The 144179-nt window shown below is 43.3% G+C and overlaps 1 protein-coding gene across 1 annotated transcript; it reads right to left on the reverse strand.

The window, feature by feature from the left end:
* Nucleotides 1-24562: 24562 nt before the first annotated feature.
* Nucleotides 24563-98618, reverse strand: LOC147433411 (enhancer of polycomb-like protein 1). The gene is made up of 12 exons (XM_086492980.1): nt 97530-98618; nt 97259-97388; nt 97041-97143; nt 26931-27051; nt 26783-26848; nt 26642-26680; nt 26475-26555; nt 26339-26386; nt 26192-26242; nt 25754-25822; nt 25344-25565; nt 24563-25261 (listed from the first exon to the last, which is right to left on the reverse strand). The coding sequence occupies exons 1-12, from the start codon at nt 97677-97679 to the stop codon at nt 24890-24892; spliced, it is 1452 nt and encodes a 483-aa protein (XP_086349106.1). The 5' UTR covers nt 97680-98618; the 3' UTR covers nt 24563-24889.
* Nucleotides 98619-144179: the final 45561 nt, after the last annotated feature.

The raw sequence follows: 144179 nt of genomic DNA on the forward strand, positions 1-144179 counted from the left end.
CCATGGCTGACAACAACAACACAGATGTGTTCAAGATGTTTGCTGCTGAGGACAGGTTGGATGGGGACAACTACCCTATGTGGGCTTATATGATGCAACACGTTCTTGTGTCAAAAGGTGTCTGGAACATTGTGCAGGGCATTGATGTACGTCCTGGTTCTGAAGATGTAGGCGATATTGAGGATGTTGCAGGTCTTGCTGCAAGGATTGCAGCTGTTAGAGTTGTTTTGCCTACAGCAGAACAAGCTCGTTGGGATGTTAAGGATGCGCAGGCTCATGCATTGATTGCGTTGTCTGTGAAGCGCACCATTATTCCTCACATCCGTTCAGCAAAATCTGCAAAACAGGCTTGGGATATTCTAGCAGGTCTTTATGCAAGCCGCAATGAGGCTAAAATTGCTTTGCTGCGTAAAGAGCTAGAGTCGAAGATTATGCATGAGGAAGATGATATGGACACTTTCCTTGCTAGTGTCAAGGATATCAATGAGCAACTCATTTCTGCACGTGAAGTCATTTCTGACAGTTCCCTTGTGCAGACTGTTCTTGATGCCTTACCAGATTCCTACCAGACTTTTGCTAGTACTTGGAGACTGATGACCCAAGGAAATCCTGAAGTTGTCAAGTTTGATGCATTATGCACATTGCTGTTGCAAGAGTCACTTTCTAGAAAAAACAGGACTAGGCAGCGTGCAGTTGAACAGGCTTTTATTGCTTCTCAAAGAAAGGGTGGTAACAGTAATGCAGCCACTTCTTATGGTTCTGCTGCGAGTGGCAAAAATTATGTTCCTAATGCTTCTGCTGGCAGCACTTCGTCTGGCAATTCTGGTGATAAGGGCAAAAAGAAGATGCGTTGCCATTATTGTAAAGCCAATGATCACTTGATCAAGTCGTGTCCTAAGTTGAAGGCCAAAGAGGCTAAGAAGAAAGAGGGTGGTTCCACTGCAAATGCTGGTTCCACTACAAATGTAGCCATTGTTGAGTCTTCTGTGAAAGGAGATTGTGATGCTGATGTTGATGCAGAATGGGCTTTTAGCGCAGAGTGCACTTACAATCCTGCTGTCCATGATGCATGCTTGTCAGTTGCTGCAGATTCACATGTGTGGTATTTCGACAGTGGTGCTACAAAGCACATTACCTCACATCGTGAATTGTTTACCTCTCTCGAGTCTGTCCCTCATGGGAATTCAGTCACTTGTGCCAACAACGCCTCTTATCCAGTTCAGGGAGTTGGAAAGATTGTGCTCACTGCTGCTAATGGCAGTTCCTTCACACTTGTTGATGCACTTTATGTACCTGGGATCAAGAAGAATCTCTTGTCTGTATCTGCACTTGCTAGACTTGGACTTGTAGTCAAATTTGTGGATGACAGATGTACAGTTCATGATCTCAGTTTTGGTGATGAAATTGTTGCATCTGGGCTTTTGTGCCGTGGGCTGTATAAGCTCACTTTGTATGACAAGTGTGGACAAAATTTTGCAAATGCTGTTGCAGATTCAAGGGCTATTTCAGATGCAAAACTTTGGCATGCACGTTTTGGTCATCTGAATTTTGCCAGTTTGCTGTGTTTGCAGAAATCTGATATGGTTGCTTCTTTGCCGCCTCTTGAAGCACCTATCAAACATGTTTGTGAAGGTTGTATTCTGGGTAAAATGCAGCGTTCTAAGTTTCCAAAGGATGGTTCAGTTAGGGCCACATGCAGGTTGCAGCTTGTGCATAGTGACGTTTGTGGGCCCATGCAAACTCCGTCCTTGGGCAATTACCTGTGCTTCGTGACTTTCATTGATGATTACTCCAGGCATGCGTGGGTATTTTCGCTTAAAGCGAAGTCCGAAGTTTTTATGTGCTTCAAACAATTTCTAGCTATGGCTGAAAATGTCTCAAAATGTACTATGGGCACCCTCCGTTCCGATCGAGGGGGGGAGTATATGTCTCATGAATTTAATGCATTTCTGGCTAGTCGTGGGATAAAACACCAATGTATAGTGCCTTATACACCTCAGCAAAATGGTGTTGCTGAGAGGAAAAACAGGTCACTAACGGAAATGGCACGATGTATGGTCAAAAGTCAAGCTTTGCCGCATTCTTTTTGGCTTGAGGCCATCATGTGTGCCACTTATGTACTTAACAGGTGTCCTACGAAAGCTTTGCAGTCTATTACTCCATATGAAGCATGGCATGATAGAAAACCTTCTATTGAGCACATGCGTGTTTTTGGCTGTTTGGCATATGCTTTGGTGCCACAAGTGCAGCGCAGAAAATTGGATGATAAGGCTGTCAAATGTATTTTTGTTGGTTATAGTGCTGAAAGCAAAGGTTACAGGTTGTATCATCCGCAAACAAAACGTATTTTGGTTTCACGGGATGTAGTGTTTGTGGAAGATTCTGTTCAACCCTTGCTGTCATGTACTAGAGACAGTAATGTAAGCTCACAGGACATTTATGACACTTTGTTGCCTCTTTTCAGTGGTGGAAATACGAATGTAAGTTCCAATGAGGCAAATGTACAGCCTATGGGGGTTTCTGAAAATGTTTTAGAACAGCCTATTACTGATGCAGATGTACATGATGTACTTGATGAGGAAAGGGCTGAAAATGAGCAGGCTAGAGGTATGCCAAAATGGCTGGTGCACACTTTGCGTGACAGTAAATTGGATGCACCTTTATCTAGTCGTACTCGTTCAGGCTCTCGCCATGCATCTTATGCATCAGATTGTTATGCTTTGGCTGTGTCTAGTTTACATGATGTTGAGGAACCTCTGTCTTTTGATGAAGCACAGAATTCAGAAAATTGGATTGCTGCCATGAATTCAGAATATGATGCACTTATAGAGAATGACACATGGACTTTATGTGATTTGCCACCTGGCAAAAAGGCCATTGGTACGAAGTGGGTTTACAAGTTGAAACGCAAGCCGGATGGTGAGATCGATCGCCATAAGGCTCGACTTGTTGCAAAGGGTTATGCACAACAAAAAGGCATAGATTATGAAGAGACTTTTGCTCCCACTTGTCGTATGACTACTGTGCATTTTCTATGTGCATTGGCAGCTCATTTTGGTTGGGATGTACATCAATCAGACATTGTTACTGCTTTCTTGAATGGTGACATATTTGAGGAAGTTTATGTAACGCAGCCTCGCGGTTTTGTCATAAAAGGACAAGAGGACAAAGTGTGCAAATGTAACAAGGCTTTGTATGGGTTGAAGCAATCTCCTCGTGCTTGGTATGAGAAAGCTGACACTCATTTGGTCAAATAAGGCTTTCCTAACAGTCCAACAGAAAGCACATTGTATGTAAAGCGTGAGGGTGATGTACTTCTCATTGTGGTTCTTTATGTTGATGATTTGCTGATCACTGGACCAAATGAGAGACATATTGCTGAATTTAAGGCTGATTTGAATGCTACTTTCAAGATGAAAGATTTGGGGCTGTTGCATCATTACTTGGGTATACAGTTTAAGCAGTGTGATGGTGGTATTGCCTTGTGTCAGAAAAGTTACATAGAGACATTGCTATGTAAGTTTGGACTTGAGGATTGCAAACCTATTGCCACTCCCATGGAAACAGGTTTGAAGTTGAGTCTACATGATGCTGGCGATCCTGCTGATGTCACTCTTTACCAAACTGCTGTTGGCTGCCTCATTTATGTATGCAACACGAGGCCAGATATTCAGTTTGCAGTCTCGCAGGTCAGCAGATTTATGCATAGCCCAGGGTCTAAGCATTGGCAGGCTGTCAAGAGGATTTTCCGCTACCTTAGTGGCACTTTACATCTTGGCTTGTTTTATCCCAAGGGGGGATCATTGCCGCCAGACTTACATGCTTTTTCGGACTCAGATTGGGCTGGTTGTTTTGACACGCGAGTGTCCACAAGTGGTTTTTGTTTCATGCTTGGCAGTTCATGTATATCATGGTTGAGCAAGAAGCAACCTACTGTGGCCACTTCGAGTTGTGAGGCTGAGTACAGGGCAGTCTTCACAGCTATGGTTGAGTGTGTATGGCTCAGACGCCTTATGGCTGACTTGGGTGTTGGACAGGACACTGCCAACACTATCTACACTGACAGTCAGAGCGCATTGGCAGTTGCGAGGAACCCAGTTTTTCATGCTCGCACAAAGCACATTGAGGTGCATTACCACTATGTCAGGGAGAGGCTCTCAGCAGGAGAGATCAGCTTGGCTTATGTGCCAACACAGGACAACCTTGCAGATCTTTTCACAAAGGCATTGTCTCGTGAGAAGCTTGAAGCTTTCCGCAAAGCTTTGGGCTTACTCCCCTTTGTGGACTGATCCTGTCCTCAGGGCATGGCACTTCCCTTTACTCATGTGCCAGCTCTCGTTCACCGCATCACTCCGGGGGGGATTTGTTACCATATACATGTGGTAGTGATGTGTGTGAACACACTAGGACCGCCGGGGCATTTTTTCCCTCTTTAGGAGGTTTTTTCCCCCGTGCATTGTATATACGCCCATCACTCTAGGGCTATCTATCTTTCCATTGCACACTAAGGAATACACTCTCTATTGTGTGCCTTGAGCTTCCTTCGTCTTCTCCAAGCTGTGTGTGTTTCTCTGCAACCCTAATTCCAACACAAAGGCTTTCCACCTTTGAAATATGAAAATTACATCGGACTTATTCTTCATGACATAAACCCATGTTTTTCTAGTTGCATCATCTATGAATGTTACATAGTACAATGAGCCACCAAGTGATGGTGTACTTGCAGGACCCCAAACATTAGAATGAACCAACTCAAGTTTTTTATTTTCTTTCATTTCCTGATTTATGAAATTTTACCCTCTTTTGTTTACCATAAACACAATCTTCACAGAACTCTAAGTCCACTTCTTTCAAACCTGGTAGAAGCTTCTTTGTTTGAAGGATTTGCATTCCTTTGGCACTCATATGCCCAAGTGGGTAGTGCCACACCGCACAAGCTGAAGGTTGCGTGTTGATAGTACACAAGTAAAGTGTACAGACCTTTTCTCCCTTGGCAACCACCAAATATCCCTTTGAGATCTTCCACCATTTGTTTCCGAACGCAATGTTATGACCTTCATTGTCCAATTGTCCTGTGTAGAGATCAAATTTTTCCAAAGAGAAGGAACATGCCTAACATCTTTAAGCTTCCATTCATTTACGTTAGCAGTTTTGACAGAAATTGTACCTTTACCGACAATCTCGCAAGCTTCATCATCTCCCAAGTATACATACCCAAAATTACCTTTGGTGTAATCTTAATAATGTTGCTTGTGTGGTGTCGCGTGGAATGAAGCCCCGGAATCTACTATCCACGAATTAGACACATTGTCTAATGAGAGAATTAGAGCATCTTGCTCTACTTTACCTGCCACATTAGCTTCCAATGTTGGCTTGTTGTTTTGAGACTCAGACTCCTTCTTCTTCTTTGACCAGCAATCCTTCTTGACGTGGCCCTTCTTGCCGCAGTTCCAACATTCAAGAACTGCTTTGTGTGTGACTTGCTCCATCTTGAGCGATCACGACCCTTTTGGTTTTTGAACCTCTCGTTAGGCCTTCCTCTTGTTTCCACTGGAAGTGCAGCACTTCACGATTCACCTGTGCTTCTCCTTCGTATTTCCTTGCTTAGGAGAACACCCACAACATCATCAAACTTAAGAGTATTTGTGCCAGAAATAGAATTACTTACAGCCATCACAAGGCTGTCCCAACTATCTGGTAGAGATGATAGTATAAGGAGAGCTCGCACTTCCTCATTGAAATTGATTTTCACCGATCGAAGTTGACTTATGTTTGTGTTAAATTCATTTAGGTGTTTTGCAACTGAACCATTCTCTGCCATGTTTAGATTGAACAAGCGCTTCATAAGAAATACCTTATTGGATGCCGATGGTTTCTTGTAGAAGTCATCAAGTGACTTCATCAAGTCCTCTGTGGTCTTCATCTCCGAAACATTGAAGGCCACCGTTGACGCCAAGCTTAACTGGATTGTTCCCAGTGCCTTCCAATCAAGGACAATCCATGCTTCATCTGTCCTTGTTGCGGGTTTCTTCGCAAGACCGCCTAGTGGAAAATAGAGATCCTTCTAGTAGAGAAAGTCTTCAATCTGCATCTTCCAATGTTGGTAGTTTCTGCCGTTGAACTTCTCAATCTTGAGCTTCCCTTCCTCCACCATAACTCCCACTCAATTCAAGGAATCCTTTCCTTGAGGTAATTTAGCTACGAGCAAACCTTGCTCTAATACCAGTTGTTAGGAAATATGACAAAGCTAAGTAGATAATTGAGTAGATTACTTAGTGGGCTATGTCCACGGGAAAGCAGCCACTCAATGGCTTTAGTACTTCCAAACAAGAAGTAGTTTATAAAGGGATTATACCCTTTTGGAGCTCCCGCCTTGCTTCACTCTCACCACCTCACACCCACCGTGTTGCATCAACTTCACACTATCAAAATATGTGTAGAAATGGCCTCCTTTTATAGGCCAAAAGGGCTGCCCTCTCTCATGAGAGGCAGCCATGTGTAGCCTTCCTTGTGTAGATAAGTCCAAATTGGACCCTCCAATCCGCCCATGTGTGGCCGCCCTTGAGAAGACAAGTCCGCTTTTGAATTTGGCCACCAGCCATTGAATTCGGCCACCGGCCATTGACTACCAGCCAACTGGCCAACCGGCCAACCGACAAGTGCTACGGCATGAGTCACACATGCGGTCCTGCGAACCTGTGGAGGTATGGACATTGCGGATCAGGAGTCATGCGGCATGCGGCGGCCATGGCGGCAGTTCTTCACAAGATATCATGGGACAGGAGTGTGTGCACCATTCTCGATCTACGCTGGAGCAGCGGTTGTATATGGAGGGGCATGCCTGTCTTTTGATGTAACCAACCAACCTCTATGTTATTCACTACATCTGTTGTTGTAACTCTGTGTCCGGATTACATATGAATGAAGCCAGGAGGTGTTCTGTGCCTGTGTACTGTGTACTGTCTTCTCTCCTATTTCTATGTGTTTGATGTTCACATAATGTAGTTTGCGGGTAATCATTCCCGTAATGCCTATTGCTCATGTGCAGACAATAGCCATTACATCTGGCAACCACGATGCGTGATGGACGACCTGCGATGAATATGCATGCGCACTAGGTCGCAGGGTTTGCCTGACCCTGTGGTTCCAATTGTAGGGAGACGCCGGAGGAGAGGCTGTTCGGATGAATTTATTTTCTCTTCACTGCAAGTTGAGGAATCTGTATCTCCATCACCAAGCTCGATGCGTGGTAGGCGGTTGCGGCGGGCTAGGCGTACTCCACGCAGTCAGTCATGTCCTCTTGTCGTACGTTCACTGTCACCCACACAGGTTGCTCCACCACCGTCTCCCGTAAGCAGTCCGGGGGTGTCTCCGCCACTGTCCCCACCTCCTAGTGCTCGTCAGCTTTTTTCGGGAGGAGGTACATTTGGGCAAGGGGTGATGGCACATCCTCAGATTAAGTATAGTCGATTTTGAGGTCTTTCAAGAGAAGACCCTGATGCACATTTGCGCCAATTCAATAAAGCTTATGGATTGAATCATCCTGGGGTGGTGATTCCTCTCCATCAACAATCAGTGTTTGAATCTACACTCTCGGGGAAAGCTGCGAAATAGTTGTCCGAATACCTTGATGATCATTTTCAGACGTATGTCGACAGATCCAGAGCATTTCTACGGAGTTTTAGAATGGAAAAGACAGTCCCTCAACATTTGGAAAAGCTTCGAACGCTGCGACAGAAGTCATTGCCAGTGGAGGATTACGCTGCAAAATTTCGGATGCTTTTGCAGAAGTACCGGTACCTCAGGCACAATGGCCGGCAGCAGAAGTGCTGAATGATTATTTTTTGTAGGGGCTCAACAAGGATCTCAGAACTACTATGGCAACAGTGGATAAGGTAACTACTCCACTAGATAATGTAATTGCTAGGGCTGTAGTAGTAGGAGAAGCTTTAGAGGATATGGAATCTCCAAAGAAATCAAAGAAAAAAGACAGGAAGAAATCTCATTGAAAGTCGCAAGACAGCGGCAGTGATAATTCGGAGTCGGAGTCCGCAGTATCAGATTCCTCAGACTCAGGCAACAGCGATTCAGGGATAGAATCGGAAGAGACACCTCAGAAAAAATCCCAGCGTCACGGGAAAGGTGTTTCATCCGAATCGTCGGAATCGGCTACGGTGGCTAAAAGTCTGAAGGAACTATGGTGTATCCAGTGTCGGAATCCGGGCCATGCTGCTCAAGAATGCGCAATGAATCAGAAGTGGTGTGCAATTTGCACAACCAATACTCATAATACATTGGAATGTTATTTTAATGGTCGGGGTCGTCGGAGTCGAGGAGACTCTTCTACATGGAAACAACCACAGATAGGGCATGGACAAGAGCCTGCTATGGCGATGGCTCATGCTCATACATCAGAGACGCCTTTGCAAGGTCAAGCAGGAGGACGGGGTCAAGGGGGAGGATGAGGTCGCGGAAGAGGTGGCCGAGATCCTAATCTCCCCAAGACATACCCTTTCTGTTTGGGGGATGGGCACTGGCGATCCAAGTGTACTGAAGCTATGGAATATGATCGGAAGAAGCAAGAACGCGCTGCAGGGAAACAGCCTAGTGTGGCTATGGTTCAGATTGAAGGATTGGAGGAGTCTGATCCAGTGGTTTCATTAATCACGTGATCGGATAAAAATGTGGTTCCAACACCCGATGTAAAGATTCCAGATCAGGACCATTGACTGTGGGCCTGGAAATAAAGGAAGGAAAAGTTGGAAATAAGGATGGTATTAGAGAAGAGGAGGATTGGAATTCAGTTTGGAAAGAGGTCCTCACGTCGCTAATACAAGTACCTCTAGGTTCATTGCTGAAATTGGTCCCAAATTTTCATAATGCAATGCTGCGACAAACGTCCACAGAGCTGAGGGAGGTCACAATCGGGAAAGTTGAAAGCGAGGAGGATGATTCAGCCCCGTTGCCGAAAAATAGGATCACGGATACCCGCATTCCGGAGCTTTCGGTTAGATACCGTGGAACATACATTGACAAGGTACTATTGGATGGAGGAGCGGAAGTAAACATTATTACTCAAGCAGCTTGTGAGCGTTTTGGACTCAGTGATTGGGATCCTGCACCCTTTGTAGTCGGCATGGCAGATCAAAGAAGAGTGCAACCAGTGGGATTACTTCGGGGCATTGTCTTGGATGTGGCGGGCTTATCTTTTGTCGTTTCCTTAGTAGTCTTGAATATTGAGGATCATAATCAGGATTATCACATTATCTTGGGGAGACCCTGGTTACGACAAGTGAGGGTAAAGCATAATTGGGAAGCAAATATGCTTACAGTAAAGAAGGGTAGAAGGAAAGTGCGGGTGATGTTGGGAACATGCAGACAACCAGTTCAGGCAGCATGGCCGGTGATAGCAGAAACAGTAAATATGGTGGAAGGATTAGAAGAGGATGAAGAGGAGCAATTTCTGAAAGCTAATCCGGATTTTGTCTCTTTATATCTGGCAGATATTTCTCTGGTTCCAAAGAGGAACTCGATGGGGGCTTCAGGAACTCCAGCAAGAATAGGGGAGCAACAACAGGTGTTTCCAAGTCCTGAATCATTGGAGGACGTTATTGAGCAAGAACGTGCGTTTGAGGCGCAAATGGAGAAAATTACAAGGGTTAAAGAAGATGAATTAGAGAAGGTCTTTCTTGGGGACCAAGCGGAGTCGCAACCCATATACATTAATAAATAGCTTGAGGCAAGTTTTAGAGGTGATTTGATTAAGTTACTGACAGAATTTAAGGATGTTTTCGCATGGGAATATGTGGATATGCAGGGATTGGATCCTAAGTTTTATCAGCATACGATAAATCTGAAATCGGATGCGGTGCCAGTGAAGCAGCACTCATATAGGATGAATCCCAATGTGGCAAAGCAAGTTAAGATGGAAATTGATCGTCTTTTGGAAGTGGATTTTATTACCCCTATTGATAATCCGAAGTGGATTTCTCCAATTGTGGTTGTACCAAAGAAAACAAGCAAATCCAAATTTGTGTGGATTACCGGAAATTGAATGCGGCTACTGTTCCAGATCCTTTTCCTCTTCCATTCTTGGATTCCATTTTGGATGATGTAGCAAGACATGAGATGTATAATTTTTTGGATGGGTTTAGTGGATATAACTAAATACGAATGGCATTGCGGGATCAGCCAAAAACAGCTTTTATTACCGCATGGGGTGTGTTTGCTTGCACAGTGATGTGGTTCAGATTGCGGAATGCGCCTTCCAAATTCTTGGTCCTTATTTGACCGATTTTATGAGAATTTTTCTGGATGATCTCAGTGTTTTTGGAGCGCAATTAGAGCACTTGAAGCAATTGCGGTTATGCTTTATGAAATGCAGAGAGGTAAAATTCAGTTTGAATCCTTTAAAATGTGCATTTGCTGTTCGCAGTGGCAGGCTATTGGGGCGTATAATTTCTGAAGATGGTATTTCCGTGGATCCGGATAAAATACCCGCAATTATGGAAGCACCTCCACCGCGGAACCAGAAAGTGTCAGATTTTCCTGGGTCAAGCCCATTGGCATGGGAGGCATTTGCGGTTTGTCGCGCATTTAGCAATCCCGATTACTCAGGTAGTGCATGCTATAGATTTTGAATGGACACAGGAATGTGATTTGGCTTTTCGGAGATTAAAACTTCAGCTATCCAAAGCTCCGATTATGCTTCCTCCGAATTGGGGTCAGGATTTTCATGTATTTGTGGATGCTTCGAATCGACCTATTGGCAGTGTGCTGATGCAGGAACAAAGTCAAGGATGGTTCCGACCTGCCTATTATGCCAGCAAACGATTATCCTCCGCAGAAAGAAATTATTCAGTAACCGAAAGGGAATGTTTAGGGATTATTTATTCAGTGAAGAAATTCCGGCACTATTTGTTCGGCCGATGTTTCTTCTTCCATGTGAACCATTCGGCTCTTTTATACCTGGTACGTCAACAGAATTTGACGGGAAGATTGGCCAAATGGGTGCTTTTGCTGCAGGAATTTGACTTTGAGGTCATACATCGTCCAGGGGCTCAGCATGCGGTGGCTGACTACCTATCCAAGTTAGATTCTGGTGAGCCGCCGACGAGTGTAGCTGATGAATTTCCCGATGCGTCTCTATTTCTAACAGGTGTAGTTGCAGAGGATACAGTAGTTCCGCAACATGCAAGGATCATCCCTAGCATCCCATGGACATGGTATGAGGAGATGTTTCATTTTCTCGATAGTGGCAAAATGCCTTCCTTCTTGTCCAGCCATCAGAGGAAACGTATGGCTATCAGAAGCAAGAATTTTGAGATTATTATGGGGAAGCTCTATTATCGTACGGTGGTGGATGTATTACTCAGATGTGTGCTACCATAGGAGCAGGAAGCAGTTTTGGAGGAAGTCCATACCGGTATTGCGGGAGGTCACTTTGCAGCACTAATCATGGCTCGAAAGGTTCTCCAATCCGGATTATGGTGGCCCACATTGTTTCAGGATGTGAGAAATTATGTGCAATAGTGTGATGTGTGTCGGCGGTTGGGGCAACCTACCAAACGGTCTAGAATGACTTTTCAGCCAGTTTTGCCCTTGGAACCTTTTCAAAAGTGGGGTTTGGATTTTGTTGGTCCTTTTAAACCAGTTGCAGCTCACACGAGTAATAAGTATATTTTAACAGCCACGGATTACGCTACCAAATGGGTGGAGGCATGGCCCTTGAGAGATAATATGGCAGTTTCTATGGTTGGATGCTTATATAAGGATATCTTTTCCGGATATGGCTGCCCTATTGAGCTGGTTAGTGACAGGGGAAGTCATTTTTTGAATAAGGTGATGGAGAGAATGCTACGGTTTTATTTTGTATTGCATAGGAAATCTTCTCCATATTATCCTCAGGCGAATGGGCAAGCAGAATCAACTAATAAGCAATTGGTTTGGATATTAACAAAGTTAGTGAATATGTATCGAGCAGATTGAGATGTGAAACTTCCTTCCGCCTTATGGGCCTATCGGATAGCTTATAAAGTGGCAACAGGATTGACTCCTTTTAAGTTGGCATTTAGCATGGAGACAATCACCCTGGTGGAACATGTGATTCCGAGTCTGCGGATGCTCATTGCGGATCAGCTTCTTCCGAAAGATTCTGTTATTTATCACTTGGATGTTTTGTAGGAACTAGACGAAGAGCGGTTGCATAGCTTTGCGGTGCTGCAGGATCTGCAGTCTAGGCGAAAAAAATGGCTGGATCGCCCGAAAGCACGGTAATTTGTTCGGGGACAGCTGGTCCTTGTCTTTAATTCTCGCCTCGAGAAGATGCCTGGGAAGCTTAAATTACGGTGGTCAGGACCATTCTTGATTTTTCAAGCATGCGGGCCCATCTCTTTTTATTTGGCGGATTTGTGGGGGGAGGTAATTTCTGTACCAGTCAATGGTTTCAGACTGCGCCATTATGTTTCACCTACCCGGATTCAATGCCCCTTTGCTGTGGTACAAGATCCAGAAGCCGCCCTAATAATGATTGGGGATTCTTTGGCATGCAATCTTGGAAAGAGAGAAAGGAGCTATGATGGGTGCGACACCATGGCTCGCCCTATTTTGGGAACTCATTGTGAGAGGGTTACTGCATGCAGACGATTATTGTTGTGCTTCTCCTGTTTTGTGTATCGCACGTCCTTAGCTCAATATTCTCTGCTCCTGCATCTCATCGTCGCCATGATGGCTTCTCTACTGCAATGCATCCCCTTTACTCCAATACAGCAGTTAGCGCTTCGCCGAGTGGATGCCTGGCTGCAAGATTTGCGGCTACGCGTGTTCGCCAACTTGGATTGGCAAGGGATACCTGTTCACCCGCAGGCAACAGGTTTGATTGAGCAACTGGCTGTTCGAGATATGGTGGAGCTGAATAACCAACAGATTCAGCTGACAGCAGAAAGAATTTCCAGGTGTTGATGTTTGCCCAACGCTAGAGTGGTGCGAGCATCTCATGTGATTCTTGTCGCAGATGTCGAGCAGGAGTTTGGATTGAAAGTGAAAGGTGAATATAAGCTTTCAGGGTTGTCAGATGTAGCGACCAGGGATGCGTATAGATGGTTTCTCGAGGCAATTTGGCTACAAGCCAAAACCTATACCATCTCGACCAGAGCGAGGAATGTTTTGCATTCGGCCAACTTTGGGCCAGTGGCTTGGGCAGCAGTTGTCAGAGAAAGACTGTTGGCAAAATGCCAAAGAGTGATGGCACAGTTGGGGCGAAATACCCCAACCAACACAAAAGTCGGCCAGCTTCTCACACTGATCTTTCCCTTAAAGGAAGTTTTTCCTCTCGCCTTGCGTCCTCTATCCATTTTGCAGATGACAGATTGGTGGTCCAAGGGACTGTAGCACCTCTATCGCAAACCCAGAGTTTGGCAGTTCCTGTTGGGCGGGAAACACAGCAGCAGAATGTTGGCATTGAGGATTTTCCGGGTCCATCGACGGCAGTGGTACCCTCTGGAGCCCAAGAAATGGCCACTGCACGACCAGCAACCCGCAAGCGCGGCCGAGAGGAACATCAGTTCTCTACACCACCTCCTGCGACTGCATCTCCTATGCCAGAGGATTCTGCGGTGGCACGCTGGCGCTGCAGAATGCAAGAGAGAGTGGCAATTGCTACTCCGCCTAGGACGTGCTCTCCGGATGCGGACATTCCCTTGCAACCGAAAACTTCTGGAACCACCAATGTGGCTGCCTCGACGGGAGGTACTCTTCTCGTAGCGCTACCCTGGGAGGCTATGGCAGCAAACCCTGCTGACCAAATACAGGCATGCGGCACTTTTTTGAGAAGACTTGCGAAGTCTATTTGTGCGGCCTGGCTAGCCCCCGCAACAGAGGGTAGAGTTAATGAGCTGGAAACGCAGGTCACGGCCTTGCAGGCTCGCATTACCGAGTTGACCAATCAAAATGAAGATTTGAATGCAACGGCTCGCCAGCAGAATGCAGAAATACAAACGCTTCGGGGGGCTAATGCTGCGTTTGTGGCTTCCATTCAAGAAGAACTACTTCAATTGCGAACGCAGCATAGCCTTGCCTCATACTTAACCTCGCACCCTGGTGATGTAATGATCGGTATGAATGATTTGGATGCGTTGGGAGTGGAGATGCAACAAGATCTCCGTATCTTTTTGAAAAATCAACTACAGAGCTGGAGCACACGCTTATCTGCTGAGGTGAGAGCACAGCCACCAACTCAGCAGGCTGTGGTGCAGCAACCTGAGTCATCCAACACTGACAGAGGTAAGAGTGTTGTTCCAGAAGGTTTTGATATTGCTAATTGGGCGCAAGCTACAGAGGATTGTGCTAAGGCCCAAGCTCATGTATCTCGTTTTCAAAAAATGATTCGTCGATTTCGTAAGGAGCGGCGCAGGGTGTGTTTTTGGGTGGAGACTTTGGCTCATTCTTTCTCCCTCAGTCTACCCCCATGCCCTCCATTTTGGTCTGCTCTCAATAGATACCTTTCTCGCTATTATCCTCTACATACGCCTCTTGCTCCTCTGCCATAGGCGCCGCAATCTATTTCTTTGCCAACGCAGTTTATTCCTCAGGCTCCTTGGCCGGAACATACTGAGATAGATCTACATCTTTTGGATGAGGTCTATCGGACCCATACTGTAGATTTTAGAGGCTTTGGCTACATTGACATTTCCTCTTCACCAGAACAGGTTGAAGAGCATCAACCAGAACCTTCCAACCGGAGGGGCTGAGTGTGGGTTCGCGCAATCCACCGTGCGTGCCAGGTGTTACGGCATGAGTCGCACATGCGGTCCTGTGGACGTCTGGACATTGTGGATCAGGAGTCATGCGGTATGTGGCGGCCGTGGCGGCAGTTCTTCACAAGATATCATGGGACAGGAGTGTGTGCACCGTTCCCGGTCTTCACTGGAGTAGCGGTTGTATATGGAGGGGCATGCATGTCTTTTGATGTAACCAACCAACCTCTATGTTATTCACTACATCTGTTGTTGTAACTCTATGTCCGAATTACATATGAATGAAGCAGGAGGTGTTCTGTGCCTGTATACTGTGTATTGTCTTCTCTCCTATTTGTATGTGTTTGATGTTCACATAATGTAGTTTGCGGGTAATCATTCCCGTAATGCCTATTGCTCCTATGCGGGCAATAGCCATTACAACAAGTCGTTTTCCAACCACTTTTTGGCCGCCGGCCGGCCATAATATTCCAACGAAAAGGAATATTCTGGTGAGTGAAAATTTTGGCTTCCGACGAGACTTTATTTTCCGGCGAGTTATTTTTCTTCACGCACGATGGCTTCTCCTCATAATGGGGTTCTTACAAATGTGTGTTTTTAACACAGAAAATTACAAGGGGTAAATCAGGCTCCATACTTAACAAATGGAGAGACAGATCGATCAAGGTCTTCTTAGCCACAGCATAGCAAACAAAGTTTTTCCTAGTAGTAGGACGCTTCCAAATATCATTATAGATAATAGAGGAGTGAGAGTCATCATATCTAAGTAGGCAGAGCAAGCAATAGAGCCAAAGGTAGAGGTAGATAGAAGGAAGCAGATAGGGTCTGGTCAGCATGTCCTTGATTACACTTTGGTAGTGAGGGTTGAGAAATAGAGAGGCAAGGTATCCTCTGCGTAGACCTTTTGATGAGAGGTTACTACATGTGGATCAAGACGTTCATTCAGACTAGCTAGGCACCTCGAGAGGCTAGTTCAAAAATTGGTCTATTCTTTGATGATGCGATCACTGGTGGTTTCACAGCACGCACTACTATGAGGCTCCAAGGTATGAGCTTTGTTCTAGAGTCACTAAATTATGAGTCAATGAGATAAGAGGTGGAATTATCCCACATGTAGCAGTGCAAGGTTGAAGAGCTACTTAAAGCTCCTTCATGAATAAACAAATCCGTTCCAAGTTTTCATAGCCTGAGTCTTGTCTATGGTGATCTTGTGATGGGCTAGTCAACTACTCAAGATCGTGTATATGAGTCCAAGATAATCTATCTTGGAACCTAATTCGCTTGAGTGATAATCTAGTGCTCATACGTGTGCATTATGTCTGTGTATCGTCCACCCTAGTTAGCACGATCCCATTCTCATCAAGTGGTATCAGAGCTATGGTAAGCTAGCTAGGTTTATTGCTATGCATTTGCATGCTAGTGTGATTAGCATTCCCTAATCTCTATTTGCATTAGCTTAATATTCCCAATCCCTAATCACCACTTGGGCAAGAGCATGCTCCACTACCCTTTGGTGACTAGGTGAGGAGAAACTCGTAATTAGCATTATTTTCTTTGCATTACGTTTAAATTTTTATTATTGCATTGTATGTGTGTTCAGTGTTTGCTTACATTGTGCTCATTTTCAGGCTACTTTGCTGCATGACTGCTCTCAGTATAGCCTACATTGCACCTTGCAACTTATGTGTGCATGTTATGCTTCATGACGCCATCCAAAGAGCTCTCAAATGCCAAAATTGCATAACATTTAGCATTTCTATTTTGTGCACCAAAAGCACCCAATTTTCAGCTTTCATTTGATTGTTTAAATGCTAAATTTGGAGAAGATTAGCGGCCCTGGTCTTTTTCCTAAACTTAGGTGTGTGTATATGTGTGCACTCTGCCAAAAGTACACATAAGACAAAAAAAAATTGGAGTACTCACGAGCAAAGCCACAAGACCTTTTGGCTAGCTCACCAAGTATAGAGCTTTGACCTTGAGGATCGTGGGATCAACGCTCGTGGGTGAACTTGAGTTATGCGGTGAATTGTAGCCTAATTGCCTAGTTGGGTCTGTGGGCAATTGTTCACGTGCATAAACCTTTTTTTTCTTGGAACTCTTTGGCAACCTGCCCGTCTACCCGCAGTGACCCCACTACCCGAAAGTTGCATGTGATGCCCACCTCTATAAGCAGCCCATCCCACGGCCTTGGCTTGAGCTCCGCACATTGCCAAAATTCCAACACCCTTGCCAAGGGACAGTTCCCACAGTTTTCAAGCTTTGAGCTCCCTCCTCATTTGAAGGTATTTTCCATAGCCAACAAGCAGCAGGAAACCACCTCATCGAGTAAACTATCATTGGGTCCTTTTCACACAAATTTTCAAAGCAAAGAGAGGGCCACTACTCCTATTAAGAAGAGGGGCTTCATCGACGGTGAAGAGGAGCTTCACAAAAGGGAGTAAAGATTCACAAAAGGACCTCTCTCTCTCTCTCTCTCTCTCTCTCTCTCTCTCTCTCTCTCTCATTAAACTCCAAAATCTTCCAACCAAGCCCAACAATCTTTGTAATGTATATCATAGTCTACATTTATGGTGATGATTTCATAATTGTGCTTGTGTAAAGAGGAAAACACTGCCTTGGAAAGTCTCCAAGCATTAAGACCCCTCTATTGGCACAATGGGTGAGAAGGGTGTAGAGAAATTTAACAGCGAAGGGTTCCATACATGGCAAACGAAGCTTAGGGACTACTTGATAAAGAAGAATTATGAGTGTAAAGAATGAGGATGCAAGAGAGCTAGACAAGACAAGCACAAAGCACACAGAGATGGAAATCTTCTTCTTCTTCTTCACTCAGAAAAGAGAGTACAAAATGACTAAGTGCTAAAGCTGAAAAGTAGCACATATGTACATGCGATCACTAAGTGTGAACTCGCTAGAAGCGTACTAGGCTGGCACTATAAGTGTAGTCTAGCTGTAGAATCACTGGCAAAGATCCTCCGTGTCGGTCACCTAACACGCCAGTGAGTAAATGCCATAAGCGGCCAAGACCCGTAGTGGATGCCAGCTCAAGATGTAGAGCTCGACATGTCAACAATGAGGAGTGGCCAAAGCGCCACTAGTTGATCAAGAGGGAGTGCATACCAGGGAATTTAGTGCACAAGCTTTAGAAAAGGATGAACAATCACTTGGGATTGTTATCACTGCACTTCACAACAACTATGTCCACTTCATGGATGAATGTACAAGTGCACATAAAGCATGGGTTGTTCTTGAACAAAATTTTGCGGCTAGAGCTGAAAGAAGTAAAGTGAGCCTTGAAGACAACTTTACAAAACCACAATGTATGAAGGAGAGGACATAGCTAGCCTTGTGAATAGACTTAAAAGAATCATAACCCAGCTTACTTACATAAAGTGTGATGTACCATAAGATGACAAAGTGACCTTGCTTTTGAGTGCATTTCCACCCTCTTATGACCAATTAGTCACCATCCTTGAAGAAAAAGAAACGGCTCCAAGATTTCAAGACGTCATCAATTCTCTTTAAGTCGTAGAGAAGAAGTAAAGGGGCTCATCGACACCATCAGGAGCAGCTTTTGTCATATCATCACCAAGGGGAGGATATTCAACAACATCATGAAGTGTAAAGAAGTTTTATGATTGTGGGAGAATGGGACATGTAGCAAAGGATTGCTACACCAACAAGTCTTGCAAAAAATGTGGTAAGAAGGGGCATCCTTCTTCTTGATTCTACTCAAATGGAGGCAACAACAGTGGAGAAAGCAACAGTGGCAACAACCACAACAGAAGCTACAAAGGCAACAAACTTGTAAGAGGATCTGATTGGTGAAGGATTGGTTTCCTGCTAATCGCATCCTTTAAACATTAGAAACCTTCTTTACACTCCAAGGTCAAGATAAACTTTCTCCCCTTCTGAGTCAATTCGTACAAAGGAAGAGCCTTTGTTGCAAACATCTGAATAAAGCATCCATAGAAGTTGTCATACCCTAGAAAAAAACTTAGGTCAAACACTATTGTCGGTGCTCTTTCTTGCTAAACAAAATTAATCTTATCACTGGCCATCTCAATACCATTTTGAGAGACTATGTGTCCCAGTAATTGGCCTTTCTAAACCATGAAAACATGCTTAAATGGGTTTAGACAAATTCTCTTCTCTTTGTATCTCTCAAAAACCATATGCAGAAGAGTAGATACAACTCTTTAGTAGAGAAGATGGTGAAGTCATCCATAAAAATTACCAAACTTCGTGCGAGAATTTGCTAAAGATTTCCATCATGCACTTCAGAAGTGGCTGGAGCATTACAGAGTCCAAGTGGCATTACTAGTTACATGAATGCTCCCCATTCAGTGATGAGCATTGTTTTGACCCTATCTTAGCATATCTATAAAGGGAAGTGGGAATGGATTCTTGATGGTCTCGGCATTCACCTTCCTATAGTCCACACATACCCTTAGCTTCCCATTCTTTTTTGAAACTACCACTATTGGGAATAGCTAGTCATTGCTCGCAACCTCTGTTATGAACCCTGTCTTGAGAAAGTTGTCAATCTCCTCCTTGATCTTTTTAGCATAGCTGGGGTTCATCCTATCTCTCTGCAGTCTCACTCGTCTGGCATCTGGTTTTACTGGTATCCGATGCTAACACACCTTGGAGCTACTCCTTTTATATCAGTGTGTTCCCAGGCAAACATGTCCTTGTATTTCTCAAATAAATATGTTGCTTTCTCCTTGATCTCTGGCTTTAGATGCTTATTGATCACGGTTTCTCTTATACTTCTTGATCATCTGGAAGTAGCCAGTCAGAACTGCCACCTTTTCATTTAGCTATTGACTCTGCCTCCTTATCCGTTCTTATGTCAGCAGCGTAATCATTGAATAAGTTTCTCATCTCCATCATTCCATACTCCATTTTGACCCGTCAGTAGTCTAGTTCACCTTTGCTGAATCAGTTTGGATGCTCTCTACTACTAGTCTGAAGTTGAACTTTCCTTGTCCTGGCCGTTCTGGTGGACGTCCATCAACCTCAAGTGATCTTTCCCTAGGATTCATCTCAGTGAATTGGTTTGGGTACTGCTTCTTCTGCCCTTCTGCTTGTTCCATATCCATTAATACATCACTCAAATCTATCTCAACCAATGGAAAAATGTTCGTTATAGCCAACACTTTCTCAATCTTCTTAGAGTTGTACTATTTGCACAGCTCCTTCGGTTTGAGCGCTTTTCTCCAGCTTCTAGTATTATTAGTCTTCACCTATATTCATCTATTATGCCCCTGAGTGGTTAATGTCTAGTTAGCATAGTCGTGTATTACCCCGATAGTCCTAAGCCATGGTCTACCGAGAAGCATCCCATATGCTCCCTGCACATCCAGTACCAAGAAGCTGGTCCTTAACTTCTCTTTACCCACTCTAACTTGCATATTTTTAATCAAACCAGTAGGTGCTGTGATTTCTTTTTTTGAAAAGGAAGAGGAGAATCAAGAAAAAATCTCCTCTCTTGACTGATTGTGACCTTTTCCTAAATTGATTGATTTACCTTTTCATTTAGCTATTGATTGAGTAAGACCTTTCCCTAAATTGAGACAGGCAGTGGCGCGGTACATTTAATGGGGGACAATCCACACAAACGGCAGCCAAGGCGGGGGGCAGACGAGGATTGCTCGCACCGATCGTTGAGGGCATAGGCATAGATCACATTCATGTTTTTTTAATGTAAGGGTGAGACCTCGCTACAGGAGAGCATCAATAGTGGGTTGGCTATGAGAACCACTTCAAGGTGTTGCATGTCAAGCTGCGTGTTTGAATCTCATGATGCCCTTTTGGAGACTAAAGACAATGACAAATAGGACTTTGAAGGCTCAAGTTGGGAGGAATCTCTAGCAGGGGGAGGAATCTCTGAAAGAATGAATATAATAAGAGTAGAGCTAGTATGTATGGGTCATCCATTCTTATCATGAATGGTGTTGGCTTCAGATCATGAATTCCTAGTTTTTGTCTTAAATGTTCCCCTAGAATGTTCACTCCAGTGCCCCATCCAGAATAACTCCTGATAAAGACTTCCACTACTTCTCGGTTTGTAATCTATTGTCCCTAATGACTGCCAAGTCTACAGTTCTTGCCTCAGCTTCTGCTTTCCTCTATTTTCTTATGAATTCAACAGCTCTAGGCAATGTTCTTTTGATATCCTCCAATTTGACAATCAAATTTTGGATTCTCTCACAAAACTTGACATACATTTCATCCTATTCAATTTTAAGACTCTTTGGACCAAATCGGTGAATTTCCTTGTAAGGGCTTGAGCCTCTTGTTCCCTCAGCTTTTTGCTTCTCTAAGAAACCAAGCTTTCATATGTTTTTTAGAGGGTGATTTTTGTAACTGCCTTGTCAGTTACTTTATCTTTTCCACATAGCTTCTGACTGACAATTTACCCTACTTAATCATGTCAAGTTCACACAGGATGTCTCCCCTCTATTATCCGAGTACTTTAGACTGAAATGCTTTGATATGTTTTGAGTCGGCACACTAGGTAATGGTAATACCACTTCCTAAACGCTTCGTTCAACGTTTGAGGAAAATATTCTTCCCATTCATCTTCGTCGATATACTTGAGTTTAGCATACTGCTCAAAAGCTTGAATAGAACATCCTTTTTGCTCCCTTTGAAAAGTAGAAATGCAATTTTTAGATCCATTGATTTCCATATTAAATAAATCTAGTTTTTGAAGGTGGTTTCCTATCTCTAGTTAGTCTCCTACGATAATGGCTATTATTGTTATCCCATTCTTCTTCTTCAGTTTCAATCACTATGTGTGGTTTTGGGTTTTTCTCTAATTTCTTGTGAACTAACTTCTGACATCGTCCGCCGCTACCCTCATTGTCAATATGATCTCTCTTTACTCTCTGCCTTCTACGGTCCACTAGAGCAAGACCTTCTGTCTGCTCTCTCTGAATGCCTCCTCTTGAAATGAGACTCCTAAGAATCTCCAAATTCATTAGCCCTCTTCTGGTCCAGGTTAGCATCCGTCTCATCGCCTAGGCCAAGGTTAGTCTGAGAGCCGCGCTCCTCCTCCTCTGGGATAGGACTGACACGATCTAGGTCATCTTTGACTCTTGTTTTTGGTCTTCTACCATGAAAAACTCTTTTGGTTGGCAAGATTGGATGTGGACTAACTTTAGCACCACCTAGGATATAGGTTGTCTATCAAGACTAACTCTGCTCAGCCACCATGATCGCCAAAATGGAATGACTTGGTCACTTTTCACAGCTATTCCAGGTTGGTCAGCTGGAATAAGTTCAAAGACAGACTGACTAGAAATTGAACAGACAAAGATTGAAGCAAAATGAGACATTAGACTGGAACTAAAATGAAAACTGGAATGAGACAACTGGAATGTATATTCAAATCACACTAGAATCGGTTACAACAATAAGAGCCAAAATTGCTCTAAGCTTTATGACAAAGGTACAAGAGTACCACGAGCTCAAGCATAGAAATACATTCAAGACTCGGCAAATACAAGAGAGACTCTAGCCGGATATTTGAATAGCTCAAATGCATAACAACCCGTAAAATAAAGTAATGGGCCATATTTATAGCCGTCAAATTGGTTTCTGGTCGACAATCCCCTGACTGAAGTAGTTATCGCAGTAGTTCACCTAGTAACTCCGGTTTCTATTGTCGATTCAATCTTTACACTACAGAGATCATTTCCTTACCACTTTGGAAGACAAGTTCATACAGCGACCACGCTATATGGACATTTACATATTGGACAGCTCACGAGTGGTGATTGGTCAGCTCAGAGTATCATGACACAGGCTAGAGATAGAGGTGGGGTGCACTCATGGCATTCCCATGGAGGAGCACTTTTTTTGCATATGCAGAGCTTACAATGATATTAGAGGCACATACAAGTCACTTTTTAGAGGACAGCCAACCCTCCCTGAGATCATGCACTCTTGAGATCAAAGACAGTTGGGGCACTACCCCCACTGGAGATATAGAGGCACAGTGACACTTTTATAGCCACCCACAGAAACACGAGGGGAAGGGGGGGCGGGGGGGGGGGGGATAATGCCTATTGACAGTCATTTTCTAGAGGACCGCACCCCCTCCACTCCCAGATCCATCAAGGGGAGTAACTCCAACATCAGAGTCAGCCAAACGACACCCACGTGTTACTGGATGCCAAGCCCCACAACTACACTGCAGATAGATTAAGATCCAAAACCGAGCACGTCGAGACAGTGAGAAGAGACGAGCCCAGATGAGGGCTCGCCCTGCTGCATTCATCCGAGCAACTCTTCCTTACGATCCACCACATTTGACACCCTCACATTAGCAAAGGATAGAGCTAGCTAGCTTGATGCATTTGCATGGTTGTACTACCGGAGCATAAAGACATGCTTATAACCCTAGTAATAGAGCTCCACTCCCCCCATAGATCCCATCACAAACCAAGTTTTTTTTCATCCTTTCCTTATTTTGTACCAATTTGGACTGTTTTGTCTTTTCCAATAGATGGACAACATACATGTATACTTGATTTGTCTCATAGGCCGCCTTTGGTCTCATATAGACGTTAAAAATCAATCTCTCTCTCTCTCTCTCTCTCTCTCTCAAGCACAAGCTTCATTACTTTATCCCCCCCCCCCCCCCCCCCCCCCCCCGAATGCTCCCTACCTTCCTCTTCAAGACTTGGTAATCTTGATGTCACTTACTCGCTTCAAACTGAACTGGAGGGTAGAAAACCCATGCTTTTCTTCAATCACAATCAAGTAGAAAAACCCGTGCTTTTCTTCAGTAGCTTATCTTGGCTGCACTTTCTCATGCAGAGCGCTATAACACAACAATTATAGAATGGGTTACTAGGACATTTCTTGTGACTACAGATTGGGACACATAGAAAGAGTTGTATAACAAGGACCTCATATGAAAACATTTCCTATACTTACCACTAAATGATGCTACATTTATAGATAGGGACTATCCAGGCTACCTATAGCAGCTCCTCCCTTGCAGAATTGTAACAATTTTCTCTCTATAAAACGGTACCGTCCACACAAGAAGTGTTTAAGGGTTTTCATTTAAGAAACAGGGAATTGCCTGTTCTTTTCAGGAACCTTCTCTGCCTTTTAGCCCCTTATGTCTTGTATGAGCTTTCTGCCTTCCCTACCATATTTCCCAGCGATGATTAAAATTTTTTAATTGCTAGAACCAAAGAGCGAGCACCCAGGCAAGTAGATGAAAGAAATGGCCATTCAAACTCATCGAACACCTTCTATATGAAGCTTACAACATCTAGTAAAATAACCGCAAGGTTCCTATTATTAAGCAGTCTCTTTAAACCTTAGAATGCCATACATTGACAACACCAGGTAACTAATTTCCCATGTGAAGAAGACATATACGTATGTTCGCCCTGACGCCGTTTTAAGAAAAGAATTTACATTGAAAATAAACTTTGATAAGCACAAAAAATTTTCTACCCAATAACTAGTTTGCCTGCACTGAAAACCGAAAGACCCGAGGACCAATAGTCCCTTTTCATCACCCTGAACTCCTTGCCTTAAACTACCAGTTGAGGAAACACAAAATGGAGATATATTATCATCGATCTCGCCGTAGACAACTCCTAGTGACCCAAACAAACAGTAACCAAAAAACTAATGATCATGTTTAATGCTGCAAGCAGAAGCTTAGGCCGTATACTCTTGACTTGAAAGGGATTTTTGAATAAGACAATTCAGATGCAATGCCGCATAAACATTATCAAAAAACCTTAAATGGGACTTAGAGAAAGGAACGAGTGTGCACGAAAACAAATTTGTTGCACTAATCAGCAAGTATACAAAGAGAACAGGGGTCAGCAAGATGCACAAAACATAACTGTCAGCACCTTAGCAAACCCTTTTACAACACAGGCACAAATGAAGACCCACATGAGAGGGCTGCTTCCATTTTGCAAGCAGGCAAAAGCCAGCGCCTTCAGCTCATCTGCCATTAGCAGCAAAATATACACAACGCAAAATTACTGATACAGAACCTTGCTGGGCTTACAGGTGAGGACCTCGGTGTAGGGGATCGGAAGAAGTAACACTACGTATTTGCATGCCTGTGTTTTGCTCGGTGAGCGTGATCATGATATCCTGAGGTTGTTCAAGCTATCATCATTGCCAGTTGCAATCTGTGCATCTGAAGTTTTTTTTTCTACACATAACCTGGGAGGCGGGGGATGAGACCTCGTTGATGTAATCGCTTTCCTAGGAAGATCAGAAAGGTTACTACTACAGTCTATGGGTGTCCGAGTAAGAGGATTCCAGCGATCAAAAATTATGCGGCCGCCTCTGCCTATACGACCGTGAAGACGATACGATGGTACAGGAGCATCGTCTGTCCCATTTGAACAAGGAGGATCCAAAGGTGGAACAATCCCTGCAGATGCTAGCTTCTCAGGGTCAAGTGGTTTCACAAACAAAAACCCTGGCTCCATGGAATCCACATTTGTTACCTGCAGAAACATACCCTCTCAGCCTTAAATTAATGCATTCTAATCATTGTTTCTTTAATGCAAACGTTGCATCTAGTCTTACCCTCTTTAAAGGTCTACTACGAGCCTGAAATGGGGCCCTCCTCCTCCTCCAAGTGCACTTGGCATACTCCCCTTGATCTAGATCATTGCAAGGAGGTGTGACCTCTCCAGGAGGATGCATAGGCAGATGCCCATTCAAAAAGCCAGAAGATTTACGCGGTAATGGTGTCGAGGCAATCATGTTCTCTTCCATAACCAGCTCATCATCCAGTTCAGTATCATGCTGTCATCGAAAAGTACAGCAATAGGTTAGGATTCTGTGAGAGCGACAAATAAAGTTCAACGTCACGCTGCTACCAAGCTACACAGCTTTAGGTTAGAAGTGTGTTCAGAGCGTCAAAGAAACCGAAAGCTAAACTTCAGCTGCCTGCCTTCAGACTCTGGACTAAACAGCATTTGACAATTCATTACCTTTAACATAATGCGAGTTCTTTGAAGATTTGCCTCAATATCCAGCAGCTCCCGCTTCTTCTCCTCTCTCTGAGAAGGCCCAAACACGAGAATGCTACAATTATTGTGGAAAAACCAACCAAAAACCTATCATATTCCAGATGGAAACAGAAATGAATAGCTAGCCGTGGAATTCATGTGCACATTTTTTGCCAGAAATGTCTACTGCACCAAACAAAATTGGATGGTCAGTAGAGACTGCATGCCTGCCGTGCAGGGTTGTTGGCTTTCTTTTTTGGGTTTATGGGGGAGGGGGGCAGGGGGGGGATGATGAAGGATGATGTCATTTTCTGTGGGGCAAGAATGATGTCCTGGCACACTGGATGATTACTGCTGTGTTACTGTTATAAGCAAAAGCAGCACTGCACAACTTCGTAGCATAGAGAAACATTCACCTACCTTCTGGAGCATTCCTAAAAGCGTCCGGGATTGCTCCAAATTGCAGCGAACCTGCAAACAGACACCCGTTCTATCACCAATTATCCCAGTGAGATGGGTCCAACCTTGTAAAATTAGCTTGAAAGGAACAACACGAAGATGACATACCTGACGCAGTTTCTCAAATGATAGCACATCATTTTCCCGTCTTTGCATCTGCGGATTGCAGCGGAAGTAAAAGAATGATTGAACTGAAACATAATGCCGTTCTTTTAACCACAGAGGAATACAAAGACTAACTCACCCTTCGAGTATGAGGCCGGTGTACTTTCTCCCTGGGTCTGAAGACATTGAATGGGTTTGTATCGTTCACAGGAGGTGGGGGCTGAATCAGTTTTAAAAACCAAAGAAATGAGTCCATATAGCCGCAATGGCATATCAATTGTGATGCTTAAGCGCTTGCATTTGTACCTGTAAGCGTCGCAGAACTGGCTTCTGCCATTTTGCTCTCTGAAATGACAACTTGAGCTTGATTAACCCAGCTAAAATTTAACTAGGATCTACTTCAGAATTCTGGTAACCATAGACAGCTTGGAAATTACTAAGCTTTACCTTCGCTTTCCAGTAATCAAAAACAGCAGAGAAAACTGCTGGTCGAGAAACTTGAGATCGCAGGACCTATTTCGTAGCACAAACATTTAGCAACATTCAACTCATTGATAACTACTAACATTGTCAGATGGTTGAACTAAATCCTTACCTCGAAGGCTGCCTCTTGTTGGAGGAGGACATGGACAGGCATACCAAATAGTGGAATTGCTCCAACGCGTTCCCGAGCTTTATAGTCAAGTAGCTCCAGCTTGTACACCAGCCACTCAAAACTAAAGAACACAAAACAAAATGATTCTTTTCAGAGGATCTGTCAAGAGGCTTTATGCCCAGACAATAAACTCAATTTAGAAAAATATGGCTCAGTTGATAAACAGACTTCCCAAGAAACTGACAATTATGGTGCAAACGTAGAGTTATCACCATAACCTGCCACATTTTAACTATTTGAAACTTCACACAAGTGTCTTCTTCTTTTTTTTTTTTGAGGTTCTGGGGCGGGCGCGGGGAGACGGGAAAGGGGGGGCTCCACTGCAGCAATATTGAACTGAACGGGAAAACATCAGAATGCACCTCAAAGTACATTGTAGGCTACCAGTGTCACCACGAAACGGATTTTGGTCTACCTGAAACCCCCCAAACGTTTCATTTCGGGGTGAAACCCTTGCTGAACCTGACTGAAACAACTACAAATACTTTGGTAAAAACCACGCATGGACTGAAATTGGTAACGCGTGTGTATTGCCCAAGCTTCCGATTGCACGCCGTCACATTGACGAGGTTGGCCAAAGCATGTGGTCCAAGTCATCAGTGACAATGCAAGAACTGCAAATTATTGGGCGAGATGGTGGAGGCAAAGTATCCACACATGTCCCTTTGCATTGCTCATCCACTTGAACTTATGGAGGATATAGGGCACCTTCAATAGTGGCTCCAACTGTTGAGAAACCGATGTTGCTTAACGAATTTGTCACACCCAAGTCTTTTGTGCTTGGCTCATTTACCCACCATTGCAAGTGGGTACTCAAGAAGCCAACCAAGACTCGGTTTTGCTACATGTTTCTTGTCCTATGCTGGTGATTTTATGAATAATTTGCGCAATTTAAAGTCTCCATTCGATTCTGGACTCCTTGAGTCTTACATGGGATCTATTGCGACTTGTCATGCATGTTTTGTCAAGTGACACATCCAACCCTACGTGTCCGTGGACAAGCTACAACATGATCAGGGTTCAGTCAGTCCAGTCAGTCTAGATTAGAAGTGATCTGGCACTTTTGTGAGTCTATTCGTAGACCGTGCATGCCCACTTAGTGTAGATGCATATCCTCCGGTTGCACACAGCATGATCATAAGCATTCCCATCAGAATCCTTCAGGGGAATTTTCTAATGCATTTAGCCTATTTTCCCTATTTTTGACATTTTTCACTTATTATTTTTAAGTGACTTTTGTTGGAAAGTAGGTAGGGCAAATTGAGTGAGTTTGTATATATTGGCAATTCTTTCTATCATGCAAGAGGTAGAAATCAAAAGTGTGATGCAGGCAATAGGACTCAAAATAGAAGTAAGAGCAAAACAAAAGATAAGGATGTCACTTGTTATCAACGTAGCAGAAAAGATCACAAGAAACCTGACTGCAGGTATTTCAAGAAAGAGCAGGAAAGGAAGAAGGAAACGGAAGATAAGAAGAAGAAAAATGAGAAGAAAGGGGAGGAAATGCTGAGAATGCAAATGTATCCTCTAGTGTGGTCATTGAGGAGTTGTCAGACGTTGAGGAAATCTTGGTTGTGGCTTCATGCCCCTCAGATTTGATGATAGCTAATGCAGAAGACATGCTTATCTCGAAGAAATATGTCATTGATGCATTGCTCAGTGCTAATGATGGCCTATCCCAGTCATGGATAGTGGATTTTGGTGCTTCATTCCATGTGACTCCATCTTTGGAGTGTTTTGCTACATATGCTGAAGGCAAATATGGCAAGGTGTACCTTGGTGATAATTTTGCTTGCAATATTGAGGGAATGGATACTATGCGTTTGGCTCTTAACAATGGTCAAGAGCTTGTGTTGAATGATGTCAGGTTTGTACCAGGTATTAAGGAAAGTTTGCTATCTGTTGGCCAGTTAGATGCACATGGTTATACTACCATCTTTGCTGGGGGTTCATGGAAGTTGCTTAAGGGCTCTATGCTTGTTGCAAAAGGGTCTAAAAGAGGTACTTTATACTATCTTCGATGCAAAGCTTTGCATGGCAAGTTTTTTGTTGTTGTTGAAGTTGCTTCATACATGGAATTGTGGCATAAGAGACTTTGTTATATGAGCCAAAAGGGTATTGATGTGCTTTCCTCTCTGAAGAGGTTGATGTAAAAGACAAAAACTTAGATTTTTGTAACGATTGTCTTTATGGAAAGCAAAAGAAATCTTCTTATTACCCTGGTGTCTCTCGCAAAGCTAATCCTCTTGATTCTATTCACTCCGATGTTTGCACTATGCCTGTTAAGTCTTTTGGTGGTGCATTGTATTTTGCTACATTCATTGATGACTGTACTAGGAAAGAATGGGTGCATTTGTTCAAAAGTAAGAGTGAGACTTTTAATGCTTTTAAGAAGTTTCATGCTTTTGTCACTACGCAAAAGAGTACTAAGCTTAAATGTCTTAGATCTGATAATGGAGGAGAGTATGTATCTGCTGAATTTCAGCGTTTTTGTGATGAAAATGGGATTAAAAGGGAGTAGACAGCCCCTAATAATCCGTCTTCTAATGGTATAATCGTACTTTATGCGAAAGAGTGCGTTGCATGTTGTCCACCGCTAATCTTTCCCAAGAGTTTTGGGGGGAGGCATTGAAAACTGCAATTCATATTTGCAATCGCTCTCCTAATAGTACGCTGAAAAATGACATTCCAGAGGAGGTTTGTTCTGGCAAACCTACCTCTTATAATCATTTGAGACTATTGGGCTGCGAAGCTTTTGTTCATGTACGCAATGACTTGAGAACAAAGCTGATATGAAGTCCATTAAAGGAGTTTTCCTAGGTTACGAGGAAGAAGATGAAATGGGCTATAGAGTGTGGTTACCACAATTTAGAAAGGTAATACGCAGCCGAGATGTAGTGTTCAATGAAGCAAAATTGCTTAAGAATGCTACAAAATCTGATGTTGACAAGAAAAAAGTTAAATTTCAGCCTTTCGTGCCACCCATTGATGTTGAAAAAGAGCCTCATGATGCATTACCGCAAGCTGAAATTGATAACCAACCGGTTAACCTTGAGCCAGAAGAGGTAGGACATGATTTTGATGCTCCTAATGAGGATGGACAGCCACCAAATTGGCTGAAAATGATTTTCAGCAGCAGGATAAAGCTGAAAATGAATTGCCTTATGATGTTGAATCGTTGCCTGAGAATGTAGATTATTGGGTACGCAGGTCAACTCGTTTGAGAAGGCAACCGAAGAGATTTAATCTCTCTTTGGATCATGTAATGTTGACAGATGAGGGTGAACCTCTTACATATAAAGAGGCCAAATCATGTGAGTCAAGCAATAAGTGGAAGCTTGCGATGCAAGAGGAAATGAAATCCTTGTATGCAAATGATACTTGGGATCTTGTGCCATTGCTTAAAGGGAGAAAGGCTCTTCCTAACAAATGGGTATACAAGACTAAGATAGTGGGTGAAAAACCCAAGTACAACGCAAGATTGGTTGCAAAAGGATATGCACAGAAAAAATCTTTTCTCCTCTTGTAAAGCTTACAACTTTACGTGTCCTTTTTGCTCTCGTTGCGGTGCTTGATTTGGAATTGAATCAAATGGATGTAAAGACAGCGTTTTTGTTGTTGGGGGTAAAGGACCCTTGTGGCTCCCTTTCATGTATAGTGTACACATACTTATACTTAAAACTCACTTATAAGTGAGTACACACATTTTTTATTAAGTGTCCGGCCAAAGTACAAGTGTACTTAAATAAAACAAAGAACCCTCAAAATGAAGAATCGTGGGTTTTCTTACGCTTGAGCTCTCTCTCTCTCTCTCTCTTTCGATCTGCTGCGCATCCTACTTCCTGTAGTGTGTGCCCATCTCCTCCTGCTCACACACACTCCCTACGCTCAATAAACTGGTATCAGAGCAAGGCTACGTGCATTGGGCGAATCTCTCGTGCGTAGGAAGAAGTTTCTCTCTCCTGCGTAGATTTTCTCTCTCTAGAAACAGCAGCGCAGCAGCTTTCTCTCTCTTCTCCAAGTATAGTACGTCGACTACCGTTGCTTACACGTTGAAAACAGGGAACTACAAGTCCAAAACAAGTGTTTTTGGGCTGTTTTTGACTAAAAACATGCCATTTTCTGCATATTCAGGTGTAAAAACAACAAAAACAGGATTACAAGTTGTCACAGGGCACTTTGGGAACCCAATTTCACGTTTGGAATTGGGGTTTTCTACCACTTTGCTGAAATTTGCCAAATTTCAACAATTATTCGCGACAAAACTTGGGGCTTTTGCTAATTTCAGAAAAACTACCAAGTTTACTCCTTACAGGTGCAGGTGGCAAAGCTACAGTGGAGAATTGAGCTGTGAGAATTTGGGGCTTTTGCTGAATTTTGAAAAATTCAGCAAAATTTCACTTATGTACTTACATTTGTGGTCAATTTGAGCAGAGATTGAGGCTTGTGGAGCCTACAGGTGTTTATTCAATTATTTGAGCAACTTTCACCTCTTATGTGTATTGCCAAATGTACTTTATGCAATGAAACTGTGGCATGTACAACATTGGGGTCATTGCAAATGCATTTGGTGATGTATACTTGATGTGAGGTTGTTCTATGCGTTGAGTTTGACATGCTCAATATGTCATCTTGCCGAAAATTTTACTTTTGAAGTAAATTACAGCATTATATTTGCTCTTGCAGACACTTTTACAGTGTATATTTGCATTTGCTTTTGCGGTACGGTGATTGTACTTCTTGGTTGAAAATTATCAGTTTCTGTTTCGCCTCATTATGGCTGACACTTCGTCATCCTCGGACTCTAAGAGCCTCTTTGAGATCCGTAGGTTTGATGGTACAGGTTTTGATTTGTGGAAGGATCGCATACAGGGCATCCTTTTCTTGAAAGAGTCCGATGATGCATTGTCTGCAAATAAGCCAGAGGGTATGTCAGATGCAGATTTGACTAAGCTTAACAGGAAAGCCATTACTTACATCACGATGGTTATGACTGATGATATCCTTGTTGACATCAAGGTACTTGACACAACTATGGCTGTGTGGGATAAGCTTAAAGCAACTTATGAGAATATGACTCCTGTAAATCAGGTCCATCTCATGAGGAAGCTTGTAAGCTTAGAGCTTGATGAGTCCAAATCTGTCTCTGATCACTTGAATGCCTTTGGTGGCATTTTGAGTCAGTTGAGTGATTCACGTTTGCAGGCTTTTGAGGATGATAAGCTCAAGGCTATCTTTCTACTTATAACACTGCCAGAGTCTTGGGAAGCATTGGTTGTTTCTTTGAGTAGCAACTCCAACTTGACCTATGATGGTGTGTGTGGCTCTATCCTCAATGAGGAGATTAGACGCAAGTCAAGTGCGAGTGGCAGTGGATCAGCCTATAATGTGCGTGGACGCAATGAAAAAAGGCAAAATGTTGCAAATAAGCAAAGAAATCGCAGCAAAAGCAAGGAAAAACAGCAAGACATCACTTGCTATAAATGCGGAAGAAAGGGGCATAAAAAGCCCGATTGCAGGTATTTTAAGAAAGAGCAGGAGCGCAAGAAGCAAATGAATGAAAAAGGCAAGAAAAATGACAAAGAGGGCAGCTCTACCCCTAAGGAAGGTGAGCCTGAAAAGGCAAATGTGATCTCTAGTGTTGTCATTAAAGAGATTGATGAAAATGAAGACACTAGTGATCTTTATGTTGCATCTTTAGATCCACATGTCATGACTGTTGAGGATATACATATCACTAAGCATGATGTGATAAATGCTTTGCTTTCTACTCATGATGGCATGTCACAATCTTGGATTGTTGACAGTGGTGCCTCTTTTCATGTAACTCCCTCTTTGGAGTGTTTTGCCTCATACACTACAGGAAACCTTGGAAAAGTGTATCACTATGCTTGTGACATTGAGGGAGTTGGCACCATACACCTGGCACTTGATAATGGCCAGGAACTCACTCTTCATGATGTTAGATATGTGCCTGGTATCAAGAAGAGTTTGCTTTCAGTTGGGCAGTTGGATAGCAGAGGCTTCTTCACTACATTTGGTGGTGGCATGTGGAAGATCCAAAAGGATCTATGCTTGTGACTAGAGGCAGTAAGAAGGGTACTTTATACTATCTCCATTGCAAGGCATTACCTGGTCGTTTTGTTGCAATTGCAGAAGTGCAATCACACATGGAGCTTTGGCATAAGCGTCTTGGACATATGAGTCATAAGGGACTACAGACTCTTTCCTCCCTTGGTAGGATTGATGTAAAAAGCTCTAAACTTGATTTCTGTGATGATTGTGTACTTGGGAAGCATGTAAAAGCTTCTTACTCTCATGGAAACTCTAAAAGGCTAGTATTTTGGATCTTGTACATTCTGATGTATGCACAATGCCAAAAAAAACTCATGGTGGTTCTCGTTACTTTGTGTCTTTCATTGATGATTGTTCACGTAAGCTATGGGTTTATTTGCTCAAGGACAAGAGTGAGGTTTTAAATGCGTATAAAAGGTTTTATGCCTTTGTTTGTACTCAAAAGGGTTTGAAACTTAAATGCATACGTACAGATAATGGGAGGGGAGTCTGTTTCTAAAGATTTTAATGTTTTTTGTGATGAGAATGGGATTAAAAGGGAGCTCACTGCCCCTTATAATCCATCTTCAAATGGTGTGGCTGAGCGTATGAATCGCACGTTATGTGAGAAGATTCGGTGCATGCTGTCTACAGCTAATCTCCAGCAATTGTTTTGGGGAGAGGCACTTAAAACCGCGGTGCATATATGCAACCGTTCTCCACATCGTGCACTTGATGGTGGCATCCCTGAAGAGGTTTGGTCTGGCAAACCGGCTTCATATGACCACTTGAAAGTCTTTGGTTGTGAATGCTATGTACATGTGCCTGTTGACTTGAGGACCAAACTCGATATAAAATCCTTGAAAGGCATCTTCTTGGGTTATGGAGATGAAGGTGAAATGGGATATAGAGTTTGGATTCCGGGGTCACATAAGGTAATTCGCAGCCGGGATGTGGTATTTAATGAACCTAAGCTGCTGAAAAATGCCACATCCAGTGACTTTGATAAGAAAAAGGTGAAATTTCAGCATGATCAATCACTTTCACAGCCATTTTCTACTGAAAATTCAGCTCCTTATGATGCTGGTCATGAGGGTTAGCGTGTTATCATTGAGCCAGATGATAATGGACAGCAAGGGGATGCTGAAATTCAGCCCGAGGGTCAAAATCAGCATGCTGAAAATCAATTACAGCAGCCTGAAAATCAATTACAGCATGGTATAAATGCTGAAAATCAGCCTTTAATTGATGGGGTTAATGTTCCGCATGATGTAGAACCCTTGCCGGTTAATGTAGATCATTGGGTGAGGCGATCTACACGTGTAAGAAGACAACCAGAGAGGTTTCAGCCCTCTTTGGATTGTGTCTTGTTGACGGATGAGAGAGAGCCTATTACATACAAAGAGGCCCAGTCATGTGAAGATAAGAATAAGTGGGAGCTTGCTATGAAATCTGAGATGCAATCATTGTATGCAAATAATACATGGGAGCTTGTGCCTTTGCCCAAAGAAAGGAAAGCTATTCCTAACAAGTGGGTTTATAAGGTCAAATGTGTTGATGACAAACCCAAGTACAAACAAAGCACGTCTAGTTGCTAAGGGTTATGCACAGAAGGAAGGCATTGATTTCCAGGAGATATTTTCACCTGTGGTGAAGATGTCCACTCTCCGTGTGTTGTTTGCTTTATGTGCTATCTTGGATTTGGAGCTAGATCAAATGGATGTGATCACTGCTTTCTTACATGGTGACTTGGATGAGGAGCTGTATATGCAGCAGCCTGAGGGTTTTGTCATTCCAGGGAAAGAGCATTTGGTATGCAAATTGAAACGTAGCTTGTATGGGTTGAAACAATCCCCTAGACAATGGTACAAGAAATTTGATACTTTTATGCTCAACCATGGGTTCAAACGCATTCATGCAGATCACTGTCTTTACACTAAAAAGGCTGAGGATGGAAGCCTTATTGTGTTGGTCCTTTATGTGGATGATATGCTACTTGCAGGAAAGCATGGAGCAACATTAGATGCATTGAAGAAAGAACTAAATTCAGCCTTTTCTATGAAGGATTTGGGTGCAGCTGAAAATATTTTGGGCATGCGCATTAAGCGAGGTACTTGAACGTTTTCATATGGCTGATGCTAAGCCTCTTGGTGTGCCTTTACCGCCACACACAAAGCTTAGCAAGCTTGATTGCCCAAAAGATGATGCTACCAAACAAGTCATGAAAGGGATTCCTTGTGCATCCGCCTGTGGTTCTTTGATGTATGCCATGGTTGCTACACATCCAGACATTGCTCATGCAATGGGAGTTGTTAGCCGGTTTATGTCCAACCCTAGCAAACCACATTGGGAGGCAGTGAAATGCATCTTTAGATATAGGTACACAGGACATATGTATATGCTATGGTGGGAGTACACTTGCGCTGCGGGGTTATTGTGATTCGGATATGGCAGGTGATCTTGACACTAGGAAATGTACCAGTGGGTATGTCTTCACACTTGCTGGAGGTGCTATTTCTTGGTGTTCAAGGTTGCAAAAGATTGTCGCACTGAGCACTACAAAGGTTGAATATATTTCCGCCACAGAGGCTTCTAAGGAAGCCATATGGCTTGGCAGGTTTGTCTTCCTGCACATGCTCCAATGCTTGGTTGTGATAGTTAGAGTGCTGTATGCCTGGCTAAGAATGCCATGTTTCATGCTCGTACCAAACACATAGATGTGCGGTACCACTTTATACAACAAGTCTTGGATGATGGTCTTGTCTCATTGACAAAGATCAAAACACAAGACAACCCTGTAGATGTCCTCACTAAAAGTCTTGCAAAGTCTCAACATGAGCATTGCATATGCTTAGTGGGAGTTGCTTAAAGGAACCACATTGGGCCTTTAAGTGGGAGGTTGTTGGGGGTAAAGGCCCCCTGTGGCCCCCTTTCTTGTATAGTGTACACATACTTATACTTAAAACTCACTTATAAGTGAGTACACACATTTTTTATTAAGTGCAACTTATAAGTGTACTTAAATAAAACAAAGAACCCTCCAAATGAAGAATCGTGGGTTTTCTTACGCTTGAGCTCTCTCTCTCTCTCTTTCGATCTGCTGCGCATTCTACTTCCTACAGTGTGTGCCCATCTCCTCCTGCTCACACACACTCCCTGCGCTCAACATTTGCATGGTGACATTGAAGAGGACATATACATAAAACAGCCTGAAGGTTTTGTAGTTCCTACACTCGAGGAACTTGTATGCAAACTGAAAAGGCTCTGTATGGTTTGAAACAATCATCACGACAGTGGTATAAGAAGTTTGACACTTTTATGCTGTCTCAAGGCTTTAAACACAGCCATGCACAACATTGTTTGTATACGAAAAGGGATGAAGATGGTAGTCCCTTCATACTTGTTCTCTATGTTGATGACATGCTGCTTGCCGGGAAACATAAGACTAGTCTTGATGCTCTAAAACGTAAGCTAAATTCAGCAGTTGCTATGAAGGATTTGGGTGATGCAGAGCATATTTTGGGCATGCGTATTAAAAGAGATAGAAAGCTGAAATTGTTGTTTTTATCTCAAGAAAGGTACATTGCAAAAGTACTTGATAGATTTCATATGGCTGATGCGAAGTCTCTTGGGGTACCTTTACCACCATACACTAAGCTTAGCAAAGCAGATTGCCCAAAGGATGAGGTGGCATTGAAAGCGGAAGGGAATCCCATATGCATCAGCTTGTGGTTCTCTTATGTATGCTATGGTTGCCACTTGTCCCGACATTGCTTATGCAGTGAGAGCTGTTAGTCGATACATGTCGAATCCTCGCAAAGCGCATTGGGAAGTTGTCAAATGCATTCTAAGATATTTGAAAGGTACACAATCAAAGTGTATCTGTTATGGCAGAAGTGACTTAAAGTTTCAAGGATATTGTGATGCAAACATGAGAGGTGACATGGATACCAGTGGATATGTATTTGCCATTGCTGGTGGTGCAGTCTCTTGGTGTTCTAAGTTACAGAAAACTGTGGCATTGAGTACTACTGAGGCTGAATATATTTCAGCCACAGAGGCTTCAAAAGAGGCCGTTTGGTTGGGCAGACTTGCAAAAGAACTTGGCATGCCTGCTCATACACCCGTGTTGCGTTGTGATAGCCAGAGTGCTGTCTATTTAGCCAAAAATGTCATGTTTTATGCACATACCAAACACATAGATGTGTCGAACCACTGCATACAGCTGGTGAAAGTTGGTTAACTTAAAGGCATCATTTATGACTTTAAGTGGGAGGTTGTTCGGTTATAGGCCTAAATAACCCCTTTTTGTACATTTTTATCTTGGGACTTCCTCCAAAGATCCGAGAGCACTGCTTAGAGCAAAAGTCAGATTCCATTCAAGAACTGATGAGTCATGCGAAACGGGGTTTTGCCATTCACTCAGGCAGTTTGACCTACCCCACAGATGAAATTATGACGCAAGGGACCGAACAGACTTCGAACAATGAAAGTAGAAAGAGGAAGAGCAACCTAGAAAAAAGAAAGAAAAGGATGCACGACCCAAACTCACTCCTCGAGAGACAGCTCTTTACATCAAAGAGGGGAAGTGCTTTGGATGCGGAGAAACTGGGCACATCTCCGAGAAGTGCCCTGAGAAGGCACCGAAAGAACAGATGACAAGGATGAAGACAGGCCTAAGGGTTCGAAAGCAGTTGAGGAACGTGGACTAAAAGGCAAGATGAAAACAGGACTAGTTCCAGATTGCATGGGTATTGACCCAAGCACGATGGACGAGAGTACAGAACTTTGCCGAGCATGAGGCAAAGTGAGAGACGAAGGAGCCCTGATCTTCTTTGATGGAGGAGCCAAGACCAACTTCATTTCACCTGAATTGGCCGTGTGGCTCGAGATCACACCGGATCGGATGGGACCACTAGCAGAGGCAATTCTAGCGGCACCCGACAGGGACGTAGCCATTACACTTGTCATTGGCAAACTTCGATTGCATTGTCAAGGGTATTTGGGGCATGAGGACTTCTACATAATACACTTGGAAGGTTGTTATGTTCTCTTGGGAATTCCCTAGTACCATAAAAACAACGCCGTGGTCGACTATCGAGCGAGAAAAGCGCCTTCGACAACAGAGAAGCGCCAAACCATTGTCCTAGATGTAAAACTTGAGGGCTAGTCTGACCCTATTGTATCGGCTTCAGCCGTTTCAAAATTAATGAAATCCACTCTGTTTGTTTACTCGATCTTTTTGAGAGAGATGAATGATCAAATATGTCTGAACTTGATAAAGAACGCCAAGATTTTCTCCAAGCTCATGCCGAGTGCTTTTAAGAGGGCCTGCCAGGCGAGTTACCACCCACTCGCCCTGAGGATTATACCATCAATCTGATACCTGGAAGCACACCACCGAACCGGCTACCTACTGTGTGAGTGTCACAACATGGGAGCGTACACGAGCACTTAGAAATCTGAAAAATAAAATACTTTGCAAATGTGAGAGAAGGGAGAAGATCAACACAGTATTGGGGACCAGAAGATGGGCTGGTCCCCCCCCCCCGTCAAGAGTATTCTTTATTCAAGGAGAATTCGTATACAAGCACGAGAACCCGAGGAAACCCCTCCGTTCTGTAATCTTAGACCCGAAGGTCGTGCTTTCCCGTAAAGGGCTTGGGCACAAGGCCGTCCTTTCCCGTAAGGGACTTAGGCGCGAAGCCGTACTTTCCCGTAAGGGACTTAGGTGTGAAGCCGTACTTCCCGTGAGGGACTTTCCCGTAAGAAGGGAGATTCCTGCAAAACAAACCACACAAAGCAACAACTATCAATGCGTATCAACACATTATACCTGTCGCTCCTTGCTCGGAAAAGCGACCTCCGTACTCAATCGTCACACGAACACTTGCAGATTTTCGTCGCCAGCACTTGCTCCAGAATCCTCAGCGCTAACTCCTTCCACTGCACCTGGCGTGCATAAAACTGGAACGCTTGCTGCCTTTTTATAGGCTCGGGCACCCGCCGGGAATAGGGCACAAAAAGCAGAAGCTCTGGCGCTTCTAGAGAGAGGAGAGAGAGAGAGAGAGAGAGCTGTTTTCAGCCCATCCGTACAGCTTGCGTAGGTTTTTTACGTAAGATTTTGGGGGATGCTTTTTTTTTATTAATAAAAGGGACCGGTCACTTAAAAGTGGCCGACCACTTTTTTAAAATAAAGTGTGAACCTGTTCCAACTTTAAAAACCACTCAATGAGTTAGAAACAATGCGACACAAACACATTCCAGGCGTCCCCAGGGGCAGAACACGGGCACAGATGCAATGCAGACACGGACTCCTCGCGGGAAAACATCTTCCCTCCCGCGAATGTTCCTGCTTTTCGTAAAAAGCTTCATTGAACCCATCTTTATTCTTGTGCTTGTGTTCTTACGCGTATTTTCTTACTCAGTTCGGATTTCCTCCTTAGCCTACGAAATGCCCCCTTTCTGATGCACCCGTCACCCATCATGTGACGCATCAGGGGCACTCGTAACCCGGCCCTTGCCACCGAACTTATGGAAACTCCATCGCGATGTTTACCGTCACCCATCAAATGACACATCAGAGTTGTCCGTTCCTGATGGCACTTCCTGTAGCTACAATCTTTTAACAGTTCTTAGTGTACACAATAAAATATCCTAGAAATAGAGATTAATCATTAAAAAAATTAAGAAAATAGTCCAATTAGCAACATCCCTCTGGCATCTAAACAGTTGACCTCAACTGTAGTGCTTGGACATATACCTCCAGTATCTCGGGATAAGCTGCTAATTCCTCCTACGTCATCCACTGAGCATCTAGATTCGAATAGTTCTTAAACTTAACCAAATACTTCTGTGTTATTTTTCCGGACTTGAGAGACCGCTCCTGATGACTAACTATCTGCTCCGGTTGGAGTATTTCTTTTGTTTCCTCAACCTCAGGATGTTCCTTAGCACTAAGCTGGCTTGGAGGCGGTCCCACATACGGCCGGAGTAAACTGACATGGGAAGCATTATGGATCCTCCAATTAGGCGGTAGCTCTAATCGGAAGGTGACATCATTCACTTGCTCAATGATCTTAAACGGCCCATAATAACGGGTAGAAAGGGCTTACCATAGAGAATCTCAAAAGGTGCTTTCCCCGTCGATGAGTGTATGGTATTGTTATACGCATACTCGACAAGAGGCAAATATTTCTCCCAGTCAGATTGCCGGTCTGACACATAAGCTTTTAACATATCCAATACTGTGGAATTGGCTATCTCACTATGCCCGTCCGTTTGAGGATGGTAGGCATATGAAAAATTCAACTTCGTACCAAGATTATCCATCAAGGCACGCCAAAAATTTCCTGTCATGCGAGGATCTCAATCACTCACAATAGACTTAGGCATTCCATGATGCTTAAAGATCTGTGCCAGAAAGACCCTAGCCATATGATCTGCTTTGATCGTTTTCTTGACTGGTATAAAGTGTGCTTGCTTGCTAAACCTGTCCACAATGGTCGAGATCGCGTCATTTCCAGTCTGAGTTCTAGGGAGGTCCATGATGAAGTCCATGGCAATACTTTCCCAAGGTTAGGCACAGGCAATGGTTGTAGCAACCCAGGCGTCTTATGCCGATCATACTTCACTTTTTGGCAAACCAAGCATTCCCTAACATACTTATCAATGTCTACTCTAACGCTAGGCCAAAAGAAATATCTTTCCATTGCTAAGGTCGCAGGGAGAATACCCCAATGACCCGCATAAGGCGAAGCGTGTGCTTCATCCATGATCTTCTTTCTTAATGGTTCCGCCACACATGTGGCCTGATGGTGGTAGAGATAACCGTCCCGAATGGAATAGAGAAACTCATTCTCTCCACGATGTAGCTTTCCCCAAACGGTGGAGAAGTCTGGATCATTCGGATACAAATCCGGTAGTGCTTCTAATTCTTGATGATACACCGAAGTGATAGCATTCACACTTGGCCGCCTAGACAATGCGTCCAAGACCACATTCTTACTCCTACCCGTGTGAAGGATCTGGAAGTGAAACATAGACAAAAAGTTTGCCCATCTCATCTGTTTCTCAGATAGTTTCCTTTGCGAAAGAAAATACCGCAAACTCTGGTGATTAGTCTTGATCACAAAATCCGCTCCTAGAAGATAGTGCTTCCAGTTGGATAAAGCGTGAATCACAGCCGTGAGTTCCTTTTCGTAGATTGATGCATGCAACTCTGCATCTTTAAGCCGTCTGCTTTCGTAGGCCACTGCATGGCCTTCTTGGTTTAACACTGCTCCGACGCAATCGCCTGAGGCATCGCAGTGAACCTCAAATGGTTTCCTTAAGTCAGGCACTATCAAAATAGGTCCATGGCTTAGCAAGTACTTGAGCAGATCAAAAGCTCCTTGTTGTCTCGATCCCCATCTCAAAGGAATCTTCTTCTTTGTCAAATCATGAAGTGGTCCTGCTACATGGGCAAATCCTCGGACAAACCTTCAATAATACGAACATAATCCCAGGAAGCTACGTACATCATGTACCGTAGTGGGAAATGGCCAATCTTCTACCACTCGGATCTTGGCAGGATCCATACTCACTTGATTGTGAGAGACTATATGGCCGTGATAGTGTATCTCTGAGAGAAAGAACTCGCTCTTCTTTGCATTCACATGCAACTCATGCTTTCGCAATTCTTGAAACACTAGGTCCAAGTGCTTCCGATGTTCCTCTTCTGATTTAGAGAAGATGAGTATGTTGTCAAAGAATACTCCCGTAAAAGCTCGATACGGGCTGAAAATGCGGTCCATCATGCGATTGAACGTCGCAGGAGCATTGGTCAAGCCGAAAGGCATGACCAAAAATTCATATAGTCCAAAGGTTGTGCGGAAAGCAATCTTATGGACATCCTCATGGGCGATCCGTATCTGATGATACCCACTCTTTAAGTCTATGCGACTAAAGACACTTGCACCCTGCAACTTATCAAGTATATCATCAATCCGAGGGATCGGAAAACGATTCTTGACCGTGATCTTGTTTAAAGACCTATAGTCTATGCACATTCGAAACATGCCATCTTTCTTCTGCACCAGTAGAACTGGAGAGCAGTAGGGTGAAGGACTTGGCCGTACTAACCCTTTCTCTAGAAACTCGTTGACTTGCTTCAAAATTTCCTCTTGCTGAGCAAGACTCACCCAATAAGGGGGTTGATTGGGAGGCGAGCTACCCGGTATGAGATCTATGCGGTGATCTTCCGAGCGTACCGGAGGTAGTTCATCAGGAAGTGTTTCCGTGAAACAATCTTTGTACTTTTCAATAAATTGAAAACGCTTAATGTCCAGACTAGAGAGTGAATCCCCACTAGTTTTATCCTTCTCACGTGCAAAAATAAAGTAAGCAGAAACACACTTCTTCATTTCTTTCTTAATGGAGATATGACTTACAATTGGGAACTGCCAATCTCCTACATCAGCATGAATTTTAATTTTCTTACCCCCATGATCAAAAGTGAGGGTCTTTTCCACATAATCGCGGATAGGTGTCATGTGGAAGTGCCATGGCATACCCAAGATGATATCACATCCCTCGATGGGTGCCATCAAAAATGATTCACGGTCCTTATACTCGCCAATCCGAAGATTAAGTTGTCCTTGCACGGGAGTTGCATTGGTTGTCAACCCCTCGAATGCCGATCCGGATGTAACCGGTGTGCCAAGCTGAGCCGGTGTGAGGCACAAACGTTCCGCAGTATCCGGGGAGATGAAGTTATCCGAGGATCCTGGATCATAAAGAATCAATACTCGCTGGTTGTTCAAAGACCCCCAGCCCTTCAGAAGTTGACGCTTCCCTTTCTCCGTTTCTGTGTTTCCTTGAACATCTGGAATTGAGTTCAAGCTTGGTGGCGCGGGTTCCTTCCTTGCTTTTTCTTGCCTCGTAGAGGCTTGTTCTTGCCGTTGCTGCTTTAGCGGGCAATCCGGTTTCATATGTCCTTTCTCGCCACAGTAGAAGCATCTTCCTTCCTCTCTGAAAGTTTGAAGTTGAGTAGGAGAAAGATACTTAGTTCGCTTGCCATTGCCCTCTGGCTTCTTAGAATGATCATAGTCCCTCGATGCAAGACGTTTTCTTCCTTGGCCCCCTTGGTCATCGTAGACCCCTCTTTGTCTCGCACGGTAAGTGCTCTGCTCCATTTTTCTGGGCGTCCCAGTTGAGTGCAAATCCTCAGCAATGATTGCTGACTCCATCATCCTCTGAAGAGTATCATGCGGATACACTTTCATACTCTTTCGAAGCTGCGGTTGGAGACTCGCTTCGAGCTTTCGTTTCTTTTCCTCGTCAGCAATCTTCATGAAAGGAGTGACCTTCAGAAGAACCGATCAATACTTGTCCACATAGGTCGTTACTCTTTCATGTTCCTTCTGGGCGAGCCAGTCCCATTCCTTCCGTATGTCTTGCTCGAAGTCAGGCGGAAGAAACCGTTCATAAAATTCATATTTGAATCTCTCCCAAGTTCTGGCCTGAGAACCTTCCAGAATCTTGGCTAACCACCAATTATTGGCCGTTTCCTTGAGGTGCATACCTACATGGCGCAATTTGGATCTTTCTGTGAAGTGCCCATTGGTAAAGGCGACTTCAAACTGTCTGATGAAGGACAGTGCTTTGGAGATATCTCTCCGTCCGTTGTAGGTTTCGAACTTGATGTCCTTGTCGCCCGATTTGAAGACTCTCATGCGATGCTGAGACTTGCGACCATGCTTCTTAAATCGTGGCTTATCTTTAGGTTGGTGTAGGGTAGTAGTACTAGTGGCTTCCTTCTTCTGACGAGACCATCGAGAAGTAGAAGTATAATCAGGAGAGTACGATGGAGATGAGATAGCGATGTCCTTGCTCTCGTCTAGCAAAGAGAGAGCTTTTTCCTAACCTTTCCTTGGAGTAGGCCGTTCATTCCGATCCGAAGATCCTTTGTGCACCTCGGCACGTTCTTCTTCTCTTTCCTCCTGTGTTCTCACGCCAACAGTGTGGTCTGGATGCCCGGCTGCATCGGTTCCATTCGTTCTCTTCATTCCGCCCAAGAGCTTTTAAACATCTGGCAATAGTAAGATTTGTTGCAAATCCGCAAGCTGAGCTCGCACTTGTTGAAGCTCCTCTTCAACGCTTCTCCCTTGGCTCGACATGGTTCTTCCCGTTCTTCCCGGAATCGTCCTTCTTTGCAGAGAAAGAGAGGACTCCGAGCTCTGATACCACTGTCACAAAACGGGAGCGTACACAAGCACTTAGAAATCTGAAAAATAAAATACTTTGCAAATGTGAGAGAAGGGAGAAGATCGACACAGTATTGGGGACCAGAAGATGGTCTGGTCCCCCCCCCCCCCGTCAAGAGTATTCTTTATTCAGGGAGAATTCGTATACAAGTACGAGAACCCAAGGCAACCCCTCCATTCTGTAATCTTAGACCCGAAGGTCGTGCTTTCCTGTAAAGGGCTTGGGCACAAGGCCATACTTTCCCGTAAGGGCCTTAGGCGTGAAGTCGTACTTCCCGTTAGGGACTTCCCGGTAAGAAGGGAGATTCCTGCAAAACAAACCACACAAAGCAACAACTATCAATGCGTATCAACACATTATACCTGTTGCTCCTTGCTCGGAAAAGCGACCTCCGTACTCAATCATCGCACGAACACTTGCAGATTTCTGTCACCAGCACTTGCTCCAGAATCCTCAACGCTAACTCCTTCTGCTGCTCCTGACGTGCATAAAACTGGAACGCTTGCTGCCTTTTTATAGGCTCGGGCACCCGCCGGGAATAGGGCACAAAAAGCAGAAGCTCTGGCGCTTCTAGAGAGAGGAGAGAGAGAGAGAGCTGTTTTCAGCCCATCCGTACAGCTTGCGTAGGTTTTTTACGTAAGATTTTGGGAGATGCTTTTTTTTTATTAATAAAAGGGATCGGTCACTTAAAAGTGGCCGACCACTTTTTTAAAATAAAGTGTGAACCTGTCCTAACTTAAAAACCACTCAGGGAGTTAGAAACAATGCGACACAAACACATTCCAGGCGTCCCCGGGTGCAGAACACGGGCACAGATGCAATGCAAACACATACTCCTCGCGGGAAAACATCTGCCCTCCCGCGAATGTTCCTGCTTTTCGTAAAAAGCTTCATTGAGCCCATCTTTATTCTTGTGCTTGCGTTCTTACGCGTATTTTCTTACTCAGTTCAGATTTCCTCCTTAGCCTACGGAATGCCCCCTTTCTGATGCACCCGTCACCCATCATGTGACGCATCAGGGGCACTCGTAACCCGGCCCTTTCCACCGAACTTACGGAAACTCCTTCCCGATGTTTACCGTCACCCATCAAATGACACATCAAAGTTGTCCGTTCTTGATGGCACTTCCTGTAGCTACAATCTTTTAACAGTTCTTAGAGTACACAATAAAATACCCTAAAAAAAGAGATTAATCATTAAAAACATAAGATAATAGTCCAATTAGCAACAGTGAGCCGAGCCCAGAACGAAGAAACTATAAAACCAAGTGAAAGACCTCTAGGAAAAGGGTCTTGTCCAGCCTAGTACTTCACCGTACTGCTCTCCAATGTTGTTGGTTTTGAAGAAAGACGGATCTTGGAGAATGTGCATCAATTATAGAGCTCTCAACAAAACAACCATCAAGAATAGATTTCGGATTCCTAGGATCGATGATATCCTTGACAGACTACAGGGATCCTCGTGCTTTAGCAAGATCGACTTGAAGAGCGGATATCATCAGATCCGAATCGCGCGGGGACATGTCTAAAAGACAGCTTTTCAGACGACTTTTGGGTTATTTGAGTTTTTCGTGATGCCTTTAGGCCTAACCAATGCTCCTGCGACATTTAAACGGATGCTGGACATGATTTTTTGAGAGTACAGACTATTTGTTGGCACTTTCTTTGACGACATCATTGTGTTCTCAAAGGATGAGGCAGAACATAGAGAACATCTGCTTCGGGTCTTTCAGGCATTACGAGATCATAAGTTGGTGATTAATGCAAAGAAAAGTAAATTTTTCCTACGAGATACACTTTTTGGCACACATTGTCTCAGCAGCAGGGGTGCAGATGAATCCGGCCAAGATAAAGACTATCCGTGATTGGCCCGATTTGAAGGATATCCATGAAGTTAGAAGCTTCTTGGGCTTGTGTTCGTACTACAGGCGGTTCATTAGAAAGTTTGTAGAGATTGCTTCCCCTTTGAATATCTTGAGACAAAAAGGAGTCCCTTTCTCCTGGGGACCCACAGAGGTGACTGCCTTTCAGACATTGAAAGGGAAATTGACTACAGGACCAGTTTTGACTTTGTCCGACTTCCAGAAGTCATTTGAAGTGTATTGTGATGCTTGTGGTCGTAGTCTGGGTGCGGTCTTAATGCAAGAAGGCCATGTCATTGCCTACGAGAGCAGATTGTTCTCAAGCCCGGAAGTGACAGCACAGATTTATGAGAAAGAGCTTTTGGCGATCATCCATGCTCTTACTGAGCGACGACGTTCCCTACTCGGAGCAGATTTCATTGTCTTCACATACCATCAGAGCTTACGCTACTTCTTATCACAAAAGCAACTATTGGAAAAGCAGATGCGACGGGCGAACATCTTGTCACAGTTTCACTTCCAGATTGTCCATGTGCAAGGACAACAGAATTTGGTGGCAGATGCTTTGTCCCGAAAGCCGTTGGTTCTAGCTATTTCCGCGATACATCATAGGAGCTTCGAGGATATGGTCGATCAGTATGCCACAGATATAGATATTGCAGATATTTTCACTCGGATACGGAGTGGGGACATAATAGCGGGATATTTCATTCGGGTTGGCTACTTAATTAGGAAAACCATGTTGTGCCTTACACAGTCATTGAGGGAAAAGGTTATGACCGAATGCCACTGTCCATCTTTTACGGGTCACCGCGGCATTGCTACCACCTTGATAGGGGTAGAGAGATACTTCTTTTGGCCGAGACTCAAGAAGGATGTGAACGAGTTTGTGCGTAGTTGCTTGGTATACCAGAAGGTCAAGTTTGACAGGCATAAAACACAAGGATTGTTACAGCCTTTGCACATACCCACCCGCTCCTGGGAAAGTATTGCAATAGATTCTATTTGTGATCTCCCGAGAACACAGAGTGGTCACAATGGTATCTGGATTGTTATTGACAGATTTAGCAAGCAAGCTCATTTCATCCCAGTGAACAAAACAGTCAAGCCAGATCACTTAGCGAGACTGTTTGTGGCCCAGATCTTCAGGTTACATGGCATGCCCGACACAGTTTGTCTCCGACACGGACCCTGATTCACGAGTTTGTATTGAAAGGCTATTTGGGAGAACATTGGCAGGCGGTTGCAACTCTCATCATCTTTCCACCCGCAGACTGAGGGGCAATCTGAGATTGCCAATGGTACTAGATTTATTGAAGTCTTACATCTCGGATCAGAAGACTCAATTAGAAAAGTATTTATCTTAGGTGGAATTTGCCTACAATAACACGATACACTCTTCGACGAGGAGGGCACCATTTGAGATTATTGAAGGTGCTACGAAGGTTTCACCCTTCCTAAGCACGAAAGATAAGATTTTTAAAGCTGGCGTGTACACGCGTGACTTGGACACGGCTTTTGCCAAGGTCCGCGTGTCACGAGGACGTGGGCAACTGTTAACTACGTCACGACGACGTGGCAGCATCTAACCTTAGTGGTTGGTTTCTTTCCAATGATTTTTTTCTTATTTTTGAGACCCTCTTTTTGAAGTTGCAAATGGTCAGACATTGAATGGCCAATGTGAACGGTAGTTTCATCCGCAGACAGGAAGTTGGTCGGCACTTGAATTCGTATAGTAAGAGGATGTCTAGGCTCAATGAAGGTCATGTAGGTCCTCCCGTCGCACTTAGCAAGTTGGTGGATACTAGGAAATGAAGGCATAAAGTCAAGGTGGGATCACCAACGGAAAGTATCCGATAGTTAGGCCACATTACACTTTTGGATACGGTCCCAATGAGGATAGATGGTCACATGACCAGTGGGAGTCCAACGGAAGCATCCCCTAAAATTTAGGCAACTGCTATTTTGGGCCGTGAAATGTGTTCGCGTCATTACCTTTGTATGACCAGGGGAACACTTTATAACTCTGCCACGAAGTCAACAAGGCAACCGGTAGAAAGATTTTTAGGCTGCAACCCCGAAACGGGCAAAAGCTTGTAATTGTGCCAAGTGGCACATTTATGTGCACTTTCTTCATGCAAGAGAAGGTAGCGCTGAATTTTAAGCTGGGAGAGGCCTCATTTTGCATTTGTCATAGGTTAAGAGCTATGAAGTGCTTTCTTTCCCTCTCATGTACAGTGTGGTGCTAGGAGTGATGCCGTGTACACTCCACACTGCTCGCTCTCTCCCGAACGTGCAGTTATCTAATGCCCCACAAGAGGGCTCTTCATTTGACTAATGTAGAGCTGTGTGGTTTCATGCTTTTGAGCTGAGGCAAGAGCCTCCTTGAGCAGGAACAAGGGTAGCTAACTGCTACTCCAAAGCAAGCACCGGTGAGGGTCATAACCTCACCGTACAGGTGCGTTTTCAGCGTTGGGTATGTGCTGTAAATTGACTGTTTTCCAGCCATACGGACGCCAGAACCATCGAGAATCGTGCCCAACTGGCAGAGGACAGTTAGGGGACTGTTTAGGGCTGAAAACAGGGCAAAAACCAGTAAATACAGCGTGCTAAATTTATTGTTTTTGGGCAGGAATCAGAGGGTTTATGCCAGTGGAAGTGAGTCCCAGCAAGGGAATTGGTTTCGCGCAACTTTCGGGGCTGTTATGCTACCGAAATTTAGCCAAAACAGGTGGTATCTAGCGGGATACGGATAAAGGATTCCCATGACTCTACTTTGTAATTTACCCTCTCAAAGTATAAAGAAATATCAAAAGGGGCGCCAATGTTGGGGCCTACAGGTTGTCGGCGTATGCTCAGAGCATTCTAGCTTTTGAGCCGTGTGTGCGCTTAAGTGTTAATCCCGTCGCAGGTTTCCTTTGCACGTTCTCTCTGTGTGTGTCTAGAGTAAAGAATTTCGGGTGAAAGCCAAAGCCTACCGCCCCACGGGCCGGTTTCAAGGTTCCATTGCCGGGACATCGATCACTTTTTCCTCGAAGAGTGAGCCTCGGGTTTTTTGGGTAAAGACATAATACAGGAACACAGAATTACACTTTGGCCCACAAAGGGAAGGGCATTATGGAAGAGGGTTCCTCTGCGAAGGACAAACAGGAAATTGCTATGGTGTTCGAGATTAGCGAGAGCTCACGGCCACATCAATCTGTACCTCCTATTGATGTGAATGTCCCTCCATTAGTACATGGCTTTATGACTGGGCAACTGGAGGATGATGCGTTCAGGACTCGATTAGTTGCCACGGTGAATTGTCTTTTCGCAACCGGTGCAAAATCCAAGGTTTATGGAGTTCTTGCAAGCGCCACCTGTGCAGCAGCAAAATAGGCAACCTGCACCGCGTACAGAGCTTGTTGAGGCTCAAGCCCAAGTACTTCATGCGACTCAGCAGGATAGGGAACACTTGCATGTTAAGGAGTCTGGGGCTCCAAAACAGGTTCCTCCCGTGCTTGACCAAGTGGCTAGAACGCCTATTCCACAGGTTATACCAGTTCAGCCCGCCACCTTTCAGAGCCCGCATGCTGTCTTGAATGGACAGGAAACTTGTTACCAGGCAATGCACCCAATTTTTCTACCACCCACGATACATCCTAGGTATTTCGGGGGTGGATCAGTGTTCCAAAGAATGGCTGGTTATTGTGGGGGAGTAGGAGAGAGAGCCCACTTGCTGTACTATGCAATGAAAGTGAAGGAGAAGGGGAGATTGGCGCAGAAAGAGCACACGCAGAGAAAACGTGAGAGAGAGAGAGAGCTCGTTGGATTTTGGGAAAAAGCCACGCTGGTATTTTTTTGAGCTTCACATTTGAGTATATGAGTAAGTGACTAGGGGGCCATTCACACTTGGGCCCCCTCACTTATAAGTCTTTTAACTTATAAGTTAGTAAATACAAGGCACTTAGGCCTTTATTCCCTAACAACCTCCCACCTAAAGGCAATGTACCTTGGGAGATCAAAGAATCAGCTAACTATGATACAACAGCTGATCATGCACTTACTCATCCAACACCCATCATCTGACGGCAATATGCAAACCGCTCTGCTGGAAGACTCTTGGTCAAAAGATCTGCAGGATTGTCATCTGTGTGCACCTTGACAAGTGTAATGCTCTTGTCATCAAGCACACTCCTGATAAAATGATACTTCACCTCTATGTGCTTTGTCTTGGCATGAAAAACAGGATTCCTTGCAAGCATAATAGCACTCTGACTATCACAGTGTAGCACAGGAACCGGTGACTTAATGCCAAGCTCTTCTACCAAACGCATGAGCCACAAAGCTTCTTTGCATGCCTCAGTGGCAGCCACATACTCAGCCTCACTGGTAGACAAAGCAACACATTTTTGCAGTCTAGAAATCCAAGAAACTGCACCTCCTGTGAATGTAAACACATATCCAGAGGTAGACTTCCTGCAATCTGGATGTCCAGCAAAATCTGCATCTGTAAAGCCATGCACAGATGTCTCACTCTTCCCAAAACAAATACACAAGTCTTTAGTGCCTTTCAAGTATCTCAAGATACACTTCACTGCTTCCCAATGCTTTTGCCCACGATTGCTCATGTACCTGCTTACCACTCCCACCGCAAATGCAATGTCCGGACGTGTAGCAACCATAGCATACATCAAACTGCCAACGGCTGATGCATAAGGAATCTTGGCCATTTCAGCCCGCATATCATCTGTGTTTGGGCAGTCATGTGCAGTCAGTTTTACATATGGAGGCAGCGGAGTACCAAGTGCCTTTCCCCCATCCATATGAAAACGATGTAGCACCTTATTAACATAATCTCGTTGAGATAGATACACACGCCTGTTGAGTCTATCTCGAGAGATACGCATGCCCAAAATATGATTAGCATTACCAAGATCCTTCATGTCAAAGCGATTCTTTAAGCTTTGCTGTAGTGCATCCAACTCCGTGACATTATTACCCGCAATAAGCATGTCATCAACATACAAAATCAGCAATAGCAGAGATCCATCACTTGCCGTTTTGATATACAAACAGTGATCAGAATTACTTCTTTTGTATCCTTGAGACCTCATGAATGTATCAAACTTGTGATACCATGCACGGGGAGACTGTTTCAAACCATACAAGCTCTTCAAGAGTTTACATACTTTCTTCTCTTGCCCCTTTGACACAAAACCTTCTGGCTGCATCATATAGATCATCTCAAGCAAATCGCCATGCAAAAACGCTGTTTTGACATCCATTTGCTTTAACTCCATATCTTCAGAAGCAACCAGGCCTAAAACAAGACGTAATGTGGCAAGCTTTACAACAGGAGAAAAAATCTCATCAAAATCAACACCATGCTTTTGCTTGTACCCTTTAGCAACTAAACGTACCTTGTACTTAGAAGAAGCATCAGATGTGACCTTGGTCTTGTAAACCCATTTACATGGCAGAGCCTTATGCCCTTTAGGCAAATCAACCAAGTCCCATGTATGGTTTTTCTCCAAAGACTGCATTTCCGAAACCATTGCTTTGAACCATTTCTTACTGTCTTCACGTTGCATAGCCTCTTTATAGCAAGACGGCTCACCACAATCAATAAGCATGACATAGTCCAAAGACGGTTCATATCTATCGGGGGGCCTTGTCACCCGAGTAGACCTACGCACCCAATGATCCATAACAGGTGGATTTTCAGCCTGTAAACCATCAAAAACAGCAGGCTGTTCAGCCGGTTGCATCGCAACAACGGGCGGTCTAGGAGCATCAACCTGTTCCCCTACCTGTGGTGCATCAATGGCAACTTGTTGGGGCTGATTTTCAGCAGCTAATGGCTGATTTTCAACACCATTTTCAGCATGTAAAGGCTGCTGAACATTGGGCCTTCTTGGCTGTCCATATGTAGCATCTTCACAAAAAACAACCCGGCGCACTTCCTCGACCTTTGTGGGCTGTTTGTGCATGCAATTCTCATTGAAGATGATATCCTTGCTGCGTATGATTTTCCGTAACGCGGGATCCCATAATCTATACCCCATTTCACCATCCTCACCATATCCTAGGAAAATGCATTTATGAGACTTTGGTTCTAGTTTGGTGCGCAGTTCACTCCGGATGTGAACATAGGCCTCACAACCAAACACTCTTAAATGTGCATATGAGGGTGGCTTGCCAGACCACACCTCCTCAGGCACCTTTCCACCCAAAGCCTTGCTAGGTGAGCGATTAATCAAGTGAATAGCTGTTTGCACAGCTTCTGCCCAAAAACCATGAGGTAATGCAGCATGTGACAGCATACTCCGAACTTTCTCTTGGATAGTCCGGTTCAATCTCTCTGCAACTCCATTCTGAGAGGGATTAAAAGGAGCCGTGAGCTCTCTTTTAATACCTTTAGTAGCACAAAAGTCAATAAATGCTTTTGATACATACTCCCCCCCATTGTCTGAGCGCAAAGACCTAAGCTTCTTGTCAGTTTGATTCTCAACAAACGCAAGAAACTTCTTGAAAGTATCCAAAACATCGCTTTTAGCACGTATTGGATACACCCACACCTTACGTGTAGCATCATCGATAAACGAGACAAAATATTTCTTTCCCCCTAAGGACAACTGTGGCATTTCACATACATCGGAATGCACTAAGTCTAACCTGTCAGACTTCAAAGAAAGAGACCTTTTGTGCGGTGTTTGACTGTGCTTACCATAAATACAGTGCTCACAATGAGAAAAATCAGCATACCTCAAACACAGCAAATAACCACAACGAGACAAAGTTTCCATTCCTCTTTTACTCATGTGTCCCAACCGGCCATGCCACAAAGAAACACTTGGCTGCTCGGTTACGGCGACAACATGGTCACGCACACTAGATACATGCAAAGGATACAAAGTGTCCGATTTACAACCCTTGGCTACAATCCGGGCCCCTTTACAAATTTTCCACTTGCTATCACCAAAAGTGGTGTGATAGCCTGCATCATCTAGCTGCCCTGTACTAATCAAACTCTTCTTGAGTTGTGGCACATGACGCACTTTGTGCAAAACAAAAGTCATACCATCAGCAAAAGAAAACTGGACACTGCCAATACCTGCAATGTCACATGCATAGTTGTCTCCCAAATAAACAGTGCCCTGCACCTCACCTGAGTACTGTGTAAACCAATCCCTATGAGGTGTTACATGAAAGGAGGCACCTGAATCAAGAATCCAAGTATGCATGTCCACATCAGAACCCATAGCAAGGGTATGTGCATCCACAGAAGAGGCATTGAGTACATCAGAGCTGTTGTCACTGTCACAACTACTAGCAACATTGATTTCCTCAATCAACACAGTGCTCTTCTTGGCATTTCCCTTGTCCTTTGCATCAGTTTCAGCACCCTTGTTCTTCTCTTTCTTCCACTCATAGCATTCTCGTTTATAATGCCCTTTCTTTCCACAATGATGACACACAACATCTTTCCTACGAGATTTGCTGCGTGCCCTGTCCTTACTGTCAGATTTCTCCCTCTGTTGAGACCTGCCTCTCAAGTGCAATGCATTAGAAGACCCACCTGTGGTGTTCTTCCTGTTCATCTCTTCCATCAAGAGAGAACTCTCTACATCTGCATACTTAAGTGACGCACTTGAGTTACTAAGAGCTGTCCGGAATACATCCCAACTCTCGGGCAATGTGCATAGCAGAAAAGTAGCTTTGAACTCCTCATCAATCGTGAATTTCAGCTCTGTCAGTTGGCTGAAAATAGAATTGAATTCATTGAGGTGCACCGACATGTGCGTGCCCTCCTTCATGCGGAAATCCATAAGCTTCTTAAGCCAATACACTTTACTGGCAGCACTCTGCTATGCATACAACTCGTCTAAACGCTTCCACATGCCCCATGCTGTCTGCTCATTCTCTACATTGAAGAGTAAATTGTCAGACACCGAAAGCATGATCGTGGAGCGAGCCAACTCGTCCACTTCTTCCCATTCTTCAACCTCCTTATCAACCGGTTTCACACCCTGTAACTTAATAGGTTTCGCCTGTTTCTTCTGCAACATCACATTATAACATTGCTTCTTCCATATAGCAAAGTTATGGGCACCTTCAAGCTTGCGAATGTGCAACAAATTGCCACTTTCACTGCTAGAAGCCATTCTGAGTGATTGCCAACACTGAAACCCTGTTTTGCCGACCTAAACACGCCCAAATGTGCGCAATCGGACAAAAAACAGCTTGCTGTTACAGAAAAACAGCGAGCAAATTTCACGCGAAATCACTCCAAAACGGCGTACATTCACTGCCAAACCCTTACCAAAGGTTTCCACAAGGTGTATACATCATTTGCTTGTTGAAATTCCCTGTTTTGGGGCAAAAATCAGACCTGTAAACACCTGTTTTGCTGAATTTTCAGAACCTCGTTGGTGGAAACACCTGTAAGATTGACCTGTGAGACTTGCCCTAATGAAATTGCATCAAATTGACCCCGAAATTGGTCAATTTCAGCAGAAATAGGCTGCTGTTCGCCAGTTTCTGAAACCCTAATTTTGGGGAATCTGTCACCGGAGGTCGATTCTACACGGTGAGAGGATCCCTTCACGACAGAGTTGATCGAAAACGGTTGAATATCCTTCCCGCAGCGAGCAAAAACAGAATTCTGATCTGTGTTGCGAAGATGGCTCTCTTGGAAACCCTAAAGCTCTGATACCATGTGTGGGGGAGCAGGAGAGAGAGCCCACTTGCTGTACTATGCAATGAAAGTGAAGGAGAAGAGGAGATTGGCGCAGAAAGAGCACACGCAGAGAAAACGTGAGAGAGAGAGAGAGCTCGTTGGATTTTGGGAAAAAGCCACGCTGGTATTTTTTTGAGCTTCACATTTGAGTATATGAGTAAGTGACTAGGGGGCCATTCACACTCGGGCCCCCTCACTTATAAGTCTTTTAACTTATAGGTTAGTAAATACAAGGCACTTAGGCCTTTATTCCCTAACAGTTATGTTAGGTGCAGCGGAATGATTGTTTGCCCTTTGCTCAAGATGAGTGCTCCGAACTGTGCTCAAGGGTCCTTTTAGTTCTTATGGAAGGGAGAGCCTTCTGTTCTTAATGGAAAGTGCTATGATCACAACAAAGTGAATGGACACTGTGCGTGCAAGTGTATGAGACTGAGAGATAGAGAGAGAAGAGAGACACGCCACCAGAGACGTCGTAAAACCCTCCTCCGAAGGCCCCACTCTCGTCGGCGAGAGTAGTCTACTTAATGATTACACAAAGTGATACAATGACGATGCAATGGACTGATGCAACTTGGGACTATGCCAATGACGACGACGACGACTTGATGGCTGAAATCTGAGATCTTCAAACTGCTGAATTTCGGGACTGTTTCGGTGGCTGAAAATAACTGATTTGGCTGCGTTTTTCGAGGCTAAAATTGGGGAATCTTCTGCAACCACTTAGGCTAAAACTGCTACGCTTCTATCTGCTGAAAATCTGCGTTTTTTGACTGCTGCAGATCTGCGTTTTTAGGGCTGATGTCGCTGGCTGAAAACGCTGAGAGTTTGCAGGGGCTTGCTGGCGTTTTTGGGCTGAAAACGCTGAGAACCAAAACGTTAATGGCTGGACTTTGCTGGCGATGAAAAGCATCCACAAATGCTAGGGACTGCGAGAGGCTAGCGATCATGCAAGGTGGAAACGCCAAGGATCTAGGAATGCCCAGGGAGGATGGGGATCCAAAACGCTGGGGTGCTAAGGGGTTACTGCTGAGAAGTTGCATGTTGAGCGGGAAGCTCCTGCTGCCTCTTCTACCAGAAAGTGCTAACTTGGGTTTGCTTATATATTAACTTAGCAAAATTTGCCCTACCTACTTTTGTTGGAAAGTCACTTAAAAATAATAAGTGAAAAATACCAAAAATAGGGAAAATAGGCTAAATGCACTGGAAAATCCCTTGACTGAATCTGATGGATTCTGAAGGGAATACTGATGATCATGTTGTGTGCAACCAGAGGATATGCATCTACACTCAGTGACTGGGCATGCACGATCTACGAAGACTCACAAAAGTGCCAGATCATTGCTAATCTAGACTTGACTGGATTGACTGAACCCTGTTATCCTGTAGCTTGTCCACGGACACATAGGGTTGGATGTGTCACGTGACATCCCCTCCTTTTCAAAGTGAGGTACTGGTACCGAACTGTATGGCGTCGAGGGAGATCGCCAATAGCATCCGGAATCCTGAAAGGGGGCCCACTCTGATGTGTGGGTCGTGCGGTACTTGAACTTCATAAAGGTCTGCAACGCTTGCTTCTTTGGGCCGCGCTGAAAGCGACACAAAGTCTTCTGTGGCTCCTTCAATGCTTCAACTTCGTCTAGAGTCGTGTTTCTTCCTTCTTCAAGAATCTCCATGGCTGAAAATTCCTGAAACCATTTCCAACACAAAACCATGAACATACCCATTCCATGTAAAGTGAAGGAAAAAAATCTTGTCTTTCTCAAAGACTGTGCATGCAATGTAGATGAACATAGAGACGGAGTGACAACCCGTTCATCAAACACATGCAAACAATGAGATCGAATCTTATCATTCTTTGGATCTAGAGCAATCAATTGTGGCAATTCACAATGGAAATGCCCATGCTTGGTGCTCACACTTTCATGTGCTCGTTCAGAAACTACGTCATGCCAAGGCAGAGACATGGAATGGGACTTCCTGAAAAATACGCATACATTCGTGCTTATCCATGAGAGAAACGTGCTCAACATACAATATGTCATGCCTAGGAAAAGGGATCACATAATGATGCTGACTAAAATACAAGAAATGATCACAAATGAAACAATCGAACAATGCATGCGTATCAATCATGCGAACACATAATACTTCCTGTGAGGGTTCTTTGGACCTAGGCTCGAGAGCCAAGATCGGTTCTTCCTGAATGATCGAATCGTCCTGTGGGGGTTCTTTGGACCTCGACTCGAAAGTCAAGATCGATTCTTCGTGATTGATCGAATCTACAACGAGGTTAGCTTCGCTAGGAAAAGCATCCACTAACACATCATCCTTGTGAACAATCACATCATCTTATGCAATTCATCATGCTTGTGAGAAATCACATCTTGATCATTGGCATCCAAATCATCATGCTTAGCAATATCATTCAAATCATCATGCTTATCTTTGTCATCCAAATCATCATGCTTGTCATTCAAATCATCATCCAAAGCATTGTGCTTATCAGTGTCGTTCAAAACATCATGCAAGTCATTGTTAATAAAATCATCATCATGCTTCACACAATCATGCAAATTCTGTGTGTCATGTTGTGGAGAAGAAGAGACTGAGGCAGTCTCCTTTTCCTGATTCTCTTGCATCTGTGCCTGAGCTTGAGAAAAGAGTCGCAAGAACTCTTCCCTTCTTGCTTTGATCTCGCGATCAAATTCTGCTTGTCTTGCTTTGTTCGCTGCTTGTCTTTCTGCTTCGTCTTTTGCGTGTCTGCGTTCCATTTTTACTTTTCGTTCTTTGTATTCACGATCCAATTTGGCTTGTCGTTCTTTGGCTTCCAAGCGTGCTTGCTCGCGCTCACGCGCTATGGCTGCTATTCTTGCGGCATTTCTTGCTTTGCGTTGTAAATTCTGTTCCATAAACAACAGCTCCAACTCCTCCATTGGAGTTAGTGCAATCGGTGTCGTAGATGGGGAAGGGTCGGAAAAACCTCCTGGTAGGAAAAATTCTTCTTCGCCTCTCTCATGCTCATCACCTCCAAGCGAAGTATCCATTCCGCTTCGAGTGATGACCATTCTCAAGTCGTGGGTTCTTGTGGGTTCTTGGGTTCGTAAGTTCACGAGGAACTTGGGTTCTTCGGATACTTGAGTTCTTGGGTTCTTAAGTTCACGAGGAACTTGGGTTCTTGGGGGTCTTGGTTCTTGAGGTTCTTGAGGTTTTCTTTCGCTTGCAAACCGTGTTCGAGAAGGATCTTCTCTTCACCCGAGTTCTACTCTTTTCCAAGGACGCACCCCTTGGCGGCCTTGCGCTCACACCAAGGTTGCTTTTCCCCACCTCACGTCGATTGGCCGGCCGCTAAGCGCACGGTCCGCTCTCAATGAGTGAAAAGAGACACAAGGGGAGGCTGGACAAGCCCTTCTTTCTTGGGATTCTTGTCACTCTTCAAAAAACACGATTAGGAATTGACACGCCCAGGCGGACTTGGGTTCGTGCGACCTCAACAAGCAAAAAAAAATCTTATGGTTCTTGTGGTTCTTTCCTTGAGTGATACAGAACACTGCCAAAGCTCTGATACCAATGTTAGGTGCAGCGGAATGATTGTTTGCGCTTTGCTCAAGATGAGTGCTCCGAACTGTGCTCAAGGTTCCTTTTAGTTCTTATGGAAGGGAGAGCCTTCCGTTCTTAATGGAAAGTGCTATGATCACAACAAAGTGAATGAACACTGTGCGTGCAAGTGTATGAGACTCAGAGATAGAGAGAGAAGAGAGATACGACACCAGAGACGACGTAAAACCCTCCTCCGAAGGCCCCACTCTCGTCGGCGAGAGTGGTCTACTTAATGACTGCACAAAGTGGTACGATACAATGGACTGATGCAACTTGGGACTATGCCGATGACAACGACGGTGACGACGACGACAAGTTGATGGCTGAAATCTGAGATCTTCAAACTGCTGAATTTCGGGACTGTTTCGGTGGCTGAAAATGACTGTTTTGGCTGCGTTTTTCGAGGCGAAAATTGGGGGATCTTCTGCAACCACTTAGGCTAAATCTGCTACGTTTCTATCTGCTGAAAATTTGCATTTTTTACTGCTGCACATCTAGGTTTTTAGCGCTGATGTCGCTGGCTGAAAACGCTGAGAATTTGCAGGGGCTTGCTGGCGTTTTTGGGCTGAAAACGCTGAGAACAAAAACGCTAATGGCTGGACTTTGCTTGCGATGAAAAGCATCCACAAACGCTAGGGACTGGGAGAGGCTAGCGATCATGCAAGGTGGAAACGCCAAGGACCTGGAAATGCCCGGCGAGGATGGGGATCCAAAACGTTGGGGTGCTGAGGGGTTACTGTTGAGAAGTTGCCTGTTGAGCGGGAAGCTCCTGCTGCCTCTTCTACCAGAAAGTGCTAACTTGGGTTTGCTAATATATTAACTTAGCAAAATTTGCCCTACCTACTTTTGTTGGAAAGTCACTTAAAAATAACAAGTAAAAAATACCAAAAATAGAGAAAATAGGCTAAATGCACTGGAAAATTCCCCTGACTGAATCTGATGGATTCTGAAGGGAATATTGATGATCATGATGTGTGCAACCAGAGGATATGCATCTACACTCAGTGACTGGGCATGCACGGTCTACGAATAGACTCACAAAAGTGCCAGATCACTGCTAATCTAGACTTGACAGGACTGACTGAACCCTGTTATGTTGTAGCTTGTCCACGGACACATAGGGTTGGATGTGTCACGTGACAGATTATACGCCTGGAAGTCAGCCGTACATGCCAAGAACAGTGTTTGGGGGTATGCAAGGCATGATGCCAAACCCCATGTATAGTAGCATCGGCATGCAGCAAGGTTTTCAGTGCAACCAGGGCGAGTTTGGGGTGCCACATGGTCATTTTGGCATGGCTGGTTTTTCTGGACAACAACCAGATATCCCACCTCTGACGCAAAATGTTAATGGCCAAGATGTGCCGATCATGCCTACTACAATGCCCATGTTGCAGACCATTCCTTATGAAATTTTGGGGGTACTAGAGAAGCCAAAAGCTTACAAAGAAGGTGGTGCACCTGTAAAGTTCAGCACTTTCAGTGGCTTCGAGGATAAAGCAAAGGCTCTCACTTTCATTCAGCAATTTGATACAGCCTATGCAGGAGGGAATTTTACAGAGGCCTCTAAGGTCACGAAAGCTATCACTTTCTTAAAGGACAATGCGCATACATGGTGGACGACATTGTTAATGCAAGGATAGGCACCCGCCACTTGGGTCTACTTCAAACAAATGTTTGCATCTGCTTGGCTGTCAAATGAATTTGAAGCCGATGTCATGATAGATTGGCACCAGCTTACTTCGGCTACATGCAAGAGCTTGCTGGAGTATAATCGGAGGTTTTGTAAAGCGTTACTCTCAGTGACCTCCTACAAATTTGTGCCATTGACAGAGCAGATAGAGAAGTAATGTTGTGGGCTGCCTAGAGGGCTTCGCAATTATTGTACCAAGAACAAAGTGGCTACCCTCACTCAGCCTATGGAAGTTGCTAACATTGGTCTTGCCTTGTTGAAAGGAGAGGACAGTGGGTTTCCGAGCAACGAAAAAGGAGGGCAGCGGAAGAAAAATTCAGCGAAGAAGCCCTTTGTGAAAACGGCTCCTGAAGCGTCACAGGGGTCAGAAAAGGCCACCAAAGACAAGGGTTCAGCCGGGACTTCTGGAGCGCAGGCAAAAAAAAAAAATCAGAAAAGGAAGCCTTTTGTGCGCAAGTCGCTCGAGGAAAAGAAGGTCCTAATGGCTGAAAATAAATGCTTTATATGCGAGCAGCCTGGTCACTTTGCTAACAATTGTCCACAAAGGAAAAGACCAGCTGACTCAGATGATAAAGAGGACCAGAAAGGCAAGAAGCCTAAACCCACGACAGGTTTGGTGCCAGTTATGGTGGATGATAGGCCCAATACAGATGCTAGTGAGTTATGCAGGGCATGGGGTAAAGTTAGGGATCAGACGGCACTCATCTTTTTTGATCCAAGTACCAAAGCCAACTTTATCTCACCAAAGTTAGCTATGAAGCTAGGCATCAGAGCTGAAGAGATGGGGTACACAGCACAGGCAGGGTAGGCATGTCCTGGCTACTCAGAGTGTGTTACTCCCATTATTGAAAAGCTGTGTATGCATATTCAATCGTATGTGGACACAGAAGAGTTCTATATCATGCCATTGGAAGGGTGCGATGCGCTACTTGGAATTCCCTGGATGTTCAGAGTGCATGGCGTACTGGATGTCTACGGCAAGACGATCACCCTTCAGTATAGAGGCAAAACTCATGTTTTGGATGTAAAGCTCAAAGGGGAGTCTGTCCCTATTGTATTCGCTTCTGCTATCACTTCTGTCATAAAGAATCATCTTTCTGTGTACTTGATTTTTGCATGTGATATCTCAGATAATGATCAATCAAAGTTATTTGTGTTAGACAAAGAAAAGTCGGCATTTTTGCAAAAGTTTAGTGACTGTTTTTCTGATTCATTACCGTCGCAATTGCCGCCAAAGAGACCTGAGGGCCATCGAACAGATTTGGTGCCAAGGTGTAGCCCACCAAATAGACCTTCCTACAGGGTTAGTGCGGCACAGCAGAAAGAGATTATGGGCCAGGTTGAGGAATTATTAGAGAAGGGGCTGATTCAACCTAGTTCTTCACCCTTTTGCTTTCACAAGGCCGGCACCACATGCCAATAGAAAAGAACAGACTGAACAGATTTTTAGCACTTCAATAAAAACAGAACTGAGAGAGAGACAAGACGCGACACAGTGGCGGAATTCCACCCCATAGAGTATTGGCCCCAAATCTTGGCGCCCCTTTTGGTATTTCTTTATATTGCATCAACAAAGTACAAGCCGGTACTCCAGACTCTGCACCTTCGCCAGGAAGCATGCAAGAGAATGAGCCCTTACCTTAGCACATATTTAAAGGCCCTTGGCTTGAAAAGCAGTTATCGTGAAAAGCCTTCAAAACTCTGCAAAGCCAAAAAGCTGTGAGCGTAATTTACGAGAATCCGTACAACCTACCACGTCATCAACCAGCACAAAACGTGGAATTCCGTACAACTTGCCACGTCATCATGCCAGCGCAATTTTCAAAAATCTGCCACAAGTCTCTTTTGTGTGTGTGTGTGTGAGTCTTGCTTTATTTTAATCCTTTATGTCACTTGGGGCCCCATCAAACGGGGTCCCCATAAGTTGGTAGGACTTCTTCTTCTGTTACTTGTTCTTCTTAGGGTTTAAGCCCCTCGGCCAACATCTGCAAGTTGGCTCCATTCTTTACTCTTTGACAAGTCAGCAGTTTATGACATCTCCCCTTCTTGAAAGAGAGTAATCGTCTGCGATTACAGCATATCTGCAAAACAACTCATGGTAGCTCAAAAAAAAATTCTGAGGGTCATTCCGAGGGATAATCACTTTGCTCTTTTTGTTAAGGAGTTAGCTTCTCCTTTCGGCTCTTTTGATCAAAGAGTTAGCTTCTCTTTTCGGCTCTTTTGATCAAGGAGTTAGCTTCTCCTTTCGCCCATTTCGAAACTCTTGATATTCCGACGTAGTAAAATTAGCCATCACACCCAGACCATACTGATCTTCCACGGGTGTCTTAATGCACTAAAATTACATACCCATGCAATCTCACCCAATTAGGAATATTCGATAGTTGACACATCACAATGCCAAGGATTGCACTAATTCCTATGAAGGAGTTGCCGCAGTTGTTTATGGACAGGAAGTTAGAACACGAAGAAAGCAGAGCAGCCATAGATCGTGACTATGAAGAAAGAAGGGCAGCAATAGATCGTGAATACGAAGAAAGAATGGCAGTCATAGAGCGTGAGCACGAGCGCGAGAACAAAGAAAGACAAGCAAGATTTGGTCGCGAGAACAGAGCAAGAATGCAAGAGATGTTGCGACTCTTTTCTCAAGTGCAAACGCACTTTGCACAGAATCAGGAAAAGGAGACTCTTTCAGTCTCTACTTCTCCAAAGCAAGACACACAGAATTTGCATCAATTGCATGACAATGACAAGCATGATGATTTGCATGATCAAGATGTGATTTCTCACAAGCATGATGATTTGCATGATGATCACAATGTGATTTCTCACGAGCATGATGATTTGCATGAAGATGATGTGATTGTTCACAAGCATGATGAGTTAGTTGATATTGTTTCTAGTGAAGCTAACCTCATTGCACATTCGATCAATCACGAAGAACCGATCTTGGCTCTCGAGCCTAGGTCCCGAGAACCCTCTCAGGATGAATCGATCTTGGATCTCGAGCTTAGGTCCAAAGAACCCTCACAAGAAGTACTATGTGTTCGCATGATTAGTCAGCACGCATTGTTCGAGTGTTTCATTCGTGATCGTTTCCTGTATTTTAGTCAACGTCTCTATGTGATCCCTTTTCCTAGGCATGACATATTGTACGTTGAGCACGTTTCACTCATGAATGAGCACAAATGTATGCAGATTATTCATGAAAAGGCATTCAACGAAGTCACATTCCATGTCTCTTCCTTGGCACGACACAATCGTAGAAAGAGCACAAGAAAGTATGAGCACCAAGTGGACATTTCCGTTGTGAATTGCCACAGTTGATTGATTTAGATCAGAAAGACAAGCATTGTTTGCGTGTGTGTGGTAAACGGTTTGGCACTCCGTCTATTTGTTCATCTACATTGCATGCACAGTCTTTAGCGAAGACGAGACTTTTTCCAGTCACTTCACATGGAATGGGTATGTTCACGTTTTTGTGTTGAAAGTGGTTTCAGGAATTTTCAACCTTGGAGATTCTTGAAGAAGATGGACCTACGTCCATAGACAAAGTTGACGCATTGAAGGAGCCACAGATGACTTTGTGTCGCTTTCGGCGCGGCCCAGAGAAGAAAGCGTTGCAGAACTTTATGAAGTTCAAGTATCGCATGACCCACGCATCAGAGTGGGCCGACGAAGAGTCCTTTCCAGGATTCCGGATGTTATTGGCGATCTCCCTCGACGCCATACAGTTCGGTATCAGTACCTCACTTTAAAAAGGAGGAGATGTCACGTACACATCCAACCCTATGTGTCCGTGGTCAAGCTACAGCATGACCAGGGTTGAGTTCCGTCAAGTCAATCTAGAATAGGAAGTGATCTGGCACTTTTGTGAGTCTGTTCGTAGACCGTGCATGACCATACACTTAGATTAGATGCATATCCTCCAGTTGCACACAGCATGATCATCAACATTCCCATCAGAATCCATCCAGGGAATTTTCCAGTGCATTAAACCTATTTTCCCTATTTTTGACATTTTTCACTTATTTATTAAGTGACTTTTGTTGGAAAGTAGGTAGAGCAAATTTACTAAGTTTGTATAAGTAGAAACCTAGCGCTAGCACTTTCTGGCAGAAGAGGCAGCAGGAGCACCACTTAACAGGCACCATCTCAGCAGGACCCCCGACTGCATGACCTAGCGTTTTTGCAACTCAACATCAAGTTAGCGTTTTTGCAAGGACAGATCAACCTTGGCGATTTTACATTGCAGAGGAGCTTCGGCATTGGCAGACACAGCAGAATCACTTCACAACAGCAGATCAACCCTAGCATTAGTGGATTTTCCCCTAGCAACAGAATTCAGCCCTTGCGTTTTTGGAGCAGCAGGCGACCTAGCATTTTGCAGTTCCTTCGCGACGGAATCCACAGTAGCACCAACGTTTTCAGTTTTCAGCATTCAGTACCCGCAGTAGAACCCCCAAACCTCGCCGATTTTCACCTTCCCGTAGCAATTCCTCGCGGCACGGTGGGATCCATCGAAGTTTACAGTTTCAGCCCGGAAAACGCAGATTTCAGCATCTGCGTTTTCAGTGCATCGTCGTCGCCATCGACATCGTCACCCACATAGAGTCAGAATTCAGCAGATAAAGATTTGCAGATTTCAGCCCTTAGCATTTTCAAATTTCAGCCCATCTCGTCGTCGTCGACATCGTCGGCAAGTCGAAGCATTGTAGAGATTTGTGCAATGATAAGTAGACCGCTCTTGCTATAGAGAGTGGGGCCTTCGGAGGAGGGTTTGACAACATTCTGGTGTCGTATTCTTCTCTCTCTATCTCTCAGTCTCATGCACCTTCATTCACAGTGTTCGCCACTTTGTTTGTGTCCATTGCACTCTCTCACTAAAGGAACGGAAGGCTCTCCCGTCCGTAAGTAAAAGGAACCCTTGAGCACAGTTTGGAGCGCTCATCTTGAGCAAAGTTCAACATTCATTCTGCTGCACCTTACATTGATATCAGAGTTTTGGCCGTGTTCTGTATCACTCAAGGAAAGAACCGCAGGAAAAAAAAAATTGCTCGTTGAGGTTGCATGAACCCAAGTTCACTTGTGCGTGTCGATTCCTAATCGTGTTTTTGAAGAGTGACAGGAAACCCAAGAAAGAAGGGCTTGTCTAGCCTCCCCTTGTGCCTCTTTTCACTCATTGAGAGCGGACCGTGCACTTCGCGGTCGACCAATCGATGTGAGGTGAGAAAAAGGAACCTTGGTGTGAGCGCAAGGTCGCCAAGGGGTGCGTCCGCGGAAAAGAGCAGAAATCGGGTGAAGAGAAGATCCTTCTCTAACACAGATTGCAAGCGAAGGAAGCACCTCAAGAACTCAAGACCCCCAAGAACCTCAAGACCCTCCAGAACCCAAGTTCCTAGTGAACTTAAGAACCAAAGATCTCAGTGGATAGCTATCACTTGAAGCGGAATGGATACTTCGCTTGGAGGTGATGAGCATGAGAGAGGCGAAGAAGAATTTTCCCCACCAGGAGGTTTTTCCGACCCTCCCCCTTCCCCATCTACGCCACGCCAAGGATGGCACAAACTCCTAGGAAGGAGTTTCCGCAGTTGTTTATGGACAAGAAGTTAGAACACGAAGAAAGCAAGGCAACCATAGATCGTGACTACGAAGAAAGAAGGGCAGCCATAGATCGTGAATACGAAGAAAGAATGGCAGTCATAGAGCGTGAGCACGAGCGCGAGAACAAAGAAAGACAAGCAACATTTGATCGCGAGAATAGAGCAAGAATGCAAGAGATGTTGCGACTCTTTTCTCAAGTGCATGCACACTTTGCACAGAATCAGGAAAAGGAGACCAAGGTTCAGCATGACCAAGGTTCGGTTCGGTCAAGTCAGTCTAGAATAGGAAGTGATCTGGTACTTTTGTGAGTCTGTTCGCAGACCGTGCATGACCACACACTTAGATTAGATGCATATCCTCTGGTTGCACACAGCATGACCATCAAATTCCAGTCAGATCCCATCAGTAGCATTTTTACAATACATAGACCTATTTTCCCTATTTTTGACATTTTTCACTTATTTATTAAGTGACTTTTGTTGGGAACTAGGTAGGGCAATTTTGCTAATGGAATATATAACCAAACCAAAGCTAGCACTTTCTGGCAGAAGAGGCAGCAGGAGCACACGCTCAAAAAGGCCAATTCTCAACAAGAACAAGAACCTCTCTCAAGCAAGACTTCCCCCTTGGTGGCGTTTTACCCACAAGCTTCCCTCGCGTTTTTCCCCAGCAAGTCCAGCGTTTTACCTACAAGCTCCCTGGCGTTTTCAGCATCCAGCTTCATCACCAATAGCCTCAGCCTGCCAGCGTTTTTCAGCCTAGATCATAGCTATTTTCAGCCAGCATACATAGCGCTTTTTCAGCAGTGGAGGGCAGCATTTTTGTGCATGCTGTCCAGCGTTTTCAGGCAACAGAAAACAGCGGTTTTGCACAACCCAGACCAGAGTTTTTGGTAGCAGCAAACAGCCAGCCACTTCAGCGTTTTTCCAACTGTGCATCAGCGTTTTTGCATTGCCAAACCTGCGCTTCACTGGACTGTTTCTTCACTGGAATGAAATGAGCCTGCTTGCTAAATCTGTCAAAACAGTCCAGATACCATGGTGACCTCAACCAAGCAAAAAATTGTCTCTGTCTCTTCGAAAGTCTCCTAATCGTTCCACATAAGAGATGGCATCCTTGAGGAGGGTTTTACGTCTCTGGAGTCGTATTCTCCTCTCTCTCTATCTCTAAGTCCCATGCACCTTCACGCACAGTGTCCATTCACTTTGTTTGTGTCCATTGCACTCTCTCAATAAAAAACGGAAGGCTCTCCCTTTCGTAAGTAAAAGGAACCCTTGAGCACAGTTCGGAGCACTCATCTTGAGCAAAACTCAACACTCACTTCTGGTGTACCTTACATTGGTATCAGAGCTTTGGCAGTGTTCTGTAATACTCAAGGAAAGAATCACAAGAACCACATAAAATTTTTTTGCTTGTTGAGGTCGCACGAACCAAAGTTCACTTGGGCGTGTCGATTCCTAATCATGTTTTTTAAGAGTGACAGGAAACCCAAGAAAGAAGGGCTTGTCCAGCCTTCCCTTGTGCCTCTTTTCACTCATTGAGAGCGGGCCGAAATAGCGGCCGGCCAATCGATGTGAGGTGGATTAAAAGTCTGTTCAGTTTGTTCTTTTCCGTTGGCACATGGTACTCGTGCCGTGACAGGTGCAATCTCCCCTGAAGCCTGAGAGACGGGGATAGGAGAAGAGGGCTCATCAAGAGGCAAGTCAAAATCCCAGTCTCCCAAGTATCGGCAAATCGGGGGTCGTCGTGGAAGACTTGGGAGTTGAAGCCCCCTCTTAAGGTAAAATCTCGTCGAAGACAACATCACGGCGAAGTACAACATCCTTCTTCTTTGGATCATAAAGTCGATATCCCTCGAAGAGACAGTTGTAGCCGACAAAAATCATCCAAAGGACCTAGGGGTCAAACATTCCCCTATGCTCCTTCGATACATGGACATAGGCATCGCTCCAAAAAATCCAAGAGTGGGAGACAACGGGCTTCTTACCAAAATAGGCTTCAAATGGGCTCTTCTTAGGAACTGAAGAGGTCGGAGATCGGTTGATGGTGTGGATAGTCGTCGCAACTGCCTCGGCCCATAAGAACTTTGGTAAATCTCGATGCTCAAGCATGGTCCGTGCCATTTCTACCATTTTCCTATTCTTCCGCTCCACAACACCATTCTTTAAAGGTGAACCGGTTTTCGCAAGCTCTCGCTTGATACCATGGGCCGCACAAAACTAAATGAAAGCATTAGAAGTAAACTCTCCACCTTCAACACTTGATTGCTTTCCTTCTCCACAAGAGTAGGCCAATTCTTGAAGAGGCGAAAGGTCTTGTGCTTGTGCTGTAGAAAATATACCCACGTAAAGCGGCTGAAATCATCTACCGATAACATGAAATAGAGAGCCCTGCAAACGGAAGGGGTCTGCATAGGTCGACAAAGGTCGGTGTGAACCAAATCCATACAGCAATGGCTCTGAGTGTAGCAAGCCTCTGAATAGATTCTCGATATTGATTCCCACGAATGCAAGAAATACATTTCCCATGCTTCCTCCCAACATCTGGTAATCCTATAAGCATCTGCTCACGAAAAGCAAGGCGAAGAGCATCATTGTTCAAATGGCCAAATCTGAAATGCCAAAGATCACCTGTGGGTATCCGTGTCAATGAAGAAAGAGCATGGAGCCAATGGTCCATTCTCCATTGAGCCCCCTCTGACCTCTTTGCCGAATTGCCGATCCCGAATAGATACCGCATCCTCTGTGAATATCACCTCCATGCCAAGCTTGCACACCTCATGCACAGACATAAGATGAAATTTTAGCTTTGGAGCATAACTTCACAGCCTGCCAATGATGCATACCTGGGCTGTGCATAAATCTGCTTGCTTGTGAAACCCCAAATTGAATGTCTGGACGAGTGTTGCCTGCCAAATATATCAAGCAACCAACCGCTGCTGCATAAGTAGGTACATCAAAAGGTTTTCCAGCATCGTGCATGCTCAACTTTGATCCAGTTTCTACAGGTGTAGAGATTGGTCTACAATTTTGCATACCAAACTTGTCCAAAATTTTATGCAAATATTTTTCTTGCAACATGTATATGCCATCCTCTGATTGCACAAACTGAATACCCAAGTAATAATGTAGCAAACCAAGATCAGACATCTCAAAGGTTTTTCTCAAAGCATCTTTGAACGTTTCAATTTCATCTGCAGTATTGCCTGTAAGAAGCATATCATCCACATAAAGTGTTAGCATAATGAGAACTCCATCTCTCTTTTTGACATACAAAGTACTTTCTGTTGGACTATTCTGAAATCCCTGGCCAATCAAATAAGTATGTATCTTCTCATACCATGCTGTTGAAGCCTGTTTGAGACCATACAAAGCTTTACGCAATCTACATACCTTTTACTCTTGACCTTTTACAACAAAACCACTTGGTTGACTTACATAAACTTCTTCCTGCAAATCACCATTCAAAAAAGTAGTTTTGATATCCAACTGATGCACTTTCCAACCATGATGAGCAGCAATTGCAACTAGTGATCTAACTGTGGACGCACGAGAAGTAGGAGCAAAGGTTTCATCATAATCTATGCCTTTCTGTTGCGCATAGCCTTTTGCCACAAGCCTTGCTTTGTACCTGTCAACAGTACCATCTTGTTTCCTTTTTACCTTAAAAACCCACTTTGTACCAATAGGCTTTTTACCTGTAGGCAAGTCCACTAGATCCCATGTATAATTCTTATGAATAGAATCAATTTCTTGCTGCATAGCATCTTTCCACTGAACACACTCTAAAGCTTGTTCAAATGAATCAGGCTCATCTGCATCACAAAGAGTGCTAAAGCAAGCCAAATCTACTTGCTCTCTGCCAAAAGTAGTACCAGCACGTGTTTTTCGTGGCAACGGTGCATCCAACTTGCTATCCTGCAAAGTTTTTTGAACCCATTTAGGCAAGGTTCTTTCTTCCCTGAGAACTTCTTGCTCTTCACGCACAATTTCCTCTACATCATGAGGTGTCACATGCTGATCAAAAGATTGATCAAGATTATCAACCTGTTGTGATTCTTGATTCTCCACAAAAGAAGGAAGCAAACCTTCAAATACATCATGTGTCTGCATATGAGGTACATCAAAAACAACCATAGGTTGAGCAGTAGTTTCTGCAAAAATTACATCACGACTTTCAAAAATCTTGTTTGTAGCAGGATTGTAAAGTCTATAACCTTTACTTCCACTACTGTAAGCAAGACAACCAAAAACACGAAGATAACTAACTGAAGGTTTTCTGTCATACCAAGCTTCATATGGAGTAATGGTCTTCAAGGCACGAGTAGGACACCTGTGCAAAACATGTGCTGCACAAGCAACTGCCTCCATCCATAGCTTATGAGGCAAACTCTTAGCCTTGAGCATACATCTAGCCGTCTCCATTAAAGACCTGTTCTTCCTTTCTGCAACACCATTCTGTTGTGGTGTGTATGGCATAGTGCATTGGTGTTTAATGCCTTTCTTTCCCAAAAAATCCTTAAATGCACCTGACATGTATTCACCTCCTCGATCGGTACGAAGAGTCTGTACTTTGCAACCTGTTTCATTTTCAACCATGGCGACATAATGTTGAAAAACTGTGAACACATCTGACTTTGCTTTGAGTGGATACACCCAACAAAACCTGGAAAAGTCATCAATGAAGGTCACAAAATAAAGGTTGTTTCCTATAGATGGCGTCCTCATAGGACCACATACATCACTGTGTACAAGCTGCAACTTTCGTGTCCCTCTAACTGAACCATCCTGCGAAAATGCAAATCTGTGCATCTTTCCAAGAACGCAACCTTCACATACATGTCTTGGAGGCATCTCCAATAAAGACAAATCATGCACCATATTATGACGTTGTAAAGTCATCAAACTGCCATAACTAACATGCCCAAATCTAGCATGCCACAACTCAGCATCCTGCATGGTCTGAGTCTTTGTTTCTGCAATACATACCTGAATCTACTTTTCATAACGATTTAGCACAAATAGTCCATTTTCTAGCGTACCTGTAGTGATAAGAGAATAATCATTCTCTCGATCTCGTACAACACATTTGTCATCCTCAAAAATGACCCGAAGACCATTTTTTGCAAGAGAGGATACAGAAAACAAATTCTTCTTGATCCTTGGAACATATAAGACATCTGGCAAGCATAAATCTGAACCATCTGAAATGGTAATCAAAATCTTACCAACGCCTTTGATTGGATAAGAAGCATTATTTGCACATGTCACCTTCTTTCCTGCTGGAGCTGCATCCAATGAACAAAACAAATCCTTCCTTGAAGTTATATGCCTGGATGCACCACTATCAAAGTACCAAATCATTTGTGTCTCGTCAACACTGTAAGCAGAAAAATCTGAACATACTACAAAAGCATAAGAATCCTGCACAAAGTTTGCAGACTCTTCTTTAGCTGTAGAAGAATCACCAGAAGCTGAAACAACCAAACTTGACTCTTTCTTCTTTTCTTTAGCAATTCGCTTTTTACACTCACTAATGTAGTGACCAGGTTTCTCGCAGTAGTGACATTTACCTTTCTTCTTGGACTTGTCGGAATCACCTTTAGACTTCTCTGAAGATTGTCCTGCACGAGACTTGGGAGTAATGAGCACTCTCTTTACCCTTGTTTTTGTTCTGTACAACAAGAGCATGATCCATACCATCCACCTGTAAAGACTTGTTCTTACGTGATTGATCCTCCTGCAATAGCAAAGCCACTAACTCTTCAAAATGAAGAGGCTCAGGATTAGCTCGCAAAGACAGAGTCAATTGAGTGAATTGAGTCAAGATGGTGGTAGTGAATTGAGTGTTTTGGAAACCAAGTCCTTCTCTAGAATCACTTCATCAATGCTAAGCAATTGCTCTTTAAGATCCCTGATTTCTGTAAGATGCTCGACGATATCGTCACCTTCGTCCATCTGTATTTTGTCAAGTTGTTTCTTCAAAAACTCTATTCTGGCAGCATTTCTTCCTCCAAACATAGCTTGCAGAGTGTTCCAAGCATCCTCAGAAGTTCTGCAAGATCTGATATGTGGTGTGATTGTCCTCTTTATGGTTAAGGCAATCACAGCCATAGCTTGTGCATCTTTAGTATCCCATCTCTTTTGCTCTGGAGTGACTTGTGAGGGTCATGCACCAACAGCTACACTACGACCAGGCGAGGTAGGTGCAATGCTACCTGGACGAACTTCATCTCCAGATACATAATCCCACAATCCTTTACTAACCAAAACATTTTTGGCCATAAAAGACCAAAGAGAATAGTTGGTACCATCCAATTTGTCTTCGGATGTAAACGCACCAAAAATCTCTTTCTCCGTAGATTAAACCATACTATGGATGCACACAAGAGAGCAAAAGAACCTCCAAGAGATTCATAAATCTCCTCTCCAATGCAAGCAAAACTCTACACAAAATCTCCGCATAAAGCTAAGACAAGCTGCTTCCCAAAAGAACTGTTTACCTGAAGAAAATCTGTCAAAAAGCACATCCTCTTAATCTAAACACCTCCGAAAAGTAACTTCTGCTACGTTGCTCAGAACAAAATTCTGAGGGCTCGAACGGCTTCAAAAGGGGGGTAAAACCCCAGGTCACCTACTCAGAATACTCTCGGAACGTCGAGGATGCTCCCACGAGCAAATTTTCCAAAAACTGCCTGAAAACTGCGATTGCGCACGCGGACGCGAAAACGCGAGTAGAGGCTCTGGAAATCACCTTGCTCTGATAGCAATTGTTGAAGATGATGAAACAGGAAACAGAAGGAAGACAACAACTCAAAGTAGGAAGAATATGGAGAAGGAGAAGACACAGAGCTTGTGTACGAGATCTCTGTAGTCTCTCTCTCTGTATTAGAATAATAGTGTATACAAACTCAGAGCTACAAAGCTTATATGAAACCTTAAAAGATAAGGTGTCCTTTCACACCGGATGTCCAGGGGGAAAAACCCAATGGGAGAAAAGTGTCCCTGGTGAAGCGCGTATACACACTAACACTACTACATGTCTATACAAAAGCCAAGGACTGAACCACTACCGCCGAGGAAGTCGAAGCCTCTCCAACTCGCTTTAGACACCTCCTCCAATAATGTCTATTCTCACCATAGTTGTTGCAGTGTCGTTCCGCCTTCAAGGCTTCACACTCCGCATCACTCTTCTTGTCTTTGGTGTTGTTGCTTTTTTTCTTACCCTTCTGCTTCTTGTTGTTGGAAGTATCAGTCAAGGCTTCGGAGCCCGACTTCTTTCCCATATTGAACCGCTCCTCCCGGTCCAAATTCCAATACCATTGGAACAATCTCATCTCAAGAGATAGTATTCAACCGACCACTCGTGATCAATGAAGAATAGAAGTTTGTGTACCGAGGAAGCAATTGGGCCAAAAGCTGGATGGCCATGTCCTCTAAATTGATAAGGTTTCCCATGTGAAGTATCTCTTGTTGAAGCTCCTGCATCTTGTTGATGTGTTCCCTCATGGAAGAGTTCTTCGCATCCAAGGTCCTCAACTGCACCTCATGAGCTATCCGTGTCATTGGAGAAGCTCGATCATAAAGTGAAGAAAGCCGATCCCAAATCAACTTCGCATTTGTCATCAATCGGATGTGACTAATGACTGCAGGGGTATTGTTGAGGATAATGAAAGACCGGATTCGAGCACCGCCACGCTCCAATAACTTTGCTCCCGCAGGATCTTTTGGCTTTTGAAAGTTGCTTGAAACAAAGCCTCCAAGCTCAGAAGAGTCGAAGACCGCCATCATGGTTGCTTCCCAAATGGCATAATTCTCGCCATTCAATTGCCAATCCGAGGGAAAGGTAGGAAGGATAAATATCTTGATTGGTTGATCACCTACACCAGAGTAGAACTAGGACCAATCAGATCAACTAATCCTGAGCTTGTCTTGGAAGGAAAGGGGTGCATCTTCGTCGGCTGCCTCTAGGCGCACGGCCAACTGTGCCTCTTGCCATGCGTGGTACTTTTTTTTACTTTTTACTTTTTTGGGCTAGAGCCGGCAAGCCAGCAAGGAACTGCCTTTGCTTCGCGTGCACGCAAACGAGTCAAAGACAAGTTATCTTGCGGACTTGCCGACAAGGGGAAAAGCGCCTCCATGCCGTATCGTGGCATGTCAACGGGGAATGGAAGCAGGTTTCCCCCTCGGGGGAGTAAAAAGTCTTTTCATGCCATGTTAGTCAGTCCATGTTCCCTTGTTAGTCACGCCACCTGAGGGTAACGTCGGGAAATCACCAAACGAATTCAGTGATGCATTTAAGGACCAAGGCTGAGAGAGAGGGACAGACCCTTGTAACTCACAGACCGTGTTGAATCCTGCCCAGATACTCCACGATTTTCGCCTGGTAGAAAAAGGCCCCCGTCCAACGGATGTCCGGTAGGACTGCCATACCCAAAGTGGGCGTCGGCTCAAAGGAGGCATCCCGATCCGGCCAACCATGGTCACCAAGGCCCGCTCGGAAAGCCCCAGGACCATGTTAGGCGAGACCGCACCGTACGCAATAACTACAAGCCCTACGAGCTTCAAACACCCTCATGGGCCAGAGCATTGTAGTATCGCGGTACGGCCCCGCAGAGGAATGCTGCAACGTTATCCGCATAGGCACTCCTCAGCTGCGGTCCACGACGACCATTATGGGCCCCACGAGGGACAACCCAACCTGGCAATCGCTTTCCGCTAATCTCCCCTCCCAGGAGTAACACTTCGGTATCTTCACCGCTAGGATTGTTTAACAGCCGTCTAGCATGTTCCAAACAGGGTCGTATTGAGCTTCTGAGATTGTCCAATTCAGGGCACTGTACCAACAAGTGCGTAAGTGACCTTGGACCTTCTTCCATTCCACACAACGGGCAAGTCCTCGACTGTGCCCGTTCAATCTTATCCTTAAGCATTAAGCCATCCACTCTTGCTAGTAACAAGACTTTCTCCTCCATCCCACCGGGGTTCTTCGCAATGCTCTGTCTAAAGAGGTATCCACGCGTGTCCTCATACTTCCTCTCGATATAAGGATCAAGGGAGACACATTGATGTGAGTGTTCCCAAAGCTTCCAGCTCTCCTGTCTTGCGGTTTCAACAGAAGCGCCGTTGATATACCTCTCCTCCCAAAACTTTGTCCTTTTACACCAAGTCCACTTCTTGAATTGGTTCCAGTCTGGTATATTGTTAACCAAATCTTTAGACCTGCGTATTTGGTAAAAGCTCGTACCCTCTGTCCTGCACAGTAAGCTGGTACGGGAGGGAGCCCTAACTCCCGGTGAAGAGTTGCTGCTGCCACAGAACTCGACTTCGCGGCCTTACCGACTACCCACCTCATTCCAGTTGCTGTAAGCGTCTCTAATGGGTTCAACTTCCTCATGTCATGTGAACCCATAATCTCCGCTCCATAAGTCGCCACTGGGAAGACGCACGCCTTGAGAAAGGCCAACCTTGACCACATTGGAATTTTCTTAGAGCACAGAAGATGTTTATGGGCATACAGAGACTTACGTGCACTTTCAATCCTATCTCTAAGGATAGTATCGATCGAGACTTCGCTGTCTATTAGTATGCCCAAGTACCTATACTCCGAAGCTATCTGAATCTCCTCAGGTCCGATGTGAGGCTTGAAGGCAATAAGTTCCTCAAGGTCCCCGTTGAACACGGTCGCCTGGCATTTCTTTATGCCGAACTTCATCCCCCACTTCTCCGCCCAACTATGCAATCTATCTAAACTAGCCTGCAACTCCTCCTTAGACTCCGCAAATAAAACTAAATCATCTGCAAAAAGCAGGCCCTGGATCTTCAGGAGTAGGCCTGGAATAGCCACCCCAAGGTCAGTCGCACTCTCATCCAGGATGTCATTAATGAATATATTAAAGAGAGTAGGCGACGCGGGACACCCTTGACGCACGCCACGGGCGATTTGGACCTCTTCACTCAACTTCGCTCCCACCCGCACTCTGACCTTGGAAGATTGGTACAAGGCTCGAAAGAAATTCAAGCAACGACCTCCAATCCCTATGGCTTCCATCTTTAAAAAGAGCGCCTCGTGTGGCACTGTATCGTACGCCTTTTCAAAGTCAATATATGCCGCAAACGTCGGTTTCTTAACAACCTTCCGTCTGAGCACAATCTCCTTCAAGGCAATCACTTGTGCCACACACTCCTCCTGAGTCCAAAATCCGGCTTGCCCACGCAAGAAGAAGTTTCTTTCCTCAGGTTTCACTGAGATCCTATTGATCACGAGTGAGGTCAAGAGCTTCAGAGAGATTGGAATAAGAGATATCCCTCTGTAGTTGTCCGGATTAGAAAGATCACCCTTCTTCGGGATATACACCACTACCGAGGTAGATGATGCCTCCGGCAACTTCCCTGAATCAAACCAAGTACATAGCAGTTTGAAGACTGCTCTTCCCATGTCTGTATTTGGTTTAAATCGATCCGATCTAGTTCCCTTATCTTGCATAAGGATCTTGAAAAATTCAGGGGGAATGCCATCTATCCCATGCGTGGTACTAATTAATGGCATCACCGGCAAGGTACATGGCTACCGTTAAAACCTTGCTATTTCCTGTCTTCTTAGTTGTTGCAAAGTAAGCATTAAATTGATGCAACCTAGAATGAATAATAGTAGCATCCATCTTACCATCATACTTACTGAATGTCAACTTCTCAGTGACAAGGTTGTTAAGGTCCGAATCTCGGCTTGTGCCACTTGATAAACCACCAACATCTTTGGCCGGCTCGGGTTTCGAGGTGAGTACCTGTAGGACCAACTCTTGCATGCGTTGGTCTCTCTGTGCTTCACGCTCTAACTCCAAGGCCGCTAGTCTGTCTTCGGCCGCTACTCGTTGGGCTTCGCGTGCTTGCTCACGCTCAAGCTCAATAGCTACCCTTCTTTCTTCAGCCGCCAAGCACGCTTGCTCACGCTCACGCTCCAAGGCTACCCTTTTCTCTTCGGCCGCCAAGCGTACTTGCTCGCGCTCACGCTCCAAGTCGGCCTTTCTTTTTGCTTTTCTTTCTTAAGGAACTTTAGGAGGATACATCACGTCAGAAGAACAAGTCATTTATTCTAAGAAAGGTAGATGTTATCATTGTCACATCAAGGGTCATATAAAGAAAACATGTCCTAAGATTGAATCTAACGAATCTAAAGAACCCACATAACCCACATCCTCTGTTAATGCCATAAATGAGAACACGAGTGTGTCCCAAGTTTCTCATGATCCTCCCATTGATGAGTCTCTCATGCAATGTTATGGTCAAGTGAATGGTCAACACATGGTGGTCTTGTTTGATTCGGGTAGTATGCATGATGTGGTTACTAGTTAGTCCCTCTCTTGTCGAAAGAGCCCGCTTGGAGGTTAGCAAGACATCTCATTTCGAGGTGTCGGGCTTCGCTCCCGGTATGGACTCTCTCATTACAGGAGAATGCCTTGGTGTGTTGTTCACTGTTCAACAAGTGTCTTTCTGCAGGAAATTTGTAGTATGTCCTCTTTAGGATGTGATATGCTTTTAGGCATTCGATGATTTCGTGAGTATAACCCCCTCATTGATTGGGCAACTAATACTTTCACTTTCAATGCCAAGAGTGACTCTCCTATTGTCATTCGTGGGGAGCAAGTTGTTCATTCTTCATCTCTCATTTCTAACCTGCAGGCGAAGATTGAAAAGAATCAGGAGAAGGAGACTCTCTCAGTCTTTTCTTCTCCAAAGCACGACACATATGATTTGCATGATAATGACGTGATTATTCACAAGCATGATGATTTGCAAGATAAAGATGTGATTGTTCACAAGAATGATGGTTTAATGGATACTTTTTCTAGTGAAGCTACCCTCATTGCAGATTCAATCAATCACGAAGAACCGATCTTGGCTCTAGAGTCGAGGTCCTAAGAATCCCCATAGGAAGTATTATGTGTGCGCATGATTAGTCAGCACGCATTGTTCGAGTTTTTCATTCATGATGGTTTCTTGTATTTTAGTCACTGTCTTTATGTGATCCCTTTTCATAGGCATGCCATATGGTACGATGAGCACGATTCACTCATGAATGAGCACGGATGTATGCGAATTACTCATGAAAAGATGAAATGTTTGCATTCAAGGAATTCACATTCCATGTCTCTTCCTTGGCATGACACAGTATCCGAAAGAGCACAAGAAGGATTGAGCATCAAGCATCGGCATTTCCATTGTGATTTGCCACAGTTGATAGATTTAGATCAGAAAGACAAGTTTCGAGTCCATTGTTTGCGTGTGTTTGATGAACGGTTTGGGACTCCGTCTATATGTTCATCTACATTGCATGCACAGTCTTTAGAAGACTATAATTTTTCCAGACACTTTACATGAAATGGGTATATTCATGTTTTTGTGTTGGAAGTGGTTTCATGAATTTTCATCCTTGGAGATTCTTGAAGAAGGTAGACGCATGACTATAGACAAAGTTGAAGCATTGAAGGAGCCATAGATGAATTTGTGTCGCTTTCGGCACAGCCTAAAGAAGCAAGAGTTACAAACCTTTATGAAGTTCATGTATCGCATGACCCACGCATCAGAGTGGGCCGGCGAAGAGTCCTTTCTAGGATTCCAGACGTTGTTGGCAATCTCCCTCGACGCCATAAAGTTCGGTACCAATACCTCACTTTAAAAAGGAGGGGATGTCACGTGCACATCTAACCCTATGTGTATGTGGACAAGCTACTTCATGACAAGGGTTCAGTCAGCCTAGCTTAAGAAGTGTTCTGGCACTTTCGTGAGTCTGTTCGCAGACCATGCATGTCCAAGCACTTAGAGTAGATGCATATCCTCTGGTTGCACACAGCATGATCATCAGATTACGATCGGAACCCATCAGGAGCATTTTTACAGTGCACGGACCTATTTTCCCTAGCCATTTTTTACTCATTATTAATAAGTGACTGTTGGAAAACTGGGTAGGGCAATTTAGCCAAGCCAATGTATAAGAAAACCTAGTGCTAGAGAAGCAAGCGTTGCAGACCTTTATGAAGTTCATGTATCACATGACCCACGCATCAGAACCCATCAGGAGCATTTTTATAGTGCACAGACCTATTTTTCCTATTTTAGCCATTTTTCGCTTATTATTAAGAAGTGACTTTGTTGGAAAACTGGGTAGGGCAATTTAACCAAGCCAATATATAAGAAAACCTAGCGCTAGCAATTTCTGGCAGAAGAGGCAGCAGAGACCACCAGTCTGACAGTGCACCTTCTCAGCAAGACCCCCCGACGAAACACCTAGCGTTTTCAGCCATCAAAATCAGCCTGGCGTTTTCATCAAGTGCAGATCAGCCCCAACGCTTTGCCACTTGCAGATCAGCCTGGCGTTTGAAAATCTCCTAGCATTTTCTGCAGCAGACACATTTTCAGCCCTAGCGTTTTGGGAACCAGCAGACCAGCCTTAGCGTTTTGCAATTCCGGCAACAGTTCAGCAGATTAGCACCAACGTTTTGCATTTTCAGCAGATAGCCTCCGTACCGTAGCCCCCAGACCTCGCAGGTCTCACCTTCATGTAGCAAATCCTCGCCGCACGGTCAGATCGGCCAGCATTTGCAGATTCAGCCCGCTATTCGCAGATTTCAGCATCTACGTTTTCAGCGCGTCGTCGTCGCATCGTCGTCACCGACATAGTGTCAGAATTCAGCAGATACAAGATTTGCAGATTTCAGCCCTTAGCATTTTCAGATTTCAGCCCGTCTCGTCACCGTCCTCGTCGTCATCGTCATCGTCATCGTCATCGTCATCGTCAGTAAGTCCATTGCATTGTAGAGATTTGTGCAATCAATAGTAGACCGCTCTCGTTGTAGCTTGTAACAGACTTGGACACTCCAAGTCGAAAATCTACCACGACACCACAAATAATCACTTCAAACAGTTCACAGTTGATTCGACACTAGCCCGGCGGAGTTCCGTGCCTAGAGATATTGGCCCCCAAAGACTGGCTCCCCTTTTGGTATTTCTTTTTGTATTAATCTGTGTTCAAAGTACAAAAGTGCGGGCAGGCGCTCACACTCAGACTCTGCGTCCAGATACTCTGAGTTGTGAGAGGCCTACCCGCTTATTTAAAGTGTTTAGAAAGGGCTGCTAAAAGCAGAGCCCAAAAGCCTCAAAAGTTGTCCCAAAAGGTGAAAATCAAAAGCTTGAAAAATAAAGCAAAAGAGGCTTTCCCTCTCTCTCTCTGAACCCCCTTACGTAGAATAAAGCAACAAAGGCCCCTCTCTCTCATCATTTGCATAGCTTAAAGCAATGCCTAAAAGCAGCACCAAAAACTGCCGTAAATCACGCCGAAAATCGCGGGATCCATACAGCCTGCCACGCGTCAGGGCCTCTGCAAATCGTGGCCCTTCGTGCTACAGCCAGCCACGTCACCATTTGTGTGTAATGGGCAGCTACGTCATCATTGTTGTCCGACACCATATGTGTGTGTGTTGTGGCACGCCACGTCACCAATTTGTGACACTCGCCATAGAGAGTGGGGCCTTTGGTGGAGGGTTTGCCAACATTCTAGTGTCGTATTCTTCTCTCTCTGTCTCTCAATCTCAGTACCTTCATGCACAGTGTTTACCCACTTTGTTTGTGATCATTTGCACTCTCTCACTAAAGGAACGGAAGGCTCTCCCTTCTGTGAATAAAAGAAACCCTTGCGCACAGTTCAGAGCACTCATCTTGAGCAAAGTTCAACATTCACTTCCGCTGCACCTTACATAAGGTGTGAAACCGAAGGATGTTTTCTTTTGAACACTAATTGTAATTTTCTTTTTTTTTGCTTGTACAAACCAGATGTGGATTGATCTATTGGCGGTGTAAACAACGAGAAGACATAGCCTAGCAAGGTATACATGTTGATTATAGTATGGGGCTATACATGAGAGAAGGTACAAACCAAGACTACATTGATATAAGTGATTTAACAACGTAGTCAGACATGGTTTGGTTGATTATGCTTCGTCGGCATGCTATGGAACCATGTATGTCCCTTGTAGAAACCAACACTAGATTGATGTCATGCAAGGTCACTCGAGCAGTCTTGCACTCACATCAAACCAAGACTACATTGATATAAGTGATTTAACAACGTAGTCAGACATGGTTTGGTTGATTATGCTTCGTCGGCATGCTATGGAACCATGTATGTCCCTTGTAGAAACCAACACTAGATTGATGTGATGCAAGGTCACTCGAGCACTCTTGCACTCACATCAAAATTGCTACAGACCATACTTGTTAGGTTGCAGCGGAATGAATGTTGTTTTTTCTCAAGATTAGTGATCTTTATTGCTCAAGGTTCCTTTTAGTTCTTAGGGAAAGAGAGAGCTTTCCGTCTTGTAGAGTGTTGTGGTCACGAACAAAGTGAGTGGATTGTGCGTGCAAGTGAATGAGACTGAGAGAAGGAGAGAGAAGAGATACGACACCCGAGAGGTTGTAAAACCCTCCTCCGAAGGCCCCACTCTCGTCGGCGAGAGTGGTCTACTTGATTGCACAAAGGTGTACAATGCGTATGCAATGGACTATGCAACTTGGTCTATGCCGATGACGACGACGGTGACGACGACGACGGTGACGATGGCTGAAATCTGAGATCTTGTAATTGCTGAATTTCGGGACTGTTTCGGTGGCTGAAAATGACTGTTTTGGCTCCGTTTTCTTGGCTGAAAAATGAGGTTTCTTAGGGCTGAAAACTGATGGTCTTTACCGGCTGAATCTGCTACACTTTAGGTGAATAATGCCGGTCTTAATTTGCTTCTGAAATCCAAAAACGCAAGGGGCTGAAATTGGTCCTTCTCTTGCCGGGGTTCTGCAAATGCAAAAACGCTACACTGATCTGCTGTGTCGTGATGACGCCGGGGCTGATCTGCTGTGCACAAATCGCCAAGGCTGATCGGATGCAAAAACGCTAGGTCTTCTGTGGAGAAAACGCGAGAGTAGTCGCGGGGGTTGGTCTTGCTGAGAAGTTGCCTGTTGAGCAAGGTGCTCCTGCTGCCTCTTCTCCCATTTAGTGCTAACTTGGGTTTGCTTATATAGAAACTTAGCAAAATTGCCCTACCTACTTTTGTTGGAAAGTCACTTAAAAATAATAAGTGAAAATCCCAATAAATAGGAAAATAGGCTAAATGCACTGGAAAATTCCCCTAACTGATGCTAATGGATTCTGATGGGAATTCCGATGATCATGTTGTGTGCAACCGGAGGATATGCATCTATGCTAAGTGACTGGGCATGCACGGTCTGCGAATAGACTCACAAAAGTGCCAGATCACTGCTAATCTAGACTTGACTGAACTGACTGAACCCTGCTGTGGTGTCGCTTGTCTACGGACACATAGGGTTGGGATGTGTCACGTGACATCCCCTCCTTTTCAAAGTGAGGTACTCGTACCGAACTATATGGCGTCGAGGGAGATCACCAACAGCATCCAGAATCCTGGAAAGGACTCTTCGTCGGCCCACTCTGATGTGTGGGTCGTGCGGTACTTGAACTTCATAAAGGTCTGCAACGCTTGCTTCTTTGGGCCGCGCCGAAAGCGACTCAAAGTCTTCTGTGGCTCCTTCAATGCTTCAACTTCGTCTAGAGTCCTGCTTCTTCCGTCTTCAAGAATCTCCATGGCTGAAAATTCCTGAAACCATCTCCAACAAAAAACCATGAACATACCCATTCCATGTAAAGTGAAGGAAAAAAATCTTGTCTTTCTCAAAGACTGTGTATGCAATGTAGATGAACATAGAGACGGAGTGACAACCCGTTCATCAAACACATCCAAACAATGCGATCGAATCTTTTCTGTTTGATTAAAAACAATCAACTGTTGCAAATCACAATGGAAATGCCCATGCTTGGTGCTCATACAATCATGTGCTCTTTCGGAAACTGTGTCATGCCAAGGAAGCGACATGGAATGTGACTTCCTTACATACAAACTTTTCAACTTTTCATGAACAATCCCCATACATCCGTGCTCATCCATGAGAGAAACGTGCTCAACATACAATATGTCATGCCTAGGAAAAGGGATCACATAACAATGCTGACTAAAATACAGGAAACCTTCACGAATGAAACACTCGAACAATGCGTGCATATCAATCATGCGAACACACAATACTTCCTGTGAGGGTTCTTTGGACCAAGGCTCGAGAGCCAAGATCGCTTCTTCGGGATCTATCGAATCTTTTCGTGGGGGATCTGTGGACCTCGACTCGAAAGCCAAGATCGATTCTTCCTGAATGATCGAATCATCCTGTGGGGGTTCTTTAGACCTCGACTCGAAAGCCAAGATCGGATCTTTGTGATTGATCGAAACTACAACGAGGTTAGTTTCGCTAGGAAAAGCATGAACTAACACATCATCCTTGTGAACAATCACATCTTCTTCATGCAACTCATCATGCTTGTGAGAAATCACATCTTGATCATGCAAATCATCATGCTTGTCATTGGCATCCAAATCATCATGCTTAGCAATATCCTTCAAATCATCATGCTTATCTTTGTCATCCAAATCATCATGCTTGTCATGCAAATCATCATGCTTATCATGGTCAATCAAATCATCATCACGCTTCACACAATCATGCAAATCCTGTGTGTCATGCTTGGGAGAAGAAGAGACTGAGACAGTCTCCTTTCCCCAAATCCCTTGCATTTGTGCCTGAACTTGAGAATAGTCGCCAAAACTCTGTGTTTTGTCGGTCGCTCGGTTCTTGTATTGCTTTTCTTTCTGCTTTGTCTTCTGTGTATCTGCGATCCATTTCTGCTTCTCTTGCTTTGGCTGCCAAGCGTGCTTGCTCGCTCTTACGCGCTATGGCTACCATTCTTTCTTGGTACTGACGCTCTATGGCTACCATCTTTTCTTCATAGTCACGCTCTATTTTTGCTTTTCATTTGGCATCTCTTGCTTTGTCTTCTAACTTCTTGTCAATCATCCTCTTGTCGAAAGCCTCCATAGGAGTTAGTGCAATCAGTGTCGTAGATGGGGAAGGGTGAGAAAAACCTCCTGGTGGGGAAATTCTTCTTCGCCTCTCTCATGCTCATCACTTCCAAGCGAAGTATCCATTCCGCTTCGAGTGATGATCATTCTGAAGTCGTAGGTTCTTGTGGGTTCTTGAGGGTTCTTGGGTTCTTAAGTTCACGAGGAACTTGGGTTCTTGAGGGTCTTGGGTTCTGAAGTTCACGAGGAACTTGGGTTCTTGAGGGTCTTGGGTTCTGAAGTTCACGAGGAACTTGGGTTCTTGGGGGTCTTGAGGTTCTTGAGGTCCTTGATTCACGAATGAAGGGTTCTTGAGGTTTTCTTTCGCTTGCAAATCGCGTTGGAGAAAGATCTTCTCTTCACCCGAGTTCTAACCTTTTCTGCGGACGCACCCCTTGGCGGCCTTACGCTCACACCAAGGTTGCTTTTTCCCACCTCACGTCGATTGGCCGGCCGCTGAGTACACGGTCCGCTCTCAATGAGTGAAAAGAGACACAAAGGGGGACTGGACAAGCCCTTCTTTCTTGGGATTCCTGTCACTCTTCAACAAAACACGATAAGGAATCGATACGCCCAAGTAAACTTGGGTTCATGCGACCACAACAAGCAAAAAAATTCTTGTGGTTCTTTCCTTCAGTAATGCAGAACACTTCCAAAGCTCTGATACCAATGTTAGGTGCAGCGGAATGAATGTTGTTTTTTCTCAAGATTAGTGATCTTTATTGCTCAAGGTTCCTTTTAGTTCTTAGGGAAAGAGAGAGCTTTCCGTCTTGTAGAGTGTTGTGGTCACGAACAAAGTGAGTGGATTGTGCGTGCAAGTGAATGAGACTGAGAGAAGGAGAGAGAAGAGATACGACACCCGAGAGGTTGTAAAACCCTCCTCCGAAGGCCCCACTCTCGTCGGCGAGAGTGGTCTACTTGATTGCACAAAGGTGTACAATGCGTATGCAATGGACTATGCAACTTGGTCTATGCCGATGACGACGACGGTGACGACGACGACGATGACGATGGCTGAAATCTGAGATCTTGTAATTGCTGAATTTCGGGACTGTTTCGGTGGCTGAAAATGACTGTTTTGGCTGCGTTTTCTTGGCTGAAAAATGAGGTTTCTTAGGGCTGAAAACTGATGGTCTTTACAGGTTGAATCTGCTACACTTTAGGTGAATAATGCCGGTCTTAATTTGCTGCTGAAATCCAAAAACGCCAGGGGCTGAAATTGGGCTGAAATTGGTCTACATAGGACTGGATATGTAGACGCAACTTTCCAATGATGGGTGTCACAGCCTCTGTATGGCCAGGACATGCCAAACCTGCCTCTGTTGTATACCCCATCTCTTCAGGTCTGATTGCCAACTTTGAAGCCAATTGTGGGGAAATGAAGTTGGCTTTGGCACCTGGATCAAAGAAGATAAGCACTGTTTGATCCCTGACCTTTCCCCATGCTCTGCAAAGCTCACTTGCATCTGAATTTGGCTTGTCGCCCACCATATCTGGCACTAGACCAGCCATGGGCTTCTTTCCTTTCTTGTCTTCCTTGTCATCAGAATCAGCTGGCCTTTTCTTTGTAGGACAATGGTAAGCAATGTGGCCAGGCTGCTCACATATAAAGCATTTGTTCTCTGTCCTCGGGACCTTCTTTTGCTCTTCTGACTTGCGAGGAAAACGTCTTTTCCATTTCTTTGCTGGTCCTTTTTCTGATTCAGCCGTAGCTTTGTCTTTCCCTGCGTTGGCTGACTCCTGAGTCCCTTTAGGAGCCTCATTGGGAACGTGCTTCTTGGCTGAATTTTTCTTGCCTGATCCTGCCTTGACGCCAGTGTTAAATTCACAATCTTCTCCCTTGAGCAAACCATTGCCAGTGTTTGCTACCTCGATGAGCTGCGTCAAAGTAGTGACTTTTGTCTTCGTGCAGTATTTTCTCAATCCTTTGGGTAGGCCACAACAGTATTTTTCAATCTGTTCTGTCAATGGCACAAACCTATAGGAAGTTACTGGAGGTAGAGCTTTCCAAAACTTCTGATTGTAATCATCCAGATTTCTGCAAGTGGCAGCATTTAGCTGGTGCCATTCTGTCATGACATCTGCTTCGAAATCATCAGATAACCATGCTGCTGCAAAAATCTGCTTGAAGTAAATCCATGTGGACGGAGCTTGCCCTTGAAGCAATAAAGTTGTCCACCATTTTCCCGCATTCCCTGTCAAGAAAGTGGCTGCCTTGCGGACCTTTGAAGCCTCTGTAAAGTTTCCCCCTGCATAGGCCTTGTCAAATTGCTGGAGGAATGAGAGAGCCTTCTTCCTGTCATCAAACCCTGTAAAGGTCGTGAAAGACACACCTTTGCCACCTTCTTTGTACGGAGTTGGTCTCTCCAGCGGCGTTAAATTGTCATATGGAAGTGACTGAAACATGGGAACACTATTAGGGTTCATCTGTGTTCCTTGGCCGCTATTAACTTGACCTAGAAATGCCATATTTGGCTGCTGATTTGTAATTCCAGCCATGCCAAAATTTGCCTGTGGCATCCCAAATTGGCCCTGAGTGCTCTGAAACCCTGGTTGCATACCCATGACACTGTACATGGGGTTAGGCATCATCGTTTGAGCACCCCCAAACACTGTTCCTCCTGACGTCTAAAACTGATTTCCAGGTGCATGACCAGCCATGCTCTGGAATACGGATCCACCTCCAAAATAGCCAGGGTGTACTGAAGGTGGTGGGAAGACCTGTTGCATAGCCTGTAGGTTGCTTCCCTGCCCATTAGAACTAGCTATAGGCTGCTGAAAGGTGGCGGGCTGAACTGGTACTGTCACCAGCGTGTGACTACTATCTATCCTTTTTGTTGATTTCTTTCTTATTATCTATTTACTTTCACTTTTTGGAAACACCCCTCGGGAAATCTAACTGCCCTGCATTGCATAGCTAGTGTGGAACTGTCCAGAGGGAGTCCAGGCCTGAGGGCAAGAGAGCACTAAGGTTGGACAAGGACTATGGTTAGCCAAGTGGGGTCATTGACTAGCCAAAGTGGAATCCTTTGCTACAGAGGCTACATTTCAGTTTTGGATGTGGCCGCAGTGTACAAAGAGGGTCGGATGACCTAGAAAGATATAATGGCAGCATCTCCTAAAATTTAGGGAACTGCTATTTTGGGACCTGAAAATGTCTTCGCGTCATTACGTGCAGTTTGACATGGGGATCATTTTGTTACTCTGTGGCCAAGTCAACAGAGGCTGCAGGTGAGATATTTTTAGACCCGAGGGTCTAAAGCGGGAAAATGCACAAATGAGTGACACTTGGCACTCTGAGGCCAGTTTACTACTTATAGAGAAGGCAAAAACGTGATTTATAGCTGGGAGGCTCATTTTGCAAGTCTCTGTCACAGGTTAAGAGCTATGGAGTGCTTGCTTTCCCTCTTATGCACAGTGCGGTGCCAGGAGTGATGCCCTGCACGCTACGCACTGCCCTCTCTCTCCCCTTTGGCAGTATGTTATGCCCCTCTAGTGGGCTCTTCATTTGACCAATGTACAGTTGTGTGGGTTCATGCGCGATTGCCGAGGCAAGAGCCTCTTGCACAGGTACTGGATTAGCTAGCGGCTAATCCCCCCGCAGGTACAGGTGAATTCGGAGAGGTTTCACGCCAGAAATCTCGTCCGATTCAAAGGGCAAGTAGCCCTACAGGTGCGGGAGCTCGAGGACTTGCTAGGGATGCGACCGGCACGCGGAACGGAGCCCGAAACAGTGAATTACAGCCTGCTGTGTATTTTTGCAGGTTTAGGGTTTTGGCCCTAAACGGACCCTAATACCCCCAGGAGGTTCGGGGACGCAAGGGGACCGCTGTACAGGCGATCTGGAGCATTTTCAGGGCTGAAAACAGAGAATTCAGCGTGCTGCAGATTCTCGCCAGGTTTTGCAAAGTGCCCGTATGCGTCGGGAAAGTCAGTCAATGCGTGGGAATACTGACCGTGAAGGGTTCTAGTACAGTTATGCTGCCGAAATCGGGCTGGAACAGTGGAAATTCAGCCGAGTTTGTGCGGGGCAGCTTGTAGGAACCACAGCGTTTATTCCCTCTTTTGAACAATAAAGAAATACCGAAAGGGGCGCCTAAGTTAGGGGCCAATCTGGTGTCCGTCTACTCATACAGGTGCAATCTAGCAGCCTGTATCCCTCTCCCCTTTGTTGTGTCTTGAAAGTACAGGTAAAATAGACGACTAATAATGGGTGAAAGCTAAATCAAGGTTTAAAGTAAAGTCTACCGCCCTTTTTGGATTGAACAGGCCGGTTTCATGGTTCCATCGACGGGATTAAATCACTTTTTCCCATAGAGGTGAGCCTTGGTCAGTTTTGGGCTTGAAGACACAGGGATCATAGACCAGACACAGGGAATTGTAATTATGGCTGACAGACCAGATGATGTGACTGAAGAGGTTTCCTCTTCACAGGGTCAACAGACACATGAAGTGGGTGAGTCCTCAAGACCACCACAGACTGATGATGATATATTCAGGACCCAGTTGGCTACTGCTGTGGCTATGTTCACACAAGTAATGCAGAACCCAAGGTTTTTAGCCTTTCTGCAACCTCCTGTTCCGTCTCAGCAAGTTGGGTCACTGGATCATATTCAAAAGCCTGTTAAGGCTCGAACACAGGTGATTCATACCGCACAGTCAATGGAAACACCTGTACACTTGACGGAGAACATGCAGTCTCCACAACGTATGCCTAAGGTGCAAGAACAGGTGGCTGAGATGCCAGTTTTTCAAGCTGTACCAATTCAGCCCGCCACCTTTCAGCAGCCTATAGCTGGTTCTAATGGGCAGGGAAGCAACTTACAAGCTATGCAACAGGTCTTCCCACCACCTTCAGTACACCCTGGCTATTTTGGAGGTGGATCCGTATTCCAGAGCATGGCTGGTCATGCACCTGGAAATCAGTTTTATACGCCAGGAACAGTGTTTGCGGGTGCTCAAACGATGATGCCTAACCCCATGTACAGTGTCATGGGTATGCAACCAGGGTTTCAAAGCACTCAGGGACAATTTGGGATGCCACAAGCAAATTTTGGTATGGCTGGAATTACAAATCAGCAGCCAAATATGGCATTTCCAGGTCAAGTTAATAGCGGCCAAGGAACACAGATGAACCCTAATAGTGTTCCCATGTTTCAGTCACTTCCATATGACAATTTAACGCCGCTGGAGAGGCCAACTCCGTACAAAGAAGGTGGCAAAGGAGTGTCATTCACGACCTTTACAGGGTTTGATGACAGGAAGAAGGCTCTTTCATTCCTCCAGCAGTTTGACAAGGCCTATGCAGGGGGAAACTTTACAGAGGCTTCAAAGGTCCGCAAGGCAGCCACTTTCTTGACAGGGAATGCGGGACAATGGTGGACAACTTTATTGCTTCAAGGGCAAGCTCCGTCCACATGGATTTACTTCAAGCAGATTTTTGCAGCAGCATGGTTATCTGATGATTTCGAAGCAGATGTCATGACAGAATGGCACCAGCTTAATGCTGCCACTTGCAGAAATCTGGATGATTACAATCGGAAGTTTTGGAAAGCTCTACTTCCAGTAACTTCCTATAGGTTTGTGCCATTGACAGAACAGATTGAAAAATACTGTTGTGGCCTACCCAAAGGATTGAGAAAATACTGCACGAAGACAAAAGTCACTACTTTGACGCAGCTCATCGAGGTAGCAAACACTGGCAATGGTTTGCTCAAGGGAGAAGATTGTGAATTTAACACTGGCGTCAAGGCAAGATCAGGCAAGAAAAATTCAACCAAGAAGCACGTTCCCAATGAGGCTCCTAAAGGGACTCAGGAGTCAGCCAACGCAGGGAAAGACAAAGCTACGGCTGAATCAGAAAAAGGACCAGCAAAGAAATGGAAAAGACGTTTTCCTCGCAAGTCAGAAGAGCAAAAGAAGGTCCTGAGGACAGAGAACAAATGCTTTATATGTGAGCAGCCTGGCCACATTGCTTACAACTGTCCTACAAAGAAAAGGCCAGCTGATTCTGAAGACAAGGAAGACAAGAAAGGAAAGAAGCCCATGGCTGGTCTAGTGCCAGATATGGTGGGCGACAAGCCAAATTCAGATGCAAGTGAGCTTTGCAGAGCATGGGGAAAGGTTAGGGATCAAACAGTGCTTATCTTCTTTGATCCAGGTGCCAAAGCCAACTTTATTTCCCCAGAATTGGCTTCAAAGTTGGGAATCAGACCTGAAGAGATGGGGTATACAGCAGAGGCAGGTTTGGCATGTCCTGGCCATACAGAGGCTGTGACACCCATCATTGGAAAGTTGCGTCTACATATCCAGTCCTATGTAGATGCTGAAGAATTTTACATCATGCCACTGGACGGATGTGATGTGTTGTTAGGTATTCCTTGGTTATTTCGTGTACAGGGAATCATGGATGCCTACAACAAAAAGATCACTGTACAGAGCAGGGGAAAGACTCACATTCTGGATGTAAAGCTTAAAGGGGAGTCTATTCCTACTGTATCAGCTTCTGCTATTACTTCTGTAATGAAAAAGCATCTTTCTGCGTACTTGGTTTTTGCACGTGAAGTGTCAGATTGTGATGAATCAAATTTATCTGTGCTAGATAAAGAAAGGTCAATGTTTTTACAACAGTATAGTGACTGTTTTTCCGATTCATTACCGTCTCAATTACCGCCAGAGAGACCCGAGGACCATGCGATAGATTTGGTGCCAGGCAATAGCCCACCAAATAAGCCTCCGTACAGGGTTAGTGCGGCTCAGCAGAAAGAGATAATGGGCCAAGTACAGGAGTTGTTAGAAAAGGGGCTGATTCAGCCCAGTTCATCTCCATTCTGTTCTCCAGTGTTGTTGGTGCAGAAAAAGGATGGCTCATGGCGTATGTGCATCGACTACCGTGCACTAAACAAGAATACCATCAAGAATAGGTTCCCTATACCTAGAATTGATGATATTATGGACAAATTAGAAGGAGCAGCTATGTTTAGCAGGATAGATCTAAAGAGTGGGTATCATCAGATCCGCATTAGATCAGAGGATGTGCACAAGACTGCTTTTAGAACAACGTTTGGCCTTTACGAATTTTTAGTGATGCCCTTTGGTCTCACAAATGCTCCTGCTACGTTTAATAGGATGATGGACAGAATTTTCCGTCCACACCAGCAGTTTGTTGGTACGTTCTTTGATGACATGATAGTCTATTCAAAGAATGAAGAGGAGCATAGGCATCACTTGGCCATTGTGTTCAAAGAGCTACGCAGTCATAGGTTGCTCATCAATGCAAAGAAAAGTGAGTTTTTTCTGGAAGAGATTCACTTTTTGGGACACATTGTCTCAAAGGACGGTGTCAGAATGGATCCTGCAAAAGTTGAAGCGATCAAGTCATGGCCAAATTTGAAGACGGTGCATGATGTCCGAAGCTTCTTGGGACTATGCTCCTATTACAGAAGGTTTATCCGAAATTTCGCTGAGATTGCTTCACCTTTACATGCTCTTCAAAAGAAGGCAGTCACCTTCAGATGGACACAGAAAGAGATTTCAGCTTTTAATCTCTTAAAGGAAAAGATGACTTCAGATCCAGTCATTGTGTTGCCGGATCTTAGGAAGTCATTTGTGGTCCAGTGTGATGCCTGCGGTAGTAGCATTGGTGCTGTGCTAATGCAAGATGGCAGGGTAGTAGCCTATGAGAGCAGAATTTTGCAAGGGCCAGAGATGACCATGCAGGTCTATGAGAAAGAGTTACTGGCTGTGATTCATGCGCTCTTAAGTTGGAAACACTACCTGCTAGGTGCAGACTTTGTTGTCCAAACGGACCATCAGACCTTGCGATACTTCTTGACACAGACAAAGTTATCTGAGAAGCATATGCGATGGGCAAATATCTTGTCCATGTTCCATTTTCAGATTGTGCATGTGGAAGGCAAGAAGAACGTTGTGGCTGATGCCTTGTCTAGGAAGCCACAAATTTCAGGTGTGTCAATTCCTTATCATCATGAACTTGATGATATGAGAGAACAGTATGCAAATGATGAAGATTTTGCAAGGGTCTTCGAGCAACTAATGGATGGACAACGTCATGAACACTATCTTCTTAAAGACGGGTTCATGATGATGCATGGCAGATTGTGTGTCACAAAGCCATTGCGACGCAAAGTTATGGAAGAGAGTCATGTCCCACCGTATGCAGGGCATCGTGGTATCGATGCTACAGTTAAAGCGGTTGAGACATTCTTCTATTGGCCTACATTGAGAAGGGATGTGGATGCCTTTGTGCGAGAATGCCTAATATGCCAAAAGGTCAAGTTTGACAGGCAAAAGGCACCAGGGTTATTGCAACCACTACCTATTCCAGATAAACCATGGGAAAGTATTGCTATGGATTTTATCTTTGATCTTCCAAGAACGCAGACAGGAAATGATGGTATTTGGACCATTATTTGCAGATTCAGCAAACAGGCTCATTTTATTCCTGTCAGGAAGAAGATAAAGCCAGATCAGATGGCACGCTTGTTTATGAGCAATATTTTCAAGTATCATGGCATGCCACAGTCGATTATTAGCGACCGTGATCCACGCATGACTAGTTTGTTCTGGAAAGGCTTGTTTGAGAATATGGGTACCACGCTCAAATTCTCTTCGTCATTTCATCCTCAAACAGATGGGCAGTCAGAAGAGGCAAATTCTATTGTCCTAGATCTGCTGAAGTGCTATGTGTCAGAACATAAAGGAAAGTGGGAGCAGTATTTGCCATTGGTGGAGTATGCATACAATAATACAGTGCATTCATCAACTGGCAAGGCACCTTTTGAGATAGTTGAAGGTGGCAAGAAAATTCCTCCCATACTGCATACAAAGGATAAGATATTTGAAGCAGATAAGTATGTTCAAGACATGGATGAAATGTACAAGAACGTCAAAGTGGCCTTAGAAAGAACTCAGGCAAAGCAAAAGAAAGCAGCTGATCGTCACCGTCGTGAAGTGGTATATTCACTTGGTGATTGGGTGCTTCTACGGTTTGAAAAGGCAAGGTTAAAGAAGATGAAGGGCAAGGAAAGACTCTTTCCAAAGCTCAGCATGCGTTACTATGGGCCTTTTCAAGTGTGCGACATAATCAGTGATGTTGCATATAGGCTGAAATTGCCTGACAGTTGGAAGATTCACAATGCGTTTCATGTGAGTCTTCTCAGACCCTATGTGGGTGATGTGCCAGAAGATATACCAGCTGAAGATCAGCCGGAAGTCGAGGAACTTGACGAGATCTTGGTCCCTGAACAGATTTTGGCACACAAAGAAAGGAAAGTGAAAGGCAAGGTTGCTAGGCGTTACTTGGTAAAGTTCAGAAACTATCCACCAATGGATGCTAAGTGGATGGAAGAAGGTGAACTTGCAGAGTCACCAACTGTGTTATCACTTTACCTGGAAGCCTTCGATTTGCAACCTACCTTGACCCCTTGAGTTTCAAAGCTAAATGGATTGTCAGTGTGACAATGGCTTCTGAAACAAATGATGTACATGGTATTTAAAGTGAGCTCAAATCAAATACCTGTTACATGAATGTTAGAGCTGTACAGATTGTCAGTTTGGCAATTGCTCTTATGGAATGTCCAAAAGTTTGGTTAGTGCTATAGAAGTGAGTATTTCTTGTCAGTCTGTCAAGGATACAGTGATTGCTTCTATTAAAGAGTACATGTGTAACTGCATTCTTAAACTGTCGGTTTGGGTATGCTCGAAAGTGTTACGGGATCCAACGTGTACTATAAGACAGTGGCAAAATGTGCAGCTACCATTTTGTCATTGGAAAGTTAGTGACTCAAAGCAATGGCAGAGTGCGAAGCTACCACTATGTCATTGGGACAGGGTTCACACGCAGGCAATACATGAGTCGACGAGGTGTTGAATACACCAGGGTTGACAATGAGCATGTATGTGTCGTATATGTGTCGACATGTGTTGAATACATCAGTGTTGACAGTAAGCATGGACGACATAGATGCAAACGAGGACGTTTGAGATTTCAAGAGGGGGGTATGTCACCAGCGTGTGACTACTATCTATCCTTTTTGTTGATTTCTTTCTTATTATCTATTTACTTTCACTTTTTGGAAACACCCCTCGGGAAATCTAACTGCCCTGCATTGCATAGCTAGTGTGGAACTGTCCAGAGGGAGTCCAGGCCTGAGGGCAAGAGAGCACTAAGGTTGGACAAGGACTATGGTTAGCCAAGTGGGGTCATTGACTAGCCAAAGTGGAATCCTTTGCTACAGAGGCTACATTTCAGTTTTGGATGTGGCCGCAGTGTACAAAGAGGGTCGGATGACCTAGAAAGATATAATGGCAGCATCTCCTAAAATTTAGGGAACTGCTATTTTGGGACCTGAAAATGTCTTCGCGTCATTACGTGCAGTTTGACATGGGGATCATTTTGTTACTCTGTGGCCAAGTCAACAGAGGCTGCAGGTGAGATATTTTTAGACCCGAGGGTCTAAAGCGGGAAAATGCACAAATGAGTGACACTTGGCACTCTGAGGCCAGTTTACTACTTATAGAGAAGGCAAAAACGTGATTTATAGCTGGGAGGCTCATTTTGCAAGTCTCTGTCACAGGTTAAGAGCTATGGAGTGCTTGCTTTCCCTCTTATGCACAGTGCGGTGCCAGGAGTGATGCCCTGCACGCTACGCACTGCCCTCTCTCTCCCCTTTGGCAGTATGTTATGCCCCTCTAGTGGGCTCTTCATTTGACCAATGTACAGTTGTGTGGGTTCATGCGCGATTGCCGAGGCAAGAGCCTCTTGCACAGGTACTGGATTAGCTAGCGGCTAATCCCCCCGCAGGTACAGGTGAATTCGGAGAGGTTTCACGCCAGAAATCTCGTCCGATTCAAAGGGCAAGTAGCCCTACAGGTGCGGGAGCTCGAGGACTTGCTAGGGATGCGACCGGCACGCGGAACGGAGCCCGAAACAGTGAATTACAGCCTGCTGTGTATTTTTGCAGGTTTAGGGTTTTGGCCCTAAACGGACCCTAATACCCCCAGGAGGTTCGGGGACGCAAGGGGACCGCTGTACAGGCGATCTGGAGCATTTTCAGGGCTGAAAACAGAGAATTCAGCGTGCTGCAGATTCTCGCCAGGTTTTGCAAAGTGCCCGTATGCGTCGGGAAAGTCAGTCAATGCGTGGGAATACTGACCGTGAAGGGTTCTAGTACAGTTATGCTGCCGAAATCGGGCTGGAACAGTGGAAATTCAGCCGAGTTTGTGCGGGGCAGCTTGTAGGAACCACAGCGTTTATTCCCTCTTTTGAACAATAAAGAAATACCGAAAGGGGCGCCTAAGTTAGGGGCCAATCTGGTGTCCGTCTACTCATACAGGTGCAATCTAGCAGCCTGTATCCCTCTCCCCTTTGTTGTGTCTTGAAAGTACAGGTAAAATAGACGACTAATAATGGGTGAAAGCTAAATCAAGGTTTAAAGTAAAGTCTACCGCCCTTTTTGGATTGAACAGGCCGGTTTCAGGTACAGCTTGAAAGACTAGCATCTCAGCCACCTGTTCTTGCACCTTAGACATAGGTTGTGGAGACTGCATGTTCTCCGTCAAGTGTACAGGTGTTTCCATTGACTGAGCGGTATGAATCACCTGTGCTCGAGCCTTGACAGGCTTTTGAATATGATCCAGTGACCCAACTTGCTGAGACGGAAAAGGAGGTTGCAGAAAGGCTAAAAACCTCGGGTTCTGCATTACTTGTGTGAACATAGCCACAACAGTAGCCAACTGGGTCCTGAATATATTATCATCCGTCTGTGGTGGTCTTGAGGACTCACCCACTTCATGTGTCTGTTGACCCTGTGAAGAGGAAACCTCTTCAGTCACATCATCTGGTCTGTCAACCATAATTGCAATTCCCCGTGTCTGGTCTATGATCCCCTGTGTCTTCAAGCCCAGAACTGACCAAGGCTCACTTCTATGGGAAAAAGTGATTTAATCTCGTCGATGGAACCATGTAACCGGCCTGTACAATCCAAAAAGGGCGGTAGACTTTACTTCAAACCTTGATTTAGCTTTCACCCATTATTAGTCGTCTATTTTACCTGCGCTATAGTGACACAAGAGAGGGGAATCATAAAATGTGGCATAATAAGCAGGTGACCAATACAAAAAAGCCAATGACGTTGCAAATTTACGCTTGTTGATTTCAAGCGCCAGATGACCAGCAATCAACTTTTGGATCTTGCTTTTGATGGCAAACACTTTTAGAAACTATTTTTAAGGTGCTTTTATACAGGCCAAAGTGCCTTTAAATATGAGGCATTGCCTCAATTATAACACTCAGATTGTGAGGGCGTGGTTGCAGCTTTTAAATAGCTCTTGATCGCTTGATAAAGAGATACCGCCAAAGGCCGTGAGAACCAATACTGGCTTGAGCAGAACTCCGCCGCGGCTCTCGAAACAAACTCTCCTAGGCGCTATAGACATACCATCGTCCTCAAGACGTATTAGCACACAACTATCACAGACAAGAGGGGAAAGGAGGGGGGGGGAGGGGGGCTTTAGTCTCACTAAACTGTGATGTAAACTCTTTTTCTAATATACTCACATACAACAAGCCTAATGTTTAACGGACACCAATTGCAGTTTGGGTGAAACCTTGTAAAGTTATAAAGTAGGGTAAATTAGTAGTTTAAAAGTCAACGTAGAAAAATTCATGACGATCAAATCTTTTGCATAAATGATAAAGCAATTAGCTCATCCTTGTGAGGACATTGGCTACGTCTACTTTTAAGAGTCATCACAAGACCATAATGTGTTGTATATGGCACATCTACTTACTTAATTCATAGACCTTGCATTCATTTGTTTTATTCTCTAAGAGCCTATTGAAGCCACCTTGCACCTAATCTGTTTATTTCATGCCTAGCAACGTTGTAGACAACATGTGGAAGTATTCCTTCCTCGGCAAAGAAAGAAATCACCAGTAACTACAAATGCCTAACTCCACGCATACGTATAATGAGAATAGTTGAGATTGGAAGCACCATATCATCAACACACACAACACAAAGAAGTCCCTCAATCTCAAATACATATCCAATAAGCAAGCTAGAAGAGTGCTTCAAAAACTATGAGGGTTCCACTACTTTGGACATTGTATGTGTGAGTTGAACTACATATTTGCCATCGAATGAGACAATTGAGAAACGATTTTATAATGGTCACAAGAGAAGTCAAACATTCAGTATCATTACTGCCCCTCCCCCAAATTCAGATAAACTGTGTACCTCTCATGGGGCAATATGGTCTTCTCTCTATTGAACTGCTGCAACCAGTCATCATCTTCATTGTCCAAATCATACTCCACAAATTCAGAGGTCTCACTCCTTGCTACATATGACAATAAAATGCTGACCCTCAACAACAAACTAATAAACACAAGGAACCCTGAGGCTTAAGACTCAAAACAAGCATATTCATTGCATCATAGAGATTGAAACCGTACCTCCTCGTCCACGCACATAGGATGAGGGCTGCACAAAAGTGCGTAAATAGTCTCTTTCATAAGAATCAACAATAAGAAATTGAGGTGTGGGAATTTCTCCAGCTTTGCGTTTTGTTGTTGGCGGGGCAACCTACACCAGATGGAAAAAGCATTGGCAATGTAAGCAACCAATACCTCACCTTGCAGTTATTGCAAAATAGCCATGTTAAATAAATAGATGGTAGATAAATACTTTTTAGTCTCAAAAATTTATTTCCATAGAGAAAATTACCGGCTCGATTTCAGAGTAAGCAATTGCATTGCAATGCAAAGAAGCACGCGATACTGCTGCAGCTTCATCGATGTCCAAGTCCTTTACAGATTTAACAATAGGAAGCTTTTTGTGAATGTCCAATGGCCGGGGCCTGAATGGCCTACTCATGTCCTCTCATTACCCTATGGGTAACCCTCTCAGCAGGGCTCATTCCAGCGGCCTTTCAACTCCAGTAATGAGAATTGGTTATATGCCCAGTCCCACATTTGGGAAAAAAATAATTGGCTGCAATTTCTAAATTGCAATCATCTAGACTTCTTCCAATTAAAGAGCATGGAAGTCGATTTCAGTCCAACTCTGCTAGTTCACAAACAGTCCACTCCTTCAATGGATTTTCTTCAAAAATTCATAGCCAAACAAGCTGTACATGTCGACATTGTGTCAGGCCAACATGACCAATGAAAACCTGTTACTGAACATGTCCTTCACATAGAGTTGAACATTGGAGCTGCCCCTTTTGCAAAAAGGTATGCAGCTTTATATGTGGGTAGTTGTTTTCAACTGGCTAGGCTTCAAACTCTGCAGCTCAAATCCCGATGGCCGTCCAATAAAACCCACTGAACCCTAAAAATCAAAGCACCCTGACGAGGACGAAGCGAGCATTCACCTCGAGCGATGCAGTAATGTCCCGTAACTGCGCAAAGTCCCCTGACCTTCAAAAATCAGAAGACTTCGACAAACCCTAATTCCGCAGACGTGAAACCCTAAACGCAAGTAGACGCGCAAACACCATAAAAAGTGATTAAGAAAAGCTCAGGGCTCTCTATGTCACTATGTACGCGACAGGGAACGGTCACGCTGGAAAAACACAGGTAATTCGAAAAAACAAAGAAAGAAACATGAGTCGAAAGGTAGCGGCGAGGAAAACAAGGATCTGCAACAGGAGCCCAATAAAGCTAGCGTCGGGGCCTGGCTATGGCGACGACTCAGATTAGGGTTTCGCAGATCAAAAACGAGGGTTTTTCAGAAGAAAATTAGCAAAACAGCACAGTCAAAGCTTGCATGCAGCGAGAGCGAGAGAGCGTACATACGATTACGCCTGCATACATACGGTGTTCGCAAAGGACTTTAGCATAGTAATCAAATTGTAGAGCCGTTGCTCTACACCGTATACTACGGTTTAAGTGAACTAGCTATTCGTTTAAACTGGGTAGAGCATTTGTAGAACATAACAAGATATACACAAATTGACTTCAAGCATCTAGCACTGAAGTAGACAAGACCGTCACTAACTTGCCAACTGCGGCATTGCCTGAGAGGCATATACATTTTGAAAATCTTATTTTGTTGAAAATGGATAAAGCATCAATGTATTGCGATAAGAAATGAAGTGCTTTACTGACCTGCAATGTTGTACCGATGCTTTTCGATTGTCCAATCTGTAGTTAGGCTACAAAAATAGCTAATGTGAATAGTTAAACATTTCTTCTTGTAATGAATCGTCACAAATTGAAAATGCAAAGTATATAGTGCACGTCATGCAAAAGTATGGTGAAGAGTTGGCAATGTGGTATCTCCAAAACTTATAAGAAACAAAATTCATGCCCTGCCCCATAGCATTTATGTGTCATGTGCCAAGCAAACGCATAGGCATGGGAAACTGGATGCAAATAATGAACCTTGCGGTGTTGTCGAGCTGGAGTCGTACTTGTGCAATTGGAATGTGTGAATATATGTCCTTTCTGTTAGACACAAAATATGCATTCAGATAAATACAAAAGATGTAGGATATTGCCTTAAGCTTAAAGAGAAGCAAATCTAACTTTATGTTCTATGTCAAAGTTCCACTACATAAAGAGTTATGGCTGCTTTTCTATACGCATCTTGCAAACCATACTTGTATTCAATTAAAATTTGAACACGAAAAACTGGCTTGTATGTGCACTAATGCTCATATGGCCTTGTTTTGGTCTATTTTTTGACTGAGTACAATCTAGCACGGGGTTTTTATGCACAGGTTTGGGTGAACGGAGACATACTCTCTTATGCCCCTTTGTGATGTGTTTTATCATCTGCAATGGGTTGCAATTTAGATCATGCTATATGCAACAGGGATGAGTTTTGTAAGGGTTTTTTTATGGGCTGATTTTTTGTAAGATCTATAGACCAGTTGGGTATCGTACAAGCGCCCTGAACGGGCTTTGTGGTTGCTAAGCCGCCTGGTCACCATTGAGCTAGAGCATGTTGATTCCTTTGTGGTCTTAAGACTTCTATTGGTCAGTTTGCATGAGGGCCCTAAGTTCTGGTATGTGAGACAACTTTTATTTGAATGCAATGGTGTTGAGGGATACATTTTATGTTCTCATCATCTCTGCCACGTGATCAGTGTCGCCATTGCTTGGAGCATGACACCATCGTAGAGCTCTCTTGCATAAGTAGACTAATTGTGATAAGCTTTATCCAACCTTTTACTTTTGAAAGCCACATGTCTACACCTAAAAGTGGTATTGCACCAATTTCCCAATCAATGGTATCTATTTCTAGCACAAAGGTTTGTGTGAGGATTCACAATTCTTAGCACAGAAGCACCATTCAAAGGTACTTTGAGCTTATCAAATCTACATTAGTGCTCCTAGCCCCAATTGAAAGCACATCCTTGAGCTTTTTATTTGTCTATCATAGGACTTCTATTCCTTGATATATTTGCCGTAGTAGCCAAGAAACCCAAGGACATTTTGCAATTTCTCTAAATTGGTGGGAGAAGGCCACTTCAAAATGGCATTAGCCATTGACTTAATCCATCTAGACACCTTTCTCATAAAAAGCATGACAGGTCCTAGTGTATTTTTGTCTCCAAAGGCTCACACTTTCTCTCTGTCTCACATACCTTGTGTTCAAAGAGCATTGAGAAAATGTTACGAAGATGCTTTGTTAACCCTCATGGACACTCTATCACCTATGACATCCTTATTATTTATTGGATTGAGACATGGACCAAGCTTGTCGGTCCAATAGGTGTGTAGGTGATCGTCGATGAGAGACGCACCATTTGTCTTACTTGTACAATAGTTTTACAACGATCGGCCACTGTGGGCGCCCATGTGTGAATGGATCAAACTCTTATAAAAGGTCCATTTGACCTAAAAATCCTCATTCTTTGAGGTGCAAGCTAAGAAGTGCTCTCGCTCCATCTCTGTCTCCTTCTCCTTCGTGTGCTCATGTTAACCGACAAGTCAGACAGTGGAGTCAGCACTAGGCGAATAGGAAGCTTGGGGACTACCCAACGCCACCTATTGCTTGGTGTTGACCTTGGTGTTAAAGTCATTACAAGAGGCAGTTGAGTCAATAGTGGGCGAATAGGAGACTTGGGGACTGCCCAACGCCATGTATCGCTTGGTTTTGACCTAGACATGACATGTGACAGTGAAGTCAATAGCGGGAGAATATGAGGCTTGGGGACTGCCCAACGCCACCTATCGCTTGGTGCTGACCTTGGCAAATAGGCATCAGCACATCCACGGACATTACATTGTGTTGAGTCAAGGACCGGGCTTGTCGATCCAATAGAAAAAAGGTAAGAGTGATCGCTGATGAGAGGCGCGCTCTAACTGAATTTTTTAAGGGTTAGTTGGCTAAGCATGGGCGCCCAAGTGTGAATGGGCGAGCTCATATAAAAGTCACCTAAACCTAAAAAACACTTATTCTCTCATTTGTGCAATTGAAGAGTGCTCTTGTTCCATCTCCATCTTCTTCTTCATCTCCTTGAGTGTGTGTGTGTGTGTGTGTGTGTGTGTGTGTGTGTGTGTGAGAGAGAGAGAGAGAGAGATTGAGCATTACAAAGGCATGACGATGGCGAGACGGTTGAGCGCGGCACGGTGATAGATCGCTCTTCTTCGCGGCGAGGAATCCTCCACAAAGGCGAGGGTAGGGTGGTGAGTGACACACCCTTGCTCTCTTGAGCTTGCTAGATTAGTATGGTTGTGTGCTTGCAGCCATTTGTGGCTCGCACACAATGTACGGCAAGTCCCTTGCATTGACACGTGAGACAAATGCACACATTTTTGGCACTGCTGTTGGAAAAATGCCCCGCATTAAGCTCAAGTATCACTCTATGATGCTTTGCGGTGCATTATGAAATGTAGGAAAGGTAGAGAAAGAAGGTGTGTGGCTTGTTGAGAAGGATTTGTGACCTTTGTTTTGTTGTAGTGTACTGTTTTTGTTAATAAGGTGTTGCAATGTACTCTGTATTCTGTTCATAGCGTGGCTGCGGCGAACTTATCCCAAAAAAACCAAAAACAATAAAAAAAATAATGAAAAATTTTAAAGGTAGGACTGGGATTGGGAATATTTCCCAGGCCCAAGCCCAAGCCCACGCTCAGGCTCAGGCCTTAGTCACCCTTTAGAATTACTTATTTTAGCCTCACACGTAAGTAAAAATCGACCCTTTTGAGGACCAATGGAGCTTCAGATAACCAAACGCTGTGTTGTAAAGCACACCATGACCCCCTGAGCGATACGCTCGTTCTGAGGTATCACATGCTCTAATCGAAAAACCGATCATTATAAACATAAAAAAACGAGTGAAAACGAGGTGCAAAACGCCTTAAAAATTAAGCAGTTAACCTTCGAGGGTATTCACCGACGCTTGCAGGGTGCCAAAGGCACATGCATCTACGCTCTGGTCGTATGCTAGAGGCCGAGCAACAAGCGATCACTTTGACTTACGCGAGTTCTCAATACCCATCTACCTTAGGTTCCGGGCCCTCGGCGGGGACCCAGGGTAGTGCCACTCAGGACCTGCATATTGCATCCAGTGACTCTTCCTCTGACTACAACATCATGGAGGGTTACCCAATGTCTAATCCTGATAGCTCAAGCAAGGACATGCATTCCATGGGCCAACGGTCCGCGCCGAGCATGCTTAGCCGCTTGAAGGAAACCTTTAGTAGAGCCACTCACTCCGAACATGAGCTAACGATGTAAATGAGGGGGAGGAGATCCCACAAATCGTAATAGTAAACATGTTAGGTGTAGCGCATATAACCTCTAGCGATAAAAGAGAGGCAAACCTACCAAAGAGTGAAAGTGATGATACCTCAGGGGATTGTGACCAACACACCTCAGAAATGGAATCTCAAGGAGAGATTGATTCATGGCTAGAGGAAATTACCAATGAATCAAGTCAAGAAACTAAACACTCAAGGCCTAGTACAAAAGCCTATGGTGATTTGTCCAAGAGTGAAGAGGGTACAAGCAAAGACATATCAAGCGGGTCTGATTCAAACATAACCCAAAATCGCAACCTCAGCAAGAAAAGAAGGTCATACAAGAGACGACGATATCAAGCAAATGTGCGTGCTAGAATAAATGAAAAGAAATTTACCGCAGAGGCCAACCTTGGAGTTACACATGCATTCCACATTGAAACAAAGGATGATTGGTTGGACTCTGACACACCTTTATGATACCCTATTGAGCTAAATAGCACCTATGGAAAGTGCTATATAACGCCTTATTGGACACGGGTGCTAAGTATAATTTGCTATCATATGGGGTGTGGTGTTAGTTGGGAAATCCACCTCTATTTGAGAGTATTATCCAAGTCAAGGGTGTCAACAAGAAAAAAACTGCAGTTTTTGGAATCTGACACACTTTTGTCAGTTATGACAATGCGGCTGTAGCTCAAGACTTTTTGGTCATGCCTGCTGGAACTATGGAGGGTAATATAAACCTAGGACGCACGTGGATGATAACCACCAAATGCACTATTGATTGGGGGAAGGGGGTGTCACAACACAAAAACCACCTCTTAGTCCTGCCACTCAAGCCATAGTCCTTGAGATATTGCCTCTGAAGGAAATAAAACCCAAAGCATTGCATGTCCAAGAGGTTGAAACTTATGTCCCCATAGCCAAACTCTCTAAAGCTTCAACTGTTGTAGTTGAAATAAAGCTTGAGACACACAAGACCCATCCTAATATAACAAAGAAAACATACAAGTGGGTCCCTAAATCTTCTGTAGCTACCATAGCTAGTGCTAAAGGACAGGAGCTTGGTAAGAGACGTACCACTCGCCCAAGGAAAGGTAAAGAAATGTTGTGTTGGATTCCTAAAAAACTATTGGAAGCCCAAGTCTACTATGAAAGAAATGATCAAATCTGAGTGCCAAAACGTAAATTGTGCTCTTATCTATCACCTAATCCATGTGAGCCCCATCCTGTAGCTCCAAAACAAATTGAAGATCGCAGAAAGGAAAAAATCACGGAATACTACTCACCCGCTGCAGAGCTAGTTTGGGTATCGAAGAAAGAACGATTTGTTCCACCTAGCTTAGGAACAAGGATGTCAAATGAAACTTCTTGCTCTTCACGTAGTTCCTATACAAAAATAGAAGCTTTGACACAACCTCCACCTACCATTGTACATATCCATACAAACAAGAAGAGTTTGCACCTCCTGTTGTAAGTTCACCACCTACAACAACGTTGCGAATAAAATCATGGGAGAGTACTTTACCACCCTTGCAACTAGATGAAACACATAGGATGGTCGAAAACTATTGGTTAAAGTCTTCACCCATAACAACTTGGAACAATTGGTTTCAAAAGGTGACGACATCATTCCAAAAGGTATGATCTACCTAAGGAATGGGGGAGTGTTTGCTGACATCCATCATTCACTTGCTTCCCTCTCAACCTTCCTCCCTGACCTCTTAATCTCCAATCTTAGGGAATGTATATATAAAGCCTTATACTCACAAGACAAAAATAAAAAAGTTAAAAGAGCAAGAGCCACCAAACAATAATCTGGAAACCTACGAGTTCTACACACAACAAAGAATCATAAAAACACACACCAGGACATGACCTTTTGACACAACCCTTATAATATTTGCTCTCTAACCATCATCTATCTGTGTGTACGGATATGGATAGTACGCTAGAGTCATCCTCTCCTGCCTTGGGTGAGAGGTACCCTCGTTATTTCTCGCAAGTGTTTCACATGGTCTTCCTGGTGCTAGTCTGTGAATGGGATTTGGTAGGTACGCTAGCATGTGAGAGGAATTTTGAGGAGTTAGAATGGCTGATACATCTCTTGACCATGATTGATCCATACTTAGTAGAGTGCGTCTCTCCCATTGCACAAGACTAACCTCTTGACCAAGATGAGTATAGGCGTCTGGTGACCTTCTTAGTAAACACTGGTGCCCCTAATGATGAAGACAATTTACATGATTACACGGATGCCACATATGGTCTCATGGATGATGAATTTGTTTTTCTCGACGACCAGGATAGGGGTTTAGCCTCAGGGTTCCCCCCCAATATCTACAATATCCTATTCCCTTGACTCTCTAAGGAGGAGTGCAAATAATTAGGTTAGGATTCCTTATGTTTTTTAATTGTGTTCAATAAGGGTTGGTGCCTATTCCCATTGATGTGCCTCCCAGAGGTATTCTTGTGTTTCATAGTGTGTACATCAATGTGTTATTGTTGTTAGGATTTGGACCTTTATGGAATCTTTCTCTCATTGACTCTTCAAATCAAGCGCGATCATCAACACAAACATGTGTTTCTTATCCATTAACATTGCCCTTATCTTTTTTGCATCTATGTTTGTCTGCTTTAATTGTGATTGGCAGCATAATATTCATCACATTTGCTTAGTACCAAACATTAAATTCAATGTAATTTTTTGTCATAATCACTTATCTAGGTTGAAAAATCAAGCAGTCCGACTAAGCTAATTTGACCAAGCTAGGCGTTAAAGATCTTCTCTTAATACCATGGGGAATACCTTCCTAATAATCAATGGTTACTTAGGTTCTTAATCCAATTTAGGCAGTATTGTGTGCAATGTACTAGGGCTTTCTAGTGGGCTTATTTCCTATTGACCTTTAGCTTAAGTATTATAAAGGGAGTTTACTAATGTGATGAGTCTGGGGAGGGTAACATTGTTATATGACCCCCCAAAGTTACAAAATTAAAATGCTGAAAACGAACAAACAAAAAAAAATCAAAGTGCCACAATGTAAAATCTTAAGCGGGAAGAGAAATCTCAGCTTGATTTGGTACTTCACTCACATGTATCGCCTATGGTACTAGAGCCCTAGAGGTTCCCAGTGTGGGCGCTTTTCTTTCAAAAGCAAAAACCCAAGGCATACAAAATAAGCACACACATCAAAATTGAATCAATGTGAAAAGACTTTGGGCGGTCAAAGAAAAGGATATCAGTCAGGCAATGATTTCATGAGCAATTCCTTTTATCGTAGCTTAACTAAAAGGTCTTCTAGGTATAGCCTCTAGTCAGCCCTTGGACATGAAATACTTGGCTCTTGCAATTAAACAACTTAATTGACCAGAGAAAATTGAGAAGCTTGCCCAAGGTATTAATAATTGACTTCTAGTGCCTTTCGATCATTAAAATTAGTAGCCCCAGAATTGTTTAATTATTGACCTTTACAACTGTTTATGCGCTGATTATATTATAATTTGATGTTTATTGATGACAAATGGTTTACTATTCTGTTAGCAATCAATTTATCTGCATACAACTGCATATGCTTTTTAATTGTATATAAGAATGCAATTGTATTTGATTTTGCAGTGACTGAAGAAGCTAAGGACATTCATCTCAAACGCTCTTCCACCTTGACCAATGAGCTTCAACACAATAGATTTCGAGAACGGAATCAGCATCAGGAAGGGGGCATGTTAACCGACAAGTTAGACAGTGGAGTCAGCACTGGGCGAATAGGAGGCTTGGGGACCACACAAAGCCACCTATCTCTTGGTGTTGACCTTGGTGTTAAAGTCATTACAAGAGGCAGTTGAGTCAATACTGGGTGAATAGGAGGCTTGGGGACTACCCAACGCCACCTATCGCTTGGTGTTGACCTAGACATGACATGTGCGACAGTGAAGTCAACACCGGGCGAATATGAGGCTTGGGGATTGCCCAACGCCACCTATCGCTTGGTGCTGACCTTGGCAAATAGGTGTCGGCACATCCACGGACATTACCTTGTGTTGAGTTAGGGACCGGCTTTGTCAGTCCAATAGGAAAAGGGTAAGAGTGATCGCCGATGAGAGACGCACTCTAATTGGAACATTCAAAGGTTAGTTGGCTAAGCATGGGCGTTGAAGTGTGAATGGGCGAGCTCATATAAAAGTCACCTAAACCTAAAAAACACTTATTCTCTCATTTGTGCAATTGAAGAGTGCTCTTGCTCCATCTCCATCATCTTGTGTGTGTTTCTCTGTGTGTGTGTGTGTGTGTGTGTGTGTGTGTGAGAGAGAGAGAGAGAGGGAGAGGGAGAGAGAGTGTGTGTGTGATTGAGCATTACAAAGGCACGACGATAGCTCGCTCTTCTTCGCGGCGAGGAATCCTCCACAAAGGCGAGCGTAGGGCGGTGAGTGACACACCCTTGCTCTCTTGAGCTTGCTAGATTAGCCTAGTTGTGTGCTTGCAGTCATTTGTGGCTCGCACATAGTGTACAGCAAGTCCCTTGCATTGACACATGCGACAGATGCGCACAGCTCACGTGTGTATGTGTGTGTATGCTTGAGAGAGAGAGAGAGAGAGAGAGAGAGAGAGAGAGAGAGAGAGAGAGAGAGAGAGAGAGAGAGAGAGAGAGAGAGAGAGAGAGAGAGAGAGAGATCAAGCATTGCGAAGACATTGGTGGTGGCTCCTTCTTCTTCACAGCACAGGATCCTTCACGACGGAAGCATTGACACATAGTGCATAGGCAAGTTCCCAGCCTTCGACACGTGCAGCAAAGCGCACATTTTTTGCACTGCTGCCGAGGACCGCCTTGCACTAAGCTTGAGTAGCACTCAGTGCTACCTCAGAAAGCCTTCACTTCTGCCATTTTTGGTTTTTTGTTTATTTTTGTGAGAGTTGTTAAGTGGCTGCAATGAGCAGTTTTAGAAGGTTTTTATAAGCTCTGTTAAGTGCTACATTGTACTTGTTTTTGTTAGATTTGTTAGATTTGTAATGTGCAGGTGTTAGCAGATCTATTAGTTAGTGTAATTGGTAATGTGCAATAGACGGTGAGTAGATTGAGCACTCTGTGAGTGAGCAGTGTTGCTGTATTAGGAAAGGACTAGGCCCAGGACCAGGACCACAACCACGACCAGGTCCGTAGATTGAGTACTTTGTGAGTGAGTAGTGTTGCTATGTTAGGAAGTGTAGACAGTGTGTAGCTTACTATGTTAGACAGTGTGTGAGCAGAGGTAATTAGTGTTAATTAGTTGTGTTAGTTGCAAGGAGGTTAGACTAAGAGCTGTTGTGTGTGCGCGTGAGCTCGACGTCCATGTGGCAACATTATCCTTAGAAAAAAAGGTTTTGAAAAAAATATATAAATTAAAAAATAATAATAAAAAGAAGCGCTCAAAATATCTAAGAATAAAAAGAAAATTCAAAAACAAAAAGAAAAAAAAACCTCATTTTAAGGGGACCAGGACCAGGACTAGGATTAGGATCGGGACGAGGACCAAGACCAGGACTAGGACTAGGACTAGAAGTAGGACCAGGACCAGGACCAGGACCAAGATCAAGACTAGGACTAGGACTAGGACCAGGCCCATGCCGAGGACTAGGCCCATGACCAGGACTAGGACCAGGACCAAGACTAGGACCAGGACCAGGACCAGGACCAGGACATGACCATGACCAAGACTAGGACCTCAATTGAAGGGAGGGCATGTGGGACAAGTTCTTCAAGTCCTCCACCATCCCCTTCACACTCACCCTTTGGACTTACTAATTCTAGTCCTCTTTCCACCTAAGAAAAGACTATTTTTAGGATTCTGAGGGCTTTACGTAACCGAATCGGGGGCTACAAAGCATAGCACGTCTCTCTAGCGATGACACTCATTTTGAGCTATCACACACCATATTATGTGGCTTGATTAGAAAAAACAATAAAAAATAATAAAAAATTTGGGTTGTAAACGCCCAAAAACCTAGGTGAGCGGCCTTCACGAACACTCATCAACACTTCTAGAGTGTTGAGGTCACGTACACCTACGCTTTGGTCATGTGCTAGAGAACGATCACATAGAGAGTGTCTCCAATTACACGGGCACTCATTATTCCTCCACCTTAGGCTCATTAAGTTGAGCACTGGTATGGTGATTGGAGATTGTCGGGGCAACCCTTTTCCGGAATGTAAGATGATCCATCTTGCCGTGGCCATTTCGCTTACGGTTATTGGCTTTGCCAGGAACTAACTAAGATATCATCAACAAAAAATGATGCCATGAAAAATAACCTATTCGAAACTTCAAAAAGTCTAACTCTTTCAATGATTAGCCGTTGGGGGGTTTCCAGTGAACTTGGCTACCAAATCTAGGCCCTCAACGGAACCCAAGGTAGTCAGGACCCACATATTGCGTCTAGTGATTCTTCCTCTAACTACGATGTCATGGAAGGTTACCCGATGCCTAATCCCAATAGTTCAAGCCAAGACATGCATGCCATGGGCCCACGGTCTGGGCCGAGCGTGCTTAGCCGCTTGAAGGAGACTTTTAGTAGAGCCACCTCCTCCGAACATGGAGCTAGCGATGTGAAAGAAGGGGATGGGAAAGTAAATTCACCATTCATGACCTCATGCTCCCAAAGAGTGTGCACGTGAATACTCCATTCACTGCACCACCTGACTCTTTAGAGCTATTCCCCTCAGAGGTTATATTACCGGATGGTAGAAGCCTTGCCGAAGTGTAAGAGGTTGAGCGATACATCCTTGCGGCTAGGGAAAAGGAAATCGAGAGCCTACGCAAGGCAGAGCAACAAAGAGAGCTAAAATCAAAGGCCCCTATGTCAACATCCATGCTAGGCGAGCAATCGAATTAACAACCACTAAGGGCCAACCCATAAAGAGACACATTTCATCTAGTTCAAAGGACACCCCTAGCACCTCAATCCTAGATGAAGCGTTTCTAAATGAGAACTGGGAGTATGAACTAAAAACGGAGACTTCAACCGACCTATACACATGTCACATCTATCACGTGGGTTGGTTAGATGTCCTACAATCCACAACGGGTGCTACTAGCGTAGAGGACCAACAACAAAGAGTTTGTGATGTCATCCATAGGGTTATTGAGCTAGAGAGGCAAAACAAAGGGATCCACATGCCTTCAATGGGTCTCATGAGATTCTTGGATACAGGGAAGGCTAAGCAACCAACCTTATTGTAAATGGAGACTCCCTCGGTAAGTCCGATGGATCCTCCATATGTTGTTTCTCCAAGGGTCTCAGTACAATCTGAGCCCACAAATGATAGGTTTACCTTTCCAAGTTTAGCTCATCTCTCCCTTGATGACACCACGGCTTCCGTGCGTACCCTAGTGATGGGCATCACAAAATACATGCCATGGACCTCATTTGTTAGTAAAGCACCGCTACATGGTAGCCCAATGCCTACAACAATACCTACAAGTGTGTAGCAATCATAAGCACCTCTTGATCTTCATGCTCATGTAGCTCCTACCCCTCCCATTGTTTCAACAACTTATGCTCCACAACCACAACATCCAAGATCTTATTTCAGTGGGACCATACCGGCTAGCATTAACATGTCGCATCTGACGTCTGCCATGCCTAGGGCCACGCATATGAACTTTGGGCCACCACATGGCACAACACCGTACCAAACTGGGAACCCAAGGGCTTCCTATACGCCAAGCCCAACCCCATTCCACATGCAGTCTCAAGAGCAACTATCCCCACTATACCCGCTCACTTAGGTGACTTGGCAAACCTTGCTCAATCTGTTGGTTGATCCATTGCTGAAAATATGTAACACGCCTGATAGAGAGCCTAGAAATAAGGCATTACAAATAGCCAATCTCACACAAAAATTTAGTGGAGACGGGGACGTGAAACCATATCGAAGTGTTTGAACAAATATGTGATTCCCTAGGAGAACACAATGACCTGCATAAGAGTAATGCTTTAAGCCTGACCTTGAGTGGAAAGGCTGGGGATTGGTATAGAACCCTAAGGATGGAAGGGAAAATGATCTACCCTACTCTTAGGAGATTGTTCTTGAAAGAGTACATATGAGAGGGAGTACTTTGGGCTGTAGCATCTCAGTTCCAGAAAGCCCAACGAAAGGAAGGAGAGTCCATGAGAGACTTTATTAGTCGCTTGAAGCATTTGAATTCTTGTTGTAATCCAAATGAGCACTTCAATAATAACCAATCGCTTGTTAGATTCATTAGGGGATTACAACATGAGGATATCTACAATGGCCTAATCATTAGAGGAATCACCAAACACCACTTGGGAAGCAATCACCACCAATGCGATCCAATTAGAGGATGATGTAATGATTCAAGGAGAAAGAGTGTCTGTTGAGCCTAAATGTACTAGCTCGCAAGCATCAGGGCATGAGCCAATGACCATAAATCCTATTGCTAAAGAGCCAAAGATATCTGAGATGAGTTTAGCAGATCTCACCAAGGCCATTCAAGAAAGTCTTAGAGACAATCATGCTCCACAAAACAATCATTCGTATCCAAGAAGAAAGTAACAATGGTGCTCAATTTTCTTTGGTCCACACAGTACCAGTGAATGCCCTACGTTTAGAGTAAAATTTAATGGGAATTGCAATGCCTGTGGAAGGTATGGTCATCAAACCAAGGATTGTATAGTGTTTAAACACGCGATGGCCAATAGACCAACCTTAGCATGGACGGACACGCCTTGAGTGCCTGCATTGATGCCGGCCCCACCTCTTGGACAAACGTCAGACCACATGGTCCCTAGGACCCAACATGTTGTTCAAACAACACCATTACCACCTCCAATGCTAGGACCGCAACCACCACATCCAAGAATCACTTCTGTGAATCAAGTGGGTTGTGAGTTATCTATTGGTTGTTTGAAAGGCTGTAAGAAAGATATAGATCGTAATATTGCCTATGGGATTGATGCACTTGAAGAAAGTCCACAATATTACATGGAGGACTATTAAGGACAAGTCAAACCTGTCTATCAAGTAGTTGCTCTTGCGGCAAGAGGCCAAAATATCAATTACAATGCCAAGAGACCACCTCTTTAATGCTACAAGTGTGGGGGTCCACATCGTGTAACCGAGTGTCGTATTAGATTACAAAAGAATGCCACACTGATGCAAACCAATCAAGTGAGCACATCCACAATGCTGATACCCATGTGTAATCGATGTGGCATAGATCATTTGATTGCCCAATTTCCGAATAATCCATATGCACGAAAGATAATGCCATTGAATTTAATCGATGTTATTGAGGAGCCAACACAAAGTACGCAAGTGGTACCAATAAATGTACTCACGTGATCGATGGTCCAAAACCACAAATATATTCTTGAAGAAAGAGACACAACATCAATTGCCCAATCTTAAAAGAAGAAGAAAACATAGATCGCAAAAAGCAGTGAAGTTAGACCCCAGTTCAAAGACCAACATAGGGAATGGTGACAACCTCGTATATATGAACGACGCTGAAGAGGATTCTGATTCAGGTGAAACCATGGAGACTAAAACGACCACTAGGAAATATAAAAACAAGGGAGATTGTCATGAGCCACAATGACCAGAACCCGAGAAGAAGATAGGGACTTACTCAAACCCTACAGAGGAGATTGAGCGAGTCCAACAATTAAGAAGTTTGGTAGAAGAGACCCAAAGGGATCTAGAGCCAGCACTTAGGAAAATTTAGATTACGGACACAGTGTTTCCTATGCAAAAGCAGTCTCACAATGTCCATAGACCACTAGCCATACCTAGTGGTATCCAAGGAAAAAGTGACTTTAGGGAAAGTGGGCATACTCCCTTCTTGTTAGAGAGAATGTTTACAGAGGGATTACCTGACGCTATCGAGAAATGGAGATTCCATCTTCCCCACGTCATGGGACTAAAGCCCAAAAAGTGCCGTTAAATATTGCCAAACTGATGGATTTCATGGCTTCAGAAGCTAGAACCACCATTATGTATAAACTATATGGAGACCCCGAGCTATTCTTAGCTCTTCGAGCTTTCCTAAATGGAGAACCGAAAGTCGGGCTACCACAATTTTCACATATGGATGGAGCTAAGGAGGTTCCAATAGAGGAGGAACACTTAGATCCACAACCCAACCTAGATGACAACTCTGTTGTTGAATTACATGTTAACAAGGTGGGACAATACTTTGAAGGCGATGAATCTAATGCGACCATACCAATCACTACCAAGGGTTTAACTGTGAAGGGAATCATTGATGGTGGCACTGGGGTCAACATTCTAACTAAAAATTTCTGGGAGACTATGGGAAGATCTCACCTTGGGACTACAAACATAGTAGTAAAGATGGCCAATGGGACTATTGTTAAACCTATTGAGATGCTAGAAGATCTCAAGATCAAGGTTTTTGGATACAAAATAAGGAATACCTTCATTGTCATGGATTTTTCCAAGCACACTATCTGAGATGACCTTAGGATGTCTTTTCATGAGGGAAATAAAAATGGTGCATGATTGGTCTAAAAACCATGTCTACTTGCAGTTCCAAGACTCTGTCATTCTAGTTGGTCTTGTAAGTGGTCGAGCACATCCTCTAGGAAACAAATTTATAATTGATCATAGATCTGACACCAGAATTCACTCGGCCCCATTGCAGTATTGTTACACATGTAAAATGGACACTGATGTTGGGAAAGATTCTCCTTATATGGATGTTCTACCTGGGATGACTGAGTCTGACAATGTGGATTGGGTCCACCTAGCAGCAACCATAGACACTTGGGGCAATAGGGGGACGACCCGCATAACACCTAAGGGGATGAAATGCCACAACTCGTACCATATATGATAGGAGCAATGCATATAGCTTTTGACAAGACTCATTGAAATATAACAAGAAAAACATACAAATGGGTCTCTAAAGCTTCTTTAGCGACCATTTATGATGCTAAAAAATAGAATCCTTGTAAGAAACACCCCACTTGCTTCCAAAAATGTAAGAAAACATTGATCTAACAGAGACTGAGGAATATGTACTTAAGGAGCTTCTCAAGGAATTCAAGGATATATTTGCTTGGACATATCATGATATGAAAGGTGTTCCACCTTCCGTGGTGCAACACACAATTCCCATAAATAGCATGGCTAAACTAGTCCAACAATGACCCTACCCAATGAATCCTATGCAAAGATTGTTTAAGAAGAGATTGAAAAGCTTGTCAAATGTGGATTCATATACCCTATTGAGAAGTCAAAATGGGTGTCTCCAATAGTTATTGTGCCAAAAAAGAATGGGAAACTTAGAGTGTGCGTGGATCTCAAGAAGGTCAATGCCACCACTAGGAGAGACCATTACTCCTTGCCATATTCGGAACACATGCGCTTGAAAGAGTTGTAGGGAAGGAAGCTCATAGCTTTTTAGATGGGTACTCTGGCTGCAATCAAATCACAATTTCACTAGAGTACCAAGCTAAAACTACTTTTATAACCGAATTTGGAGTGTTCACATTTTTCTGTTATGGCTTTTAACCAATGCCCCTGCTACCTTCTTCCAAAGATTGTTAAACACTGCTTTTAGGGAATATTTGAGGGAGTTTTGCGGAGCTTTCTTAGACGACTTCTGTGTTTATTCTTCTGGAAAGAACATCTATCATGTTTACAAAAAGTGTTTGAAAAGTACAGATTGTATTGCATCTCATTAAACCCTTTCAAATGCCAACTTTGGGTTAAACATGGAGTCATTTTAGGACATATAGTGTCCAAAAATGGGATTTCCACTGATGAGAGCAAAATTAAGGTCATTTCTAATTTGCCACCACTTACAAACTATAAAGGAGTTTAAAGGTTCATGGGCCATGTTGGTTATTATTGGTGGTTTATTTTAAACTTTGCCGAGATAGCTCGCCTATTGTACAAGCTTCTTCTTGAGGTCCACTTGACCATGGAGTGTGACCATGCTTATGAGTTATCAAAAAAGGCCTTGACAAGTGATCCCATCCTACAAATGCCTAATTGGAATGTAATTTTCCATGTGCATATTGATGTATCAAATTTTTCTGTTGGATGTGTTCTAGCTCAACCAGGAGAACATAAATTGGACTACCCCATTACCTTTGCAAGTCGCAATTAAATGATGCTGAGAGGAACTACACCACTACAGAGGGGGAAGGTTTAGCTATGATTTATGCAACAAAGAAATTTTGCTATTACCTTCTTGCCAACAAGTTTGTTTTCTATGTGGATCATCAAGTGTTGTTGTATAGTGAATAAACCTTGTTCCATGGGAAGAATTACACGATGGTTATTAATTCCTCTTGAGTTTGATTTTATCATTGTGGTGAGACCCGATAAAAGACATGTCTCACATATCCAATGGTGAAGCCCCTATTGGAATCGATGATGAATTGCTCGATACTTCCCTATTCCTAGTCGAGACCATGCCTGCATGGAGCGAGAAGATTGTGAACTTTTAGTTGATGGTGTTCCACCCAAAGAGCTTCGTAAAGATATAGCTCAAAAACTACTAAAGGCATGTGAACCTTATTCTCTAATTGCAGGAACTCTCTACAAGCTAGGGAAGGACAATATTCTTAGACGTTGTGCTTGCAAGGATGAGTATTTAAACATACTACAAGAAGCCCACATGGGTATAGCCGGAGGACATTTCTCAAGGGAACTAACTGCTAGAAAGGTGCTACAATCAGGCTCTTGGTGGCCTACCTTATTCAAAGATGCATCATTTTTGGCAAAAGGGTGTGATGAATGCCAATGTTACAAGATCACACAACGAAAGGATAAGATGCCCTTACATCCTTTTAAAGTGACTCAACCATTTGAAAAATGGGGTTTATACTTTGTAGGCCCCATAGTCCAACAACTTGTAACACTCAATCTTGATATATTATTGTTGCCACTGACTATGTAACAAAGTGGGCGGGAAGCCAGGGCAACACGCAAGGCTGATGCAATGTCAACTGCCAAGTTTCTTTTTGAGAACATTATTACACGATTTGGCTGTCCCTTTGAGATTGTGAGTGACAATGGTACTCATTTTATAAATGGAGTGATAAAGGAACTCACTACAAACTTCATGATAGCCCACCATAAGTCCGTGCCTTATTATCCACCAGCAAATGGCCAAGCTAAGAGCACTAACAAGACCTTAATTTCTATCTTGACCAAAATAGTGGAAGCTCATCGCACAGATTGGGATTTGAAGCTGACATCAGATCTATGGGCTTATCGTACTTCTTACAAAGTGGCTATTAATTGTACACCATTCAAGATGATATATGGTCAAGAAGCAGTTATGCCATGGGAGTTTGTAATTCCTAGTTTGCGGGTCGCTTCACAAGAAGGTTGGGATGGCAACCCTTTAGTTGAGCATTTACATATCCTTGAGAGGTTGATGAAGAAAGACAATTTGTTGTGCAAAATGTACTTTTGGAGAAAGTTAGGAGAAAGAAATGGTTTGACCATCATTTAAAGAACAAGGATATCAAGGTGGGGAATAAAGTCCTTATGTATGGAGTGCGTAATGAGAAGAAAAAGTTGAAATATGCGGAAAAAGGACCATATAGAGTATGCAAAATCACCCCACAAGGTACCATTTGTGTGGAAAATCTTGATGGAGTTGAAACCACTGGATTTCTCAATGGGAGTAAATTTAAAAGATACTATGATCCTTTAAGCCAAGAGGAGGTACATGTCATCCTTAAAAAAAAGGCAGCTAAGGCACAAGCAGAATTGAAAAAGATACAAGCTCCAGTTGAGGCTAAGGAGCGACAACAACGTTTAGACGCCGATGAGAGGCCAACCTTGAAGTTACACATGCATTTCAAGTTGAAAGAGAGGATGATTGGTTGGACTCTGACACACCTCTACAATACCTTATTGAGTTAAGTAGCACCTATGGGAAAGTGCTATATAACGCCTTATTGGACACATGTACTATATATAATCTGCTATCATATGGAGTGTGGTGTAAGTTAGGAAAGCAATCTCTATCTGAGAGTACCGTCTAAGTCAAGGGTATCAACAAGAAAAAAACTACGATTTTTGGAACCTGGCACACGTCTGTCAGTTATTATGACAACGGGGTCGTAGCTCAAGACTTTTTGGCCATGCCTGCTGGAACTATGGAAGGCAATATAAACCTAAGATGCAAGTGGATGATAGCGACCAAATGCGCTATTGATTGGGAGACTAGGAGTGTCACAACACATAAACCAACTCTTAACCTTGCCACTCAAGCGATATTCCGTGAGATATCACCTCTTGAGGAAATACAACCCAAAACATTGCATGTCCAAGGGGTTGAACCATCTGTACCTATAGCCCAACCCTCTAGAGCTTCAACTTCTATAGTTGAAACAAAGCATGAGACACACAAGACTCATCGTAATATAACAAAGAATAATTACAAATGGGTCCCTAAAGCTTTTGTAGCAACCATTTTTGACACTAAAAAATAGAAGCCTTATAAGAGACACCCCACTCACTCCAAGAAACGTAAGAAAACGTTGTGTTGGATTTCTAAACGACTATTAAAAGCCCAAGGCTACTATGAAGGGAATGATCAAATCTGGGTGCCTAAACGTAAATTGTGTTCTTTCCTGTCACCTATAGACCCATGTGAGTCAAATCCTGTGACATTAAAGCTGATTGAAGACGTGGGAAGGGAAAGATCACAAAATACTATACACCTGATCCGAAGCTGGTTTGGGTACCCAAGCAAGAACGATTTGTATCGCTCCGCTCAAACATGGAAAAACAAATGAAGCTTCTTGCTCTTCACGTAGGTCTTCTACAGAAACACAAACTTCTTCACAACTTCCACCTACACAAAAAATGTACTAAAAAACAAAGAAAGAATAGCACCTCCCATTGTAAATTCATCACCTAAAACAACATTTCAAGTACCTTACCACCCTTGCAACTAGATGAAACGCCTAGGGTGGTGAAAAATTGTTGGTCAAAGTCTTCATCCATTACAACTTGGAATTGGTTTCAAAAGGTGACAACATTGTTCCAAAAGGCATGATCTACCCAAGTAAGGGGGGAGTGTTTGCTTACATCCATCATTCACTTGCTCCCCTCTTAACCTTCCTCCCTGACCTCTCAATCTCACAATCTTAGGGAATTATATATATATCCCTATACGCGAGAAAACAAAAATAAAAAATTAAAAGAGCAAGAGCCACCAAAGGAAAATCTTGAAACTTACAAATTCTAGTACATGACCCAAAAACCATAATAACACATTATGCACAAGGACAAACCTTTTGAAACGACCCTTATAATATTTGCACACTAACCAAAATCTATTTGTGTGTACAAATATGGCTAGTATGCTAGAGTCATCCACTCCTACCTTGGGTGAGAGGTACCCTCTTTACTTTTCACAAGTGTTTCACATAGTCTACGCGTTGCTTGCCTGTGAATGGGATTTGGTAGATACACTAGCGTGTGAGAAAATTTTTGAGGAATTAGAATGGATGATACGTCTCTTAACCACGATTGATCCCCACTTAGTATAGAACGTCTCTTCGATTGCACAAGCTTACCCTTTTGAGCAAGATGACTATACATGCCTAGTGATATTCTTAGTGAACATATATGCATCTAATGACGATGAAGATTTTACATGATTACATGGATGGCATGTATGCTCTCATGGACGATGACTTTATTTTTCTTGATGATGACGAGGATAGGGGTTTCAACTTAGGGCTACCCACCCATCTACACAATATCCTGTTCCCTTGACCCTCTAAGGGGGTGCAAATACTTAGATTATTGTTCTTTATGTTGTTTTGATTGTGCTCAATAAAAATTGGTGCCTCTTCCCACTAATGTGCCTGCTAGAGTTATTCCTTGTGTTTTCTAGTGTCTACAGGAACGCATCGTAGTAGTTCGTATTTTGAAGTTCATGCAATCTTTGTCTAGTTCACTCTTTGAATCGAGCGTGATCATCAACACGAGCAGGTGTTTCTTGTCCATTATTATTGCCTCTTGTCTTTTTTAGCATCCATGTTTGTCTGCTTTAACTGTGATTGGTAGCTCAATGTTCATCACATTTGCTTAGTATTAAATATTAGATTCAATATAATTTTATGTCATAGTCCCTTGTCTAGGTTTATAAAGCAAGAAGTCTGACTAAGCTAGTTTGACCAAGATAGACATTAGAGCTCTTCTCTTAATACCATGGGAAATGCCTTCCTAATTATCAATGGTTACTTTAGGTTCTTAATCCAATATTATGAAGCATTGTGTGCAATGTACTAGTGCTTTCTAGTGGTCTTAATCCATCTTGACCTTTAGCTTAAGTATTATAAAGGGAGTTTACTATTGTGATGAGCATGGGAGGGTAAAAGTGTCAATATGACCCCCCAAAGTTGCAAAATTGAAATGTAATGAAAAACAAACAACAAAAAAAAACAAAAGTGCCAAAAATGTAAAATCTTAAGCTGGAAGAGACATACCAGCTTGATTTGGTACTTTACTCACATGTATTGCCTATGGTATACTTCACTCACATGTATTGCCTATGGTACTAGAGCCCTACAGGTTCCCAGTGTAAGCAACACTTTTTCGTGTAAAGCAAAAAGCCCAAGGTATACAGAATAAGCACACACATAAAAAATTGAATCAATGTGGAAAAAACTTTGGGGCGTCAAACAAAGGGAATAATTTAGGTGATGATTTCACATGCAATTCCTTTTATTGTAGCTTAACTAGAAGGTCTTCTAGGTATACCCTCGAGTCAGTCCTCGAATATGAAATACTTTACTCTCGCGATTAAACAACTTAATTGACCAGAGAGAATTGAGAAGCTTGCCCATGTTATTAATAGTTGACCTCTAGTGTCTCTCGATCGTTAAATTAGCGACCCTGGACTTGTTTATTTTTTGACCTTTACAAGTGCTTATGCGTTTGATTATATTATAGTTTAATGTTTACTGCTGAAAATTTGTTTAATATTCTGTTATCAATCAATCCATGTGCCTATTCACTGCATATGCTTTTTAATTATATATGCTCTATGAGAATGTAATTACTCTTCCATTTTTGATTGATTTTGCAGTGTTTGAGAAAGCTAAAGACATTCAATCTCAGATGCTCTTCCACCTCGACGAACGAGCTTCACTTCACTAGCTTCCAAGGACGAAATCTACATCAGGAAGGGGGGCATCTTAATCACTTACGGACACCCTATCACCTTTGACAAATGCCTTATCACTTTATTTGAGTTATGGACCGAGCTTGTCGGTCTTATAAGTACGGAGGTGATCGCCGATGAGAGGCGCACCACTTATCTCATTTTTACATTATTTTTGCTATGACTGGCCACTGCGGGCACCCATGTGTGAATGGGTCACATTCATATAAAAGGTCCATTTTGACCTAAAATCCTCATTCTTGAGGTGCATGCTAAAGAAGTGCTCTTGCTCTACTTCTACCTTCTTCTCCATCGTGTGCTCATGTGTGTGTGTGTGTGTGTGTGTGTGTGTATGCTTGAGAGAGAGAGAGAGAGAGAGAGAGAGAGAGAGAGAGAGAGAGCATTGCGGCGTCATCGATGGCGGTGAGGTGGTCGAGCGCGGCAGTGGCGGCTCCCTCTTCTTTGCGGCACGAAATCCCTCATGACGAGAAGCATTGAGTGGTGAGTAACACACCATTGCCCCTTTGAGCTTACTAGGATAACTTGGTTGTGTGCTTGCAGCCATTCGTGGCACACAAACAGTGTGCGGCAAGTCCCTAGCCTCCGACATGTGCGGTAGAAGCGCACAAAGACTTATGGTATGCTTGTATAGCTATGAGTAGATTTATGGTATGCAGCTTTTTCGATCGACGGACATTCCAGATGTGAGTCTATTGCATACATATTATAGATAGTCACTAGTTACAAGTTCTACATGCTTACATGTGCTGATATACACACTTCTTGAATTCGCAACAATATTTGTGGGATGCGTTTTTTAGCAGAATGTTTGTTCATGACTTGTGTGTATGGTTATACGCTTCATGTTTACGTACGATTGTATAAATGTGTTACTTTTGTCCAACCCACAACCCTACGTACTTGGTCAAAGAAAACCCAATTTCTTGGCAAGTTTCAATTCCCATCTTGTTGCATTCTATTGACTAGCTCAACACATGACCCGGGATCACAGGTCGTCATTTTGAACTCGTGACACCTTTTGTTTGAATTTGCAATGTCCTCGAAACAACATGCCATGGAAATACCTGTACCTGCTTATGTTCTTCAACCTAAGCAATTGAGGCTCTACTCCAACTCCAATCCTTGTAGCAATGGCTTCTTTCATCATATGCTTAAATATGAAAGTGCAATTACTATGTTACTATCAAATTGTATGCACATTGACTCTCCTCTTACATGAAATGAAAGATTACCTTTGCATATGGATCAATGGTCTCATCTCTTCCAAGATCAAGAGAAGTTCATTGCTATTTAGCTATTATCCACTTTCATGAACAACTGCTCCCATTACCATTTGTTTTGCAAGATTCAATTGCAAATGCCTAGGGCCAATCATAAATATTTTGGAGACCATTCCATAAGTCATTGGGTATCGTCCAAAAGGAAACAACTCACCAACATATCGTAAACAATCCTCCTAACAAGCTAGCACCACTACAATGAGACAAATAAGTTGCTCACAAGCTACAAACTTGTGCTTGGGAGGACATCAAACAACAAGTTTGGTCTATTATCACATGTAGAAACAAGAGCAAGGAGACGGCCTTAAAAGTGCTACTTTTCTTCTTGATCCTAATAAGATAAAGATGAGCTTGATGTTGTTGATGTTGATGCTTGCGGGGCAAAAAAAGGTGTAGGTTAAAAGAAGTAGTCCACAATTAGATGCCTTGAAGCACCTTGCATGTGGAGATGCAGCAGGTAAAAGAGCACCATTACGTTCTTTCTTCTCTTGAAAAGCTGACAAAGAAAAATATTTAGAAGAAAACCCTTTGTGTTGTGAGATGATTGAGTGCATTCATCTTATTGAATCACGTAGACAAAGATGGAAATTTTGAATCAAACATGTAGTACCCTAGACCATATTAATAGTGCTAACTCAGAGAAGTCAGCTTTACAAAAGATACAGGAAACCAATAGAACATCAATAGGAAACAAAAAGATGCTCCTATGATTCATGATACTTATAGAAATTGCGGCCTTATCAATATCTTGGCACCTGGTATATCTCTCTCCATATACAATTACCTATGCTAATCTATTCGCGATAGCCTTATTAGCATTAGCAAAGAAAAAACCAACATCAACATCAACAAAAAAGAACCCAAAACCAATTGATGATGATTTTTTCTTAGCATTCAAGTTTCAGGGCAAAAACAATCATTAGAGGCAAAAACAACAGTAGCCATCATGGCTTACACTATGACGAAGAGTGAAACATTAGTGCCTTCCAAATGAATGGTCACATTTTGATTTAATCTTAAGTCTCGCTTGGCTTTCTTGACTGTCACCTTGAAAACAAGACTTTGATTGTGTATTAAAATGCTTACAACACCATCTAGATAGTTGTTTGGACAAACAATTTGAACTGTAAACAATTTGTTTGGATATGAAAGAGCTACAAAAAATCTCAAATAATTCACTACATGGAATATACATGTATAATCTAAGTTGCTATAACTATCAATGTAAGCAAAAATCAAAACTAAGTACTCGTGAGATTCAACCTAAAAAGTCGAGGCTCGGGTGCAACTCTACAAATCTAGCTTTCAACTATCACACAAGTTGAAACTAGATGAATAATAGGTGCAATTTTAAACGCTTCAAAGACACCACAAGTCATTGGATATTGTCCAAAAGGAAACAACTCACTCTAACACAAGCTATCACCCCTACAATGAGACTAATAAGTTGTTCACAAGCTGCATACTTGTGCTTTGGGGGACATCACACAATAAGTTTTGTCTCCTATCACTTGCAAACAACAAGAGCAAGGAGATGGCCTTAAAAGAGTTATTTTTTGTGTGACCTAATGTAAAAATGTAAAAATAATATGTTGCTGACGTTGATGCTTGTGGGGCATTAAAAGGTTTTGGTACTCTGCTGCTGACGTTGATGCTCACGGGGCGTTAAAAAGGTTTGATAAAAAGAAAATGTGCACAGTCTATACACGTTGTGTACCTTTTATGCCGGGAGATGCAACCGTAACGTTCTCTCTTCTCTTCACATTTTCATAGTTAGATGCCTTCAAAGGGTGCTTACACTTGCATTGTTGGAGTCATACCCTATGGAAACTCTGGATGACCTAGAGGAGTTGTTTGAAACCCCTGCAGCTAATCGTTGGTGATAGTGGGCCTCAAAATTGAACGGCATGCTTGAGTTAAATAAACTCTTTTCACTATAGGATGAGTGAGTGCATCACCTTACTGAATCACACAAACAAAGGTGGAAATTTTGAATCAGGCATGTAGTATCATAGTTGACCAGTGCTAACTTAGAGAAGTGGGCTTTACAAAAGATGAAAGAAAACTTCCATGGAAGCAAAAACTAAGCTTTACTAAAAAACTTGCCAAGAGATGGTGCTGAGAGTGCAGACAGCGAAAAGTAGTTGTTGCTACGAAGCCATCAACATGGCTTACTCTCATTACAAGAAACCGTGATCATGGCTTACTTGGTCTCATTACAAGAAACTGTCAACAAGCAAGGTGAAGACCTACGCGCACTTGCAATGGAGAATGGCACTTTAAGAGTACTTGTTGTGGAGAATGAAACCTCAAGAAGGTTTTTGAAATGCAAACAACACACTTGATGCATCTTGAGATTGAAGTTCAAGAATGTAAGTGCTCTCTTGTTGACATGAATGTATTGAAAGAGCACTTGAGCAAAGTTCAGAGTGATTATGTATTAAAAGAGAAAATGATAGATACAATACGACATGATGTATGTGAGATGAGAAATGCATCCAAATCATGGGATGATATATGTAAGGATAATGTGGTTTCTACATCTCCTATCACGCAAGCCGTTGTCCAAGAAAATAATGTAGAGAATGTGGACACTCAAGAATTGCAAGAATGGCAAAAACACTCAAAGAACATCGTCATTCATGGAATCAAGGAGGAAAGCATGGAAACACCCCAATCGCTCGTGGTTGCTATTGAAGAGTTTTTTGCTACATACTTTAGCATGTCTAGAATCATGGCTTATGGTGCACATCGAGTTGGAAAATAAGGAGTCCCTCGCTCAGGAGAAAGACCTATTGTATGTACCATGGTTAATGAGGTAAAGAGAAAGATCATCCTTGACAATAGTTGGATCTACCTCAAAGGAATGGCTTGTAATGTATATGAGGATTTCACTCTTATGCAACAAAATGTACATTGCAAAGCATATGGGGAAAGAAGCAAGAAGGTTAAGGTGTCATCTCAAGAAGAAAAGTCACTTGAGGAGGATGCAAGTCCACCCCACAAATAGGGACACATGATCTATGATACCAACTCATGCTTGCAAATAAGCTTTTGGAATTGTAACAGGTATCCATGGAATGTGCTGGCATTGATGAGCTTACCAATGACTCCAATGTGATACTTCTTGTCAAAACATGGGAGCATGATGCACAACAAATTCTTGGATTTGACAAATACAATGTGCATTCTTTGATGTGGACAAAAATGCAAAGCAACATAGACGCCAAAGAGACGTAGCATGTATGATAAAAAAAGGGTTTGAAAGATGTTTCCATTGTCAAATGATGAGTATAAATGCTACTTATGGCTGAAAATCAGACCACCAAATGGTCAAGTCATGTTTGTGGTTGGTTTCTACATTCCTCACTATGACTCCAACTTTTATGCTCGCTTGGATATGAATAGATATCAGCCCTTTGTTAAACTAAAGGAAGACATTGCTCATTACAAGGACCAAGGTGAAGTCATTGTCTCTGAGGACACGAATGCTCGCACAAATATGTTACAACACGACACAACAAGTCGACATGCCGCATGTCTCAAGAAGAATGGATGACTCATCCATGTATAATCAAATTTCTAATGATGCAAAAGAACTAGATCACTATGGAAAGTCACTTCTACATATGTGCAATAGTACGAGAATGCTCATTGCAAATGGTGTATCTTTATGGCAAGGCACCAATGACTTTACATGTAGAAAGCACAATGGTGATAACGTGATTGACTATATGTTGTTTTTGGAAGCCACTCTAGAATGCATACAAAGCCTTACACTTGGTGAATGGAATCTGGAATCGTATCATAGGATGTTATGTATTGACCTCAAGTGTGGTAAAAGACCCGAGCATGTAGCCTCCAATCATGATGAGAATCATTTGTACCTATGTCTAGACTTCAAACGAACACTTATATATGCTGATATGGTGGACCAAATGGTGATATGCTGATATGGTGGACCAAATGTTAAGCATGACAGAGCATCAAGAGAGCCCAACATTAGAATGCAAGTGGAAAGTTTTCAAAGAAATATTTTTCTCTTGTGCAAAGGAATGCTTTTCGGTGAAACACATGTGTTGTAAAAGGTCTAAGAAGAAGGGTAGCACCAAGAAGAAACGGTTTGACATGGAATGTAGTCAAGCCTGAAAATACTTGCTCTTGTTGGATGCAAGCAAAGACAAGGAATTTTACTTAGAACGTTCACACACATACAAAGCACTCGTTTAAAAAAAGAGGAGAAGGTGGGAAGTCCAAAAACAACTTCTTTTAGCACAAGAGAAAGCACACGCATGTGGCAAGTTTTGGCAAAATCTAAAAGGCAAGCGTGTTAAGAGCTTTGGTGACTTGACTCTTAAGGATATGTATACGCATTGCAAGAACCTCTATGAGCAACCCAACGTTGATAAGATGGATTGCTGTAGCTCCCTTCCATTTATGCCTCCCTTATTTACCATTGAAGATGTATGCCGTGCGCTTGAGAAACTTGCTACTCGCAAGTTCAGGGGACCTTCAAGGTGTCAAGGCTGAAATGATAAATGGACAAGCAAGAAAACACGATATTGGATATGCGATATGTTTAACCTTGCACTTCAACATGGCATGCCTCATGATTGGAGTGCAAATTGGATCAAACCTTTGCACAAAGGAGGAGATGTAAACAATGTGAACAACTATCGCACTTTAATGGTTGGTTCTTTGATGGCAAAGTTATTTGGATGTATCATGGAGATGAAGATAAGTGAATGGGCTGAAAAGAACGATAAACGTGCACTTGGCCAAGCAGGTTTTTGAAAGCATCATAGCACTATTGATCACCTTGTCACTCTTTGAGTTCTTATGGAAGCATCTCAATTGAAAGGAAAAAAATTGTATTGTTGCTTTGTGGATTTCAAGAAAACTTTTGACATGGTACCACGAGGAAATCTTTGGAGATGTATGCGAAGCCTTCAAGTGCAGAGAGAGTTTATGCATGTAGCCTTTCGCATCTACCAAAAAGTGATATGTCGATTACGTATGGGAGATGGAATTTTAGAATTTTTTGCAAGCACCATTGGTGTCAAACAAGGATGCCCACTTTCCCCAACCCTCTTTGGGCTACTCATTGATGAATTGGAATGGATGGTTCTTGATTTTATGCAACAAGAAGGCATAGAAGAGGTTAAGATCGAAAATGCAGTGATCATGCATTTGCTTTATGCCGATGATGTAGTGCTCTTGGCATATACCTTAGAAGATGCAGAAAAGCTTATGAGTGTCTTGGAACGCTTTTGCCTGATTGTGAATGGATCCAAAACCAAGGTTATGCTTGTAGAGACCCTCAATGACAAAAATGCATGCATTGTATACAACAATGAGCAACTTGAAGTGGTAGATAGCTTTAAGTACCTTGGCCTTGAGGTTCCATCCAATCATAAATGGAAGGATTGCGCAATGCGTCGCTTGGAATCCAAAAAAAGGGCTTATTATGCATTTGAGAACATGTGCAATGCCGGAGAGATCAAGTGTTGGGCTCTCAAAAAGTACCTCTTTGACACATTGGTGACACCATCGCTTCTTTATGGAGTGGAGGTGTGGGGTGGTAGCATCGAGAAGTCTACTTGGAAAGAGTTTGAGAATGTCCAAAAGTGTTTTCTCACCAACTTTCTCCAAGTCAAGACACAAACACCCTACATGCCCTTACTTCTTGAGTTCGGATCACTTTCCATTGAGGTCTTGGGCATGGACAGGGTTGTGGAGTACATGCTTAAGACACAACGTAGCCCTTTGTATCGAATTTCTAGAATCGTATATGAAGCAAGTCAAAAGGTGCAAAAGGCATGCAAGAGCAAAATACTAAGTTTGGGGTGGATGCTTGACATCAAGAAATGGTTTGGAAGATGGGATGCATGTCACTTGGTCAAGGATGCATCGATCGACTTCCAAGTTAATGAGGCCTTCTTGCAATGCCAATGTATCACGGCTTGGGAGAAATCCAGAGGTTCTCGCTTTAGCCATTACACCACACACATTGCCCCAAACTACAAATCTCTCTTCTTCTCTGAACGAGGTAACCGAACCCATCCCTACATCCTTGACCCCATCCCGTTGAGTGCGATCCACACCATTGCCTCCATTCATCTTAGCTCCCATTGTCTACGCTACGAGATAGGACATCGGGGCACTGGCGAGGAGTCTCATTGACTTTGCACCTTATGCCCTCGTCAAGCGCGAGAGAGTGAGTACCACACACTACTTGAGTGCTTAGCTTTTGACCACATTAGGTCCCCTTTCCCCCATATATTCAGTCATGAGCTCTCCCTACATACCTTCCTCTCCCAACCACAATGTGGACTCTCTATTGCAACGCTCATTTCATCCATTTTTGAGCATGAGAGTCACTTATGACCTCCACTCACACCGCGTGACATGTTCATTTGGTTCCATAGGTCATATTTGACCTCTGAGGACGATAATAGAACTCTCTCTCTCTCTCTCTCTCTCTCTCTCTCTCTCTCTCCACCCAGTCATGCAACTGTTTTTTTCTCCCTCATTAGGAACACCTGTAGCCCCTGAACCACTTAGAGGAGGATGGATCTTATTAAAAAGTAGCCACGAGTGTCATTCGTCGTCCATTTATTTATTTATTTATTCTTTGGTGTTCCGTTATTCTTGGTTGGTTCTCTAAGCTTGTCCGACCTCATCTAAGCACATATCTTTTTTCTAACTCCACTAGCAACAACCATACCTCATGCAATCACCTAAAAAATGTCGATGGCACAATTTTTTGGCCCCATTATCTATAGGATACTACCTCAAACACACACATACACACACACACACACACACACACACACACACACACACATTATCCGTATGGTAGACAACTGCATTGTTTAGAAATTGTGAACCTTAGTGTCATTGCCTGAGTACCCCTTCTCTCTTTGACACAGGAACACACTATGCCAACATTATACCAACTTTAGGGTCTCTCTCATCCACCTTATTAACTGCCCATATCCAAAAATGGGAAAAGTAAACCTCTCATAATTATTGCCTTCAAATCTCCAAAGTCTCTGGTCGATGTCTATCTCAAGGTCTGGTGCTTTATTAGACACTTCATCTCCATTTTAGGAACATTCACTTAGGCATTATCTCACATTTGTATACAAGGATAGATCTCGGTTAGGGGTGTAGTGATTGATCGATGGCCTATAGGACCTTAAAGCTGCATAGCTCAATTTTCTTTTTATGGTGCATGCACCTACACACACATCCTTCACATGGCTTGCAATAAGGAACTTAAACTTAGAACTCACTTTATCTCCTCATATTCATTTTATAATCCCTATCAGAAGTGTTTTTTGCACACCCTCAACTTTGTAGCAGTAACGTGTTTGGCTTGAGCTGTGCTTGCCCTCTCTGCTGAACCCATCAATTGCTTTCTAGATTTTGCTTTCTATCTCTCTTTCTCATTCCTTGTCTCATATCTGGTTCTCTCTCTCTCTCTCTCTCTCTCTCTCTCTCTCTCTCTCTCTCTATCACACACACACACACACACACACACACACACACGGGTACTTATTTAGCTAACTTTTTTCTCTATTAACAATCAACTAGGTTAAAAAAAAAACCCTAGGCTTACTCACATATGGCTTGGCATTATCAAACACCCCATAAATAAATCCTATTTTCCCCTATGGGCACCCACCCATGCTAAAACTGGGGTTAGTAACATCCTACATGTGGACAACTAGCTAAACAAGATAGGAAAAGTTATGGTGCATGTTTCCCTCTTGGCTACCCTTGGATACTCCCACCGTGGGATGGTACCCCTAAGGAAGAAATTTAATAAGCCTAAACATGGGCATAAAATGTCTCGTGTAACGAGGCTAGCTTCATGCCCTGTCTCTTGGACTCAGTCTCTCCTCCCTGCTCTGTTAATGGCACGTAGGCAGCTCTGTACACCATGACCTAGCCCCGTCACAAAGGCGGCTACATTTGGTTCCTAGATGAGAGATGGCACCCTGCCAAATCAAGCTTGGAATGATGGAGAATACTGCTCACTACACGCCATCGTTATTCAAGCTCGACTTGCTTCTATTTAAATAGGTGAGGGTGCATTTTGCCTCTCACTAAGCCTTGAGTGTGTTTGATTGTGTGAGAGTCTGAAAGAGAGGATTGTGTGCATTGCTGTTTGTTGTGGTGGTATGGAGCTCACAGTGTAGCCCGCGTAGGTTGGTACCTGACTTAGATTCACTCTTATACTATAATATGGTAATCTCTCTATGAAATGGTGGTTCTAAGGTTATGTAATCACCTCTGCGTGTACCTCGGTAAGACACGTTGATGGAACATTTGTGGTAATGGCGTGACTATTTCTGCATAAATGAAACTTACTATAGCTTGTTACTGAGCCCTGCATAAATGAAACTTACTGCATATTCTAAGTTAGGTTTGGCACCCTTCTTACCCTAATGAAGGAACCACACATGGAGGGGGAGTGTTTCACTACTCTTGACTGGTATGGTTTGCCATGATTTGTCCATACTATAGACGAGACCTCTTCATATTGCTTTGGACTCTGGCAGTCTTGTACACAACTATGGTACTTGGTAACTAGTAGGACCTCCTGCCTTTTGGGACTAGAAAACACTAGTGACGTGCTTTTTGTCTGTTCTTTGGAGTCTGTATTTGGCGGGTAGAAAACTCTACGTATTACTGTGTAATCTAATGGGGTTTTGCTTCTTTGGTGCCATTTTGGGAAAGTTGCACTTGCTGAAAATCTTGCTTACTGTCTTATGTGGCATGACATCTGAAATATACGCTGACAGGATTGTATATAAGTATGGGTATTTGTTTAAATTTTGCTAAACAAGCTGTAAAAGGATTTTTTTGATGCATTAACATCTTAGTTTCGGCTCATTTCTGAAATAGAAGGATGGGTTTCTACGCTGGTTTTTGTTTTTTGAAAGGTTTGACACCTCGTTTAATAGTTTGATGCAATATACTTGGTGGAAAGATTGGTATAAATATACAAAATACCTTGGGACATACAAACTAAAGTAGAGTGATTCAGTTAGCCCAAGTGGACTTATATATTTTGGTTGAGTTTGATAAACATGGCCGAGTTGGTTACCTTTCATTGCCAAATAGAAGTTTGAGTTGATAAGAGGTATTTATAGGTTCTTTTTTTGGTTACTTTATAGCTTCATAGTACTTAAAAAACTAAAGGATTAGTGCCTGAAAAATCCGGCAAAATCTGGTATTGAATAATGGGTTGCTATAAAAACTAAGACACTTTGATAGGAAGGGTTGGTGGTCTTCTGAGCAATAATAGTATGATTGCTATTATCTATTTAAGGTACAAATAAAAGATGGGGACCATACTTATAATATAATTTTTATGGGTTAAATAAAACGTTTTACAAACAATCTAGAATACCTTGAAAACTTTGGACATTGGTTTTAAGTTAAAAAGTTGTAACCTGGACATGGATAACAATTGATATAGTCCATTGACACCTGTAAAACAAATCCAAGGCTAATGTATGGGTTGTCTTGATTGGATGGATGTAGGTGAGGACTCTATCCTTTCTTGGAAGTTTTTTTTGGCTTAAAGAAAATGTCTGTCCATAATTACACTTCCTCCTACTGCTTGGGAAGTACTTCTACCATCATCCTTTATAGGAATGAGGCTTCATTCTCATAAGCCATGTACAAAGATAATTCTAAGACTAAGTTTTTATTGTACTTATCATTGCCTTTTCTCTAAAGCCAACTGTCTTTTGAATGTTAAAGTTCAATTATGTCTTATTATTTAAGTAAAAACAGCTACACACACACATTTAAACATGACAGTTTGTGTTTACCCTTGGTAGATGAGAGCTTTCTGTCTCATTCCAAATTCTTGTTCGGAATCCCTATCCTGTATTTTCATTTTGAGTATCCTTGACAAGGATTGGCTTCCCACCGTATAGACCTACGCTTGGGATGGGGTAGGGCCACACACACACACACACACACACACACACACACACACACACACACACACACACACACACACACACACAGTTACTTTAGCTCTTGATTTTCTAATTAGCTTACTTTAAAATAAACCACACATACACCTAGCCCTTCTTTTGGGACCTGTTGGGGGTGATTTTTATATATATATTTTTTGGCAATAATAAACACACACACACAATTCTTTACCAGGGGCAGCTTAATTACTTGAGATCCTACATAAATCTACTGCTGTATATCATCACCATGGGGCCTAGCCCTTGTAGTTAACCTATGAACTGTGTAGTGTTTCTACCTTGGGCGTGGCCGAGCGTGAATACATTTGGAGGTTCCCCTTCATTATACCTCAAGCGCGGCCTCACCATCCCTGCTGTGGATCTCCCCACTCATGGATATCTGTGCACCAAACAGGGAAACCACCCTCATTCCTTCCTCTATTTAAAAGGTGAGGGTGCATCTCTGCCCCTCACTTAGCTCTGTTTGTGATTCATTATTTTGTATCAAGCGACTGCGTGATTGTTTCTACATGGAGCTTTCAACTCAAATAACACAGGTAAGCGGTGCTTTTTTACTGTATGGAAATATTGGTGCTGCTATGTCATAAGGCATGACACTTTAGAGAAAATTCCGTGGTATCAAGGAGTGTTGCAAAAGGGTATATCTTCCACGAACGATTTAAACCCCAATTGGGGGGTTCTGATCTGTTTTGTGTTGTTTCTGTTGATGAATCTTATTGGGTATTTTCTATGATAATTGGTGCTGTCGACTGATGATGCAAACTATTTTTATGGTTGGACCACTTGGTTTGGTTAGGGCTTTTGTACTCTAAGTATTAGTGCATGCATACATGCTCACTAAATTGCTTGCAGACTGCTGGTACTTTTTGGCTATGGCTCTATATCTGGTTAAAACCGTGTTTATTCACTAAAATGGCAAGAATGGAAGGACTGTTTTTTCGTTAACATTGGATTTTGGAAAAGGGTTTTCTGCCGCATTACTGTACTTTGCTGGTAGTTATCGAGCCTACGCTGGGTGGGTCATGTTGGAATTAGGGTTGTAGAGAAACACACACAGCTTGGAGAAGACGAAGGAAGCTCAAGGCACACAATAGAGAGTGTGTTACTTAGTGTGCAATGGAAAGATAGTTAGCCCTAGAGTGATGGGCGTATATACAATGCACGGGGGAAAAAAACTCCTAAAGAGGGAAAAAATGCCCAGGCAGTCCTAGTGTGTTCACACACATCACTACCACATGTATATGGTAACAAATCCCCCCTGGAGTGATGCGGTGAACGAGAGCTGGCACATGAGTAAAGGGAAGTGCCATGCCCTGAGGACAGGATCAGTCCACAAAGGGGAGTAAGCCCAAAGCTTTGAGGAAAGCTTCAAGCTTCTCACGAGACCATGCCTTTGTGAAAAGATCTGCAAGGTTGTCCTGTGTTGGCACATAAGCCAAGCTGATCTCTCCTGCTGAGAGCCTCTCCCTGGATTAGTGGTAATGCACCTCAATGTGCTTTGTGCGAGCATGAAAAACTGGGTTCCTCGCAACTGCCAATGCGCTCTGACTGTCAGTGTAGATAGTGTTGGCAGTGTCCTGTCCAACACCCAAGTCAGCCACAAGGCGTCTGAGCCATACACACTCAACCGTAGCTGTGAAGACTGCCCTGTACTCAGCCTCACAACTCGAAGTGGCCACAGTAGGTTGCTTCTTGCTCAACCATGATATACATGAACTGCCAAGCATGAAACAAAAACCACTTCTGGACACTCGTGTGTCAAAACAACCAGCCCAATCTGAGTCCGAAAAAGCATGTAAGTCTGGCGGCAATGATCCCCCCTTGGGATAAAACAAGCCAAGATGTAAAGTGCCACTAAGGTAGCGGAAAATCCTCTTGACAGCCTGCCAATGCTTAGACCCTGGGCTATGCATAAATCTGCTGACCTGCGAGACTGCAAACTAAATATCTGGCCTAGTGTTGCATACATAAATGAGGCAGCCAACAGCAGTTTGGTAAAGAGTGACATCAGCAGGATCGCCAGAATCATGTAGACTCAACTTCAAACCTGTTTCCATGGGAGTGGCAATAGGTTTGCAATCCTCAAGTCCAAACTTACATAGCAATGTCTCTATGTAACTTTTCTGACACAAGGCAATACCACCATCACACTGCTTAAACTGTATACCCAAGTAATGATGCAACAGCCCCAAATCTTTCATCTTGAAAGTAGCATTCAAATCAGCCTTAAATTCAGCAATATGTATCTCATTTGGTCCAGTGATCAACAAATCATCAACATAAAGAACCACAATGAGAAATACATCATCCTCACGCTTTACATACAATGTGCTTTCTGTTGGACTGTTACGAAAGCCTCGTTTAACCAAATGAGTGTCAGCTTTCTCATACCAAGCACGAGGAGATTGCTTCAACCCATACAAAGCCTTCTTACATTTGCACACTTTGTCCTCTTGTCCTTTTATGACAAAACCGCGAGGCTGCGTTACATAAACTTCCTCAAATATGTCACCATTCAAGAAAGCAGTAACAATGTCTGATTGATGTACATCCCAACCAAAATGAGCTGCCAATGCACATAGAAAACGCACAGTAGTCCTATGACAAGTGGGAGCAAAAGTCTCTTCATAATCTATTCCTTTTTGTTGTGCATAACCCTTTGCAACAAGTCGAGCCTTATGGCGATCGATCTCACCATCCGGCTTGCGTTTCAACTTGTAAACCCACTTCGTACCAATGGCCTTTTTGCCAGGAGGCAAATCACATAAAGTCCATGTGTCATTCTCTATAAGTGCATCATATTCTGATTTCATGGCAGCAATCCAATTTTCTGAATTCTGTGCTTCATCAGAAGACAGAGGCTCCTCAACATCATGTAAACTAGACACAGCCAAAGCATAACAATCTGATGCATAAGATGCATGGCGAGAGCCTGAACGAGTACGACTAGATAAAGGTGCATCCAATTTACTGTCACGCAAAGTGTGCACTAGCCATTTTGGCATACATCTAGCCTGCTCATTTTCAGCCCTTTCCTCATCAAGTACATCATGTACATCTGCATCAGTAATAGGCTGTTCTAAAACATTTTCAGAAACCCCAATAGGCTGTACATTTGCCTCATTGGAACTTACATTCGTATTTCCACCACTAAAAAGAGGCAACAAAGTGTCATAAATGTCCTGTGAGCTTACATTACTGTCTCTAGTACATGACAGCAAGGGCTGAACAGAGTCTTCCACAAACACTACATCCCGTGAAACCAGAATACGTTTTGTTTGTGGATGATACAACCTGTAACCTTTGCTTTCAGCACTATAACCAACAAAAATACATTTGACAGCCTTATCATCCAATTTTCTGCGTTGCACTTGTGGCACCAAAGCATATGCCAAACAGCCAAAAACACGCATGTGCTCAATAGAAGGTTTTCTATCATGCAGCCACTTCTTATGGTTCTGCTGTGAGTGGCAAAAATTCTGTTCCTAATGCTTCTGGTGGCAGCACTTCGTCTGGCAATTCTGGTGATAAGGGCAAAAAGAAGATGCGTTGCCCTTATTGTAAAGCCAATGATCACTTGATCAAGTCGTGTCCTAAGTTGAAGGCCAAAGAGGCTGAGAAGAAAGAGGGTGGTTCCACTGCAAATGCTGGTTCCACTACAAATGCAGCCATTGTTGAGTCTTCTGTGAAAGGAGATTGTGATGCTGATGTTGATGCAAAATGGGCTTTTAGCGCAGAGTGCACTTACAATCCTGCTGTCCATGATGCATGCTTGTCAGTTGCTGCAGATTCACATGTGTGGTATTTCGACAGTGGTGCTACAAAGCACATTACCTCACATCGTGAATTGTTTACCTCTCTCGAGTCTATCCCTCATGGGAATTCAGTCACTTGTGCCAACAACGCCTCTTATCCAGTTCAGGGAGTTGGAAAGATTGTGCTCACTGCTGCTAATGGCAGTTCCTTCACACTTGTTGATGCACTTTATGTACCTGGGATCAAGAAGAATCTCTTGTCTGTATCCGCACTTGCTAGACTTGGACTTGTAGTCAAATTTGTGGATGACAGATGTACAGTTCATGATCTCAGTTTTGGTGATGAAATTGTTGCATCTGGGCTTTTGTGCCGTGGGCTGTATAAGCTCACTTTGTATGACAAGTGTGGACAAAATTTTGCAAATGCTGTTGCAGATTCAAGGGCTATTTCAGATGCAAAACTTTGGCATGCACGTTTTGGTCATCTGAATTTTGCCAGTTTGCTGCGTTTGCAGAAATCTGATATGGTTGCTTCTTTGCTGCCTCTTGAAGCACCTGTCAAACATGTTTGTGAAGGCTGTATTTTGGGTAAAATGCAGTGTTCTAAGTTTCCAAAGGATGGTTCAGTTAGGGACACATGCAGGTTGCAGCTTGTGCATAGTGATGTTTGTGGGCCCATGCAAACTCCGTCCTTGGGCAATTACCTGTACTTCGTGACTTTCATTGATGATTACTCCAGGCATGCATGGGTATTTCCGCTTAAAGCGAAGTCCGAAGTTTTTATGTGCTTCAAACAATTTTTGGCTATGGCTGAAAATGTCTCAAAATGTACTATGGGCACCCTCCGTTCCGATCGAGGGGGGGAGTATATGTCTCATGAATTTAATGATTTCTGGCTAGTCGTGGGATAAAACACCAATGTACAATGCCTTATACACCTCAGCAAAATGGTGTTGCTGAGAGGAAAAACAGGTCACTAACGGAAATGGCACGATGTATGGTCAAAAGTCAAGCTTTGCCGCATTCTTTTTGGCTTGAGGCCATCATGTGTGCCACTTATGTACTTAACAGGTGTCCTACGAAAGCTTTAGGACCGCCGGGGCATTTTTTCCCTCTTTAGGAGGTTTTTTCCCCCGTGCATTGTATATACGCCCATCACTCTAGGGCTAACTATCTTTCCATTGCACACTAAGTAACACACTCTCTATTGTGTGCCTTGAGCTTCCTTCGTCTTCTCCAAGCTGTGTGTGTTTCTCTGCAACCCTAATTCCAACAATTGGTATCAGGTCATTGAGTATCAAGAAATAAATACGGTGTTTTTTGTGACATACTTGGTTTTTTTCACACTTTTAGTGTACCATCTAATTGCCCTGACTGGCCCTAAGAATGGCATCACCAAGGTTACTTACAAAGATTTGAGGTGTTTTCTGCGCACTGACTGAGTGTTTTTTTAGCTTTGGAGAGTAACACTCTAAAATGATATAGCTCTCTCTTTTTTTGAAAAAAACTTCTAGGATAGAAGTAATGCCTGGCTTTCAACAATGCTCCTTGTCATTTGGATACTCTGTGAAATACATTGAAAATGATGAAACAAATGGAGGGATAAAGTATAGTCCATTCACAAAGTTAGGAATCTAACCTCTAAACAAATTTTAATACTTGATACTCTAAAACCAGAATTGAATTTTCTGCTTTGAATGGCACTTTCAAAAATTGATAAAAAAAGGAAAAAAGTAAAAGGGGATGTTTCAGACACTTGGATTGGAAGGGGTCATGGCCTTCTAATCAAAATGATACATTTTTTAATGGAGAAAAGGGAAGCATGTATATTTTTCAGAAAAATACTATGGACTTAGCTTGTAAAGTTATAAAAAGTTTGTAAGATGGACATGGATAACAATTGGTATGGTCCATTGAAACCTGTAAAACACATCCAAGGCTAACTGAATTGTTGTCTTGTTTGGATGGATGCAGTTGAGGACTCTATCTTATCTTGGAAGGTTTTTTTGACTATCTTTATACTGAAAGGGGACCTCTTTCCTACAAACATTGTAGTTAAATAATTCTAATACTGAGTTTTTTTTGTACGTATCTATTCTTTGTTCCATTGCCAACTTTCTTTTGAATGTAAAAGTTCAATTATGTTTTATTATCTAAGATTAAACAGCTACACACACGCGCGTGCGTGCACACACACACACACACACACACACACACACACACACACACACACACACACACACACACACACACACACACACACACACACTTATCTAGACAGGAAACCTTGTTTAGATATTGCTCTCTACCCCACCATGACACAAACATATGCTTAGAGATCCGTACGATACACAAGTTGAACCTGGATGTTGGTGTCTCTCTCTCTCTCTCTCTCTCTCTCACACACACACACACACACACACACACACACACACACACACACACACACACACACACATTATCTTGATAACAAATGGTGTCATACACATACACATTATCTGGATAACATATAGTAGCCAAAGTGTTTTTTATTCATTGGTTGATTTTTATGATCGACAGGTAGTCCTTGTATGTCCTATGACTCATACTCACACTTGCCATTTATGACTGTTAATGTTTATGCAGTGTCTCAGATTACTTACATCCACACACACACACACAGTTGCTAAGCTTGCATGTCATGCAATGTCCTTCGGCTTGTAGCTCAATGAGCCCACTTTTAGACATGAGGATCTTCTCCTCTCCGTGCCGAAAGCCATTTCTCTACTTATAAATATAGGTATGAACACTCATTAAAACCACATGCTAATGCTTTTATCTGCTCGCATGTTCTAAACTCTTATAAAAGCACCGAGCTTCTTGGCTCACCTACCTACACTAATCACACTTAACCCCCTCTTTTTTGCTGACGTGGATCCTCCCGCCATTCGTTTAAAACATCACCCTTTCGGGTTGTATGTCTCCTCTACCTCTCTCTCAGCTCGCATTGATTTGGTTATGGGTTTGCCTCTTACTCGCCAGAATTTGGTTGGATCATGCGTCTCATCGTTTACATACGATTTTTCCCAGAGTATTACACACGCACGCATGCGCACGTACCCATGCGCATGCGTGCGCACACACACACACACATTTTACCACCTGTTGGATTTTCTTTTTTCAAAACTTAGTTCACACTAGCTGGTACACACACACACACACACACACATCTACCACTTGCTGGTAACCTTTTTTAAAACATTAGATTAAGGAGTATTTTGCTTGTCGATACTCTAGGTTCTATTTAAGGGGACCTACTACCCTTGAAACATGGGATGGCACACTTAGAAGGATATGATGGTTACAAAGCGTGAAAATTACTTATTACAATCTTTTACTATGCCGTGAGGCGCTTAGGGTTTTACCTATTGTGCATTACTGGCGACTACTCTTCCACATTTCCCCAGGGGGAGCTCGATCTACTCAGGATATGCTACAGACGATTAGCCATGAGTGAGGGTAGCCGTCCTTCTTCTATTTAAAGAGGTGAGGGTGCATTCTGCCCCTCACTTAGATTTGCGTGTGTTTTACTTGCATCAAGAGTAAGGACTGTGTGTTTTTCCATCTTTGTTGCACCAAGCATGGAGCTTACAACTCAGCCAACGCAAGTTGGTCACCAAGCTTAACATCAATAATCTCGCTTACTATCATTTATTGACTAAATGGTAAAGCGCTGTTTCATAAAAATGCCTGTACTTAGCAAACGGTGTACTTAAATAGTCGGGATGACTATACTTATCATGACATGATATAAGTGATTGGACCTCTGTTTGGTGGGCTTGTTCCTCGTTCTACAGCATGGTAATGACCACTACAATGGTCAGCTTTAACTGGCATTACATGGTAAAGATGGTTTCTTTTGGGAGCATTACTATGGTACTATTATTGGTTTCTTTGAAGCTGGTCATTATTTAACTGTAGGTACATTAATTTTTTTGGGAAAAAAAGGGGTTTTTCATACCCGTTATTCATGGTTTTTTCTTACCCAATATGCACTATACTTAAATAGTCGGGATGACTATACTTAGCATGGCTTGATATAAGTAATCAAACTTCTATTTGGTGGGCTTTGTTCCTCGTGCTACAACCTGGTAAGGACCACTACAGTGGTCGGCTTTGACTGGCATTACATGGTAAAGGTGGTTTCTGTTGGGAGCATTACTATGGTACAATTACTGGTTTCTTTCGAAATCAATCATTACTTAACTGCAGGTACATTAATTTTTTTTGGAAAAAGGGGCTTTCCATACCCAATATTCAATGTTTTTTTACTGTTGATAATGGCACTTAAGCAAAAATATGATTTTTTTTTTGAGGGCATAATCAACCGTACAGCTTGATGAAATTAAAACCACCGTGTGGTGGGCCGTGGCAAAATATGGCACTTTTGAGGATTAACATACCTTGCTGTTTAAAACGGGTATAATACAACATATGGGTTGGCTAAGTCTATATAGTAAGGCCGCTACTGCTTATTGTGGTGCAACATTATACATGGATTGGGGTTAGCCTATTGGCTTGTGGCATACTAACTATACCTTTTTGAAAACACACACTTAATTTTTTACACTTGGCCTAGCTAGACATCATGTTTATATCTAAAGATCTCTGCTAATAAGTTTACTCATCGGAGAATGAAGGTGACTAACATTTGAGGAAGGAAAAAGGACATAGATCCCTAATTAGGGTTAAACTTTATCTATAAATACTAAAAAACTTGTTAATTATTCTTAAAAGAAATGTCATTTATATTGCTTTTGCTTTCTAGCAAAGTGAATATGAAGCTTCATCAATGGAGCTAGTTCTAAAGGTAGTATGACCTTCTAAAAAACCTTACACTTTGGGTGATAAAATAAATACTTTGGACTAAGGCTTGAAGTTTTTTAAAAACTTGTTAAAGATGGACATAGATAACAACTGGTGTAGTCCACTTGATACTTGTAAAACACATTCAAGGCTAACATACCTGTTGTCTTGTTTGGATGGATGTAGGTAAGGACTCTATTATATCTTTGGAGGTTTTTTTTGGCTTTAAGCACTTGTCCTTACATGATTACATAGACACTTTTGACAAGGGAAGTACTTTTGATATGTGTATACTGGAATGAAACTTCATTTATATAAACATTGTGTAAAGATGATTCTGAGACTGAGTTATTTTTGTACTTATCATTTCTTCTCTCTCTCGCCAGCTGTCTTTTGAATTTAAAAAGTTCAATTATGTCTTATTATTAATGGTAAAATAGCTACATACACACATGCACGCATGCACACACACGCACGCATGCATGCATGCTCTCTCTCTCTCTCTCTCTCTCTTTCGCATGCACACACACACACACACACACACACACACAACACACACACACACACACACACACACACACACACACACACACACACACACACACACACACACACACACACACACACACACAGTGCTAGCTATGACAATTACAACCTGCTTGCAGATACACTCCGTCAGCTTCGATTTTTGCAACCATTTTGGAGGTGTTGATATGAGGAATTGTGGTCTACAAGGCTATCGTTTTCTTGGTCTATATCAACAAACAAGTAGGTGCTAATGCACCTACGCAGTACACACATGATTTCGGTTTTTCAAACTACAAGCAGTAATATAATTTTTAAAGCATGTTTTTTTGTTGGAAAAAGACGATGCTTATTCTTGACTGGACTAATAATGAAACTGAGGTTTGTTATCTTGGACCTGTACCCACTCAGTGGGTGGTTTTGTTTGTTATGCTCATGAGTTGGAGATAGAATTTAACATTTCTATTTTAACATCTAATTAAAACACAATTTGCTAGAGCCTAATGTTTTACTCACACTTGCTATATATCATCGTTGGTAATGGCATGGTATCATTGGTAGATAGATACCAAACATTGCCACTATGATAACTTGATCATGGTTTGTTGATTTTGCAAAATACTTAGGTGAGGTATCTCTCAAAGAGAGATGTGACTATTTTGAAAATGGTCCATTTTACAAACAGAACTCCTAGCTGACTTTTTACAGAATTACCTCTCTTTTATCACATACAGATCATTTTGAAAATGGTCCTATAGACATGGGGTGGTAATTCCCCAATGTTGGGTTGTTATACTTTACATTATCGACATGTTGTGACCTACATTCAATAGATAACTCAAGTTAGAATATAATTATCATGCTTGATGTTGTAAATGACTATGGTATGTGTCTCAACTTTGAGATAATTGACTCGGGGATTTCAGATAGTTGCTCTTGCACCTACTTAATACTTAAGATTTTCATGACGGTCCAGATACTGCTTCTTTAACACATACATACATGATTTCCATCTACACGCATAAGATGATACACCTACTCAACAGATTGCCATCAGATGATACACCTACTCGTCAGATGATACGCATTAGATTGCCATCTACAACTTGCCTCCTTGCGTAGTAGGTTAACACACATTACTCACACTTGCATGTGTACCATCTATTGCCTGTAGCATATACTTGCATATGTACGAGATTTCTCTAGTTGTCTTACCTTTTTAGTGGTTATGGGGTCTCGAGGTGATTTCACCCAGTACGACAAATCGAATCTACATTGTTAATATTGTAATAATAGGATATGGGGATGTACATAGCTTATACAACATGAGGATACATATATAACATTGAGCACACTCCCGAGTGCGGGAGTTAAATGATTATCAGTAATTTGGAAATTTAGGATATGTTATATAAAAATAATCTTGCTTGTATTTTTATGATCACTAGTTGGCTAGATTGTTTGAGAAACTGGATGACTACTCAGGTTTAACTACATAGTAGTATGGACATTTCTTTGACATATAATATCTCTTAATTTTTAAAGATCTAGCCCATCTTTTTTAAAATAGCAAAGATGGTAACCATAGTGGTAAGCAAGGATGTGCTTTTTATGTGGATTTATAGATATCTTGAGTAGCCTAGTTATTAATTGTTCATATTTCTTACACATGTTTTTGAGTTGAAAAAGCATGGGTTTTTGCAGCCGTTGTTCGTCATTTTTCACCTTTTTGGTGACAGATGTATAGTTATAGCTGAGTATACTCATTTTAATAAACTCAGTACTGGGAGTTGCTCTTTAACACTTCTTTTTGTTGAATAGAAGCATAACCTTTGAAATTAGTGTTAGTGGTTTACTTTGAAAACACTCCATTGTTATAATTCATGACACCAATAACAAGGGGAGGGAATTGTTGACTCGTGTCTTGCCAATTATTTCCAGTACTGATGGACTTGCATTTTTGGGATTGTGGAAGCTGAGAGATTCTTTCCTTGGGATTACAACGACAACTGCGGCAATAACAGAACATCATTCACTGTTTGGTTATTTTTATTAGTGATAGATAACCCTTGTATATCATTATTTGATAATAACATGTAATACACTATATGTTAGTATCAAGTCTAAATGTCAAGTGTAGTCTTAACTTTATCTACTTGTTACCTAATGTATACATAAGGTTTGGTTATTTACATTCTAGTCCCATTGTATGGTCCAATAGTTTGTGAAATCAAACTATTGTTAGATAAATCATTCTTAAACACACACACTTGTTTCTAGCTAGCCTTTGGTCGGGTTAGCACCATGGGTTAGCACCATAGAATGGTCCTAGACCCGCTATAATTATTTTTGACTTGACCCACCTAATCCAAAGGTGATGGGTTGGGGCCACGGCTCCTAATCTGGTCAAGCACATATATCATATAGTTCTTTTACCTTAGACTGGCAGATTCTCTTTGACTCTGACAAAATATACTTAATCAGATGGATTTTTAAGGAATGTGATGCGTTTATAATTTAGCCCTATTGGTACCACTTTTACCAAAATAATCTTTCCATGTGATACATGCCACTTTGGACAATTCATACTGATTATTTGGATATCTTTGTCGCAAAATTGTTCATATTTGGTTGGGGGTAGGGTTCCACATGGTGGGCCCTACCTCCCACCATGTAGATCCTCTCCTCAGGGATGGGAGTGCCCCCCCCCCCCAACACACACACACACACACACACACACACACACACACACACACACACATTTAAACATGATAGTTTCTGTTTACCCTTGGAAGATGAGAGCTTTCTGTCTCATTCCCAAATTCTTGTTCGAAATCCCTATCCTGTATTTTCATTTTGAGTATCCTTGACAAGGATTGGCTTTCCACCATGTAGACCCTACCCTTGGGATGGGGGAGGGACACACACACACACACACACACACACACACACACACACACACACACACACACACACACACACACACACACACACACACACACACACACACACACACACACACACACCTTATAGACTAGACAATCACTCTACTTGCCCTTAGCCAACTATAGCTAAGCCTTTTCCACCTTCTTTTCAAAGGAAATCTATGATCCTTTTCCCATTCAAGGACACATTCATCTATGCAGTTCTGCCTCCCTTCCCCAAGAATTCTATGCCATGTTTTTTGATTAGGTACTCTAATTTACCAACAACTCTGCAACCTCTAATCCTTGTCCCACCAAGGGATACATCATATTATGTCTCGTATATGGAGTTGAGCAGGGTTCATAGCTCATATCTTGATATAGTCCCTCATCTTATAAGTCTCAATGACAATTAGTGGGCATTATCCGTCTTTGAATTGCTTTCGAGCCCCTTCTCTCTCTCCCCACACACATGCATGATCAATATAGCAAATAATAACAATGGTTATTATGATTGAGTAGTGGATATGTATCTACCTACTCAACACATGGATGTTGCTCAATAAATAGGAACCTTCACATACCTGCGGTGAACATCATAGAGCATAGATATCTTTTACTCGGGATTTTTTTGAAAAGATTGATCCACATAGGGTCTCTTAATAAAGACATGTATGCAAGGGTTGGTTGTATCAACTTTTAGACAATTATTGACATCGAGTTATGTGGACAACAACTTCTGCCAGTTGGAAGTGGAGATATGTACACATGGCACATTTGGGTGAGGTTGGTGATTATGAGCAAGTGCATAATCTGGTATGATCAACTTTATTTTATACACCTTCTCCTGGGGTAGGTCCATCTTGTATTCTCACTATACATACATGCATGCTGGTGGATATTATTACCTCTCTCCTCACCCTCAATATACAGATATTTTGATGTCTCGCCAATTCATTTTCTGTCGCTTATGAGCTATGCCCTATTCCTACCCGATTGAAATGCAGATAAGAGGTAGGCCATCCTTATGCAAGGGTGATTGCTCAAATGTTATCCTTTACTTTGTTGCTCACATTGGCAAAGAATAAAACCACACACATTGTACGCAGCTACCTCAACCCCTCAGGTTTGCATCCTGGCTT

Source organism: Adiantum capillus-veneris, chromosome 20 (genome assembly GCF_014529385.1).
Source record: "Adiantum capillus-veneris isolate H3 chromosome 20, ASM1452938v2, whole genome shotgun sequence".
In the NCBI taxonomy this organism is placed as follows: domain Eukaryota; kingdom Viridiplantae; phylum Streptophyta; class Polypodiopsida; order Polypodiales; family Pteridaceae; genus Adiantum; species Adiantum capillus-veneris.

Bases quoted from the DNA above. Each gene is read 5' to 3' on its own strand.
- LOC147433411 (XM_086492980.1), bottom strand. From the start codon at position 97,679: ATGAGTAGGCCATTCAGGCCCCGGCCATTGGACATTCACAAAAAGCTT. The intron at 97,389-97,529 runs GTAATTTTCTCT...CATCTGGTGTAG, and splicing joins CTTACTCTGAAATCGAGCCG to GTTGCCCCGCCAACAACAAA. The intron at 26,681-26,782 runs GTAAAGCTTAGT...TTGTCATTTCAG, and splicing joins TTGATTACTGGAAAGCGAAG to AGAGCAAAATGGCAGAAGCC.